The sequence below is a fragment of the Oryx dammah genome, unplaced genomic scaffold (assembly GCF_014754425.2).
Source record: "Oryx dammah isolate SB20612 unplaced genomic scaffold, SCBI_Odam_1.1 HiC_scaffold_4, whole genome shotgun sequence".
NCBI classification, from domain to species: domain Eukaryota; kingdom Metazoa; phylum Chordata; class Mammalia; order Artiodactyla; family Bovidae; genus Oryx; species Oryx dammah.
In genome coordinates this window covers 48872298-49016476 of record NW_024070188.1, presented here as the reverse complement: position 1 = coordinate 49016476, position 144179 = coordinate 48872298, and positions in this window count along the sequence as shown.

The window sequence follows — 144179 nt, the reverse complement described above, 5'->3', positions numbered from 1 at the left end:
CCCCTGGAAGTGATATAACTGTCCCTGGCCACAAAGCCAATCAATAACAGGGTCAGGGGCCATTGACTCCAACCCCATAGTTATTCCTCTAACTATAAGAATACACTCAATAACATTTCTGACAGACTTCTTGTATCCCTGAGATCCTCTGCTTCTTTGGGGGAGGAAGTGGAATCTCTCTGGGAACACAGGGAGGTAAGAAATGGCAAGAACAGTTTACCCACTAAGAGCCCCCTAAAGCTCCCCATCACATTGGAAGGTGCCTCTGACCACATTCGGTGTCTCTTCAGCCTGTAGAGGGCGCAGCTGGGCACAGAGTGATGGAAGGTAATTGTTTCTGTGATCTCCTGTGCTCAAGGACTTTGATTCATGTAAGCTGCAATAATTATTCATCAAACTATAAAATTTATATGATTCTTGACACTTAATATAGTTCCAGCCAATAACAAAGACATGCTATCGCATGGGGTCTAGACAGCTTAACTTGGACAAGTATGAACAGATACCCCTTTTTATTACAGTGGATTCCTAAAACTGATTTTGTATAAAGATAACTGCAATAAAATGGGCTGTAGTTGCCATAGGAACACAGTCTCTGGTGTTTGGTAAAAGTGTTATAAGTGTGTGTGTGTATGAGTGTGTGAGAGGGAAGGGCATAGTCTAGACTGGAAAGGAGCCCCAGGAGATGGATAAAACCTAAAATGGATAAAATTGATGTGCGTACACAATAGTAGTGGATCATTTGTCTTCAAGATGATCTATTAACTCTAGCATGAATAAATTAAATATTTAATTTGCCATCATTTGATTCACTTCCTTAGAATTTAGAAAGACTTTGAGGTATTAATTTAAATAGGCCAGTTCTCTTTAATATGCTACCCACTAACTTTCAGCTACTAACTTTTTCGCCTTTGGAAAATGTCTCCATAACAAACAGAATTATTATTATTAAAAATAATTCTGTCATCCAGAATTTCTTTTAAAGTGGTGATTACTCCACAAATCTCTGTTGGTGATAGTAGCTGAAAAGAGTCCCAAAAAACAGGAGTTCTCCTACAATTCTCCTCATCTTCTTTTCCTGCCCTCTCAATGTATTTAAGTTACAAGTTAAGGCAACCATTCACCTATCAGTCAAAAAGCACCGCAGTCTGGAGATGATCAGAGTTGCTGAAGATCCTTCCATAAGACCAAGCTGACACTTTGTGGCTAAGCTTTTTGAACACTTCACACCCCACTGAAAAGCATCAAGCCAATTACCAGACTTTTAGAAAAGGCACTTTATAAAGAAGTTAATAGAATTACTAAGACAGCCATGACTGCACTGGTACTAGAGTGGATACATTGTCACCGGAAATGCTAAAGAGGCGCAAACATGGAGAATTTAATTAAGGGTGTTGATTAGGCAGTTAGATAACTGGGGCTGACCAAAGGGTCTGTATGGCACAACAAGACAGAAATAAGCCTGGCTAATGTAAAATCACTAGAATTTGCTGGATTTTTCTGTCTCTGAAGATTTGACTTATAACTGCAATAGTCAAATACTTTTCCCAGTTGTGTCCCATATATAAATATATCTAGAAGGTGCTTATCCAGGGACTCCATAAACATCTCAAAATATTAATGGTTAGTAAACCTGAAAAAAGTCCATGTGGTACCTAATAAAGAATATAAACAAAAATAATAATGCTCAGGCATTTAACCGTATTCATCCAAATACTGCCCAGGATGGGGCTAGCTGAGTTTGATGAGTATGATATGTCCAAGTCAAAATATAAAGCAAGCAGTTGTAAATGCAGATCTAGAGCTCAACAGAGAAGTCTTAGTTGATAGTATGTTTGGGAGACTATGTAGGTTTACTGAATCCTAGGAAGGAAATGGAAATTTGAGGAAAAGTCTATAGAACAAGAAAGGAACTAAAAAACGAAGACCCAGGACAGGACTTGAAGAACCCCAGAACTGATGGCATGATTGGCAGGGGGTGAAATAGACTAGAGACTGGGAATAAAAGAGTGGTAAGACGGGCAGAGAGGAAGCCAGAAGATGTCTGTTATTGTTGTTTAGTCACTAAGTCATGTCTGATTCTTTTGCAACCTCATGGACTGTAGCCTGCCAACCTCCTCTGTCCATGGGATTTCCCAGGCAAGAATATCGGAGTGGGTTGCCATTCCCTCTCTAAGGGACAGAGAGGAAGCCAGAGGGTGTAGGGCTACCGAAACCAAAGAAAGAAGAGCACTGAAGAAGTGGGGGCTTCTGGCAGCATCAAATGCTGCTGGGGAGAAGTGACGAAAGGATAAAAGTTGGCCAAGGGTAGTCATTGTGAACCTTGGTATAGAAGGTAGAGTAGAAAATGTTTTCACTTTATTTTGTTGTTTTTTGTCTGTTTGTTTTATCTTTTCAGAATTTTCCTTTTCTTGAACGCCACAAGAGATTTTGGTTGTCAAAACATCTCAGGTTTGCTGGCCTCTGGATAATGTGTCATCCAGGCTGTGCCATTCCCCTATGGTATTTGTTTCCAGTGGCTACTGTAACAAATTACCAACAACTCAGTGGCTTAAAACAACAAAAATTTATTGTCTCACTGTTACAGAGGCCAGAAGTCTGAAATCAAGACGTTAACAGACCAGTGTTCCCTCTGGAGATCCTAGGGGAACATCTATTCCTTGCCTCTTTCAGCTTCTGGTGGTTCAGTTCAGTTCAGTTCAGTCACTCAGTCACGTCCAACTCTTTGTGACCCCATGGACTACACCAGGCCTCCCCGTTCATCACCAGCTCCTGAGTTTACTCAAATTCATGTCCATTGAGTCAGTGATGGCATCCAACCATCTCATCCTCTGTTATCCCCTTCTCCTCCCACCTTCAATCTTTCCCAGCATCGGGGTATTTTCCAAAGAGTCAGTTCTTCACGTCAGGTGCCCAAAGTATTGGAGTTTCAGCTTCAGCATCAGTCCTTCCAATAAATATTCAGGACTGATTTCCTTTAGGGTGGACTTGTTGGGTCACCTTGCAGTCCAAGGGACTCTCAAGAGTCTTCTCCAACACCACAGTTCAAAAGCATCAATTCTTTGGTGCTCAGCTTTCTTTAGAGTCCAACTCTCAAACCATACATGACTACTGGAAAAACCATAGTTTAACCATATGGACCTTTGTTGGCAAATGTCTCTGCTTTTAAATATGCTGTCCAGGTTGGTCATAACTTTCCTTCTAAGGAGTAAGCGTCTTTTAATTTCATGATTGCAGTCACCATCTGCAGTGATTTTAGAGCCCCCCAAAATAAAGTCTGTCACTGTTTCCATTGTTTCCCCATCTATTTGCCTTGAAGTGATGGTACCAGTTGCCATGGTCTTAGCATTCTGAATGTTGAGTTTTAAGCCAACTTTTTCACTCTCCTCTTTCAATTTCATCAAGAGGCTCTTTAGTTCTTCTTTGCTTTCTGCCATAAGGGTGGTATCATCAGCATATCTGAGGTTACTGATATTTCTCCCAGCAATTTTGATTCCAGCTTGTGCTTCATCCGGTCCAGCGTTTCTCATGATGTACTCTGCATATAAATTAAATAAGCAGGGTGACAATATACAGCCTTGAGGTACTGTTTTCCCTATTTGGAACCAGTCTGTTGTTCCATGTCCAGTTCTAACTGTTGCTTCCTGACCTGCATACAGGATTCTCAAGAGGCAGGTCAGGTGGTCTGGTATTCTCATCTCTTGAAGAATTTCCGCAGTTTGTTGTGAGCCACACAGTCAAAGGCTTTGGCATAGTCAATAAAGCATAAATAGATGTTTTTCTGGAACTCTCTTGCTTTTTTGATGATCCAATGGATGTTGGCGATTTGATCAGGTTCCTATATTTTTTCTAAATCCAGCTTGAACATCTGGAAGTTCATGGTTCACATATTGCTGAAGCCTTGCTTGGAGAATTTTGAGCATTACTTTACTAGTGTGTGAGATGAGTGAAACTGTGCAGTAGATTGATCATTCTTTGGCATTGTCATTTTTTGGGATTGGAATGAAACTGACCTTTTCCAGTCTTGTGGCCACTGCTGAGTTTTCCAAATTTGCTGGCATATTGAGGGCAACACCTTTACAGCATCATCTTTTAGGATTTGAAATAGCTCAACTGGAATTCCATCACTTCCACTAGCTTTGTTCATAGTGATACTTCCTAAGGCCCACTTGACTTCATATTCCATGATATCTGGCTCTAGGTGAGTGATCACATCATTGTGATTATCTTGGTCGAGCAGATCTTTTTTGTACAGTTCTTCTGTGTATTCTTGCCACTTCTTCTTAATATCTTCTGCTTCTGTTAGGTCTATACCATTTCTGTCCCTTATTGAGCCCATCTTTGCATGAAATGTTCCCTTAGTATCTTGAATTTTCTTGAAGAGATCTCTAGTCTTTCCCATTCTATTGTTTTCCTCTATTTCTCTGCACTGATTGCTGAGGGAAGGCTTTCTTATCTCTCTTTGTTATTCTTTGGAAATCTGCATTCAGATGCTTATATCTTTCCTTTTCTCCTTTGCTTTTAGTTTCTCTTCTTTTCACAGCTATTTGTAAGGCCTCCTCAGATAGCCATTTTGCTTTGCATTTCTTTTTCTTGGGGATGGTCTTGATCCTTGTCTCCTATACAATGTCATGAACCTCCGTCCATAGTTCTTCAGTCACTCTATCTGTCAGATCTAGTCCCTTAAATCTATTTCTCACTTCCACTGTATAATCATAAGGGATTTGATTTAGGTCATACCTGAATGGTCTAGTAGTTTTCCCCACTTTCTTCAATTTAAGTCTGAATTTGGCAATAAGAAGTTCATGATCTGAGCCACAGTCAATCCCCGGTCTTTTTTTTTGCTGACTGTATAGAGCTTCTCCATCTTTGGCTGCAAAGAATATAATGAATCTGATTTTGGTATTGACCATCTGGTGACGTCCATGTGTAGAGTCTTCTCTTGTGTTGTTGGAAGAGGGTATTTGCTATGACCATGCATTCTCTTGGCAAAACTCTATCAGCCTTTGCCCTGCTTCATTCTGTACTCCAAGGCCAAATTTTTCTGTTACTCCAGGTGTTTCTCGACTTCCTACTTTTGCATTCCAGTCCCCTATAATGAAAAGGACATCTTTTTTGGGTGTTAGTTCTAGAAGGTCTTGTAGGTCTTCATAGAACCATTCAACTTCAGCTTCTTCAGCATTACTGGTCAGAACATAGACTTGGACTACTGTGATATTGAATGGTTTGCCTTGGAAATGAACAGAGATCATTCTGTCATTTTCCAGATTGCATCCAAGTACTGCCTTTCAGGCTTTTGTTGACCATGATGGCTACTCCATTTCTTCTAAGAAGATAGTAGAAGGTAGTAGATCTAACGATCATCTGAGTTACTGAGCTCTGGTGGTTACTGGCATTATTTAGCTGGTGCTTGCATCACTCCAGCCTCTGCTTCTGTGGCCACATCACCTCATTTTCTGTGTGGGCTTCCATATCTCCCTCCATATCTCTGTTATAACAACACTTCAAATGGCATCTAGGGCTCACTATCTGCTTTCCATTCAACTGTAGGTCACAGTTCAGCTAAGTTTCTGCCACTGTATAACAATGATCACCTTTCTTCCAGTTTCCAATAAAATGCTGAGTCTTCATCAGATGTGCCTTTAATGTTTGTATTTCTAACAATATTTAGCTCAAGACAATTTAGTATTTTTTTGCTATCAGGCACCTCAAATTTTTTTCAGCCTCTGCTATTCAGTTCCAAAGTCACTTACAAAATTTTTGGTGTTTATTACAGCTACACCCACTTTCTGGAACCAAAATCTGTATTGTTTCCTTTGGCTGAACATTTTCTCCAGTCACAGGATCAGTCTGAGAAGGTATGTGGCCTTAGGGATCGTCTCTGAGATTTTAAAAACTTGACCTTGAAAGATAAAATCCTTATTTATTCTCTCATTAGGACTGTTAAGCTATCTGTGTAGGCTGTGGGCATCCAGGCTCCCTGTAGAAAGCCTATGCTCACTAGGAAAGAATGAAGCCCATATACTAAGAGACAGACATGGAGAATGAACTTCCATTCTGAGTTCTAGTTTCTGAGTCCTTTCCCCCTTGAGGTCAGGACCAAGCCATCTAACTCACTTAGAGGTTAGAAAAACATGGAGTACCAGCTAACAAGATTCAAAAGAAGTGGCTTTCTGCTAGGGGAACAGAAAGACACCTGGAGTACCTGATTTTCCAGAAGCCAAAAGAAAAAATGACTCAGTAAGAAGTAGATGGTGGGATGGATCAGTTATGGCAGAGATATCTAGAAGGGAGAACTGGAAACGTTCTCCTGGCTTCAGCAATCAAGAGTAATCGCTTACACTATTTACAATAGCCTAGACATGGAAACAACCTAAATGTCCATCAACAGATGAATGGATGAAGATGTGGTCCATATATACACAATGGAATATTATTATTCAGACATAAGAAAGAACAGAATAATACAATTTGCAGCAACATGGATACAACCAGAGACTATCATACTAAGCAAAGTAAGTAAACAAATACCGTATGATAACACTTGTATGTGGAATCTCAAATATGACACAAATGAACTTGTCTATGCAACAGAAGTAGACTTACAGACATAGAGACCAGATTTATGGTTGCCAAAAGGGAGTAGGGTAGGATTGGGAGTTTGGGATTAGCAGATGCTAATCTGCCAATGTGGACTTCCCTGGTGGCTCACATGGTAAAACACCTGCCTACAATGTGAGAGACCCAGGTTCAATCCCCGAGTTGGGAAGATCTCTTGGAGAAGGAATGGCAACCCACTCCAGTATTCTTGCCTGGAAAATCCCATGGACGGAGGAGCCTGGTAGGTTACAGTCCATGGGGTCGCAAAGAGTCAGACACGACTGAGCAACTTATTATAATCTGCTAATTACATATAATAATGGAGAAAGAAATGGCAACCCACTCCAGTACTTATGCCTGGAAAATTCCATGGATGGAGAAGCCTGGTGGGCTACAGTCCTTGGGGTTGCAAAGAGTCAGACATGACTGAGCGACTTCACTTCACTTCACATATAATAATATATATTATTATAATATATAAAATCTGTATAACATAATATAAACTGTTATATATAAAATAAACAACAAAGTGTTACTGCATAGCACAGAGAACTACATATACTCAATATCATGTAATAAACCATAGTGGAAAAGCATATGAAAAGATACATATGTATAACTAAATCACTTTGTACACCAGCAACTAACACAACATTGTAAATCAACTATACTTTAAAAAAAGAAAAAAATGACTAGACTATTGAGTGCTCAGGAAGCCCATTTTTGGGAATGATGAAAACTGAGACAGGACTAGAAATGGCTGAAGGAAGAGTGGGAGGTGAGGAGGCACAAAGGGATTGAGAGCATATGTGGAGACATCACTTTTGGTAAGATAATGAAGAAAATGGAGTAAATGCCCGTAGGATTGGCAATTTGTTGGCAGGAATACGAGGACTTCTATTTTCTCTGTCACATATGAGGCCAAGTCTATTGTGGGTGAAAAAGAGAAAAGCAGCGGATGGAAAAAGTTTGATGGAGAGGGGATAATAGTCAGAAATTCAGAGGGATTCCCATCCATTTTTGAAGAAAATGGAGAAGATATTAAAGTTATTGAGGAGGATGATGGGAAAGCACTTTTCTCAAAAAAACATCCAAAATTGTCTAGAAATTGTAAAAGCCTGGTTGAGTAATTCCTGTAAACCCAAGTAACACTGCTGCTCATATTAAGCTAAAGTCAGACAAAATCTCGTCTCAGCCATGATCATTAATTCAAGCCCCCTCCACCAGAACTCTGTCAACCAGAGAACTGTTCGAGATTCCTTTCCCCCCTTATTAACACTTAAATAACCACTTGGGAGCAATACTACAGCTCTGAAGCCTTGGAAAAGGAGGAAGAGAATGAACAGAGGGCAGAAAAGGTAAACTCAGAGGTGCTAAAGACATCCTTAGTCAAGGACAAAAAATCCTACAGTGTGAATATTCTTGGTCTTTCTGTCCTGCTCACTAAAGAAAATATGGTCTTGCCACCTCAGCCCCGAGCTTTTGTGATGTTGAATGAAGATTGAGTAGAAAGAAGTAAAAGTAGGAAAATGAGGAGGAGTTGAGTGGTTTAGTGTTGAGATTTATTCTTGGTCAAGAATAAAGAATAAGAGCAGAAATAAAAGGAAGGAAGACCAAGGACTTCCCTGGCCATCCAGTGGTTAAGACTTTGCCTTCCAATGCAGAGGGTGTGGGTTTGATCCCTGGTTGGGGAAATAAGATCCCACATGCCTTGTGGCCAAAAAAAAAAAAACCATAAAATGGAAACAACGTTGAAGCAAATTCAATAAAAACTAAGACTGGTTCACATCCAAAAAAATCTTTAAATTTTCTTTTAAAAATTAAAAAGAAAAGAAGGCTAAAATTCATGCTGGAAGATTGACTGCCAGTGGAGGATATTAAACAGAAAGAGGTGGAGAGAGATGACTTTTAAGAAATTTCAGTCTGTGCTTAGAATGTATACCTGCTGGGAGACTATTTTGGATAGACAGATGGATTTTGCTTCCGTGGTTGGGTCATACAGTAAAGAATTCACCTGCAATGCAGGAGACTCGGGTTGGATCCCTGGGTCGGGAAGATCCTCAGGAGAAGGGAATGGCAACCCACTTCAGTATTCTTGCCTAGAGAAGTCCTTGGATGGATTTTGCATGTTTTTGAATTTTGCATGTTTCTGTACTGCTTGCAGATGTTCCAAGCTAACTTTTCAAGGATGTTTGTCTGGCAAAGAGTCTTTGAAAATGGAGATGGTGTCCTCCAGAGCAATGAGGAGGCATGCTTGCTCCCCAGTACAGCCAGTCCTCTGTATCTGCCAATGTGGAATGGGAGGCATGAAAGGCTGAATGCAAGGGTCTCAAGCATCTGCAGATTTTGGCATTTGCAGGGTGTCTGAGGACCAATCCTCCATTGATATTGAGGGATAATTGTGTAAAAGGTTCAGATTCCTATTCTGTATTGCAACCCACTGGGTATGTAGGTGTGCCAGTTTGACTCTCAGTTTGACTCTTGTTAGACTCTCTGAGCATCTTCATGTGGAAAATGAAACCTGGGGGCCCAGAGTAAAAATGCCTACCCTCTGGGTGTTGCTGTTGCTGTGAGTAGTAAACTGTCCTTCACCTCTGATCCAGGAATCTCCTGTCTCATATCTTGGAAATCAGGAATTTTGTGACTCAGTGGCAAGAAGACTTGTTAACTTGCAAGTAGGTTAAATCTCAGATCCACCACAGTTCTTGACAAGAGTATCTATCCATCCATTTGTCAGCTTCTTAGAACACTAAAGCACACATTTGAACTCCTTAAATCATATTTTTTGGTCAAAATTTATTTGAGCTGACATCATGAAGATACCAGACACTCTTAGCCATGCCCAGGGACCCCACTTACATTCAGATCTTACCACTGTCTTTTCCTGTAGTCAGATCATATTAGTCATTAACAGTGGGTCATTAACACAACATGCTTTTTATTTCTCTTGTCATGGTTACCCTGTCACACTCCAAAAGAGGACTTACAGTGCCTTACAAAAATTCATAGAATGCAACAAAATAAAAAACAAGTTAAAGGAGGAAATCAGGTTAAAAGAAAATGAGGACAGGAGAAATCATTATGAAGCCAGGTACGCAGCTGTCACTTTCTGGAGATGGGTCACAGATTTGGTGCTGAGCCTTCTTACCATCATGACAGAGATAAAAATATGTAAGATTCAAATACACTTGTTTTTCATGTACTTAAGTTAGTTATCAGTCATTCCTACAGAATTTTTATATCCTCATAAGTCTAAGTGTAAATTGTTAAATTTGAAGACTCTTTCCTTTTTCCTCCCATAAGCATTATTGGAATAGGAAAACTAGCACAGGACTGTAATACCTACTATTTGTATGAACTTCAGAGAGTCTCTTAGCCTTTCTGAATCTCTCGACTGTTAGCTGTAAAATAAGGATAGGGCCAAATACACAAAGCTTATTCATTCATTTGTACACTAATTCAAATATTTACTGAGTGTACAATGTGCAACACTATTCTGAAAATTGGACATAGAAGTAAATAAAGCAAACATCCTTGCCTTTATGGAGTTTATTTGGGCTTCCCCAGTGGCTGAGCCAGTTAAAAAAAAAAACAACAGCCTGCCAGTACAGGAGACACAAGAGATGTGGGTTCCAACCCTGGGCCAAGAAGATCCCCTGGAGAAGGAAATGGCAACCCACTCCAGTATTCTTGCCTGGAAAATTCCAAGGACAGAGGAGCCCATGAAGTCACAGAGTCGAACACAACTGAGTGTGCATACATGAATGCACTCGTATGGCATAAACCATATAGTTAAGCAAACAAAGATTATGTTAGATGTTGTTATTAAGGGAAAAAAAATAATCAGAGAGTGGGACAGTGAGTGCCTGGAGAGGGCTGAAGGACTGCCATTTTAAACAGATTGATCAGGAAAAGACTTATGGAGAAGGTGCATCTCAAGAGAAGTCCGAAGAAGAAAAAGAGGGAGCCACGAGGTTACAGGGGGAGGAGCATTCCATGAAGATGAAACCATCAGTGCAAAAGCCCTGAAGCAGTAGAATTCCTAGCTTGTTAGAAAAAGAACAAGGAAGCCAGTGAAGCTGGAGTGGAGTAAATAAGACTGGAGGGTGGAGAAGATACAACTTAGAGAGGTAACCGGGAACTTGGCTAAGTAAAGGCTTCTAGGTCCTCATAAGAGCTTTTATTCTGAGTGACATGGAGAGCCATGGAGAGTTCTGAATAGAAGGGAGACATTTTCTGATTTTTATTTAAACAAAATCACTCTGACTGCTATGTTGAGAATGAAATGATGTAGGATTAAATGTTAGAACAGGAGGAAAGGCAAAAGCAAGAAGGCTACTTATGAGACAATTGCAATAATCTGGGTCAAGATAAATTGGTATCTCGGTCCAAGGTATTAGGCATAGAAATGGGAAGATGTGGTGGAGAGGAGTTGATTAAAAAGATTAAAATGAGATGATGCATGGGAAGTTTGAAACCTATGAATTCCCATGAAAAGATCAAGAATTATTTTACATTGTATTTTAAAGGAAACTTTTCAGCACAATCATCCAAGAAGTGATATAATCAATATAAAGGTCTTTCGCAGCCCCCAAAGGAGATATTGCAACTAGAATCCAACTGGGTAACTTGAAACAGCCAAACAGAAAAGGAGGGAAATCCAATCCAAGGTGCATTATTAAGCTGCAATTTATCTGTAAGTATTTTCTATACTTTTCCTTAGTTTCCTTTTCTTCCCCTTTTCTTTAGTTTACCATTTTAAATGTATACCAGTCTTCCCCGGTGGTTCAGACTGTAAAGAATCTTCCTGTAATGCAACAGACCCAGGTTCAATCCCTGGATTTGGAAGACCCCCTGGAGAAGGGAATGGCAAGTCACTCCAGTATCCTTGCCTGGAGAAATCCATGGACAGAGTAACTACTGTAAGCTATAGTCCATGGGGTCGCAAAAGAGTTGGACACCACTTTTATTTTTATTTTTTATTTTTTTTAATATAATTTATTTTTTTACGTTACAATTCTGTATTGGTTTTGCCATACATTGACATGAATCCACCACTGGTGTACATGCGTTCCCAAACATGAACTCCCCTCCCACCCCCCTCCCCACAACATCTCTCTGGGTCATCCCCGTGTACCAGCCCCAAGCATGCCATATCCTGCATCGGACATAGACTGGCAATTCGATTCTTACATGATATTATACATGTTTCAATGTCATTCTCCCAAATCATCTCACCCTCTCCCTCTCCCACTGAGTCCAAAAGCCCGCTATATCCATCTGTGTCTTTTTTGCTGTCCTGCATACAGGGTCATCATTGCCATCTTTCTAAATTCCATATATATGTATTAGTATGCTGTATTGGGGACACCACTTTTAAAAATGTATACTAGATATACAAGCTGGGTTTCAAAGAAGCAGAGGAACCAGAGATCAAATTCCCAACATTCGCTGGATCATGGAGAAAACAAGGGAATTCCAGAAAAATATCTACCTCTGCTTCGTTGACTATGCTAAAGCCTTTTACTGCGTATATCACAACAAACTGTGGAAAATTCTTAAATAGATGGGAGTACCAGACCACATTACCTATCTTCTGAGAAACCTATATGTGGGTCAAGAAGCAGCAGTTAGAATCTTACATGGAACAACTGACTGATTCAAAATTGGGAAAGGAGTATGACAAGGCTGCGTATTGTCACACTGCTTATTTAACTTCTGTGCAGAGTACATCATGGGAAATACTGGACTAGATGAATCACAAGCTGGAATCAAGATTGCAGGAGAAATATCAACAACCTCAGATAGACAGATGATATCACTCCAATGGCAGAAACTGAAGAGGAATTAAAGAGCCTATTGATGAGGGTGAAAGAGGAGAGTGAAAAAGCTGCCTTGAAACTCAACATTCAAAAAACTAAGATCATGGCCTCTGGTCCCATCACTTTATGGCAAATAGATGGGAAAAGTGGAAACAGTGACAGGTTTTATTTTCTTGGCTTAAAATCACTGCAGACAGTGACTGCAGTTATGAAATTAAAAGATGCTTGCTCCTTAGAAGGAAAGATATGACAAACCTAGACATACTTTGCAAAGGTTCATGTAGTCAAAGTTATGGTTTTTCCAGATGTCCTGTACAGATGTGAGAACTGGACCATAAATAAGGCTGAGCACTGAAGAATTGATGCTTTTGAATTGTGGTGCTGGAGAAGACTCTTGAGAGTCCCTTGGACTCTAAGGAGATCAAACCAGTCAATCCTAAAGGAAATCAACTCTGAATATTTGTAAGAAGTACTGATGCTGAAGCTGAAGCTCCAATATTTTGGCCACCTAATGTGAGGAGCTGACTCATTGGAAAAGACTCTGATGCTGGGAAAGACTGAAGAAGGAAAAAGGCAAAGAGGGTGACAGAGGATTGGAGATTGGTTAGATAGCATCACTGACTCAATGGACATGAATTTGAGCATACTCCAGGATATAGTGAAGAATGAGGAGCATGGCATCCTGCAGTCCATGGGGTCGAAAGAGTCAGACATGACTTAATGACTGAACAGCAACAACAATTTCATACCTGAAATTTTCCACATATACAAACCCACTGGGGAACCACTCGGGGGCCATGTAGAGCACACCTCAGGATCATCCACCTGAGATGGGAAGGGGCGATATTTATCCATGTGCTGTGCCCCAGTGGCCCATGGGTTGCCCTTGGGTGTTAGCCCCCTTGAACATGTCCTGAACAAGCTCCTGCTGGCACCCAGGCATTGTGGCAGAGGTGTGGCTAGTCCTTGCAGTCCCAGCTGCATGAAGAGATGGTTCCAGAAGACGTGACATAGGGCACAGACACCTCTGCTTTCACAGCACAGAGCACCCCAGAGTCTGCAAAGTTGCATATAGAAATATTTTCCAGAATCAGGAAATAAAATGATAGCTTTTTAATAAATGCAGCTATGATTTTGTGACCAGCGCCCCTGACTTGGTCAAGAGATTTTGTTTCTAGCATGGCCCATGCCTCCTATCATCTCCACATCCTTTTCCAGATAAAATTCCTTTTTCTAAAAAGATTCCTATTTTTTTCAGATAAGCAATCATATCTGAAAAAGAAGAGCAGTGATAACTTTACCAGGCAGGATAAAAATTAAATTAGATGGCACTTATATACATATACATATGTCATCCAATACATCACACATACACATAGGCTTCCCTGCTAACTCAGTGGTAAAGAACCCACCTGCCAGTTCAGGAGATGTGGCTCGATCCCTGGATCAGGAATACTCCCTGGAGAAGGAAATGGCAACCCACACCAGTATTCTTGCCTGGAAAATCCCATGGATGGAGAAGCCTGGAAGGCTAGAGTCCATGGGGCCGCAAAAGGGTCAGACATGACTTAGCAACCAAAACAACACTAATATCTAGTGCTAATTCATAGAATTTTATAAAATGTGAACCCCATTGGGCAATGCTGTTGTCATACCCCACTGCAGTGCTGGACAAAGCTCAGGTGAGATCAGCGTTCTGGGCGAGGCTTGGATCAACACAGCCAGGTTCCTACTTCCTGAGGAGTAGAGGTGGGATCTCGGCCACTGTTCTTCCCACTCCATTCTCTTTCCTCCTCCCCAGCATCTCTCCTTTCTAATACAAATTAGTAAATGCTTCCATCACAAAACCTGAGTGTGGCCACTAAAATGCTCCTTTACAACAATATGAAGGGTAGTTCAGCCAAAGACCTACACTGCTGTTGCTGCTGCTAAGTTGCTTCAGTCGTGTCTGACTCTGTGCGACCCCATATACAGCAGCCCACTGGGCTCCCCGATCCCTGGGATTCTCCAGGCAAGAACACTGGAGTGGGTTGCCATTTCCTTCTCCAATGCATCAAAGTGAAAAGTAAAAGGGAGGTCGCTCAGTTGTGTCCGACTCTTCGTGACCCCATGGACTGCAGCCTACCCGGCTCTCCCATCCATGGGATTTTCCAGGCAAGAGTACTGGAGTGGGTTGCCATTGCCTTCTCCGAAGACCTATAGGTGTGTAAGACCTACACACCTACACTTATTTTGTCGGAGAAAACTAGTGATGATGTCCAGTCCCCTCTAAGGTATCGAATGTTCACTCTTGAGGTCCGAGTTAAGTGAAATCTATAATCCACACCAAATGAGAATGTTGAATTGTCAATAGTCCTTTGAAAGTTTCACTTCTTCCTTTTAATTAGCACACTGCACTGGAAAAGAAGCAAATGATTGTCATTTGTGCTTATGAATATATGTCCTAAAAAGTTTATTTCCTTAGTTTGATGTTGATGTATTTCAAGCTATATCTTATATATATGTGAGAATAACTGTGTGTGTATATATATACACGTATGTATTCCTTTTCAGATTTTTCCCCTTATAACTTATTACATAATATTGAATATGGTTCTTTGTGCTATACAGTAGGTCTTTGTAGTCCTTGTATATTCTGCTTTACTAAATAACTTTACAGTGGGCTCATTTTGATATATAACCATTTTATAGGATTTTTTAACAATGATTATTATTTCTCATGTTATTTATTAAAGACACAATGAAAAAATTAGAAGTTAGTGGCAGATGAATAAAAGGGGAACTGAGCTCAGCATCTCTGGCAGGGGACAGATGGGTACTGTAAGACCTGGCCATGGAATAGGGCTGGTGGCAGGGGGTAAATAAAAATGGGCCATGAAAGACTAGTTGATTTGTTGTTGTTTAGCCACTAAGTCGTGTCCAGCTCTTTGTGATCCCACGGACTGTAGACTGCCAGGCTCCTCTATCCATAGGATTTTCCAGCAAGAATGCCAGGTTGTTTTGCCATTTCCTTCTCCAGGGAATCTTCCTGACTCAGAGATCGAACCTGAGTCTCCCACGTCTCTTTCATTGCAGGTGGATTCTTTACCGCTGAGTCACCAGGGAAACCCAACTGAAGACTAGAGACTTCTGTAATGGACAGAAGGGATGAAAATATTCCCCTAATTGTCCATCACACCTGGCTCAATCCTAACCAGGCTCAGACCAAAATCCCACATGCCCACTTGGTAGTCTGATGCTGTTTCTAAACAAATCCAAGGTCCAACTTATTCTTGTTGTCTGTCCAGATAAGATTTTATTGTTTATTGCTATACAAACCTCCAGAAGTCATATTTATGCTTTTGGCTTCACACAGTTCCTCATGTGAAACCCAAACAAAATAAGTTAGAAGATATGGGAGGGAAAACATGATAAGATTAGGGAGTTTCTATTCAGTGAACAATACCCTCATTTTCATTGACTTCAAGGTTATATTGACTTTCATAGATCAGGATGCTGGTCTTTACATTGGGATTTCAAGGAAGACTGCACTTATAAATTAGTAAAATGTATGAGTCATTGCAAAGTTGTGTTTGATCCAAGATTCAGCTACCAGCCTAGCATAACACTCGGCATCTGTCCTAAATGCTGTGGGCCCTTCATTAAAACACCATTCCTGGAATCTAACCAGTCTTGGGGTTAAACTACAGAATTTTTATTGCTGTCCAAATTAATGTTCAATCACTTAAAATGCTGGGCTTTTGTTACAGGGCAGTTGCCATCCGAGCATGTGTATTTAATGTAAATGCACGGTTGGGTTATAAGGTAGAGCTTCTTAAAGGATCACTGCAAGTGTAGTTTTTTAAAAAATGAACTTTGTATAATAACCTTGACCCCTGTGTTCCAAAGGCATTAGGAAGTTGTGAACCACACTGATGTGTGGTTGTGGCTTTTGGAACAGAATCAGTCTATTGGGTTTTATAAGGTTCACGAGGGAAAAATCAAGAAATGCTAGATAACTCAGTGAAAAACACTCAATGATGGGCTGCATTAATCCAGTAGAAAGTTTCTTTCAGTGACAATTAACCTCACAGATCATAAAGGTTATTCATTTGAATTATTTATTCAAAGGATTACACTCTAAAAAGAAAAGAAAAAGATCTTTAAATGGCACTGCTTTGCACAGATTTTAGGCAGTGAACCAACTTCCCAAGCAATTTCACTTATTAATGGGCTCAACTGTGTTAGATCATCAAACCAAGGGAAAGAGCAGCACGTTCTACATTTGGGACCCAGAATATACGTACATTATTGCATTCAGGCATGTCTCTGTTGGTTTAGGAAGAGAAGCATATGTTTCACAGGTCGAATAATTTTCCAGCTTTTAGTCCCAGACTGACACAATGCTGACACCAAGAAAATTGGTAGAATATCACTGAAGCTTAAATTCTGTAAACATGAATAGTGTGTTCCTTTTGCATCCAGTACAAAAAAGAATAGATTCTTCTCAGAGATTAAGGTCTGCAGCAGGGGACTAGGAGTGAGCCTGAGATTGGCAGTTGTGTGCTTTTGTGCAATCAATATTGTTTATGGATTGCTCTGACATGGCTGCATCCATTTGAAGGGGAGAGAAAAGAAACTACAAACACACACACTTGAGAATTCCAGGAAATTACCCAAATGCTCAAATCCTTCCCTGGGGGCAATGGCTTTCAATAGGAGTTTACGTGATAAATCCATGTGGTGAATACATTTAAAAAATAATAATCTAGCAGCCTCATGGAACAATAGAACACCCATATTGGCTGCTTATTTTGAAAAGAGTCCTTAGTCAGAATGTGTGTGAAATAGGGTATCAAAAAGGAAACAAGACAAAGGAGTCCAGAATGACTAAGCCAGGCAAGACGGCTTATCCACAAGTTGCTGACAATGTCACACACACTGCGGAAACTACTCAGAATAGGGCTTACAAAGAGGGACAAAAAGCCAGTGTGGAAATGGATGATAAGCAGAGATCTGCAGCCATCACGAGTGGGAGAAGAACAGGCAGCTACAAAGAGAGGAGGCTGCAAATGACAGAGTCCAGTTGTCAATAAACACATCCATAGGAACAAGATGTGCTATTGAGAGCCAGGAAGTGTTAGCTTGGAGTCACTGCCATTAACTCGTTTTTTGCCATCTCCATAGCTTATGTGCTGCTAACAAACAAGGTCAACTTCCACGGCCAAGGTTGTGTTAGGGTTTTGATCAGGAGAGAAAATCCACTGCAGATTCCAAGTGCAGTTCTGAAAAATATCATGTCTGAAACTAGAGTAAACACCAAAGGCTAAATTTTCAAAAACAAAAACGGAGGGCCAGCGTTTGTGAGAAAGCCCATGCACACCCACACGCTGGCTGGCACCAGAAATGTGGGCATATCTTGCAGGGTAGCTGCTTCCAAAGTGAGAACCCACTGACAGCCATCAGTGCTCTCCCGCACAATCTTGCGTGTTCAGCTGCATCTTCTCTGAGTGCAAGATGCAAAAACTCTCCAGGTTTTCAAGAACTTTTTTTTTAACACTTGAGTCATTTCTTTAACACAAAGGAAAAGTGTTCCCACAAGACAAGTGTCATTCAAGGTATAAGCCAAGAGGAGATATTTTTGAAAACATTAGGAATGTGCAAGAATCTTATTGCCAAAATCTCTTCTCTGTATTGAGAATCTCCATTTGCATGCCTGCAGTTTTCTAAGTGTGGCTTCAATGTTCCATTTAGAGAAACTTGCTGGAGGGGAGGGATAAAGTAAGAGTTTGGGATTAACATATATACCTCAGTTTAGTCATTCAATTGTGTCCGACTCTTTGAGACCCCATAGACTGCAGCACGCCAGGCTTCCCTGTCCATCACCAACTTCCAGAGCCTATTCAAACTCATGCCCATCGCATCGATGATGCCATCCAACCATCTCATCCTCTGTCATCCCCTTCTCCTTCCACCTTCAATCTTTCCAGCTTCAGGATCTTTTCCAACGAGTCAGTTCTTCACATCAGGTAGCCAAAGTATTAGAGTTTCAGCTTCAGCATCAGTCCTTCCAATAAATATTCAGGACTGATTTCCTATAGGATTGATTGGTTGGATCTCCTTGCAGTCCAAGGGACTCTCAAGAGTCATCTCCAACACCACAGTTCAAAAGCATCTATTCTTTGGTGTTCAGCTTTCTTCATAGTCCAACTCTCAAACCATACATGACTACTGGAAAAACCATAGCTTTGACTAGACGGACCTTTGTTGGCAAAGTAACGTCTCTGCTTTTTAATATGTTGTCTAGGTTGGTCATAGCTTTTCTTCCAAGGAGCAAGTATCTTTTAATTTCATGGCTGCAGTCACCATCTGCAGTAATGTTGGAGCCCCCAAAAATAAAGCTTCTCACTGTTTCCATTGTTTCCCCATCTTTTTGCCATGAAGCGATGGGACCGGATGCCATGAGCTTAGTTTTCTGAATGTTGAGTTTTAAGCCAACATTTTCACTCTCCTCTTTCATTTTCATAAAGAGGCTCTTTAGTACATATACAACTACTCTATATAAAATAGATAATCTGCAAGGACCTATTGTATAGCACAGTGAACTCTACTCAATATTTTGTATATAACCTAAGATTATTAGATAATATATATATGGCTTACCTGGTAGCTCAGAATCCACCTGCAATGCAGGAGACCTAGGTTCGATCCCTGGGTTGGGAAGATTCCCTGGAGAAGGGAACGGCTAACCACTCCAGTATTCTGGCCTGGAGAATTCTAAGGACTGTATAGTCCATGGGGTCACAAAGAGTCAGACACAACTGAGTGACTTTCATTTTCACATATATATATATATAAAGTCACTCATATATATATGAAAGGAAAAGTGTTGTTCAGTTGTCCCCAACTCTTTGAGACCCCATGGACTATAGCCACCCAGGCTCCTCTGTCCATGGGATTCTCCAGGCAAGAATACTGGAGTGGGTAGCCATTCCATTCTCCAAGGGATCTTTCTGACCCAGGGATCAGACTCGGGTCTCTTGCATTGCAGGCAGATTCTTCACCTTTACTGTTAATATAGATATATTAACTGAATCACTTTGCTGTACACCTAACACTAACACACATTGTAAATCAAGGATAAGTCAATGTAAAAAAATAATTAATAAAAAAGAAACTTGCCAACTAATCATGTTTCCCGTCCCCATCCCCACTACTATGGATAGACAAAAAAGCAGGTCTAAATCTGAGGAATCAAGGCCATCATGCCAAACCAAGGACGGTACAACATAAACCATCCCTGCTGGATTCTCAAATGGATATGAGCATATAGCAAATTACTTTATATTTTCAGTTGTAAAGGAATAATTTGACAACAGCACTATGAGTAGTACAGTTCATTCCCTGGTCAAAAGGTTGAAGGAAAGGAGCAAAGAACTGGCCCTGAAGAAAAAAAGAAATCTCTATGATTCTGGTCTTATGAGCTACTCTTCAGCTCTAGCACAAAAGAACGATGGGGAAGAATGGACAGAGAGCATTGTTTTCTCCCCGGTGTGTCTCACTCCTGGCTCCATATTTACTTGGAACAAATCTCATGTTTTATAGCTCCATGCTGAGTCAACGTCTGCAGAATCACGACTGTGCTGTGCTTTCCTGGTTCAGAGAATAGACGCCCTGGACATTGAGAAAGGGATGGGTAGCGTCCCTAACTTAGCAAGGTGGCAGTTTGGAGGATGGAGCGGTTGAGGGGAGTCATGTGATTGTGGCTTCACGTGCACAGCGTGAGAAATGCCCTTTGAAGCTCAGCCTTCTTTTTCGAGGGAAAGGCAGTCTTTGAAAAAAGTGTCAGCGGAAGGTAGTCTCCTTAATAATAGCAGGAAATTATTTCCCCAGCATTTGGGGCTCTGATGATACCTACGACGTCTCCTCCCAGTTCAGCAGGCTCCAATCCTCAGTTTGGATTACAAAAAGGTGATAGCAGACCCAGGGCCTCATTATAACAAGACCCCAGGGCAGGGGAGAAAAGAGCTTTTCTCCAATCTCTAATAATTGTGTCAGCTATAAAACCTGTGTTTGACTCCCCCCCCCCTTTTTTTTATATCAAAGGTCTTATGGTGATGAAGAGGCATCTTTCTTTATTGTCGATTTCTTTCCAGCTCTAGAAGAAAAGACTTCCTGGTGTTGTTGCTAGCTCGAGGGGGACCAGTGTCCTTAATGACAGGCCAGTCCAGCCCAGATTCTAAATGTTAATAGGCCGACCACCCTAGGGGGAGCGATTCTCTTCACCAGCCCCAGGCCGGGAATGGAGCTGGCAACCGCCCATCTTGCAGTGTTGACTCATGCCTGAATCACAGCCAGGCTGGCAGGATGTTGTTTTGGGGAAGTTCGCAGGCCTGTCAAAAACCTGCTGTTGCCATTGGTTGATATTATGCAAGATTCCAAATGATATTTATTTATATTCTCCTTTTGGGTTTGTTGTGTGTGTGTGTGTTTTTCTTTCTCTCCCCCTCTCCACAGGCACTAGAGCTTCAAGTGACCAAAAAGGAAAAAAAAAATAAAAATAAAAAACAAATACAAATTTAAGAGATAGGCAAGAGCCCATTAAAAATAAAAAGGACTTTGCCCCCAAGCTTCCTTCGGCTTTCGGGTCAGAGCAGTGCCAAGCAATTTGCTCTAATGCTTTAAACGCCTCTCCTCCCACCTCCAGATTGATGCAGTTGGAAAATGGGGCTGGTGAATGAGACATAGCCCCTGTTTAGAATTCCATTGATGGCAAAGAGCAGCTCACAGCTCCATCCAAGCATATTCCTTTCCACGTTGGTAGAAATCTTTTTAACTTGTTGGACTGACAGTTTCTCACATCAAAAGAGTAACTTCCCTGATGAAGCTGGACTGAAGACGAAGAGGATTTCCTTTGTTCTGTGTCTGGCTGATGATGGGGGTGAGGGAGTGGCGGGGACAGTGCCTCTCTGAGGAGACTTAAGCTTTTCCATCTGAGTTTCTCCCACTCCCTCCCGGAGTCTGTAGGAGTTTCACTGTAGAGCTAAGGAAATTCTCCCAACTGTATTATGTAGTGCAGAGAAGTTCCTTTGCAGAAACTTGGTAGGCAGAGAGAGTGTGAGTGAATTCATTTATGTGCCTAATTTAAGACACAATTGAGAGGCACAGTGTTCTAATAGATGGAGTTCTGGCTGAGGAGGTAAGAAGCCTGAGTTCCATTCTTAGCTCAGATGATGGCTCAGCTCGGTGAAACTGAGGTTTGGCACTTTCCAGAAGAATTTGAACTCTAGAGACAGTCAATTCAGGACAGAATTATATATAAATACTACCATGATCCCCATTATCTAGAGCTTTCATTGTTCTGATAAAACTCAAATTTTGTTCTTCTTTAATTCTTAGAGATGTCCTAATGAAAAATGTTCTTTGAGTTGAATCTCTAGGGGAAAAAGGAGTTGTTTAGCATTCACTGTGCAAGGGGGAAATTTCTGTGGGAGGTTGTTAAAAGCAGATGTGTGGTGCAGGGGAGGGGTACTCCCCCCAACCCTGGCAGTGGGGAGACAAACAGGGTTCTTTCAAGTCCCTGCCTAGGGCACTGGAAACAGCTGCATCTCTGCCCTGCCAGAAAAATGACCTTGGCCGTTAGTTCGAGTGCTTGATGGTTACTTCCATCTGAAGAGCACACTCCGGGAAGATTTTAGATTTAGAAGACAAGACAATCAATACCCACAGTTTCACTGACCTGACATCCAGTACAATCTGCTCATTGGCTACAGTCTACTTTCTCAGGCCTCCATGATGGCATAAAAATAGATCTCAAGTACAGATAGACCCATACTGTACCTGTGTGCTCGTGCATGCTCAATCGCTTACTTCAGTTCCGTTCAGTCGCTCAGTTGTGTCTGACTCTTTGTGACCCCACGCCAGGCCTCCCTGTTCATCACCAACTCCCGGAGTCCTCCCAAACCCATGTCCGTTGTGTCGGTAATGCCATCCAGCCATCCCATCCTCTGTCGTCCCCTTCTCCTCCTGCCCTCAATCTTTCCCAGCATCAGGGTCTTTTCAAATGAGTCAGCTCTTCACATCAGGTGGCCAAAGTATTGGAGTTTCAGCTTCAACATCAGTCCCTCCAATGAACACCCAGGACTCATCTCCTTTAGGATGGACTGGTTGGATCTCCTTGCAGTCCAAGGGACTCTCCAGAGTCTTCTCCAACACCACAGTTCAAAAGCATCAATTCTTTGGCACTCAGGTTTCTTATAGTCTAACTCCCACATCCATACATGACTACTGGAAAAACCATAGCCTTGACTAGATGGACCTTTGTTGGCAAATTAATGTCTCTGCTTTTTAATATGCTCTCTAGGTTGGTCATAACTTTCCTTCCAAGGAGCAAGCGTCTTTTAATTTCATGGTTGCAATCGCCATCCACAGTGATTTTGGAGTCCAGAAAAATAAAGTCAGACACTGTTTTCCAATGGGACTGGCTGCCATGATTTTAGTTTTCTGAATGTTGAGCATTAAGCCAACTTTTTCACTCTCCTCTTTCACTTTCATCAGTCTTGTCAAACTCTGCAACCCCACAGATTGCAGACCACCAGGCTCTTCTGTCCGTGGAATTCTCCAGGCAAGAATACTGAAGTTGGTTTCCATTTCCTACTCCAAGGGATCTTCTCAACCCAGAGATCGAGCCCACATCACCTGTGTCTTCTGCACTAGCAAGCAGATTCTTTACCACGGAGCCACCTGGGAAGCCCATTATAACTAAATTACAAAGCCTAATTTTCTCCTCAAAATAATGATTGCTTCATGAATTAATGCAATGTGCCAATAAATAATGCTATAATACAATAATGTTTCACTCAAAGTAGTCCTTCCCCCTCTGGCACTAAGAACATCTTTTGATTCCTTTTTCCCCAAGCATTTTAATTTTTTCAACTGTCAAAAAAATCTGTATTTGTATCCTGATTGACTTTATCACTGATAAGCAGTTTATTTGTGTTATAATTATCATTCAATAAATATTTATCATTACCAACTATTGGTCATGCACCTTGTCAGGTATTTGGGATACAAAGATAAACGATTGTCCCTGTCCTTAAGAGCTGACAGTCGAGGTGGGAAAATATATGGATTGGAGCAGGACTGAGGGACTTCCCTGGTGGTCCAGTAATTTAAAAATCTGCCTTCCAAGGCAAAGGACTAGGCTTTGATCCCTGGTCGGGGAACTAAGGAGAAGGAAATGGCAACCCACTCCAGTACTCTTGCCTAGAGAATCCTGTGGACAGAGGAGCCTGGTGGGCTGCTGTCCATAGGGTCACATAGAGTCGGACACGACTGAAGTGACTTATCGTATGTGCATGTATTGGAGAAGGAAATGGCAACCCACTCCAGTGTTCTTGCCTGGAGAATCCCAGGGACGGGGAGCCTGGTGGGCTGCCGTCTATGGGGTCACACAGAGTCGAATACGACTGAAGCAACTTAGCAACAGCAGCAGCAACAGGGAACTAAGATCCCCCATGCTGCAGGGCAACTAAACCCAACTACCACAACTAGAGAGAAGCCCACCACCACAGTGAAGAGTCTGTAACTAAAGATCCCATATACTGCAGCTAAAACCAAAAATTAATTAACTAATTTTAAAAGAGTAGGACTAGGTCACAAGTGCTCTGATACAAACCTGTGTGGGCTTGGGGGAATGCAAAAGCAGGATAAGATGAGAAAGGAGTTGGGAGAGAGAAGTTAAAGCAAAGATATTTCCTAGGTGGAGACATAGCTATTTTCTAGGGTTTGGCTTCCTGAGAAAATTCAAAGTAGAGCATAGTACAAGGTGTTTGGGGAATCTCAGTGGTTGAAGCCAAGGCAGAGTGGGGAGCAAAGGGGAGAGGCAGAACTTTCCAAGTAGGCAGAGGGCAGACCTTGGAGTGTTAATCATGCTTTTCCAGATCTTACCATGTAGGGGATAGGAAATTTTGGAGGGATTTTAGCAAGAGGAGGGTGTGATTCAATGTGCAGAAAATGATCGACCTGGTTCCTGGATAGAGTTTGAGATAGAAAGAGTTTTAATGGACATTTATGCTCAAGTACACATTCTCTTGGTGCTTTCCAGGTGGCTCACTGGGTAAAAGAATCTGCCTGAAATGCAAGAGACACAGACAGACAGAAGTTTGATCCCTGGGTTGGGAAGATGCCCTGAAGGAGGAAATGGCAACCCCACTCCAGTGTTCTTGCCTGGTAAATCCCGTGGACAGAGGAGCCTGGTGGGCTACAGTCCATGGGGTTGCACACAGTCAGAAACAACTGAAGCAATGTACACATGCACACGTTCTCTCTTCTTCTACTAAAAACTCTATTTTTCTTGAGGAACCAACTGTTTCCCATGCCCAATTAACAGGGTTCATGTAGGCTGATCTGACTCCTCTCCTGGCACAGTGGGCATCAACATGGTGAGAGTCAAGAAGAGCTGATCCCAAGACTTCTGCTAAAGCACCTAAGGAAGAGGCTGTCTCTAAACTGAGATTGTTAGAACAGACCTGAAACTGACCTGGCAGCACAATCCATTTTGGGATCACACCTGAGAGCCTGACTGAGACAACCACAGAGAAGAAAGTAAAGTATAAGAATGAAGTGACGCCAAGCTCTAAATAAGTCTTTTAGATCCTGAATTGATCTGCTCTAAATCTTCTGACTTCTGTGTTATATAAACCCACTAGGGTGAGTTTTCTGTCACTTGTGACCAAATATTCCTAATTAATGCAGTGAGGCAAAGAGATCCATTAGAAGGCTAATGCAATAGTCTAGGTGAGAGATGAGAAGAAATTGAACTAAGGCAGTAGGAGCAGATGTGAAGAAAATAGTGGAAAAAGTGAGTTACACTAAAGAGATAGAATCCCAGAATTTAGTGACTGGTTAAATGTAAGGGTGAGGAGAGGAAGGCATCTAAGATGATCCTCAGGTTTTTAATTTGACTACCCTAGCAGTAGCATTCAGCAATAAAGCAGGTATTTGAGATGAAGAGTTTTGAGGGAAAAGAGAACAAGTTTGATTTTTGGATGTGCTGAATTAGGTCCTCTGGAATATCCAGACCCAGATGGAGATGTAAACAGTTTGGATAATGATTCCAGAAGTCAGGAAAGAAGTCTGGATGATCTAGAGATATGAAATATCAAATGTGGTTCACAGATTCTCACAACTCATGACAACGAAGACACACAAAGATCTTGAGATGGGAACATTCAATGGATATGAACTAAAAAAAATAGCTGTTTCCCAAAGAGAGAACAATTTACATTTTTGGCAAGACAATTCTTGTTTGTGCAGAACTGTTCAGGATGTTGCTGTATTTTTAACATCCCCCGAAGCTAGAAACTAAATGCTAGAGCACCTTCCACCCTTCAGTCAATGTGGCAACTGGAAATGCTCCTATAGGATTCCAGACCTCCCCTTGAAGAGGCAGTGTCGTCCTCCACAGCCCTTGTGAGTTACTGTACCAGCGTGTGGGTCTGTATGCTAGCATCGGCAGCAGTCTTCTGCTACAGTGCCATTCACACAAATATAGATGAGACTGCTTATTTGTAAATATAATTGAAAAGCTACACAATGAATCTAACTCTGATAAAGTAGAGTGCTTCCTCACTGTGCCATCTTGCCTGTCTGCTCTGCTGTTCTCAGGATTTCAGTCTTCTCAGACCACTCAAAGGTTCTATCTCCAGCGTTTCTCATTCCCTGTACCATCTGGAGTGCATCACTTTCAAATGCAGAAATGACCATACGTGTAAAAGTGCCTGAGCCCTGTGTTACCAACTACATCCTGACTTTGGGCTTTTAGGCGGCCATCCGTATATTACCTACCTGTACCATCTCTAAGTTTGGGGAAATGGTTGATATCTTACAAAGCAAAGCAATATGGCCATATGCTTTGAGAGTGAGATTCTAGTAATGTAAAAGTCACCTGCAAACAAGCAGGTTTCTATGTTAATAATGCACTTTTATGTGTTGAGAATGACATATAATGTGGGAATTATGTAAACCTCTGATGAAGATGAATATATAAAAGATATTACTGAAGTATACTGTGATTGGCTCCTTGATTCAGTGACTAATAGGTGTCTCTCAGACTAAATTGAAAGCCTTCATTTTGGTGACAAGTCCTTTAATTTGCACACTGCCATGAATTAACTTGTATGTAAACATTGCAATTTGATGAATTAAATAAAATGCACCAAATGCCTCATATTATATACACTTGCTCTTGGAGTAAGAGTCTTGAATAAATTAAGATGACTTTATAAATCAGAAATGGTGGGAGGTTAATTTTTTTTCTCCATTTCTATTGGGATTAAAGAGAGCCTGAGGGGAAAAAAGGGGGGAGGGGGAGAGAAGAGCAAAAGTAACTGGGAGATAGAATCCTGTCGGTATAGACCACACCACTGGGTTGATAGTGGAAGAAGGGTCATTGTCTGTCAGTATCATGCCTACACAGGCTACAGGACAGTTTTCAGGCCCAGAGCCTGTGTAATACAAAGAATATGAAGATAAAAAAAAAACCCTAACCCAATATGCTTGTGAATAACCTAATATCTGGTCAACTTTTCCTGCAGTCTACTTTCCAAATTGAGTCACTTGTATAAGTTACTAGTTAAGACTTCCCTTCCCAGATCATTACCACTGAAACACAGACAACAGATGAACAAATAGAATGAACTAGAAAATGTCTCTGTCCGCCATATTGAATAGTGTGTTCTATAACGTTGTGGTGAAATGGGAACAGAATATATTTACTTCCAGATATAAAAAGGAAGAGAGGAAGAGTGAGAAAGAGTGCGACATGTGTTCTGGTTCTCAGTTTCCAGATGGGGAGTTCTCCAAGTGCAGAGCCATTTACTAGAAAAGAGAATGGCTTGTAAGTGAGTAGTGGAGAGATTTGGCAACTCTTTGGGCTTTACATCTACTAAAGCATGAAAGAAGGCAAAAAAAAAAAAAAAAAAGTAGGGATAAAAGATGTTTTTGATGCACACTCAGCCATTTTCTTCAAAGAATTGCGCTTGGCTTTTTATTCCACGGTGTCGTCTTCAAAGTCCCAGGACATGGTGCATTTGTCCTGGGCAGAATTTTATTCAAAAGAAGCTGCCACATGGTGATGCTCTCATCAACATGGAAAGTTTCCCATGAATTCACAAAGCAGCAATATTTTTAAATGTGCTTTATACCTAGACAAGTGGAATCAGGACCATTTTTGTGATATTCCATGGACCAAGGAAAATTATTTACTTCTTATTATTTCAGTGAAAACTAGATTTCCAAATCTCATTCTTTTTATTCAACAGTTAACTACAGGGATTATTCTTCCTATTTATTATTGAGAAGACTCAGCATTCAAAATCAAGGGACTTGCCCAAGATTATCCAATTAAGAAGTAGCAAAACAAGGATTAAGGCTAACTCCAAAGACAGCATTTTTTCTGATACAGTGCTTCCCTAATGCCAGTAGTTCTTCAACATGTTTCAGAATTACCAAGAAGGCTGGTGAAAACACAGATTGTTAAGCCCATCACAGAGTTTCTTTCTCAGTAGGTCTGGATTGGAGTCAAAGCATTTTGCATTTTGCTTTAATATTTATTTATTTGGCTGCACTGGGTCTTAGTTGCAGCAGGGTGATAGCTGCAGCACTTGGGATCTGGTTCCTTTACCAGGATTGAACCTAGGCCTTCTCCATTGGGAGCACAGAGTCTTAGCCATGGGACCACCAGAGAAGTCCCAAGAATCTGCATTTTTAACAAGTTCCCCAGTGACGCTGATGCCTCTGGTCCACAGACTGCACTGCACTTTGAGAAATACTTACTCATTACCTATGTGTGGTTTTGTCTTCCCTTGGTTCTTTGAAAGCTGACTGCTCTTGAATCTGGAAAACAAAAGTACTAATTACTACCTGGCATTATTGTTGTTTTTTTTTTTTTTTTTGTATCGTCTGGAAACATAAGTAAAATATGGGTTCACAGTAAAGATAGAAAAGTGTTTGATAATAAGGCATTACCAAAAATTTATGTCCCTGTCGTTTAACAAGTGCTCAGACTATGAAAGGCAGTTGGACAAATAACATATGATATTGTTTATATGTGGAATTTAAAACATGACACAAATAAACTTATCTACAAAACAGAAAACAGACTCACAGACATAGAGAACAGACTTGTGATCACCAAGGGGGAGGGAAGATGGGGAAGGGATGGATTGGGAGTTTGGGATTAGCAGATACAAACCATTATATTGCTATATAGAATGGATAAACAACAGAGTCCTACTGTATAGCGTGCTAAGTTGCTCAGTAGTGTCCAGCTCTTTGCGACCCCATGGGTTGTAGCTCACCACCCGTGGGGTCCCCCAGGCAAGAATAATGGAGTGGATTGCCATTTCCTCCCCCAGGGAATCTTCCCAACCCAGAGACTGAACCTGCCTCACTTATGTTTCCTGCATTGGCAGGAGAATTCTTTACCAGCTAACGCCAATATCCAAAAGAATGTGAAAAAGAATACATTTATATGGATAACTGAATCACCTTGCTGTACAGCAGAAATTACCAGAGTATTGTAAATCAACTATACTTCAATAAAACAAGTTTTTAAGAAAAGAAAGGTAATTGGATTTGTGAGTCTCAATGAAGTCGTTCCTTCAGAGAAGTCCCTTGGGGGAATACATGCTAATTCCAAATATAATGGTTATTGAATATCCTTATGATAACAAATCTTTATACTTTGAGGGGGAAAAAAGCCCATGCCACTTAAAGTCTAATGAAGTAAGGAAACAATTAGAATAGAATAGAGTATTTTGGATTTTTTAAAAAGCACATTATCTTGAATGCCCTTTAGACTAATTATGAATAAAACTCTGAAGGAAGAGGTTCAAACATTCACAGAGTTGTAGCAGATTTCCGACGTAACTGCTTTGTATATGTGGAAGAATTTTGAATTAAACAGCTATAAATTTCCTTCAAACACTGAAATACTGTACAATTCAATAGCAGGTTAGATCAGAATTTCTTGGTTTTTTATTACTTTTTTATTGTCTACTGCAAGATCCACAAATTTCAAAAGGAATCAGTTTCATGGAACATTTTAAAGCAAACAGGTATTGAAGTATAGCATATGTATGAAATGTATATGAATTACAAGTGTGAAGGTCTACATATTTTCAGAATGAACACATTCATGTACTGAACACAAGGCCAAGAAAAAGAACATTATCAGCATCCCAGGGGTCTCCACCCTTGTGTCCACTACCAGTCACAACTCCTCTTAAGGTAACCTCTTTCCTGGCATTGATCACAATTGACTGATTTTGCTTAGGTTTGAACTTTCAGTATTCTTTTGTGTCTGGTTCGTACCACTCAATAGTATACTTAAGCATTTCATCCCAAGTTGTTGAGGTTGCCATAATGGTTCACTCTTGATGCAATATAGTATTCCATTGTATGAATATACCATGATTTCTTTATCCTCTGCTGTCAAAGGGTATTTGAGTTGTTTCCAGTTTAGGGATATTACAAACAACACTTCTATGAATATTGGGGTGCCTGTCTTCTGATGTCCACTGCATATTTATCCCACCCAAGAATAGAGTCATCGGGTCAGCTTATGTTCAACTTAAGTAGATGCTGTCAAATAGCTTTCCAAAGAACTGGGTCAATTTACCTTCCCTTCAGCAATGTACGAGACACCACTATGCATCCTTGCCAGCATATTGTCTACATTCTTCAGTTTTTTAAGGTGCGTGGTAGTATCTAGTAGTTTCCATTTGCATGGCCCTGTTGACAAGAAACTAATTACCCTTTCATATGTTTACTGATATTCTTGGATATTCTCTGTTGTGAAGGATCTCTTTGAAGTCCTTTGCTCATTTTTCTACTGGTTTGTACTCCTTTTTCTTATTTACTTTTGGGAATTTCTAAATATATTTTCAATATGTATCCCATGTCAGATGTAGGCTTAGAAAACATCTCTTCCCTGCTTGCCTTTTCACTATCTTAATGGTGACTTTTAATAATTAGAAATTTTTAATGTTAATGTAGTCCAATTTATCCTGATTTTAAGACATTCCTTTTTTATTTGTATATGAACCCATAAATTTCTCTTCAAATAAGTCTTAACCCCATGTTACAAATTTTGATATGTCATATTGTATCATCATTTAGCTCATAATATTCTCTCATTTTCATTTAATTTCTTCTTAGGTCCATGGATTGTATAGAAGTATACTGCTTAATTTCAAAACTTTGGGGAATATTTTATTTATTTTATTGTTGTTTTATTGTTATTTATTTCTAATTTAATTTCACTGTGGTCAGCAAGCATATTTTTAACTGCCTCTGTCTTTTAAAACTGCTATGTCTTGCTTTACGCCCCAGAATACAGTCAATTTGGATTAAATGTTCTTTGAAAGAATGTGGATTCTGTTCTATAGCTGTTTGCCATATATTTCATTTACATCAAGTAATTATGTACTTAAAATTTTTTATATTTTCACTTATTTTTCTGCCTTTTTATATCAGTTATAAAAGAATTGTGCTATTATGCTCTTTTCAGCATTTCCATCCTTTTTTTTTCCTTTGTGCTTTAGTTAATATGTTTTTTATTGTCCTCTTTTCCAGTCTGCTAATGTTCTGTATCCATCTCATACTGAGTGCTTTATTATAGTAAGTGTACTTTTTAGTTCTCAAAATTCTGCTTTATCCCTTTTAAAAGATTCTAATTATTTGGTGAAATTTTCCATCTTATAACCTGTTTTGTTAGACATACCAATCACAATTATTAAAAGAAAAATGTATGACTGATAAATTCAATAGCTTAGACACCCATAAATAGGTATCTACTGTCTATCTCTTTTTGTTCTGTTTCTTATGATGGCCCCTCACTTACAAGGATTTTCTTTTTCTTTTTGGCTGTTCCAGGTCATAGTTGCAGCATGCAGGATCTAGTTCCCTGACTAGGGATCAAATCTGGGCTCCCTGAATTGGGAGAGCAGAGTCTTAACCACTGGACCACCAGGAAAGTCCCTTTGTTGTTTCTTTGTATGAGTGGTAATTTTTTATTGAATGCCAAAAATTGTGATTGAAGTATTGTAGAGGTGCAATGCTATCCTCCTCCACAGTGAATTTACTTTATCTTTTGCCGGGAAGTAAGCAGATGACTTTCACACTCTTTGACAGTTTAGTCTATTTAGCCTTTATGATGCAGTCAACTCAGAACCTAGGGTATTGACTAGCTTCCACATTTTTGGCAGGTCATGCACTCCAATTTTTATCTCCTTAGCATCAGTGAAACTGCTAAATAAGAAAACTTGATTCTGCTTTCTGCTCAACTTCATAGCGTCTGACCCTGCCCAATTTAAGAATCAGAAAATACGTAAAGGGCAAGACTGGTGCTAAGTGTGAGCTTACCTCTCTGTACCTCCTTTCTCTCTGGGACTTTAGACCTTCAAGATCTAGCTGCCTTAGCAGGCCCAAACTTAAATTTGGCCATCCTGGCTCTTTGAGATCGCCTATAATTTGGCTGAGCAACTCAACCTCTTTCTCTAGCCAAAAAATTGGAAAAACGCCCCAGGAGAAAATCAGCATGCAAAATATTCAACTCGCCACAGTAAACCTGTCTTTTCTCTCTATTGGTCCCTCAAGTTGTGGCTGTCTTGGTAGTTCCTAAGTATTTCAAATGACTGGTTTTGCTTTACCCCCTCTGACTTTGCTAGTTGTTGTCAGTGGGAACATCAGTCTTTAATAAAGCACACCATCATATCCAGAAGAAAAATAATCAGCTTCTTGGAATACTTTTGCTATATAACATCTGCACTCCCTTCCATGCTAACTCCAACATCCTTACAGATGTCCACAGCACAGGATAATGCTCTCTATATCTCTTTTGACAACACTGGTACCCCTGGCGGCTCAGATGGTAAAGCGTCTGTCTACAATGCGGGAGACTTGGGTTCGATCCCTGGGTCGGGAAGATACCCTGGAGAAGGAAATGGCAATCCACTCCAGTACTATTGCCTGGAAAATCCCATGGACAGAGGAGCCTGGTAGGCTACAGTCCATGGGGTTGCAAAGAGTCGGACACGAATGAGCGACTTCACTTTCACTTTCACTTGTGATCTACTGTAATGTTGAATTAAGGACACATGCAATCCTGGTCAATGACAGAGCATGGCAGGAGGTACTAGATCCTGACCATTTCTACCCAACATGAGGATTCTTCTACAGGGAATCTTACATAGACCTAAACTCTCTTAGAATAATACCCAGGTCTTAGGCACTTCCTACACAAACATCCTTCCTTTCTTCTCTCCTTTCACAAGTGTCAAATCTGCACTGCAGTCTGAAGGCTTTTCCTATCTACTTCTAGTCCTTTTATCCTTCATAAGTGTCACCCCCCAAAAGCTTTTGTACTTCTGACCCACCTCAGGGTCTGCTTCCTAGGGGACTTGAACTGACACATACTCACAGAAATCTCATTCTTTTAGATATGTCTCCTCAACTTATTCGTGATGACTGAAGAAGTAGAAAACTTTCTGGTTGTACTTCCTCCCTAGTTTTTAATGCACAAAATATGACAAGATTCATCTCACTTTTCTGGAAACCCAACAATAAGCATTTCTCAGTACTAACATCTCTTTTCCATGCAGTTTATTGTGTTGTTGTTGCTGTTGTTTTGGGGAGTAAACATTTGTCAATTTATTCTTCCCTTTATTCTTTCATTAAAAAAAGAAATCTTACTGAGTGTCTAACACATACCAGATACTTAAAAGCCCTAAGAGTACAAGACAAAACTTATCATCTAGCAGGTTATGTGCAACCCCTTTTTGATGTCTCTCTGACCCATCAGATAGTCTCCTCTATCATTTACTATTCATGTTGCAGTTTTTGTCATCCTGAGGTTTTAGACTGTAAATAAGCTGGCTGTCTGCTTACTGTTCATGGCCCAATTATAGCCATGTTTCAGAACAAACACCTAGGGCACTTTGGGTTAACCTACATAAGTGGCTCTGGAAGTTTGAGCATCACTTCTTTCTACTACCAAACAACATCTAATCAGTACTGTGTTCCTTTGCCCTTGCGATTCTGATATGAATTACACAGTCAGGGCAACAGGGAGCTATGGTTAAAAGAGAAATTATAATACAATTGCACTAAAAGAAAATCTGAGGAAAAGCCTTGCCAGTAAGTAGGACTTAAAGGGAAAAAGACATCAGGCAACTACCACAAAGCTGATCATCTCCCAAGGACTTGTGTTTCCTCAGGAAGTATGGCCAGGGAGCAGACTCCTGATGGCCTGTGAGAAACCAGTAATGATTTCCTGATTCCCTTCCATTACGCAGGCTAACATGGCTCTCATTTCAGAAAATACTTTTCTCAGTCATTCTCCTAAGATCCGTGGAAGTCAGGCTGAACAGTTTCATTATCATTACATAGCAGAGAGGAAAAATTGGTCTGTGAATAAAAGCTGGCTCAAAGGCAGTCATGAGCACAAATGGGGCAGTGACAGAATTGCAAAGAGAGTGATATTATTCTAACACATTACACATCTCCAGGCTTGCCATTCCCTTCCAGGGTCTCACGGCCAACTCCAGACTTGCTGAATAATTTTAAAGAAAAAGCTGTGCCTTGACAGCTTGAGTAAGATGAGCTTTCATTCCTTCACAAAGTCTGACACCAGAGTTCCAATTTTGATTGGCTTACATGAATCAGTAATTTTCTTCTGTCTGAAGAGGGACCCCACACTGAAGTCTGCTAAATAGTATGAGGTAAAGTGTGCAATAAACTATGAGTACAATAAACTCCAAGAAGAAGATTGAAAATATAACTGATAAGCTGAAGGATCTCAAGATAAGGAATTGAAATACCTCAAAGAAATGATTACAGAAGGGCTACGTGTTCAGAAGACAAGCACAGTTTAAAGCTCACCTATTCATTCTCCCAGTCCAAAAAGGACAATATATCAGGAATATTCCAGCCACTAAAGGTGAGATGATACTGAAGCAATTTTTGCCATCTTAATTACAGTGAATTCTTTCTTTTTGGCCTTACATCCCTCTGTGGATGAGTCAATGCTTCTTCTTCCTTTTAAACTCAGTATGAAATGTATGGTTAAGTTAGATAAGAAAAATGTGCAGTATTTGTCTATGTTGACTCCCCACTAGCGTTTGCCATTACTGGCGGATGTGTGTGTGTGAGGAAACATTCCTGACCAAACTGTGAGGTAACCCTTTGTAGCACCATTTACCATCCCTTTTGCACACTCTTCTGGGGAAATACCCAGATGTTCCCACCCCAGGGAACCAATTCTATGTACTCTTCTTACTCTCCCCTGCCTGTCATCCTTGACCTGCTGAGGTGTTATTCCTACCAAGCTGTCAGAACAGAGCATGGCATTTTGGCCTCCAAACCTTGGCTTAACTCCTGCTCTGCCTAGAATTCCCTCCCCACCCTTCTCCATCTGTTTAATTTCTGCCTTTTCTTAAAGGCACAGATATTGGTTTGGACTCTTTAGTTCATAAGTAGCTAAAATCATACTCAGCTTAGGCCAAAAGGGCATTTCTCAAACATGAGTATCCAAGCCATGGGCAGAATAGAATCTTGGTCGCCACAGGATGTCTGGAACTGGACTTTCAAACGCTGTCTAGATCTACTAACTCTGTTTTCTTTGTTTGATACCTTTAACAATTTGGCTAACTTCTTTTCAAGAGGCTTTTATACATTGTGGGAAATGTGGTCTTGTGCAGTTCTATTCTTCCCAGCTTTGCCAACAGAGAATAACTGTTCCCTTTCCTTAAGGCAATTTTTAAAATTCTCTAGAAGAAGACTGGGGGGTCTAAGTTTGATCACTGACACATATTCATGTGCCTGGGGACAAGTCAATACAGTTTTCAGCCCTGATTAGGGCTACATGGTTGGAAAGATAAGAGAGAGAATTCTCTGAAAGGAAAGATGGAGCTTTTTACTTCTGGAAGAAAAATACAATTGGTGAACCAAAAAATGAGTCTCCTCCTATGTGGAGTTTAGTTCTGTCTCTGTTCCAGTAGCAGCCTCATGTAGTTGGGTAAGTCACTTGTACTTTCTTAGCCTCAGTCTCTTCATCTATACAATTAGGAAGTTGAGTTGAAATGTTTCCAGCATTCTTTAACTTTAAAATTTCATAATTCTGTGTTTCGAAAACCCTGTAGATGATCTCAAGGATCTTGTATTACTATCCCTTGGGTCGGAAAGATTCCCCTGGAGGAGGAAATGCAACCCACTGCAGTATTCTTGCCTGGAGAATTCTATGGACAGAGAAGCATGGCAGGCTACAGTCCATGGGGTCCCAAAGAGCAACTCACACTTAAACACTAACACTTTTTTTCTGAATCTAAGCATTGCTGATATAATTTTTATGGACTATATAAAACAAGCTTAGATTGAACTTTATAATAAGCTTGAGTTAATTATTTGGAGTGCTCATTTAGAATATTGATAATGTCAAATGAATGTGACTACTGAAAAACAAGTTGAAGAATTATTCAGAGACTCTATGGAAGCAATGTGTGTTTGTGTGTGCTCAGTCATGTCTGACTCTTTGCAACACCATGGACTGTAGCCCACCAGGCTCCTCTGTCCATGGGATTCTCCAGGCAAGAATAGTGAAGAGGGTTGCCGTTTTCTCTTCCAGGGGGTCTTCCTGATCCAGTGATCGAATCCACATCTCCTGTGTCTCCTACACTGGCAGGTGGATTCTTTACCACTGAACTACCTGGGGTTAAACAGAAGTAACTATTAATAAGATAAAGTTGCCACTATGAAAGGAAGTAGGAGTTAGAAAGAAAAGAATTATTCTTGTGATCACAAGGTAAAATTGTGACTGAGCCCAGGTATTAAATCTCTCTTCAAATCATCACCATATTCAGACTGGAATAACCAGTGGAATGGAGAAGATAGCAATATGGAAGACATTTCATGACAATTCATGGAAATGGACAAATTAAAAATTAGGCCATCTATGAGGCACAAACTCCAAGGAATTTTAGCTAGACATATTACATATAGAAAGAGAATTTTGAGAGATATTAAGATACATTCCTGAGAAAACAATGTTAAATTGTAAGGGAAAAAAGAAGAGATATCAGAAAATTCCCCACAGATATGTGTGAATAGGATTTTGGCTAAAAGCAAGTATAAAACAAGAGAGAAATATAAGCCAATTCTTTTGAACTTATTTCAACAATTCTGATCAACAATACTTAGTGGTATTACCTTCACATGCCATTGAATATAACTGATGGAAGCTAATAAGAGGTGCTTCTTAAAGCAACAAGGTTATCCTGGGAAGGAGCAGCTAGTGGAACTAGGATACAGGCAGACATTCTTTTCCTGAGTATCAGAAGCAACAACTTAGACAAAATTGAAAACTAGATGCAATGAGCAAGTCCCCAGTGCACTAGCACACTAACAGAGAAACTAGGCGAAGATAAATTTATCTTTTGAAAATGCAGAAAAAATGGAATTAGAAACTTTAAATGCCAAAAAGAACTTAATAGATACTGTGGGCACTGAGCAGTAATCAGAAAACAGGTATAAGTGCTCATGAGACTCCACCAGGAAAAAAAAGAACAAAACAAGTATTAGAAATATAATAAAAACAAACTTAGCTAAAGTGAAGAAAATTGAATTTAAAGCTGAAATAATTTTTAAAGTACCAAGCAAAATCAATGAAGTGGGAATCATATTTAGACATATTATGGTAGATTGTTGAACAAAAGAGAGAAAAAAGTCTACAGCTGTCCAAGATGAAAGTGATCAACAAAGGGAACAAATGTCTTTTTCTTTCAGATTTCTCTCCTACCACATAAAATGAGGAAAATTTTGTTATAGTAAAAAGAAACAGTTGTAGCCATGTATATATATCCAAATCTATATCTAAATCTATATCTAAATAGGAAAAAAGAAATGTACATACAAAGAAAACAGGCATTTTCAAAGGTGCAAGTGTCAGAAATTTATAATTTGCTATTGAAAAAATCCAAGAAAAGAGGAAGCGCTAAAAAATAAGATTCCTGAAATGAATAAAATAAGTTCCAAATAACTGTTACTATTTGGAAAATATTGTTATTTGGGAAATATGGTAAACAAATTCAAATAACACAAATGATTTTTTAATGCCAAGACATAGTTAAAAATGCTATTAATACCAATAATAAAACAGACAAAAATCTTAAGGTATGCTACCTCAAATCAAGATGTGACAATGAGAAAGTGGGATCAAGACAAACTCATTGAATAATATACTAAAATTGGGGAATTTATTATATATAATTTACATGTAAATAGATCTGAATACATATGCAAGCATACACATACATATATAAATACACATATATACAGAGAATATTATGGACAACTTCATGCAAATAAGTCTAACTATTTAGAAGTAATAGACACTTTTTTGGGAAAACACAATTTTGCAAATTTGACAAAAGTAGAAATAAAAAGCAAAATTTGTCATATACCTACTAAAGTAATTGAATCTGTAATTTAAAACTTTCCCATGAAGCATTTGAGAAAATTCATTGCTAATTCATAATAAAACTTTTAATGAACTAGGAAAAACTAAACTTCAATAATCTGATTTAAAGTATTTTAAAAAACCAAATAATCAGAATCATATTAAACAGTGAAATTTGATATCTCCCTGAGATCAGAAATGAGACAATAATGCCTAGAAATAGCACTTTTATTCAATATTGTTTTGAAGAACCAAGAGAGTGCCAAAGGCCAGAAAAATAAGTACAGGATTTAAGGATGAAAAAGGAAAATATATTCAAAGTCATATATAGATCAATTGTGTGAATTCAAAGTAACTTCAGTTTCGTAAGTTCATTTATCATTTCCTTTTAGATTCCGTATATAAGAAATGTCATATGATATTTCTCCTTTCTGTCTTGCTTACTGCACTCAATATGATGCTCTCTAGGTCCATCCACATTGCTGTAGATGGCATTATTTCATTCTTTTTAATGGCTGAGTAATACTCCTCTGTATATAAGCACCACATCATCTTTATCCCTTCCTCTGTCAATGGACATTTTGCTTACTTACAAAACAGAAAGAGACTCACAGACTTAGAAAACAAACTTATGATTGCCAGGGGGAAGGGACAGTTAGAAAGTTTCGGATGGTCATGTACACACTGCTATATTTAAAACAGATAACCAACAAGGACCTATTGTATAGCACGTGGAACTCTGCTCAAAGTTATGCGACAGCCTGGTTGGGAGAGGGCTTGGAGGAGAATGGATACAGGTATATGCATGGCTGAGTCCCTTCAATGTTCATCTAAAACTATCACAACACTGTTAACTGGCTATACTCCAATACCAAAAAAAAAAAAGCAAATTCAGCAAAATTGCTAGACACAAAGTCAATATACAAAAATCAATTTTATTTCTATATATCAACATAAAACAATAAGAAAATTATATTTGAAAAACAATTAATAATAATATCAAATAAAAACATCAAATACCAGTAATACATATAACAAAAATATGCAAGATTCCTACCCCCAAAACTAAAAACCTTTATTGAAAAAAAGTGAGAAAACCTAAACAAATGGACAGATATATTATATTTGTGAATTGGAAGATTGCGTATGGTAAAACTATGATTTTCTTCAAATTATGCATTCAATTCAATCCTAATAAAAATCTCAACTAGGCTTTTAGTATTGCTGTTGTTATTTCTTTTTTCCTATTTTCTACTCTATCTCATCCTTTGAAAATTTCAATGTTTATGGGTACATAATATATAAACCTAGCAATAACGTGACTATGGTTTATAAGTACATTAATCCACAAATTCTGGAACGTTTCCCAGGGGAGAAACAGCCCCTCATCCCAGTCGGCTGCACCCAGGAACTCACACTTAATAGGTGTCCAATAAGCATTCTGTGCTTGAAAGTGTGCCAACCATTTATGGTTGGAAAGCAGCAGGGAGGGGATTCTTCCTGCTTCAGGAGGTATGCCCCATCCAGGGGCCCAGGCCTGCCTGTAACCTGCAGTTGTTATTTCTAATTGACAACATAATCCTAAGCTGTACGTGGACTTTTAAAGATCCAAGAATAGTTAAGGCATTCTCAAAGAGCTAGTGTGGAAGCTATCAAGATTCATTATAAAGCTACAGTCATTGCTCGTGTACATGCTAAGTTGCTTCAGTCATGTCTAACTCCTTGGGACCCTATGGACTGTAGCCCGCCAGGCTACTCTGTCCATAGGATTCTCCATGCAAGAATACTAGAGTGGGTTGCTATGCCCTCCTCCAGAGCATCTTTCCCACCCAACCAGTAGTGCCACCTGGGAAGCCCATGGGGTATGGAAATAGGCCACAGGAACAAAATGGGGACCACAGAAACAAACCCACAGCTTTATGGTCATTTAATTTATGATAAAAGTAACACTGCATAAAAGAAAGATATCTTCAATGTAGAGAAAAACAAACAAATCATGACCTCACACCATGTTTAAAAATCAATAAATATTATTCCCAGATAAAAACTAGATCTAAATGAAAATTTTTTTTAAGTTTTCAGATTATTTTCTTGGAGTATAACATTATGACTTGAAAGAAGCAAAGCTTTTTATAATAACATGAAAAGCTGTAACAATAAAGGAGATGATTGAAAATTGTAAATGCTAAAATTTTGATTCATCCAAAGACACCTATAAAAGAGTAAAAAACAAGTCAAGATATAGATGAAAATATTAATATATATCTGACAAATGACTCCCATCCAAAATATATTAAAATTCCTAACAATACATTTTAAAATATTTCCAAATAGAAAAAAAAGCAAAATATTTGAATAAGAACTTAACAAAAGAAAATATCTAAATAGCCATAAATATATATATATTTTTAAAGTGCTCTGCCTTTTTAATGCCATGATAATACAAATTACCACAATGAAATGCTAACATACTCAGCATAATGATTAAAATTACCAAGAGTTGGGACTTCCCTGGTGGTCCAAAGTTTAAGACTACAACTTTCCACTGCAGGTGGTGCAGGTTATATCCCTGCTCAGGGAACTAGACCTCACATGCCTCTTGGCTTGATGAAAAGATTAAAAAAAGAAATCAGCAAGTGTTGACGAGGACATGCAGCAACTGAAAATCTCATACATCACTCCTAACAGCTGTAAACTGGTAACAAAACTTGGGAAAACTTTCCTGGCATTATCTCCTAAAGCTGAACACATACATACCCTGTGACTCACCAACTCCACTCCTTAGTATAAAGCCAACTAAGATGCAAACATATTGTCTCCAAAAGACATGTATGAAAAAGTTCATGACAACATTGTAATAGCTCCAACTGGAAATAAACCAAAAGTCCACTCACAGTCAAAAGAAAAAATAAATGGTGGTGTTGTCAATGAAACATAAAAAAATGAACACTACCAACAACAACAGCATGGAGGAACCTCACAAACACAATGCTGCACAAGAGGAGCAAACTTTAAAGAATGCAAAGCGCATGGCTTGCTCACATCAAGTTTGAAAATGGTCAAAACTAATGGGTAGTAGAGAAGTCAGGAAAGCGGTCTTCAGGGCAGGGTAGTTCAGGGAGTTCAGGGAGAAGTTCGTGGGAGATCTCCAAAGGGTTGATGACATTCTTCTTTCTGTTCTGCATGGTGGTTCACCAGATGGGTTTACTTCATGAAAAATTAATCAAATGACACACTGATGATTGGTGTACTTTGTTATATACAGCAAGAAAAAATTAAAATCGGTTGATAAAAAATTGTAGTGTAATGTCAGTTTCAAGGACAAAATGATGATGTGTATATGAAAAAAAGTCAAAATGTAGTTGTTCCTGTGTATTAAAATACCTAAGAATTACTTTGGAATTAATTGCTTTAGACTTAATTTGCATAGTACTATTTTTTTCTTTTCGTTTTATTTTCTGTGTTGTTCCCTATTTCCAACTTTTTCACAGTGCCCAGGAATCACTTTTCTATTTTAAAAGAAAAAGAAAAGTACTTTAAATACAGTAAAAAGGCCTTCTTCAGGCTTGACCCATCAGATGGCTTGACCAGGAAGGCTGTGGTTAACAGGTGGATCTGTGAAAGAAGGTGCTTCCTTAGAAAGTTATTGGGCTGAGCAGGAATGACTGATGAGCAAATAAAACATTAATCCCACCAGATAAGTGTAAAGCATTGTGCTTCACGTCAAACTCAGTGAGAAATGATAACATCTCCTATTTCGGAGGCTCTTTATGGTTTCAGTGTACTTTCATGTCCATTTTCTGATTTTAGCCTTGCAAAATTCTGTGAAATAACTGGGACAGGTCTATTATCATCATTTTGTGACTAAGAAGTGAGTCCTAGAGAGAGAAAGCAACATGCCGCAACCTAGAACTGGGTAAATGACTGATGAAAAATAATAGTGACCTGGAAATTTTGGTCCCAGTTAGGTTGCCTTTTATGAGAAATGGTGATCAAAACTTTTGAATATTCAAATATACTCAAAATATATCTCTCAAGTAACCATTCCAAAAAATTACTGGAAAACCAATTCTACATCAAAAAAAAAGCAGTAAGTAATAATTTAAAAGCAATAAATAATAGCAAGAATTCAGGCATTAAAAAGTATATGAAAAGATACACATTAGCCTTAAAATCAAATAAACTTATGGAGTTAAATGTAAATAATGATAATAAATATTTCCAAATTGAATCTAGAAAATGTTTTAAAATCTTGATGTCTTGTATTTCTAAGTATATAATAATCTAAGCGCACAGTCACTAATGTAATTAATATTGGTAAGTGTTTGACATATCAAGAAATTAAAATTTATTCTTTTATTTTTAAACTTTGAAAATTAAAGATATTCTTATAGGTATTTTTAAAAACTTAAAAAATCACCAACAGAACTTGAAATACAATGCCCTCCTTATTATATTCTTTGTAAAGGATATAAAAGCAAAGCAAATGAAAAAGGCACCAGTAAACATAAAACAAGGTGACAGGAATAAGAACTAGTGATTCACTTGGATCAATACAAAGGACATAAACACTAACTTAAAAACAAAAATTCTAAGATTCTATTAGAAAATAAATTCTACCAGATGATTCTTACAAAAAGCTCAAAAACTAAGGGTAGAACTTTAAAAAAAATTCTAAGTGGGTTTATGTCACACAAAAAGAAAGAAAACTGTAGAATAATAAATACGAGATTAAGTAGAAGGGGACGACAGAGGACGAGATGCTTGGACGTGAGTTTGAGCAAGCTCTGGGAGATGAAGGACAGGGAAGCCTGGCCTGCTGCAGCCCATGGGGTCTCAGAGCTGGACATGACTGAGTGACCAAACAAAAACAACGACAAAGCCAAAGACACTGAATATGTTAGAAGAGAATTGTTTTATAATGAATTATCTCCACAATGAATATATAGCAATTTAAAATATATACAATAAATCAAGAAGTATATAAAATAAAACCTTTTTGATAAGATTGTCAGGGAGGCAATTAAAGTGAAAGGTTTAAATCAGCAGTCAGTCTCTGACAGGTTAAATTGGATAAAAAATAAGGACATGAAATTTTATATAATTTAAATACTAGCCTAGAACTAATAGATCTATATTATGTGTTCTGAACAGGTAATATGTCATCTTTTTAACTGTCTATAGATCATTTACAAAAATTGACTACAAACACAATTTTTTAATTCAAAAAGTAGGCATTCTATGACCCACATATCCAGAAAGTCAGACCAGGCAATATGTCAACAGCCAGTAAGTAACAAATGCTTAAGCCAAAAATCTCAAACAACCTGAACATTAAAAAAGAAAAAAAAAACCTCTGTCCTAAATAAATAATGGGTCAACAAAGACATCAAAAGTAAAATCACAGACTCTTTTTAAAATAGTAAAGTTGAAAACATTATCTTCCAGAATTTTGGAAATGGGGTGAGAGCTGTACTTATTTCTTTAAATTAAAGACTTTTTATCTCTTTCCAATAAAGGGGTAAACATTTTTTTAAAATCTTCATCTTTCTGATTATGTTCTCTTAGTTGATGAGATTTAAAATCAGTCATCTAATTGTCCCTTTTAAAAGTTGAAAACTGAGACCACTTTCTCTTAGGATATTTGAACCCACAACTGATCGGAAGAACCAACTGGACTTTTGCGGGTGCTGGAGATGACCCTGTACAGAGTTTGTGTCCTGTGACTTGAAGAGTCATTCCTAATAACACCATCCTGTGTCCCTTGCATGGGTTTCTTTGCTGGCTACAAAATGTGAGAGTGATACTCGCCTTTCTAGAAACGATGCTCTTGGGTGACATCGTCAGGATGATGGCAGAGAGGCCAGGAGAAAGGAGAATTCTCTAGCTGAGGCAAATTTAATGCCGCTGCTACCAGATTAACGTAAGCATCAGGGCTACAGTGGCCCATGGGGTTCCGCTCTGGCCAGGCAGTGATAACACACATGGGGCAGAGAGGGAAGATGGCACATTCAGCTGTACGGCTCTGATAACTGGGGAAGTCAGCTGTGGCGTGTGGCCACCCACTGACAGACAGCACGGCCCTGGAATGAAATTCACTAAGGACAATGATAAACAAGTTCCACCTGCTCCGTTTCAAAAGAGGAGTTAAGAAATCTGAATCTGAGAGACTCATTTACACTCCATTGAACCCAATAATCTCAGTATCAGACTGGGCCAAATTTTCTCCATATAATTTGGAATGAGAAAAACGCTTCTGCTTCCAGAGTATCTAATATCCCTATGCTTGTAAAACGCAGGTCCCTCACTACCATTTCCATAGTGATCACAGCAAGTGGGTCCCTGACTCCAAAAAGCTCCCAGCAGATACCCGTGGTTCTCTCCAAGTGACAGTTCAGCATTATTTCCTGGTGTGTAGGACTGAGAGATTTGCAGAGTAGAAAAGAGTCTGATGATATTCCTTAAATGTAACCTGCCTTATCATATGACATCACTTAACATGTGGAATTAAATTTTAAAAAATCACAAATGAATTTATTTACAAAACAGAAACAGACTTAGAGATATCAGAAATAAACATATGGTTATCACAGGGAAAGCATGGGGAGGGCTAAACCAGGAGCTTATGATGAACATACACACACTGCTGCTGCTGCTGCTGCTGCTGCTGCTAAGTCGCTTCAGTCATGTCTGACTCTGTGTGACCCCATAGACGGAAGCCCACCAGGCTCCCCTATCCCTGGGATTCTCCAGGCAAGAATACTGGAGTGGGTTGCCATTTCCTTCTCCAGTACATGAAAGTGAAAACTGAAAGTGAAGTCACTCAGTCGTGTCCAACTCTGTGCGACCCCATGGACTGTAGCCTACCAGGCTCCTCCACCCATGGGATTTTCCAGGCAAGAGTACTGGAGTGGAGTGCCATTGCCTTCTCCCATACACACACTACTATATATAAAACAGATAACCAACAAAGACCTACTGTACAGCACAGGGAACTCTACTCAATACTCCATAATAACCAATATGGAAAAAGAATCTGAAAAAGTGAATGTATGTATACATATAACTGAATCATTGTGCTATTTACCTGAAACTAACACAACATTGTAAATCACCTATACTTCAATAAAAGTAAAATATTTTTTTAACTGTAACTTGCCTTGGAAAGATGCCAGAAGCCAAAATAATATCATGGCGAAGTATCTCTGGTTATTTAACAAAGACAGATGATAAGTACAGTGATTATGAATCTACAGTTTACAAAGTGCCTCCAAATATTGAGAATGGAAGTCGGTGCCCCTTCATTGGGAAGACAGAATTGGTGGGAGTGGGCGGGGAGGGGTGTTGCAGAAACACCTAGTTTGCTGTCCAAACATTTAACCAAGATTCTACCCTTTCAAACCTTGTTTATTACCTAAAAGTGAAAGTGAGAGACGCTCAGTCGTGGCTGACTGTTTGCGACCCGGTAGAGTTCTCCAGGCCAGAATACTGGCATGAGTAGCCTTTCCCTTCTCCAGGGGATCTTTCCAACCCAGGAATTGAACCCAGGTCTCCTGCACTGCAGGAGGATTCTTTACCAGCTGAGCCACAAGGGAAGCCCAAGAATACTGGAGTGGGAAGCCTATCCCTTCTCCAGCAAATCTTTCCAACCCAGGAATTGAACCAGGGTCTCCTGCATTGCAGGCGGATTCTTTACCAATTGAGCTATCAGGGAAGCTGGGACTGCTCAAATACAAAACCAAATAAAATCTTAGTTTCCTGTCTAGTTTTCTTACCTCTTAGCAAGCTCTCTCCCATTTACATAATAAATATGTAATTTGCCATTGGTAAACCGGTATCACTGGTAAATAGTGTGACATAATGCCTTGGATTTTCTATCCTTTTTATCCTTGACTTTTATTGTTGATATGGATAGCGAATTAAGCAATTCCTTTACTTCCCGTGGAGAGAAGTGCTCTGACTCATCCACATTACTTTGCCGAGTTCACTGGGAATAAAGGCACATTTTTGAGGTGATTAGCTGAAGTCAGGGGGTCTGAATTTGTTCTTGGAGCAGATTTTCTTTCAAGAAAAGTCAATGAGCTGCTATTGGCCCTAAATGAAGACTCTGAGCCTGTGGATTTCTACAGTTGTCTTTTGACTTGTGATTCTTTTCATCGCTTTTTTTTTTTTAATTACAATTGAAATCCTGTAGAAAGTGGTTTATGGCTCGTTAAGCTGAAGATTGTAAAATCATATTGCAAAGTAAGGTAACTATGGCTGAATCAGTTTTATATATTTTCATGGTATTGAAAGAAAATATATTTTATGTTATGAATTCTCAGAGATGGACACATTATCTAACAATAGCCATACAGACCTCTATAACTTAGGAGTGAAAAGTGCTGGACTACTGGGATGTATTTGCAAAAGTAACTTTAATGTTGTCTTCCATTGTCACTTTAAATTTACTCTTTAAAGAGTTTTGCCTTGATTATCACTGGGAGGGGCCCTATGATTTTTCTGTTTCCTTCTAATTTCATTAAAGTATTATTTGCATACCGTAAAAAGACTCATTATGAATGTACAGTTCCATGATACTGTTAATAAGTTTTAGTAAGTTATACTCATATCATGACAATCTAATTTTAGAACATTTCCATGACTCTCCCAAAATTCCTTCAAGCCCATTTGCAGTGGATTTCTGCTCCCTCCCCAGCCCCAGGAACCACCCAGCTTCTGTTTGTCTCTATAAATTTGCTGTTGCTGGATGATTTATATAAATGGCATTATACAGTTTATTCTTTTTTCTAGCTTATTTCACTTATCATCAGTTTAGTTCAGTCACTCAGTCGTATCCGACTCTTTGCGACCCCATGAATCACAGCACGCTAGGCCTCCCTGTCCATCACCAACTCCTGGAGTCCAACCAAACTCATGTCCATTGAGTTGGTGATGCCATCCAGCCATCTCATCCTCGGTTGTCCCCTTCTCCTCCTGCCCCCAATCCCTCCCAGCATCAAGGTCTTTTCCAATGAGTCAGCTCTTCACATCAGGTGGCCAAAGTATTGGCATTTCAGCCTCAGTATCAATCCTTCCAATGAACACCCAGGACTGATCTCCTTTAGGATGGATTGGTTGACTCTCTTTGCAGTCCAAGGGACCCTCAAGAGTCTTCTCCAACACCACAGTTCAAAAGCATCAATTCTTCGGCGCTCAGCTTTCTTCACAGTCCAACTCTCACATCCATTCATGACCACTGGAAAAACCATAGCCTTGATTAGACAGACCTTTGTTGGCAAAGTAATGTCTCTGCTTTTGAATATGCTATCTAGGTTGGTCATAATTTTCCTTCCAAGGAGTAAGCGTCTTTTAATTTCATGGCTGCAATCACCATCTGCAGTGATTTTGGAGCCCAAAACAGTAAAGTCAGCCACTGTTTCCACTGTTTCCCCATCTATTTCCCATGCAGTGATGGGACCAGATGCCATGATCTCAGTTTTCTGAATGTTGAGCTTTAAGCCAATTTTTTCACTCTCCTCTTTCTCTTTTATCAAGAGGCTTTTTAGTTTCTCTTCATTTTCTGATATAAGGCTGGTGTCATCTGCACATAATCCTTATGAAATTCATCCATGTTGTAGCATGTATCCATATTTCATTCCTTCTTTATTACTAAATATTACTTTATTCTATGGATATGCCACAGTCTTGTTTATTCATTCAACAGTCATTGGACAGTGAGGTTGTTCTCATTTTCAGTTCAGTTCAGTTCAGTCGCTCAGTCGTGTCTGACACTTTGTGACCCCATGAATCGCAGCACGCCAGGCCTCCTTGTCCATCACCAACTCCCGGAGTTTACCCAAACTCATGTCCATCGAGTCGGTGATGCCATCCAGCCATCTCGTCCTCAGTCGTCCCCTTCTCCTCCTGCCCCCAATCCCTCCCAGCATCAGAGTCTTTTCCAACGAGTCAACTCTTCGCATGAGGTGGCCAAAGTACTGGAGTTTCAGCTTTAGCATCATTCCTTCCAAAGAAATCCCAGGGTTGATCTCCTTCAGAATGGACTGGCTGGATCTCCTTGCAGTCCAAGGGACTCTCAAGAGTCTTCTCCAACACCACAGTTCAAAAGCATTAATTCTTCGGCACTCAGCTTTCTTCACAGTCCAACTCTCGCATCCATACATGACCACTGGAAAAACCATAGCCTTGACTAGACGGACCTTTGTTGGCAAGGTAATGTCCCTGCTTTTTAATATTCTATCTAGGTTGGTCATAACTTTCCTTCCAAGGAGTGAGCGTCTTTTAATTCTCATTTTGTGCTACTCTTAATAACAATGTCATGCATATCCATGCGTGCTCAGTTGTGCCTGACACTTTGTGACCCCATGGACTATAGTTTGTGAGGCTTCTCTGTCTTTGGAATTTTCCAGGCCAGAATAGTGGAGTCTGTTGCTATTTTCTTCTCCAGTACAAATCTGTGTGTACATAAATTTGCATCATCAATTGGCCAAAAATAGAAAGTTAGATTTTGACCCCATGATTCTGTCTCATTGATTTGTATACCTATTTTTCCACCAATACCAAACTGTCATGATTACTGTAGCTTTATGTTCAGTTTTGAAATTGGATTATGTAAGTCTTCCAACTTTGTTCTGTCCTAAAATTGGTTTAAAAAAAAAAATGTTGACGCTCCAGTACTTTGGCCACCTGATGCGAAGAGTCGACTCAGTGGAAAAGACTTGATGCTGGGAAAGATTGAAGGCAGGAGAAGGGGACAACAGAGGATGAAAATGATTGGACGGCATCACCAACTCTATGGACATGGGTTTGATCACACTCTGAAAGATGGTGAAGGACAGGGAAGCCTGACGTGCTGCAGTCCATGGGGTCTTAAGAGTTGGACCTGACTGAGTGACTAAACAACAACAGCAAAAAATTGGTTTGCCCAATCTGGATTCCTTGCATTTCCATATAAATTATTATATCAGTGTGTCAATCAGAGTTCAACAAGAGAAGTAGAGCCAGTAGGACAGATATATATCATTAAGAGATTTATTATGAGAAATTGGCTTATGGAATTGTAGGGGCTGACTAAGCAACTCTGAAACAATAGGCAGGCAGGCAGGCAGGCAGGCAAGTCAGCCTAGAATTCAGGGATATGGGCTGAAGCTACTGTCTGTAGGTAGAATTTCTTCTTTTTCTCAAGAAAACATCAGCCCTGATTTTAAGGCCTCCAGCCAACTGAATCAAGCCCATCAAGATTATCCATCATAATCTTTCATAAAATCAAGTGATTAAGACATTAAATACATCTCCAAATTTTCTTCATACCAACATCTAAATTAGTGTTCTATTTGAAATGCTGGAGATTATAGACTGAAGTGATTTAGCACACACATATACATAGCACATAGACTAGCAAAGTTAATACATCAAGAAAAAAACCCAAAACCAACCATTTGGTTGGCAATTTCTATAATAAAAGTCTGCTGGGATTTTGAAAGGAATTGTGTTGCTTCTATAGGACAATTTGGAGAGAACCTCCATCTTAACAATTAAGTCTTCCAAACCAAAACACAAAATCTCTCTTCATTTATTTTTTTTTATGAGTCCATTATTTTATTTTTTTTTTCTTTGTTTTTTTTTTAATTTATTTTTTATTTTACTTTACAATTCTGTATTGGTTTTGCCATACATTGACATGAATCCAAATATTAGCAATGTTTTATAGTTTTTCACATGGGGAGATTTTTTATTTTATTTTTGTTTTAGTTTTTTTGTTGGTTTTTATAAGTTTAATCTGTATAATATTATATGTCAACTTCTGTATACACTACTGGGTGCTCACCATCAAAAGTTGAGTTTCTATCTGTTGCCATGCAGTTGACCCTCTTTGCTCAACTCATCCTCCCTTTACTTCTCTCCCCTTCTGGTAACCGCTATTGTGTTCTCTGTATCTGTGTGGGTTTGCATGTTTGCTTTGGTTTGTTCATTTATTTGGACTTTTATTGGTTTTTTTCCTTGCCTAGTTGCTCTAAGCCTTCCAATACTGAGTTGAGTGGACATACTTGTCTTATTTCTGATCTTAGAGGGATAGCTTTCAGTATTTCACCATTGAATATGAAGTTAGCTGTGAATTTGTTATGAAAGTGAAAGTACTAGTCACTCAGTCATATCTGACTCTTTGTGATGCCATGTGATGCCACTGTAGCCTGCCAGTGTCCTCTGTCCACAGAATTCTCCAGGAAGAATACTGGAGTGGGTAGTGATTCCTTTCCCAGTCCAGGAATCAAACCCAGGTCTCCTGCACTGAAGACAGATTCTTAACTAACTGAGCCACTATACCTATAGGGAACCCCTATAGCCTCTATTATGTCACGGTACATTCCCTCTATACCTATTTTTCGGGGGGGTGTTTATTATAAGTGAGGGTTAAATTTTGTCAACTGCTTTTTCTACATTTATTGAGCTGGTTGTATGATTTCCATCTTTTATTTTGTTAATGTGGGATATCAAGTTGATTGATTTGATGATGTTGAACCATTCTTGCATCACTGGAAGAAGTGCCATTTGATCACGGTGCATAATCCTTTAAGCATGTGGGAAGTTTTTAATTACTAATTTAATTTCTTTACTTCAGTTCAGTTCAGTTCAGTTGCTCAGTCGTGTCCGACTCTGCATGCCAGGCCTCCCTGTCCATCACCAACTCCCAGAGTTCACTCAAACTCACGTCCATCGAGTCGGTAATGCCATCCAGCCATCTCATCCTCTGTCGTCCCCTTCTCCTCCTGCCCCCAATCCCTCCCAACATCAGAGTCTTTTCCTTTTTTTTTTAATATAAATTTATTTATTTTAATTGGAGGTTAATTACTTTACAATATTGTATTGGTTTTGCCATACATCCACATGCATCCACCACAGGTATACACGTGTTCCCCATCCTGAACACCCCTCCCTCCCTGTACCATCCCTCTGGGTTGTCTCAGTGTACCAGCCCCAAGCATCCTGTATCATGCATCCAACCTGGACTGGCGATTCATTTCATATATGATATTATACATATTTCAATGCCATTCTCCCAATTCATCCCACCCTCTCCCTCTCCCACAGAGTCCAAAAGACTGTTCTATACATCTGTGTCTCTTTTGCTGTCTTGCAGACAGGGTTATTGTTACCATCTTTCTAAATTCCATATATATGCATTAGTATACTGTATTGGTGTTTTTCTTTCTGGCTTACTTTGCTCTGTATAATAGGCTCCAGTTTCATCCACCTCATTAGAACTGATTCAAATGTATTCTTTTTAATGGCTGAGTAATACTCCATTGTGTATATGTACCACAGCTTTTTTATCCATTCACCTGCTGATGGACATCTAGGTTGCTTCCATGTCCTGGTTATTATAAACAGTGCTGCGATGAACATTGGGGTACATGTGTCTCTTTCAATGCTGGGAAAACTGGTCAACCACTTGTAAAAGAATGAAACTAGAACACTTTCTAACACCATACACAAAAATAAACTCAAAATGGATTAAAGATCTAAACTTAAGACCAGAAACTATAAAACTCCTAGAGGAGAACATAGGCAAAACACTCTCCGACATATATCACAGCAGGATCCTCTATGACCCACCTCCCAGAATATTGGAAATAAAAGCAAAAATAAACAAATGGGACCTAATTAAAATTTAAAGCTTCTGCACAACAAAGGAAACTATAAGCAAGGTGAAAAGACAGCTTTCAGAATGGGAGAAAATAATAGCAAAGGAAGCAACTGACAAAGAACTAATCTCAAAAATATACAACCAACTCCTGCAGCTCAATTCCAGAAAAATAAACGACTCAATCAAAAAAATGGGCCAAAGAACTAAATAGACATTTCTCCAAAGAAGACATACAGGTGGCTAACAAACACGTGAAAAGATGCTCAACATCACTCATTATCAGAGAAATGCAAATCAAAACCAATGAGGTACCATTTCACGCCAGTCAGAATGGCTGCGATCCAAAAGACTACAAGCAGTAAATGCTGGAGAGGGTGTGGAGAAAAGGGAACCCTCTTACACTGTTGGTGGGAATGCAAACTAGTACAGCCACTATGGAGAACAGTGTGGAGATTCCTTAAAAAACTGGAAATAGAACTGCCTTATGACCCAGCAATCCCACTGCTGGGCATACACACTGAGGAAACCAGAAATGACAGAGTCTTTTCCAATGAGTCAACTCTTCGCATGAGGTGGCCAAAGTACTGGAGTTTCAGCTTTAGCATCATTCCTTCCAAAGAACACCCAGGACCAATCTCCTTTACTTATCATAGCTCTATTCAGATAATCCAGTTCTTCTTGCATCAGTTTTGGTAATTTGTCTTTTTAATAACTTTAATAACTTTTGGTTTCATTAGTTTTCTCACTATTTTTTGTTTTCTATTTCAATAATATCTACTACACTCTTTGTTATTTGCTTTTCGTTAAGCCAATATACTCTTTCTATTTACTTTTAGTTAAGATTGCTCTTCTTTTTCTTGTTTTTAAGGTAGGTATTTATATTTATCAGTTTTCTGCCCAGCACTACTTTAGATTCTTTCAGTATTTTTTATTTGTTCTTCTTTTGTTTCATTCAGTTTAAAGTATTTTTACTTTTCTTTTTGATTTCTTCTTTAACCCATAGGTTGTTCAGAAGTATGTTATTTAATTTCCAAAGAGATTGGAAATTTACCAGATATCTCTCTGTTGTGAATCTCTAATTTAATTCTGTATTGTCTCAGTGTTTGGTCTAACCTAGAAAATGCTACATGTGCACTTGAAAATAATTTGTATCCTGAAGTCTTTTGATGTTCCATAAATATGAGTCAGATTAATTTGGCTAATAGTGTTGTTGATGATTTATATAACCCTGTTGATTTTCTGTCTCTTCTATCATTTATTGAGATTGGGCTGCTGAAATTCCAACTATTACTGTTAAATTGCCATTTCACCTTTCAATTCAGTCAATTTTTACTTCATATATTTTGAGGATCTGTTGTGAGGTATGTATGTAAATTTGTTTTCTATAGCAACTTTTCAATTTTTTAGTTGAAGTGCAATTGATTTACAATATTATATTAGCTTCAGGTATACAGTATCAAACTCAATATTTTTACAGATTATACTCCATCAAATGTTATTGGAAGATGATGGCTGTAATTCCTATAATTTTTAAACAGTTGATTTATTGATCCTTTTATTAGTATGAAATATCCCTTTTCTTTCAGTGATATTTCTGGCCTTAAAGCCTATTTTAAGCCACTTTAAGCCACTCTAGCTCTCCCGTAGTAACTGCTTCCTGCTATATCTTTTCCATCTTTTTACCTCCAAACTATTCATGTTTTCTAATCTAAGGTGTGTTTCTTGTAAATAACATATAGTTAGATCTTGCCTTTTTGTCCAGCCTGACAATCTCTGCCTTTTGAGTAGAGTATTTAGTTTACCTACAATTATGTAGTTACTGATATCACTGGATTAAGTAGACAAACGTTGACTGTTTTCTACCTGTCTCAGTTTTCGCTTATTCCTCTGCTTTCCCTTTGCCAACTTATTTTATATGAATTACATATTTAAGTGCTCTAACCCAAGAGAAAGAATATCCTGGGCATAGAGCTAAGTTAAGAGTTTTAGACATGAATCCAAAAACATAGTTTTTAAGAGAAAAAAAATGGACTTAATTGAAATTAAAATTTTTTGCTCTGTGAAATACCTTTTTAAGAAAATGGGAAAACAGGTTACTGATTGGGAGAAAATATTTGCAAACTATATATTTCACAAATAACTTATATTTGGAATATATAAAGATATCTCAAAATTCAATAGTTACGAAAATCCAATTAGAAAATGGATGGAAGACATAAATAGACGTTTCATCATTAAGTAGGTATGGATAACAAAGAAACACACAAAAAGATGTTCAATATCATTAGCCATTAGGGAAATGCAACGTAAAGCCACAAGATATTACTACACACCTGTTAGGGTAAGTAAACTAAAAAATAATAATAACAGATACTGACAAAAATGTAGAGAAACTGGATCTCTTATACATTACTGGTGGGAATGTAAAATGACAAAACTACTCTGGAAAAAAGTATATCATATTTTAAAAAAATTAAATATGTACTTATCATACAACCTGGCAACTTTCAGGCATTTATTCCAGAGAAATGAAAACTCATGTTCATACAATAACTTGTATATAATATTTATAGCTTACATGAAAGTTTATTTGTAATTGCCCAATACTGAAACAACCCAAATATCTTTTAATAGGTGAATGGTTAAACAAAATCTGGAACAATCATATACTGGAAAACTACTCAGTAATAATACTGAGTAATAACACCAGGGAGTAATAATGTTCCCTGGTGGCTCAGAGGTAAAGAATTCACCTTCAATGCAGAAGACTCGGGTTCAACCCCTGGGTCAGGAAGATCTCCTGGTTACTCACTCCAGCATTCTTCCCTGGGAAATCCCATGGACAAAGGAGCTTAGCAGGCTACAGCCCATGGGGTCACAAAGAGTCAGACACAACTGAGCAACTAACACTTTCACACTCAATAATAAAAAGGAACAAACTATTGATATAGACATCAATTTGGATGGATCTTAAGGGCATTATGCTTAGTGAAAAAAGCCAATTTCATAATGTAACATACAATATGATTTCATTCATGTGATATCCTCAAAATGATTGAGCTATAGAAATGGAGAGCAAATTAGAGATTTCTAGGGAACAAGGATGGGCTGGAGATTGCATATGACTGTAAATGTACAGCATACAAGATTTTGTTTATGGGGGTAGAACAGTTCTATATGCTGATGTTCTCTGATTATGATGGTGGTTACACAAATTTATACCTGGGAGTAAGTTGCACAGAACTACACACAAACACTAGAGAAGAAAATGGCAAGTCACTCCAGTATTCTTGCCTTGGAAATCCCATGGACAAAGGAGCCTGGCTGGTTACAGTCCATGGAGTCTAAAAGAGTCAGACATAACTGAGCGAATGAACAAACAAACACTCACACACACGAGTACCTGTGAAACTCAGTGAAAACCAAATGTAGTCTGTAGCTAACCATATTATGCCCACGTTGATTTCTTGGTTTCTCACATTGTACTATGTACTAGTTATATAAAGGCTTCCTTGGTGGCTCAGAAGGTAAATAATCTGCCTGCAATGGAGGAGACCTGGGTTTGATCCCTGGATTGAGAAGATCCCCTTGGAGAAGGGAATGGCAACCCATGCCAGTATTCTTGCCTGAAGAATTCCAAGGACAGAGGAGCCTGACAGGCTACAGTCCATGGGGTCACAAAGAGTCAGACATGACTGAGCAACTAACACCTTCACTTTCACTAGTTATATAAGGTGTCACCATTGGGAGAAGCTGGTTGAAGGATATAGTGATCCTATATACTATTTTTGCACCTTCCTGTGAGTCTAAAACAATTCAAAATAAAAAAGTTACAAACAAAAACACATTCACACATGTGCATACAAAAAGTGTCTAGTCCATCATGTCAATGTATGGCAAAAACTACTAAAATATTGTAAAGTAATTAGCCTCCAATTAAAATCAATAAATTAATTTTTCAGTGTCTAGTCCAATATATTAATTTACACTTCAGATTTCATCTGATAACAGCTGGTCTTTTCCGTTACCTGAGTTGGGGGTTGGGGGTGAGTTAGGGGTACAGAGTAAGGAGGAAAGCAAGAAGACAAGATGATAGGACAGCTCCTGTGTGATGGGTACTGTCCTGGGACAGCCTCATGTTCTTCAGGTTTGGCAGGAAGTTGAAAGTGGGTACTCTCTCATCCTCACTTTCAACTTCCTGAGTAAAGTCAGCATACCTTCACTGGCTGCCCTGCCCAGTCTCCTCTCTGCCTCTGCTTCCACTGCTACACCCACAACTTCTGAATGCTGACCTCTGCTGACTCCCTCCTTAGGAAGAATTCCTTTCTTAAAAAATATTTATTTGGCTGTATTGGGTCTTCACTGCTGCATGGGCTTTCTCTAGCTGTGGCAAGCAGGGGTTACTCTCTAGTTGGAATGTGAGGGCTTCCCATTGCCCTTATCTTCTATGCAGTGGCATGTAGAATCTTCCCAGACCAGGGATCAAACCCACGTACCCTGCATTGGCAGGCAAATTCTTAACTGTTGGACCATCAGGGAAGTCTGGAAAGAATCCCTTTTAAAGCAACCATATGCCAACATTCTCCATGAGTTCCACCTCTGATGACTGGGACTCCCTTGCCTTTGATCTGCTGAGGAAATTGGGTGAAATTACTGCCCAAAGGCAGTATCCACTGTGTGGCCACAGGCCACTTGAGCTTTCTCAGATGTGAATTGGTCATCAGTTCTTACCACTTTGGTAAGATCTTTCTAAAATACTCATGGAATACTCATAATGATGTGAAATGAAATACCATCGGTACCTCAGCAAACATCCATAATACCTCTGAGAGCACTGCTGCATTTGGTTTTAGAAACAAAAACCAATGACTTGGTTGAATTAGTGTTCACTGCAACTTGTGTGATTTATTTCCCATACATAATAAAGAAATATGGCAACATATTGAAAATAGATGGAGTGGGTCATTTTTATTCATAGTACAAAATTTGTGCCACCAATCCTAAAAAGGGTTCTGGATCATTAAAGCACTACAGTTTGGTGAACAATTAAACACACATTCACACATCAACCTTAACCACACAAAGTGTACATAGGCATAGATCTTTGCAGAGTCTGAAGACAGCATGGAACTCTGAGGCTTGAGCCACATACTGTAAAACAACACACTAACAAGCACAAAAAAAAAAAAAAAAAGAAGAAGAAGAAGAAGAGGGAGTTATAGCGAATGATCTGGCAGAGCTTACAGAAACTAACAGGCAGCATCCTAAATTGGATGTGTCACATGTTGGCAATAGCAGCCACTTGTGATTAGTGCGAAATAGGCGCTAACAGGCTAAAGTGCCCACAAGAAGCCAAAATAAGTGGAAAACAAATGAACCTCCAACAAAAGATGAAAATGAAGACAACTCAATTGTTGCAGCTTCCTTTCCTCATCAGCAATTCCATGACTCCCCAAATATACAGATTTGAGCTCGTTTTTTCATTCTTTTCTCACCTTTACACTGTGTAGTCTTTCTGTGCCCTGAGTTTACCCGCTCAAGCCCCCCTTCTGCCCCTTTATTGAGTTTCATCCTTGTCAGCTTGGTCCCTCTGGGTTCTATCTGCAATCTCTGATTCCTCCTGTACCAAACATCAGAACTTTCTCGAATGCCACTTTTCCCTCATCACTCCTGGGTCAAGAACTTAACTCAATTTTAGAAGTAAATGCAGATGATCTCTACAAAGTGTACCTTTTACACTAAGGCACAGACTCATGAAGAATACATAAAAGCACATTTTAATGCTGTTTGGTATTTCAGAAGACTCAATCAGGGAGAAAAATAAGACCTTTAGCCAGAGGGAGGAAGGGTTAATCCCTTATCACCTCCCTAGGCAAGCTGCAATGCATGCTGATGCATAGAAGGGCATGAGCGTGGTTCTGACCACCTGAGTCCTCCCTTATTTGGACTAAGAGGATATATCCCCACCCTATCCTTGTACATAGGTACGCAGCTCCAGCAGTACAGCAGGAGCAGACCAAGTGGCCAATGCATGTTCTACTGTCTCAAAGTGAAGTCGCTGAGTCGTGTCCGACTCTTTGCAGCCCCATGGACTGTAGCCTACCAGGCTCTTCTGTCCATGGGATTTTCCAGGCAAGAATACTGGAGTGAGTTGCCATTTCCTTCTCCAATGTCCTCAAAAGTTGGCCATCATACCCTCCTTCTTGTGGCTAGAGAAGCTCTGCATACATATACTAATTCAGTGCAGAATGTCCAAGTATTAATATTAACATATAACCAAAGCCACCTGGGTTGAATGGTGTCCCGCAAATAGATAAGTCCAAGTTCTAATCTTCTGAACCTGTGAATGTGATATTATTTGGAAATAGACTCTTTGCAGATGTGGGCTTCCCCAATAGCTCAGCAGGTAAAGAATCAACCTGCAATGCAGGAGACACAGGAGATGACAGTCCAATCCCTGAGTTGGGAAGATCCCCTGGAGAAGAAAATGGCAACCCACTCCAGTATTCTTGCATGAAAAATCCCGAGGACTGAAGAGCCTGGTGGGCTCCAGTCCAAAGACTTGCAAAGAGTCAGACATGACTGAGCAAGCAAGAAGATGTAATTAAGTTAAAAATCTCCAGGTAAGATCATCCTGGATTTAGTGTGAGCTACAAATCCAGTAACTGCATACTTAAAAGAAAAAGGAGAGGGAAATTTAAAACACACATATAGAGAAGGAGGTCATTTGAAATGTCATGCAGAGATGAGAGTTACATAGCTACAATCCAAGGAACACATGAAAGCAAGACTAAAGTGTACAAATTTTAGGTGTACATTTGATGAGTTTGGCAAACATATACTCTTATGTAAATATTACCAATCAAGAAGGATTTGTTTCTGTCCAAAAATGTTTCTCATGCCTCTTTCAAGTTCAGCCTCATCCACTTCATAAAAGGTAACTACTGTTTGTTTGTTTGTTTTTTCCACCATAGAATTGTTTTGTTTGTTCAGATACTTCAAATAAATGGAATTAAAAAAGTATACACTCTTCTTCATCTAACTTTTTTTACTTAGTAGGATTGCCTGAATTCATCCATGTTGTTAAATGTATCCATAATTCATGCTTTCCTTTTGCTGGCTAGTATTCTATTGTATGAATATACCACAAGTTGTTCATTCATTTACATGTAGACAAACATTAAGTGATTCTAGTTTGTAGCTAATAAGAATGAAGTTGTTATAAACATACTCATGTAAGTCTTTCTGTGGACAGATGCTTTCATTTCTCTTGGGTAAAAACTAAGAAGTTTAATACTGACCAACATTTAATTGTTCTTTTTAAAATTTTAGCAATCTTGTGGATATGCAGTGGTATTTTATGATGGGTTATGATGGGCTTCTCTCATAGCTCCATCGGTAAATCATCTGCCTGCAATGCAGGAGACCTGGGTTGATTCCTGGGTTGGGAAGATCCCCTGGAGAAGGAAACAGCAACCCACTCCAGTCTTCTTGCCTGGAGAATCCCATGGACAGAGGAGCCTCGCAGCTACAGTCCATGGTGTTGCAGAGTTGGACACAACCTAGTGACTAAACAACCACCACCATCTTGTGATTTTAATCTGTATTTCTGCAGTGTTTAGTGTTATTGAGCACATTTTCAAGTTTATTGGCCATTTGTGTAATTTTTGTGAAGTATCTGCTCAAGTCTTTTGCTCATTCTTTAAATATTGGGCTGCTTTTTCAATGTTGACTTTTTGGCATTATTTATATACTCAGGATACAAGTGTTCTGTCAGATATATAGACTGCAAATATTTAATCCCAGTCCATGGTACACTGTTTCATTTTCTTAATGGTGTACTTTTATGATAAGCCATTTTGATTAAGTCCAATTTATCAGTGTTATGGTTAGTGCTTTTTGTGACTTAATTAAGATTAAGTTAATTAATCTCTCTCAAAATTGCAAAGATAGTCTCTTACGTTTTCTTCTAGAATCTTTATAGCTTTGGCCTTTCTGTTTAAGTCTATCATCCATCTTGATTTATTTCGGTGTGTAGTGTGAAGAAGGGACTGAGGTACATTTCTGTTTCCATAAGAACATCTAGTTCTTCTAGCGTCAGTTCTGTTCCTTTTCAAATGCTTTACCCCTTTATTGAAAATCAATTGACTGTCTGTAAGTCAACCTATTTCTGGTATTTCTAGTTCATTCTTCCAATCTATTGGATTGGTTGAAAAGTTCATTTGGGTTTTTTCATAAAATGTTAAGGAAAACTTGAATGACCTATTTGGCCTACCCAATATTTGTCTGAACTTACACCATTATCACACTATCATCATTGCTATAGCTTTACAGTATATCTTAATATAACTTTATTTTAATGCAAAATAATACTCATGAATATTTTACCAGGACAATAATTCTACTGTGATATCTTCAGCGTTTATGAATGCATAATATTCTCTTCTATGGATGAATTATAATTTAGGAAAGAAATTCCTCATTGTTGTAATTTCTTAGCCTTTCTATTTTTAAGAATCACTTAAAATACTGCAGTGAACATTGTTCTAAATTATTTCCTAAGAATAAACTCTTGGAAATAGAATTGCTAAAATTAAAATGCATGTTGATTTTGATTTTCATATATATTACCAAACTACTCTATAAAGTTGCATCTGTTTACACACCATAGAGTATGAGGGAGCAATACTGTGAGTTATCATTTAAAATGCAGCTCTTTAGTCGCTAAGTCATGCCAGATCATTTTGTGACTCTATGGATTATAGCCCACCAGGCTTCTCTGTCCATGGGATTTCTCAGGCAAGAATACTGGAATGGGTTGCCATTTCATTCTCCAGGCGATCTTTCTGACCAAGGGATCAAACTTGCGTTTCCTGCATTGGCAGGCAGATTCTTTACTGATGATATCATCCTTATGGCAGAAGGCAAAGATGAACAAAAGAGCCTCTTGATGAAGGGGAAAGAGGAGAGTGAAAAAGTTGGCTCAAAACAACATTGTAAAAATGAAGATCATAGCATTAGGTCCCATTACTTCATGCAAATAGATGAGGAAACAATGGAAACAGTGAGGGACTTTATTTGGGGGGGGGCTTCAAAATCACTGCAGATGGTGACTGCAGCCATGAAATTAAAAGACACTTGCTCCTTGGAAGAAAAGTTACGACAAGCCTAGACAGCATATTAAAAAGCAGAGACATTACTTTACCAACAAAGGTCCATATAGTCAAAGCTTGCTTTTTCCAGTAGTCATGTATGGATGTGAGAGTTGGAAGGCTGGGTGCCAAAGAATTGATGCTTTTGAACTGTGATCTTGGAGAAGACTCTTGAGGGTCCCTTGGACTGGAAGGAGGTCAAACCAGTAAACCCTAAAGGAAATAAATCCTGAATGTTCATTGGAAGGACTGATGCTGAAGCTCCAATATTTGGCCACCTGATGCAAACGGCCAACTCATTAGAAAATACTCTGTTGCTGGGAAAGACTAAAGGCAAGAGGAGAAGGGGACGACAGAGAACAAGATGTTTGGATGGTATCATTGACTCAGTGAACATGAGTTTGAGCAAGCTCTGGGAGATGGTAAAGGAGAGGGAAGCCTGGCTTGCTGCAGTCCATGGGGTCAAAAAGAGTTGGACAAAACTGAGAGACTGAACAACAACAACAAATCATTTTAAATAAAAATTACACAGTAAGTTTTAATTAATTTATAGTTAATTAATTTTTTTAAATTTTTAATTAATTTTAAAATATAGATTTATTTATTTTAATTGGAGGCTAATTACTTTACAATATTGTATTGGTTTTGCCATCATCATCATGAATCCGCCACGGGTGTACACGTGTTCCCCATCATGAACCCCTCCCCGTACCATCCCTCTGGGTCATCCCATGCACCAGCCCCAAGCATCCTGTATCCTGCATCCAACCTGGACTGGCGATTCGTTTCATTTATGATATTATACATATTTCAATGCCATTCTCCCAAATCATCCCACCCTCTCCCAGACTGTTCTATACATCTGTGTCTCTTTTGCTATCTTGCATACAGGGTTATCATTACCATCTTTCTAAATTCCATATATATGCATTAGTATACTGTATTGGTGTTTTTCTTTTTGGCTTACTTCACTCTGTATAATAGGCTCCAGTTTCCTCCACCTCATTAGAACTGATTCAAATATACTATTTTTAATGGCTGAGTAATAATCCATTGTGTGTATGTACCACAGCTTTTTTATCCATTCATCTGCTGATGGACATTTAGGTTGCTTCCATGTCCTGGCTATTATAAACAGTGCTGTGATGAACATTGGGATACACGTGTCTCTTTCAATTCTTGTTTCCTTGGTGTGTATGCCCAATAGTGGGATTGCTGGGTCATAAGGCAGTTCTATTTCCAGTTTTTTAAGGAATCTCCACACTGTTCTCCATAGTGGCTGTACTAGTTTGCATTCCCACCAACAGTGTAAGAGGGTTCCCTTTTCTCCACACCCTCTCCAGCATTTACTGCTTGTAGTCTTTTGGATCACAGCCATTCTGACTGGCGTGAAATGGTACCTCATTGGTTTTGATTTGCATTTCTCTGATAATGAGTGGTGTTGAACATCTTTTCACGTGTTTGTTAGCCACCTGTATGTCTTCTTTGGGGAAACGTCTGTTTAGTTCTTTGGCCCATTTTTTGATTGGGTCATTTGTTTTTCTGGAATTGAGCTGCAGGAGTTGGTTGTATATTTTTGAGATTAGTTCTTTGTCAGGTACTTCCTTTGCTATCATTTTCTCCCATTCTGAAAGCTGTCTTTTCACCTTGCTTATAGTTTCCTTTGTTGTGCAGAAGCTTTTAATTTTAATTAGGTCCCATTTGTTTATTTTTGCTTTTATTTCCAATATTCTGGGAGGTGGGTCATAGAGGATCCTACTGTGATATATGTCGGAGAGTGTTTTTCCTATGTTCTCCTCTAGGAGTTTTATAGTTTCTGGTCTTACGTTTATATCTTTAATCCATTTTGAGTTTATTTTTGTGTATGGTGTTAGAAAGTGTTCTAGTTTCATTCTTTTACAAGTGGTTGACCAGTTTTCCCAGCACCACCTGTTAAAGAGATTGTCTTTTCTCCATTGTATATTCTTGCCTCCTTTGTCAAAGATAAGGTGTCCATAGGTGCATGGATTTATCTCTGGGCTTTCTATTTTGTTCCATTGATTTATATTTTTGTCTTTGTGCCAGTACCATACTATCTTGATGACTGTGGCTTTGTAGTATAGCCTGAAGTCAGGCAGGTTGATTCCTCCAGTTTCATTCTTCTTTCTCAAGATTGCTTTGGCTATTCGAGGTTTTTTGTATTTCCATACAAATTGTGAAATTATTTGTTCTAGCTCTGTGAAAAATACCGCTGGTAGCTTGATAGGGATTACATTGAATCTATAGATTGCTTTGGGTGGTATACTCATTTTCACTATATTGATTCTTCTGATCCATGAACCTGGTATATTTCTCCATCTATTAGTGTCTTCTTTGGTTTCTTTCACCAGTGTTTTATAGTTTTCTATATATAGCTCTTTAGTTTCTTTAGGTGGATATATTCCTAAGTATTTTATTCTTTCCATTGCAATGGTTAATGGAATTGTTTCCTTAATTTCTCTATTTTCTCATTATTAGTGTATAGGAATGCAAGGGATTTCTGTGTGTTGATTTTATATCCTGCAACTTTACTATATTCACTGATTGGCTCTAGGGATTTTCTGGTGGAGTCTTTAGGGTTTTCTATGTAGAGGATCATGTCATCTGCAAACAGAATTTTACTTCTTCTTTTCCAATTTAGATTCCTTTTATTTCTTTTTCTGCTCTGATTGCTGTGGCCAAAACTTCCAAAACTATGTGGAATAGTAGTGGTGAAAGTGGGCACTCCTGTCTTGTTCCTGACTTTAGGGGAAATGGTTTCAATTTTTCATCATTGAGGATAATGTTTCCTGTAGGTTTGTCATATATGGCTTTTATTATGTTGAGGTATGTTCCTTCTATTCCTACTTTCTGGAGAATTTTTATCATAAATGAATGTTGGATTTTGTTAAAGGCTTTCTCTGTGTCTATTGAGATGATCATATGGCTTTTAATTTTCAATTTGTTAATGTGGTATATTACATTGATTGATTTGTGGATACTGAAGAATCCTTGCATCCCTGGGATAAAGCCCACTTGGTCATGGTGTATGATCTTTTTAATGTGTTGTTGGATTCTGATTGCTAGAATTTCATTAAGGATTTTTGCATCTATGTTCATCAGTGATATTGGCCTGTAGTTTTCTTTTTTTGTGGCATCTTTGTCAGGTTTTGGTATTAGGGTGATGGTGGCCTCATAGAATGAGTTTGGAAGTTTACCTTCCTCTGCAATTTTCTGGAAGAGTTTGAGTAGAATAGGTGTTAGCTCTTCTCTAAATTTTTGGTAGAATTCAGCTGTGAAGCCGTCTGGACCTGGGCTTTTGTTTGCTGGAAGATTTCTGATTACAGTTTCACTTTCCGTGCTTGTGACAGGTCTGTTAAGATTTTCTGTTTCTTCCTGGTTCAGTTTTGGAAAGTTGTACTTTTCTAAGAATTTGTCCATTTCTTCCACGTTGTCCATTTTATTGGCATATAATTGTTGATAGTAGTCTTTTATGATCCTTTGTGTTTCTGTGTTGTCTGTTGTGATCTCTCCATTTTCATTTCTAATTTTATTGATTTGATTTTTCTCCCTTTGTTTCTTGATGAGTCTGGCTAATGGTTTGTCAATTTTATTTATCCTTTCAAAGAACCAGCTTTTGGCTTTGTTGATTTTTGCTATGGTCTCTTTTGTTTCTTTTGCATTTATTTCTGCCCTAATTTTTAAGATTTCTTTCCTTCTCCTAACCCTGGGGTTCTCCATTTCTTCCTTTTCTAGTTGCTTTAGGTGTAGAGTTAGGTTATTTATTTGACTTTTTTCTTGTTTCTTGAGATATGCCTGTATTGCTATGAACCTTCCCCTTAACACTGCTTTAACAGTGTCCCACAGGTTTGGGTTGTTGTGTTTTCATTTTCATCCATTTCTATGCATATTTTGATTTCTTTTTTTATTTCTTCTGTGATTTTTTGGTTATTCAGCAGCGTATTGTTCAGCCTCCGTAAGTTGGAATTTTTAATTGTTTTTCTCCTGTAATTGAGATCTAATCTTACTGCACTGTGGTTAGAAAAGATGTTTGGAATGATTTTAATGTTTTTGAGTTTACCAAGGCTAGGTTTATGGCCCAGGATGTGATCTATCCTGGAGAAGGTTCTGTGTGTGCTTGAGAAAAAGGTGAAATTCATTGTTTTGGGGTGAAATGTCCTATAGATATCAATTCAGTCTAACTGGTCTATTGTATCATTTAAAGTTTGTGTTTCATTGTTAATTTTCTGTTTAGTTGATTTAATTGATAGATGACACTGGTATATCACTGATGCTTTAATGTGCTTTTTAATTCATATTTTTAGTAAAACTGAAAGACTATTTTATGCATGTTGGCCATGCAAAAGGCCATGCAAATACAGATTTCATCTTTTTTGAATTGCCTGTCATGCCATTTGGTCTTTTTTCTATTGCCTTTAGTTCCTTCATAATGAACTAATGATCAAAGCTAATTGTAGCCTCAATGTAGAAATCCTTTCAGGCTAATTACAGGATAAATAAATAAATCATTTTTTTCTAGAAATAGTGTAAATGAAATGAAATCAGAGGAGAAATTTTATGAAATGTAGCTATTAAAAAATAATTTATTCATTATAATTATATTATGACCTTGTCCCAAGTACAAGCTCATTTTCCTTACTTTGAATGAAACTGCTACTTCAGGGCTTTGGCACCAAACTCAGTTGGTCCAGATGGCTTCAGACTTCCTATTTCACCCTTGCTTTGCCCTGAAAACTTGTCATTTCTGTCCTCTTGGCTTGTTTCTTCTAGATGTATGTCTTTGCCATCCTCTTGTTGTCCCTTTCAATTTCCCCTAAAAATTATCTTTTTTAGCCTTGCCAAGGTTTTGACCAGTATAATCTGACTGTCCAATTTTTGTTATTGAAAATTATAATGGAGAAAAAAATATACTGAAAAAAAAGTCTCAAAAACATCACAGTGGAGAATCTTATGTCACTTATTCAACAGTCGTGCCTGCTTCTCTTAATCACTTGGCTGTCATAGTTTAGAACAGGAAATTTCCCTCTGATCTTAGTCCCAAGAATAGTTATGCTTTGGAGCAGTTGGTTTGTTTTTATGTATGGACTTCGTGAATCATTTAACCGATCATGCTCTCCTAAGCTGGCTGCTAGAAATCACAGAGTCAGATTTGCAGTCCATCTGTAGCAAATGGATTGCATCTCAAGACATCCTTTCTGTCTATTCATTCCACTCTTGTTTTTCATCATCTTATGTTTTTTACTTTTCTCTTACTTTTTCAACTACTTGTCCATTTATGCTTTTTTAACTTAAATTTTTAATCATATATTTTGAACACTGACTTAAAACTCTTTTTACAGCATAAGATGGATTATCTATAAATAAACATCTCTTATTTTCTTTTTTTTTCCCTTGAAGAGAGTAAAGGCAAATATAATGCTGTAACCTAATGCCATAATTCATGTCTCATCTATCGTAGGCTAAATCTTCTAAAAGCAGTACCTCTGGTACCCTAATCTTCTCCCCATTTGCAAATAGAGAGGTAGATATCAAGAAGTTAAGTGAATGGCCCAAGATCACAGATTGAGTCAGTGACAAAGATTCATAATGAACTTCCCCACTCAAAAAATTGCTTATGTGTCTAGTCCACAGGTACTCAGATCATGACTATTAGGGATAGCTAATAACTTTGAAAATTTATTCAAAGAGCACCGGTCCATGGCTTTTAGATCAATGGGTTTTAGGTCTATGGAGATATGGCCTAAGGTTATTACAAAGTTAGTTGTTTGGATTTTTTTTCTTTTTTTGGAGCAGCTATGGTGGAGGGAAAAAAATCATTGCATCTTGATTTTTTCAAAATCTATAACTTAGGATTTTAAAAATTCCTTTGATTTTGTTGATCCTTACAGCTCAAAGTACAAAATATTTACATTCCAAAGGAAAATACTGTTATATTAATGAAAGTATTGGGCTTCCCAGGTGGCGCTAGTGGTTAAGAGCCCACCTGCTAATGCAGGAGACATAAGAGATGTGAGTTCGATCCCTGGGTTGGGAAGATACCCTGGAGGAGGGCATGGCAATCCACTTCAGTATTCTTGCCTGGAGAATCCCATGGACAGAGGAGCCTGGTGGGCTAGAGTCCAGGGGGTCTCAAAGAGTCAGACAGGACTGAAATGACTTAGCCCACACTCTTGCAATGAAAGTATTAACCTGATGTGTTAAAACCTTCCAAGATGCTAAGGAAATTCAAAGCTTAAGCCAAAGATGATTTTGGTTAGTTGTCAGAAGAGATTGAAGAGCATGTTTGAGTTAGGATTTGAAAGAATTGAAAGACTTGAAATGTTTAAGTCAGGAAGGAAAGTCTTACAGGACTTTGAGAATACAAAAATAGGAATGAGGAGGCATTCTGGAGACAAACGAAGGATACCATTTGGCCAAGGCGAAGGGATGATTTTGGAGATCGTGAGTTTAAATCATATTTCTTACCTTCATGGGACAAAATAAAAACTCAAGGGAAAGTTTCAATATTCTGAGAGGCTCCTGGAATCACCATAGGCTCTGAATAAGATAATAATGGGTTTACCTTTGTGTTGTTTGAAAACACAGCTGAGAGAAGAATGGGACACAGTGCTGGGAAGGGCTGTGTTGGTTAGTAAGGCCTCACACATACCCTGTGAATGGAAAAGTGAAAGTGTTAGTCGCTCAGTCGTATCTGACTGTTTGCAAAACCCATGGACTGTAGCTTGCCAGGCTCCTTTGTCCATGAGATTCTCCAGGGAAGATACTGGTGTGGGTTGCCATGCCCTCCTTTGGGGATCGTCCCAACCTAGGAAAAGATATGTTCAGTTTCAGACTCATTGCCCAAAAGAAACAGAGAGGACTTAATTATTGGTTAGATAAAAAGATAGTGGAATAAAGAGCATTTGTAATACCTGAAATGTTAGCAATGAGGCAGTTTTGAGATGTTCAGAAAGCATCTGGACACAGGAACCTGGGCACTTGATACGAAGTCAAAACTGGAAATGATGATATGATAATTTATTTTCTCTCTCTCTTTTTTTTTTTTTTTTTCCTGCCACATGGCCTGCAGGACCTTAGTTCCCTGACCAGGGATTGAACCCATGCTCCCTGCATTGAAAGCCCAGAGTTTTAACCACTGAACTGCCAGGGAAGTCCTTGATGTGACAATTTTACATCATTCAATTTGGTAACTTAACTATTGAGTTTCCTCTTAATATATAATCTTATGTTAAACACTATAGAAGGTAAAGAAGAAGGGAAGACGTGGTAATGCCAGGCTTAACAAGGTGTGCAAATGAGAGCGAGAAACATAGATCTAAATTAAAAGCCCAACTGAAGTATGATAAAGTCATAAATAGAAGAAAACTCTATACAGCAAAGAAAATAGACAACAGAGTGAAATAGCAGCTTACAATAGAGTGAAAAAGCAGAATGTGAGAAGATAATTGCAAACCATATATTTGATAAGAAGTACTATCCAGAATATATTTTAAAACTCCTACAACAACAGCAAAACAAATAATTCAGTTTAGAAATGGGCAAAAGACTTGAAAGTATATTTTTCCAAAGTGAAATGAAAGTGAAAGTTGCTTAGTCGTTTCCAACTCTCTGTAATCCCATGGACTATAGAGTATATGGAATTTTCCAGGCCAGAATACTGGAGTGGGTAGCTTGCCCTTCTCCAGGGGATCTTCCCAACCCAGGGATCAAACCCAGGTCTCCCATACTGCAGGTGAATTCTTTACCAGATGAGCCACAAGGGAAGCCCAAGAATATTGGTGTGAGTAAGCCTATCCCTTCTCCAGTGGCTCTTCCCCACCCAGGAATTAAACTGGGGTCTCCTGCATCGCAGGCGGATTCTTTACCAACTGAGCTATCAAGGAAGCCCATTTCTCCAAAGAAGATATACAAATGGTCAATAAGCATGAAAAGATACTCAACATCACTAATCATCAGAGAAATGTAAATCAAAACCACAGTGAGACATCACTTCACACTCATTAGGATGGCCACTAACAAAAGAAAAAAAAGACAGAAAATAAGCATTTGACAAGAATGTGGAGAAATTGGAATTTTGTGCACTATTGGTAGCAATAGAAAATGGTGCACCTGCATAGAAAACAGTATGGAGATTCCTTAAAAAAAAAAAAAAAAATACTGTATCATCCAAAGAGGCTGGGGTAGAAGAGTGTACTATTTTATTTTATTTTTTTTTTAATATAGTAATCAGAGGGTCACCTGAGCAGAGATGTGAAGGAAATCCTATGAATATACAGGGAGGAGCATCAAGACAGAGGGAGGACCAAATGCGAAAGCCGGAAACAGGGGCGCACTTAGCAGTAAGCAGCAGTAAGGAGGCCAGTGTGGGTGAGGAGACGAGATCTGGGAGGTGCCAGGAGGGCTGTGCCCCAAGAATCAAGAAGGGAGGGATATGAAGCTTACAATAATTCAGAGGGTTTCCTACTGAACCGAAGGAAAGATGGGATGAACTGGAGTTGAATGGTTCATTGGTGTCACAGGAAGTCTTTACTGTTTGGTTTTTGAGAAAAGTGATATGTCAGTATTTGGGAAGGAAGTACTTTTTTCCTCTCCAGAAGGAGATCAAGGGAGATATGAAATAGGAGGGCATTAATATAGAAGAAAATTCCTTCAGAAAGGAGGAAAAATGAAATTGGAGATAGAGTTCAAGATAATAGATTAAGGAAAAGGAAGACATGCCTTCCTTCCTCCAGAGACCCTGGGGTGAGATCCAAGAATAAAACTATAGCCACTGATGCCTGCTCTCAGCATCTGCTTCTTTACAGCCAAACCCCCAAATCTATATATAAATATAAAGTCAGACAGTATAGATTCAATTCAAAGAAGAGACAGATGGTCCTAGAAGTCTGTAGCTATGGACAAATATTTGAGGTGATTCATTAGGACAAAGTAAAGGAAGCCTTTGGTGGTTGACATAATAAATTACTACAGGATCTTTACAAAACCTTAGGCTTGACTAGATATGTGTTTAATAAGTGGTAATCATTACAAGAAAAAGAGAAATGGTTTGATCTTCCTTTTCCTTAAGGCTTCTAAAATGATTGAAATCATCTTAAAAGAATTTTAAAATTAATACGTTACAATACTCTAGAAAATTCATAAACACACCAGAATATATGAGCAGCATGATTTTACAGGAAAAGGCATGTCAGGTAAAACTAACAATCCTACTCTAAAAAACAACAATGCTACTAAAGAAAATTGAGGGACTTCCCTGGCAGTCCAGTAGTTCTAATGCAGACGATACAGGTTCACTCCCTGGTTCAATCCCTATTCTAATGTAAGGTGTGCGGGTTCGAGTCCTGGTAGGGGAGTTAAGATCCCACATGCCTCGGGGCCAAAAAACCAAAGTAAAACAGGAGCAATATTGTAACAAACTCAGTAAAGACTTTAGAAATGGCCCACATTTTTAAAATCTTAAGAGGGATTGAGAGATTTAAATAATACTCGACCATACTATTCAACATTAGAGTTGTTAGTTTAAATAGTCTCAGACTCATGGCGCTTCTGTCTTAAAAAGTTTTGCAGTAAACAAGGTGCTTTGCATTTGTGATCAATAGGCAACACACATCTTGAAATTTAATGTGCAGGGTTAGCTTAATTGACTAAAGCTCAGGCCCAATGCTAAAAACCATTAGAAAAAGCTCAGAGAAGATGAGAGACAAATTAACAGCCTAATGCCTTTCTGTCAACCATAACGCAAAACCTACCAAGTATCAGAATGACTTTTGGAATTAGCCCAGCCTTTAACATCACTCATATTTTTCTTAATTGTGAAACATCAGCATCCCTACAAAAAAACGTGTAAATGATACATGTGTAGTTAATAAATGGTAACCATGACCCTCCCTTCTCTTTCCCCTAAGAAATAACTGCCATCCTGGATTCTGTATTACTCATTCCCTTGCCATTCTTTGTGGTGTTTCTAACCATATGTTTGTGCATGAATGCTTAGTCTCCCAGTTGTGTCTGACTCTTTGCAACCCTGTGGACTGGCTCCTCTGTCTATAGGATTCTCTAGGCAAGAATACTGGATTGCCATTTCCTTCTCCAGGGGACCTTCCTTACCAAGGGATCAAACCCAGGTCTCCGGCATTGCAGGTGGATTCTTTACCACTTGAGCCACCAGGGAAGCCCTTCTACCTATATAAGCATTCCCAAATAGCATATTGTTTCACACCAGTGGTGGACAAGAAATCCTGTTTGATGTACACCCTGCATTGGTATTGACCAATTTTTTAGCTTTTCACCCTTCCGTTCTAGTGGCTATGAAATTCTACTTCATTGTGGTTTTAATTCACATTTCCTAATTACTGAGTTTGAGCCTCTTCTCACATGTTTAAGGAACATTTGGAATGTTCTTCTGATAGTAGCTTTTCTCATTTTCTTATGGGTTCCTTCCTTTTTTTCCCTGTTGATTTCTGGGAGTTCTTTACATAATCCTTTGAGTTATACATCTTGCAGATTTCTTCCCCTGGTTTCTGACTTGCTTTTTCACTTTCTTTTTGATGTATTTCAGTGAACATCCATTGTTAATATTAATGTAGCCAATATTTACCTACTTTTTCCCTATGGTTTTTGCCTTTAGTACTCCAAAATTGATTTTGTGATGGTCAGAGAATAATTATAAATTGTTGAGCTGCCTCTTGCCGTAGCAAGAATTCAGTTTTTATAAATCCTCCACGTGGGCTGTACATTAGTCTGCAGAATGTGTATTTTCAAACTGTTAAACGTACTGTTTTAAAATGTCCATTAGATCAAACTTAATTGTTCATTGTTAAACTGCTAATTTAATTTATTACTATATTCTTACCAATTTTTCTGTACTTGATCTATGAGTATTTTAGAGATTACTATTGTAATAGGTTTGTCAATTGTTCTTTGTAGCTATGTCAACTTTTGATTTACATATATTGAAACTATGTTATTTGTGCCTGTCTTAGATTTGCTTTAACTATAGGGTGAATTGAACTTTTTAGTGTTATTTTATGGTCTTCTTTATTTCTTCTTTCATCCATTGTTTTGTCTATTATTAAGATAGCTGCCCTCAGTTTCCTTTGACTGTTAGCTTAGCTAATATATCTTTATTCTATCTTTTGGTTCTATATATCTTTGTGATACATGTGGTAGCGGTGGTGGTTTAGTCACTAAGTCATGTTGGACCCTTGTGATCTCAAGGACTGTAGACCGCCAGGCTCCTTTGTCCATGGGATTTCCTGGGCAAGAATACTGGAGTGGGTTGCCATTTCCTTCTCCAGATCTTCCCAACCCAACACTCTCTAGCAGGTGGATCCTATACCACTTAACCACCAGGGAAGCCCCCATGTTTCCAATATTGCAAAGCAAGTAACTGCAAGAAATAAACTTGTTAGGGAAAAAATGCTGTAAATTTTTTCTGATAAAACAGGACGATGACCTGCAAAAAAATAATTCTGAATGAGCAAAAAACATACTAATGTGAAGAATACTTAGAAGGGAGAAGAACCATGGGAAGAATGCTCCCTCGTTGTAGAAAGGACTGAAATACATGAGTGGGTTGAAAACTGGTCTTCTCAAGCAAACTGTTCAGCACAGAAACTGATAGAAATCCTCTGTCATTTGGAACTGCTGAAGAAGCTGCTGAACAAGAAAGCCATGGGAAATTTTCAAAGGAGGCGACCAACATATAAGGATGAAAAAATTGTAAAGTGGAGCTTGGCTCAAACTGTTGTTTACATTTGTTTTTTTCACCACACTTTTCTTTAATGCTTTTTTGGAAAGTGTGCGTGCGTGTGTGTGTGTGTGTGTGTGTGTGTAACTCATTCATCACTAGTCCAAAATGTGGGCTAAACAGACAGGCGCTTTGGAAATGTGTTCCAGACAAGTACACAATGGCAAAGGGCGATTCCCATTGAGTGTAAAACTGTGATATTTTGCTCAGAACCAGCATCACTCTTGGCTGGAACACTGCATGCTTTAAAAAAAAATCTTCATGTGATTTATCCATTGTATCTGTGCTGTGTTTCCAGCACATCTTTCCGTTAAAAACAGATTAATTTGGAATGTAATTAGACATTTCATCTGTATAACCACTGGCTGATAAAAAAAATGTATTCAAAGATATATACGTTGTATGATTTTGGTTACTAAGAACTGAGAGGTGTTCTACTGAAAAGATGTTAGTTGAGAAAAACTCTACAATGCATACTTATACTTGGGTTTCCTTGGTGGCTCAGATGGTAAAGAATCTGCTGGCAATGTAGGAGACCCAGGTTTGATCCCTGGGTCAGGAAGATGCCCTGGAGAAGGGAATGGCTACCCACTCTAGTACTCTTGTCTGGGAAATCCCATGGACAGTCGAGCCTGGCACACTATAGTCCATGGGGTAGCAAATAGTCAGACATGACTGAGCAAATAACAGTTTCACTACTTTCATCCTTGAATTTACTCTCAGAACCTTATTCTCCTATTTGTATCTCATTTCTCTGTTCCTCTCCCTCTCTACTGCTTCCTTGTCTTCAAAGCCCAGCTGTGGGCTGGTTTGTGGTTATGAATTATTGGGGGAGATAGGACACATTGTTTTCTCATTGCCAACACCAAATTCAAGGCAGGCAAATCCCCTGCTGCCCCCTTCTATCTGGCGGGCTTCACTTCTCGTTTTCCATCACCTTGAGAGTATAGCCGTTCAAAGTCCTGGCTTATCTGACATCACCTCTTGATACTTCCCTAGCTTCAGTCTGTTCCCTTCATCCACCTCTGCCAAAACACAAGTACAAGGTTTCAGTTCAGAAGCCACCCTGGGTGCTCTTTGCACCCAAGATTTTACATTTATTCCAGTTCTCATGTCTGAGAAGAACTTATTTTCATGCCAGCTTAACAATGAATTTATAAGATTTTTTAAAGTATTTAGTATTTAACTTGTTTCTGTCAAGAGGGCTGTTCAGGGCATCTAATCTGCTAGCACTGCTGGAAACAGAAGATGCTCCTCCTTTCTAAAATCTTTACTATTGCCCACACCCAGGGAGTCAGAACGCTATCGATTAACTTCTGTCTTCATGCTAACTGAATCCAGAAAATAAACCAAGCAGGTCAAAAACTGCCATAATGTTTGAATGTGACGGAATGTGACTTAAACCATAAAATTAAGGTGAATCGCATATTCAACCATCACAGATGGTTTGCATGCTTAGTGGAGTGTGCCACTCACCAAACTCAGCAGGTTTACTGCTACTGGGATTTTGGAATTTTATTTTTGTGGTTCCAGAATCACTGTGGATGGGGACTGAAGCCACGAGATTAGAAGACTCTTGTTCCTTGGAAGAAAATCTATGAGAAACCTAGAGCATGTATTGGAAATCAGAGACATTATTTTGCCAACAAAGGTCCGTCTAGTCAAAGCTATGGTTTTTCCAGTAGTCATGTATGGATGTGAGAGTTGGACCATAAAGAAGGCTGAACGCTGAAGAACTGATGCTTTCAAACTGGTGCTGCAAAGAGTTTTGAGAGTCCCTGGACAGCAAGGAGATCAAACCAATCAATCCTAAAGGAAATTAACCCTGAATATTCATTAGAAAGAGTGATGCTGAGGCTGAAGCTCCAATCCTTTGGCCACCTGATGCCAAGAGCAAACTCATTGAAAAAGACCCGATGCTGAGAAAGATTGAGGGCAGGAGGAGGGCAACAGAGAATGAAATGGTTGGATGGCATCACTGACTCAATGGACATGAATTTGAGCGAACTCTGGGAGACGGTGGAAGACAAGGAAGCCTGGCGTGTGTAGTCTGTAGGGTCACAAAGAATCAGACACACAGTGACTGAACAGCAACTGGTATTTGGGGGTACATGTAAAGAAATGTTATCTTGTGTTTATTTAAAATAAGAATAAGGGACTTTCTTGGTGGCTCAGTGGTTAAGAATCTGCCTGCCAGTTCAGGGTACGTAGGTTTGATCTCTGGTCCTGAAACCAAGATCTCACATGCCACAGGGCATCTAATCCCCTGGTCTAGAGCCTATGAGCTGCAATAAAAGAAGGTACCACAGTGGGGCGCTAGAGAGTAACCCCCCTCCCCAACTAGAGAAAGCTGGCGCATAGCAAAGAGCCTGTGCAGCCAAAATAATAATAATAATGATAAAATAACTAATTAAAATAAAATAAGAATCATATGGGCATAGAAAGTAGGCTGGAAAAAATAGTGATCTATGGGTGATGGGAACTATGGCTCATTAATTATCTTTTCCCCCCTAAAATATCCATAATAAACATGTTTTATTTTGTTTTAAAAATGGCAATAAGTTTTAAAGGCAAAGATATATGAAATTCAGCCATCTGGGGAGTAGGAGGCAGGGTCTACACAGGGACTTTAGAAGGGCAGGACTTGACTATAGACACCACTGTGCAGACAGTTGTCTCTGATCAGAAGGAGCAGAAAAAATGATAAGATGACTTATGGGAGTAAATGGTGCAGAAAGGTTTAAGTAGGCGAACATGGTAGGGAACAGTTTCTAAATGTTAGAGGTCTAAACACTCAGGAAGATATATTTCTTTAACTCACAATAAAATGCTATCATTAGACAATGTAAAATGAAAGCAGTTCTTTTGAAGGCTGACAATGAAAAAAACACTTCCTGAAATTGCCTAAGATTGGAAAATACATTTAAAGTTTAATTAGGATGATTAATCAGCTCAATATTCTTACACATACAGGAAGGTACAAAAAGAAAAACAGGCTTTTAAGGATGCCCATAGTCATGTCAGCAAAGAAGTTACCTTACACAATCCATCCATTTTCCATCAACAGACATCACTGAGTACCAACTGTGTGCCAAGTACTGTGATGGAGCCTGGAATCCATAGACAACTGGTCTACCATTTATGCCTTCAAGGATCTTAAGCTCTTTTTAGTAGAACAGATTCATACATGAGCTGTGATATAGCATGAGAGAAGCATGTTCATTTGGGACTGAATCCTTTCCTGAGTTTGCCACTGATCCCTCTTTAACTATCTCTTACCACACTATCGAGGAACCAGTGTCTGGTCTTTGTACCTGACCTATATTCTCCCAACCAGATCCACAGACTTCATTTTACCTTGTATATATTTGCTGAAAGCAGTAGAAGCAATCCTTGTCACCTATCTTCTGCCAAGAGACCTTAACAAAATTTGCACTCAGGAACTAGAGTCCTAGTTTGTGGTAGATTTGACAGGTCCAAGCCCTGCCCTCCCAGGTGTATTGCACTGTCATTAACAGTTAAAATATTTGGCTCCCAAATGTGGCCAAGAAAGAGAATTCATTTACTGGTGTTTTGAAGCAAAGAACATACAGATTGACAGTCCTGACCTAGAAACTTCCAGAAACTGCTTCAGTTGTAGTTTCTGCAGAACTGAAAAGCTGTAAATCAATGGCAGCTGGGTGTTTATTCAAGAGTTAAGGCATGTAATATAATTGCTCCTATTTCCAAAGCAGCTTGAAGAAGTAATTGCAAGGCAATAGCATGAAGTCAGAGCTCAGGATTTGTTGGGTTTCATGGCCTGTGCTTCTTAGGGCCCCTTCAAGGGGACCCACTCTATCCATGGGCCTTGGAAACTGCATCACAAAGGTAGCATTCCCATGGAGAAGGTAGACCAACCAGATTCTTGGAGAAGAGTTTGAACTTAGCAATAGAGACTGTAGGAAGGCAGAGGTCATGATATAGAATTGGAGCTGTGTATTTTACTGGGTCATGGGCAAAACAAGAGAAGAAGCTGAGAAAAAGAGGAGAGAGACAGATAAGAGGAAAGCAGAGAGAGCCAGAGATAAAGAGGGATTATATGTTCCTGAGATAATAGGGAGCATTGGCTCTTTGTGTCAGCCCTGAATTCATATGTAGCCATGAAATGACCTAACACCCGACATTTCCCTTTAAGAGAGCCCTCTTTACTGAGGATAGCTTGGGTGGATTTGTTTGCTTTGGATTCTAAAGAGCCTTGACTAAGACAAATCAGAACACAGTTGAGCAAAACCATTTTATTACTTGGCATGAGTAACATTCAAATGCTTCAGTGGGTAAACAAGCTCTATTAGTGAAAATCAACAAAACACTGCAAAGCAAAATGGTGAAAAATACACTGCTAGCTTCCATGATACCTAAACATGAGAGGGTGAAATAAACTGCATCTTCAACTTGAGATTCAATGGGAAACCAAGAGACATGTCCCAGGGGATATTTTAAGCCCTTGTCTCTGATGGAAGTAACAGCTTGACTGCCTTGATTGACTCCTGGGCTCAAAAATGTTATGAAATCAGGTGCTTCCAACAGCAGAAATAGTGACATGAATTTAAGGGTAATTCATAACTCAAGACAACAGGCTGAAGCTTCATGACAGGCCTCTAGATTTTCTAAATCAAGGTATGGTCTGATGGACTGAATACATTAGAGTTTGTTTTCTCTGTGGCAATATCAGAACAGTGCCTATGTGCCTGAATCACAAATATACTTACACAATCTCTTTTGATGCTTACAACTCATCCATTAAATGGTAATGTCCTATTCCTCCAATAAAGACAAATTACTCTTTCGGTTAGGAGATAAACTTATAAACTGGTTTCTTATGTGCAGCACTCATCCATTATAGAGCTTGTGCCTTCTGAAAGATGAACAATTATAGTCCCTGAGACGATCTGCCATATATACATATATTTATTTATACGTATATATATCTCACTGTGGTAGTCATCAAACTGAAGGTTAGTTTAATAGGTGTGGACCACAGTGGTAAAATGCACAGCCTTCTTTGCTGCCAGGCAACAAAGTAAATTGCTGAGCAGAGCCCTCTTTTCTGCAAGTGAAGGAGATGCGTGGTCATCTGGTTTCTGGGCAGGTACTCTCTTTCTCTGTGATAAAATAAATCCTATGTCATAAAGACTTACATAAACATATTCATCCAGTGAGTAAGTAAAAGAAAGATCATAGATGACTTATGGATGAGTTCATTGGGGGCCTCATTTTATATAAATAGGCTGCCATTTAAAATAAAATAGCCATATTATTTTTACCACACTGAAAGTCTATATTCCTTGGGGAAAAAATGGCAGATCAGAAATCAGAATATAACAAGCTGTGCATAATGAATGTGTAGCATATGTTACGGTTGAATTCATCCCTCCAGTTTGCAGCATATACATTTTACCTAGAGCTGTAGAAGTGCTTGTTAGCCTGGTGACACTGAGGCAAGGAGAGAAGATGACAAGAAGAATGTCATCTATAGCTTGAGATATTGCCTCCTGGGACCATGTCAGTATTTCTAGCAATAAATCCATGGGAATAAATTCAGGAATCACTAGAGTTTAAAATTGCTGTATCCTAATTAAAGGCTGTTTTTAGAAGTGCCGTAGGTTCTGTGGATATGTTTTATAAATTATGCTGATTTCAATATAATGTATATTTTGTATACATTACAAAACGTGGTTATAAATGACTCATGCCTCCTGTTAATTCAATACACCCTTTGGATGATTCTATCCTACCAGTTCTTCCTGGTAAAGCAAATCCTTTTCTCTCCTGCTTCGAAATCCCCAGTTTCTTCTCTTTAAAATGTCTACATGATTTATTATCTTATCCTTCATTCAACAAATATTTATTGACTGCCAGCTCTATGTATCACATAATACTAGACACCAAGAAAGATGTAGATGCATAATGCATTCTTGGAGTCCTCTAGAAATTTTATCTTTTTCAGGACAATAGAACATGCACACATGAAAAGGGAAAAATTCACACAGAAGTTAGAATAATGCAAGACAATAAAAGAAATATCACAAAGCAGTATGTTTTCAAATGCCAAATAATTGGTATAGACGAAAAATAAGAAAATAAAAGAAGCAATGATCTATCTGTGCTGAGTGATCAGAAAAGGGTTTCTTTTGGAGCAGAGAAGATTTGAACCATTTTTAAAAGAAGCAGTCTGAGCATGGACAAGAGCATGGATCGACACACAGAGAAGAGCGAGGCATGGAATAAAGGCAGAAAATGGACTATGCCTTAGACTGGAGGCATGGAGCATAGGAAGAAAATAGACCACTCCTTAACAGGAGTGCAGGAGAACAAGCAGGTGAGCAATTACAGGGTAGTCTGCAGAGCATCTTGGGCTTCCTCTTAAAGGTTAACGGATATCCATAACAGGTGTAACTATTAAATCAAATTTATCAAGGTGTACTTCATCTACAATCAATTGCACATTTTGAGTGTACCACTAGATGAGTTTTTGCAAATGGACATTGTCTTGAGACCACCACTGCAAGCAAGGTACAGTCCATCTCCATCACTCCAGAAAGTTCTCTTGGGACACCTTCTAGTCAATCCCTCCAAACCTCTCTTTTTCATTAACACACCATAGTCCACTAATTACCCATGACATTTTGAATAGCTCCAGTTCTAAGCTATAATGTTTTTAAGCTGTTCGAATATTTTTCATACAACTTTGGCATGCTTAGTCACTCAGTCATGTCTGACTCTTTGCAACCTCATGAACTGTAGCCCACCAGGCTCCTTGTCCATGGGATTCTCCAGGCAAGAATACTGGAATGGGTTGCCAAGCCCTCCTCCAGGGGATCTACACTATCCAGGAGTCAAACCTGTGTCTCCTGCATTGCAGGAAGATTCTTTACCCACTGAGCTATCAGGGAAGCCCAATATATTTCGTACAGCTATAAACACTATCAAACAACAGAGGTTTTATCAAAAGTTTTGTCAATTATTTTCTTAAGCTTGGCCTCCTGAGTGGTATTACTGGGTTAAAGTGCATGATACTCCATTCATTCACTAGATTTTAAGTGTGATGTGGCATCTGATGCCCTTTGTCTACCTTATTGGTTTCTTCATTTTTTTTAATTTATTTATATTTAAATATCAGCAAATGTGGATTTTTTTAAGTTTTTTTTTTTTTTTTTTTACTTTGTTGCAGTATTGCTTCTTTTTTCATGTTTTGGTTTTTTGGCCATGAGGCACATGAGATCTCAGCTCCCTGACCAGGGATTGGACCTGCACCCCATGCATTGGAAGGCAAAGTCTTAACCCCTGGATCACCATGGAAGTCCCTTTCATTGGTTTTATTATCAGCATCAATAAGCCCACTGAATACTTCAGGTTAAACACAGCAGACTGATCATGGACATACATTTCCTCTCACCCTCAAAATCCTGATAAAATGAAAATAAAAGAATAAAATATATCTATAAATATATTTATCCACAAAGAAAGAGAATGGAGGATAAGACATTGGGAGACAAGAATTTTTAACACATCTTGCAGGGACACAGGCAGATAGAGTTGCAGTCATTGATTTAGCAGAGGGGACCGTATCTAAAAGAGCCTTAGGGATGACATTTCACCTTATCCAGAGGATCTCTGAGATTCTCAGACTCTCAGTGAGATACTACATGGTGGAGCTGAGGCACAGGGTTAAAAAAAAAGATGGACTGTTTGAAAGCCTGTGTGTATAGAGCGGCTACACCTCAAGGTTCTCTCTCCCATGTGATTTTTTCAGGAAATAAAGAAAAATCTCTCCACCCCAACTTCTGCCCATAGAAGGGAGCTTTAATTTGTGGAGAACTCAGGAAGAATTATTGAAGCCAGATCTCAGACTTAGTGGAGGACAAAAATGAAGGCATTAAATGTAGGAGTGAAGACTGAATGGTAGGTGGTCCCTACTTTGCTCACCCGCATGACCTTGACCGCCAGGCACAGGGTGCTCAGACAGGAAAAGGGGGACTCTTCTTAAAGAAACTGAAGCCCTCAGAGAACAAAACTCCAGAGAATGACTTTTAGGTGTCACTTCAAACTCAAATAGCAGGGCTACTGCTCTTCACTGACAAATTTCACCCATGCATACGGAGATTCCAAGAAACCCTTTGTTGCTTCTTCCTCCCCCAAACCACCTCTCCTTAGAAATGGACAGTCAAGAGTTATTGTCATTTTAAAGACTGATGAAAACAAAGAGCACAGAGGAACACAGAGGGGGAAAAAAAGAGAGAGTGGAAAACAGGAAATTTTCCCCTTAAAAAGTAAATACCCATAGAGAAATAAGTGAATATGTTGAATTAATAAAATAAGAAAAGAAAGTCTTCCAAAAGAAACAGTTAAGAATCAGAAAGTGCTCTTGAAAATTAAAAATTAGATAGAATCAATGAAATCTCCCAGAAAATTAAGCACAAAGTGGAAAAATAAGAGAAAAAATATACTAATGTTTCAACCTAGGAGAAAGAAATGGCAACCCACTCCAGTACTCTTGCCTGGAAAACTCCATGGGCAGAGGAGCCTGGTGGGCTACTGTCCATGGGGTCACAAACAGTTGAACATGATTGAATGACTAAACAAACAACAACCTAGGAAATACATCCGAGTTCTGAAAAGAGAAAACAGGCAAAGTAAGAGGAAGAAAATTACCAAAGAAATAATGTAAGAGAATTATATGACTATATGTTTGGAAAAGGCTGCTCTATAAATTGCAAACAGACTCATGTTAACATATTAAGATAACATATATAACATATTATTGGAAAAGTCTAGCATACCAGAGATAAAGCAAAGATTAATAATTTTTTTGAAGTTTTCAGAGATAAAAAACAATACTACATTCATAGAAACATGGATCAAAATGGAGCTGGACTTTCCAATAGCTACACTGGACACCAGAAAACAATAAGAGCAATATCCTAAAAATTCTGAAGGAAAATTATTTAGAACCTTTAAATGTATACCCAAAGTGTCGATCAAAGGTCAGAATAAAAGGAAGATACCGTCAGAAGGGTGAGGTTTCAAAAACTGACTTCCTGTGCACCCTTTCTTAAGAAATAACTGCAGAGTTTCCCTAATGGTCCAGTGATTAAGACTCCGAGCTTCCACTGCAGGGGATGTGGGTTCAGTCTCCAGTGAGAGAACTAAGATCCTGCATGCTTCACAGTGTGGCCAAAAACAAAGAAAGAGCTGCAAGGTATTGCCAATAGAAATAAGGAAAATTATCAAGATAGTGGAAGACATAGAAGTCAGAAAATGTGGGAATTCAACAGGATTGTGGAAAATGAAATTCCAAAGATGGTATTCCAGCTGTGTGGGAAATATCAAGACCAGCAAGTCCAAGGTGGGTCAGAAGAGCCCATGGTTCTAGGAGGGAGTCTCCAGGAAAACAAAATGGAATTGATGGACCAGCTGAAATGTTGAAATGTCTTACAGAAAATTTTATGAGGATATAAAAAAAGCAGTTAATAAACTCAGGTTGAGGGCACAGCAAGTGCAAGTGAGAAATGAAAGTGAAATTAGTAGGTGAAGAAGGCTTTAAATAAAGAGATCTGAAGTGAACATGGATTGGGAGTAACGGGGGATATAGGTGTGTAAATGTGTGTGCATGCATGTGCAGATGAGTGTGAGTGTGTGTGTGTCACAAGAGAGAAGTGAGGGCACAGCAAAAAGGAAGAACTGGCACTGTATTCAGAGGTCCCATTGCTGACATAACGGGCTCCCTGGCGGCTCAGTGGCAAAGAATCTGCCTGCCAGTGCAAGAGCTGGGAGATCGGCCCTTGGGTCCAGAAGACCCCCTGGAAGAGGAAATGGCAACCCACTCCAGCATTTTTGCCTGGAGAATCCCATGGACAGAGAAGCCTTGCGGGTTACAGTCCATGGGCCCACAAAAGAGTCGGACATGACTTAGCAACTAAACAGCAACTGCTGACGCAAAACTCAAGTTCCTTTAGGGAAAGGTCTTTGAGGTGATTTGTTTGTTTTTCAGTTTGTTCTAAGGTTAGAGGTCACTGCTAATTCTGCCAAGTGGCCTGCGATGTGTTGTATCTTCTGGGTATTGGAATTTCCCAAGCACTGCACTCACACAGCACTGCCCTGCTGGAGGGCTGCAGGAGCCTGCTGGCCTTGTGAAGTCTGTCGATATGAAAGGGTTTCCGGGGGCGGGGTGGGAGTGGGGGTGTCCATTGGATGGACAGCCCTCATATGGAAGTCTGTTGTCAGATCCTAGAGCCAAGTTGTGTAAAGAAGACTAAGTCAAATCCGTCTCAAAGGGGACCTTTTAAGCTTCCACGTGGCACTTCCACTGGTTGAAAGGATTTCAGCAAAGAGTAAGGGAGACATGGAGACTCCCACCTGATTTTGAGAAAACAGATGACTCTATCTTTTAAAAGTCTGAGTGGAAGCCACAGTGGGAATGCTATTCTGCAAAAATGTTTACCTTTTTTTTTTTTCAACTCCCTGGACTATTATTACTGATGGTTGTTATTTGACATTAAGATCTGGGACTCAAAGCCTCACACACAAATCTTTATCTTTTTTTCACACAACATAGTCTTATGGCAATAATGAAGATGATACCAGGATGGAAGAGGGAGAGCTAGCTGTCTGGCCAAAAGAAATGGCAGTTGTGCCAAGGGCATTGGACTCGGGGCAGGACTAGACCACCGAGGTGGGTCCTAAAAGGTTGTGACAATTGAGCCTGGGATCTAAGACCTGGGTTCAGGGCATGGCTGTGAACACAGGTAAACTACTTAACATGCCTCAGTTTTCTCATCTGTAAAATAGACATTATTACTCTTCCCATGTCAACAAAGGTGCGTCCAGTCAAGGCTATGGTTTTTCCAGTGGTCATGTATGGATGTGAGAGTTGGACTATAAAGAGAGCTGAGCACCAAAGAATTGATGCTTTTGAACTATGGTGTTGGAGAAGACTCTTGAGAGTCCCTTGGACTGTGAGGAGATCCAACCAGTCCATTCTAAAGGAGATCAGCCCTGGGTGTTCAGGACTGATTGGAAGAACTGATGTTGAAGCTGAAACTCCAATATTTTGGCCACCTGATGAGAAGAGCTGACTCATTGGAAAAGACCTTGATGCTGGGACAGATTGAGGGCAGGAGGAGAAGGGGACAACAGAGGATGAGATAGTTGGATGGCATCATTGACTCGATGGACATGGGTTTGGGTGGACTCCAGAAGTTGGTGATGGACAGGGAGGCCTGGCGTGCTGGGGTTCATGGGGTCGCAAAGAGTCAGACACGACTGAGCGACTGAACTGAACTGAACTGAACTCTTCCCATGGGATTAACTTCAAAGGTGACAGATGTGAAAGACTTTTAAATGTGAGGAATTACTAAAGTGTAATTTATTATTATTACAATTCATATCATATTATATAATATATAATTGGTATGTGATATATAATTATGTTACACTTTATAACAATAAAGGCTTCCCTGGTACCTCAAATGGTAAAAGCATCTGCCTGCAATGCAGGAGACCTGGGTTCAATCCCTGGGTCTGGAAAATCCCCTGGAGAAGGAACTGGCAACCCACTCCAGTATTATTGCCTGGAAAATCCCATGGATGGAGGAGCCTGGCAGGCTACAGTCAATGGGGTCACAAAGAGTCAGACACGACTGAGTGACTAACACTTATAACAATACATGTTGAGTATATATTAAACATCTTCCCATTTTTCAGAATTACTGCAATGCATTGTCCTCAACATGTAGACAAAATGCAGCCTGTATATAACTGGACTCACTGAGGTGACAGTTCTCTCATGATGCATTTGATGCAAAGGCCAATTTCTCAGCTGAAGCAGCTACCAAGTAGTGAACTGGAAGTCCTTAGGACCCAGGACCAGATGTCTTGGTTCTGCCATACAGCCTGGTCAGGTGAGTCCCCTCTCTGAGCCTGTGCCTGCACATTGTATATCTGTGCAAGGGAGGAGTTAGATGGATGGCCTCTGAGGTTCTCTCCCTACTCAGGAATTTTGTGTCTCACGTGAGGTATCTGGGTTAAGCACAGGGACCATGAGCCTCTGTGTTAGTCATCTGTTACTGCATAACAAGTTATCCTAAAACTTAGCAGCATCAGCAACATTTATTATCTCACAGTTTCTGTGAGTTTCCTAAATTTAGGCTTAACTTAAATGGGGGCCTCTGACTCAAGGTCCCTCACAACCTTCAATCAACCTCGTGGCCAGATCTGCGTCACCCCAATGCTCAGTGGGGGAAGGATCTGCTTCTGAGCTCGCTCGGAAGAATTCAGCAGAATTCAGCTCCTCCAGGGTTGCTGGACTGATGGCCTCAGATCCTGCTGGCTGTTGCCCAGAGACACCCATTCTTCTACACCTGGGCTTCTCCTTAGGGTTACTCAACAAGGCCGCTGCTTTTTTGGTTTTTATCAGTGAGAGAAAGACAGGGTGAGGAGGCAAAAAGAGAGAGAGAGAGAAAGAGAGAGAGACTGTGCCCAAAATAGAAGCCACGGTCCTTTTCTAACCAAATCTCAGAAGTGACATTCCATTGCTTCTGCCAAACTCTGTTCATTGGAGGCAAATCAGTAATTCAAGCTGACATTTAAGGGGAGAGCATTACACAGGGCATGTCTGGCAGGAGGCATGGACTCATGGCACATTTTAGAGCTAGCCAACCACAGTAGCTAAGGGGGGAATCATCCATGAACTGCCGCTTAGTTGGCATCACATGACACTATCCATTGGTTCACTGCTACAGTGAACATTCTTTACCCCCTTCCATGACAACACCCTGAGTATATGCTCCAAGATAGCAAAGACAACAAATCAGAAAGTCCTGGTCTCCATCTACTCATATTTGTCCTCTGTGAAGTGGGCGTGTCACCTGGAGCTGCTTCTCAACTGTGTGTCCTGGAGGGCCCTGGGCCCTCCACCCACATCGATTCTAATATGCTTTTCTGTGAAGAACCCCTAATAAGAGAAAGGCTTAAATTGGTTCTCAAAGGACCACACAACAAAGCAGAAATAGGAAAGTACTGTTAAGAGGGTTCTTCTGCAGCCAGACCCAGAATGTGCCTCCTAGTGGCTGTCCCTTGGAGGTGTTATTGGAAGAAGCAGATGAGATGCCAAGTTCCAATAAGATGTCAAGTTCCAATAAGAAACCAGGTGGCTGAATGCTAACCAAACACTCCCAGCACCTTCCCTATTTCACTATCTTCTTGTATCACTTTCTATGCCCATTTTCCCCATCAGATGTCAGACGCTATTGAGGACAGCATCTCTGTCATTTTTACACCACCTCCCACAGCCCTACCCCCTTCCCAGTCCTACCCCAACAATTCTTTCTGGTCAATGTCCCTCTTTAGTTTATTTAGATTAATGTTTCACATGTGGTACATGCTCAATAAATTGATGTGAACTTTAAAGGTAAAGCAAAAGGAGAAACAATGTACTAGAGAGGGGTTTAGAGGAGGTAAAATAATAACAGAGAATAGTATTTGAAGTCTTTCCAAGAAAGAAATGGAATTTACATTTGATTTCCTTAAAATTCACTTTGACCAGTGACATTTTGTCACAAATCTCTGTTGGGAAGTGAGTTCCTTGTGAAAAACAATAGTGTCAGAGGGGATGAGGACCATGTATTCCTTCAGTTTTAAGCATCTTGACACTTGGAGTTTTCTGCCTCCTTTTCTTTTTCTTTTTTTAATTAATTAATTTATTAGTTTATTCTTGGCTGTGCTGGGTCTTTGTTGCCGCTTGAGGGCTTTTCTCTGGTTGTAGTGAGCAGAGGCTACTCTCTAACGCGGTGTGCTGGATTCTCATTGTGGTGGCTTCTTTCCTCGCAGAGCGCAGATTCTAAGGTGCGTGGGCTTCAATAGTCGCAGGGCATATGCTTAGTTGGCTCTCGGCATGTGGGACCTTCCTGGAAGAGGGATCGACCATGTCCCCTGCATTGGCAGGAGGACTCTTAACCACTGGACTACCAGAGATTTCCTCTCTTTATCTTTTTTGATGCCCAGACCCAACGGGAAAGCAGTGTCTTCATCAAAAGCCCCTGTGTGTCGAGGGACATGTGTTAGCAGTCACTGGAGAAAGCTCTGCATGGCACAAATGTGCATAAGTGGGTCAGACAGTATCCCCCCAAATTCATGTCCACCCAGAACTTCAGAATATGAAACCGGATCTCTGCAGACATAATAAGGTAAGGATCTAGAGATGAAATCAGCCTGGATTTAGACAGATCCATTGACCACTTGAGATTCCTGGGTGGCTCAGATGGTAAAGAAGCTGTCTGTAATGCGGAAGAACTGGGCTTGATCCTTGGGTCAGGAAGATCCCCTGGAGAAAGGAATGGCTACCCACTCCAGTATTCTGGCCTGGAGAATCCCGTGGACAGAGGAGCCTGGTGGGCTACGGTTCATGGGCCGCAAAGAGTCAGACGCAACTGAGCTACTAACACTTTCACAGGTGATGAGAGGGTTATTCCTTCACAGAAATGGAAAAATTAGCCAATTCTACCAGGCACTGGCCGTGAATATGATCATAGAGGGTCAGAGAAGGAGGCTGATTGGGAAAGTTTGGGGAAGAGTAAGGATGAGGCTGGGCGGGTCTCAAGGGGAGTGAGGAGGGCAGACAGAGCCTCTGCTAGTCAGGCACGCAGACCCTGGTGCTAGATCAGCTCTGGCTTTGAATTCTTCCACATGTATCATCTAAGCTGACCAAAACTTTCTAATCTCCAGGGACTTCCCTGCCGGTCAAGGGGTTAAGACTCTGCACTTCCAATTCAGCCCTGATCAGGAAACTAAGATCCCGTATGCTGTGTGGTGCGGCCAAAAAAAAAAATTTTTTAAATAAATAATTAAAAAAAAAAAAACAACCCTCCCTCTACTTACTCGTTCGTAGGTTCATTCTACCACTGCAGTCCTCGGTGCTGGAAGTACTACGATAAATGTGGCAGTCTTTGTCCACATGACAGGGTTTAGAGTTTACTGGATTAGGGCGGGCTGAGTGGAGCCAGTAGCCCCCGACCCCTGTGCACGGGGCTGAATGACCCACTCGTCCTCATCACCCTGCTCTTTGCCTCCTCCCACCGGCTCTGTACTGCTGGTGTTGCTCTTTATCTTGATCACAGACATTCCTTTCTTTTCACCCACTCCTCCACCACCGTGTCTCCCAGCTCCTGAGGGAATTTGACACTGGGATCTATACTCACAGGACCACACACACACACAATAACCATCTTCATCTTTCTAGGAACTACTCCCAAAGAGCCAGCTTCCTAAGAGGCAAGTCCTTTGTGTCTGGATTCTTTATTGAGAAGTCACGGAGTCCTTTGTTTGAGAGACTGGTTTTCTTTAGAAGAAGCTATCCCAGACATGCATAATTCTCTGCCTCCTTTTTTCTTCCCTTCACCCCCTTTTCTCTCCTCTTCTCCCTGCCTTTAAAAGATTTCACAATCTTCCTTTGATAACCTCATCAGGATCTAATAACATCACATAAGAAAGTGACTGTTTTACACAGGCATCTTTCCGGCTGTCCTGACCCTGTAGCTTCTCACAGTGGGGAAAAAACACCCTCCCCAGTCAGTTGAGCCCTGGCCGCTTCCCTTGTGTTTACAGAGTCAATGAATTCGCCTTTCTTCTTTGTTCATTTGGAATAAACACAATTTTTAAACTTTTTTTTTTTGGCTTTTGGTTTGTTTAATTTTGCTTTCTTACACCCTCACTTTGTTCAATTTATGTTTTAAGACAGTGAATTATTTCACATATTTTCAAGTTCTTACATTTCTAAAACTTGTTCATGTTGGTCTTTTTAGAGCCCCCACCCTTTCCCCTGCAATGATCTTAATATTCCATTAAACAAATGAAAACAGTGCTCTCAAGTATGACACACTGAGGGGGAAAGAACCCTTGTTTTCCACTTTTTATACTTTTCTTTATCCTCACTCAGTATGCCCCATCGTAGTAATGAGGCCACAGTATTGATTCTTGTTCGACTTCCTGGCCACCCCCATCCCTATCTGTCACTCTTGTATTATCTGCAATTCCCAGCAGAGTATTGGCTTCACTGTTTTTTCCTGTTCTCCTATAGTCTTTTAGTCTTGGATTCCATTCTGCTTGCTTTAAAGTTGGCAAAGAAAAAATATTAAGAATGATTGTTTTCAGGTTGTGAGTGAAATTGTATAAAATAGGAGCTTTAGTCTTTTTTATTGTTTTAGTTTATCTTATTCCCCAAACTGAAAAATGTACCTGCTACTTAAACCATAATTTTTTGGCAGTGGTTTCTTGGTCAGAATCAAATTCCCTCCTTTGTCTTCAAAAACAGCAAATACATCAAGAGTGTTGTTACACTCTATGTATTGAATTGTGGAATATCCATAATATTTTCTGATCCTGCAGGTTTCTTGATGTTTGCAGGACGTACTGCCAGAACACTATTGTTTCCAGACAACACAGCTAAATATACTTAAAGAGCATGTGAATTTAGAGTCAGAAAAAGACATTGATATACATTGTGTTTATTTTTAGCATGTTGATACATAAGGACAATTTTTGAATTGTAGCTCACAGGGTTTTATTGTGACTAAAAATGAAACTGATAATTAAAATAGCTTTGCCTAGTTGATAAGAGTTTTTTGATCAAAAGCTAAATTATGGCAATCTGAAAACCATATGTAAAATGAAGATAAGTTTAAAATATAAATGGAAAAGAAACCTGAGATAATAACCTTTATTGAAATGCCCTAATACAAGAAAGAATATATTTCCATTATAGAAAAATGACCATTCAAGTAAAGGGTAAAAAAAAAGAAAAGGTAAAAAAAAAAAGAAAATTATTTCAGTGAGCTTTCATTTTAAAAAATTTTTAATTTGCAAAAAGTTTTTAATGTCTGAGAATCCTTCTAGCTCAATCCTTTGGCATGATAACCTGCTCTCTTTTTAGAGATGTCAACACTCAGTGAGGCTGCTACTTGGCTTTCTTTTCAATCCTCTAATAACCACCACTAATTCTCTTTCCCTAGAGCAATTACTGTTTGTCCAGCTAGATCTTCTTCTAAACTAGTTCCTGATCCTTCTCAAATGCCTAACGATTTTTCTAATAATTTTGCATATTCATGGGTTTAGTATTAGCTGGTCTGGAGTGGATCCTCTGACACTCTGCTAACTGTGGTAGTCGTGCTGGTTAACTTCTCTTGGCTGGCCTCTGCTCGAGTTTATCTTCACAGGAATGCAGTCAACCCCTCAGCTACCACCATTCTTGCTGCCTCCCAAAACAGACAAGATCTGGGATCAGACCACACATCCCAAACCACATTCTGGCTCTGCTCTTGCCAACTTCCAGGTAACTCTGATATGAAATCAGGAATCCATAACTTTCTGGGCAAAGTGGGAGAAGACTCACCCAATCTAAGTGTTAAACATTAGTCTCTCAGTCGTATCTGACTGTTAGCGACCCCATGGACTGTAGCCCCCCAAGCTTTTCTCTCCATGGAATTCACCAGGCAAGAATACTGGAGTGGGTAGCCATTCCCTTCTCCAGAGTATCTTCCTGACCCAAAGACCAAACCTGGATCTCCTGCACTGCAGGCAAATTCTTTATCATCTGAGCCACCAATCTAACACGCTGTTAATTTACCACCATCACCCCCACCAAACACTGTAAACTTGTGAGTCTCCTAGAAAAGCTAAGATGCTTCCAAGGTGCCATAAATGCAATCATATCAGTCAGTCAGATAGCATATGATATGACTTACATGTGAGATTTAAAATATGATACAAATGAACTTATCTATGAAACAGAAACAGACTCACACACATAGGAAACTTACCAAAGGGGAAAGGGAGAGGGGGAGGGATAAATTAAAAGTTTGGGATTAGTAGATAAACTATTATATGTAAGACAGATAAACAATAAGGTCCTACTGTATGGCACAAGGAACTGTATTCAATATCCTATAATAGAACATAATGGAAAACAGCCCATGTAGCTCAGTTCAGTTCAGTCACTCAGTCGTGTCCAACTTGTGACCCCATGAACCACAGCACGCCAGGCCTCCCTGTCCATCACCAACTCCTGGAGTCCAACCAAACTCATGTCCATTCAGTCGGTGATGCCATCCAACCATCTCATCCTCTGTCGTCCCCTTCTCCTCCTGCCCTCAATCTTTCCCAGCATCGGGGTCTTTTCAAATGAGTCAGCTCTTCGCATGAGGTGGCCAAAATATTGGAGTTTCAGCCTCAACATCAGTCCTTCCAGTGAACACCCAGGACTGATCTCCTTTAGGATAGACTGGTTGGATTTCCTTGCAGTCCAAGGGACTCTCAAGAGTCTTCTCCAACACCACAGTTCAAAAGCATCAATTCTTCAGCTCTCAGCCTTCTTCACAGTCCAACTTTCACATCCATACATGACCACAGGAAAAACCGTAGCTTTGACTAGATGGACCTTTGTTGGCAAAGTAATGTCTCTGCTTTTTAATATGCAGTATAGGTTAGTCATAACTTTCCTTCCAAGGAGCAAGCGTTTTTTAATTTCATGGCTGCAATCACCATCTGCACTGATTTTGGAGCCCAAAAAATTAAAGGCTGCACTGTTTCACTGTTTTCCCATCTATTTCCCATGAAGTGATGGGACCGGATGCCATGATCTTCATTTTCTGAATGTTGAACTTTAAGTCAGCTTCTTCACTCTCCTCTTCACTTTCATCAAAAGGCTCTTTAGTTCTTCTTCACTTTCTGCCATAAGGGTGGTGTCATCTGCATATCTGAGGTTATTGATATTTCTCCCAGCAATCTTGATTCCAGCTTGTGCTTCCTCCAGTCCAGCGTTTCTCATGATGTACTCTGCATATAAATTAAATAAGCAGGGTGACAATATACAGCCTTGACGTACTCCTTTTCCTATTTGGAACCAGTCTGTTGTTCCATGTCCAGTTCTAACTGTTGCTTCCTGACCTGCCTACAGGTTTCTCAAGAGGCAGGTGAGGTGGTCTGGTATTCCCATCCCTTTCAGAATTTTCCACAGTTTAGTGTGATCCACACAGTCAAAGGTTTTGGCATAGTCAATAAAGCAGAAGTACATGTTTTTCTGGAACTCTCTTGCTTTTTCCATGATCCAGCGGATGTTGGCAATTTGATCTCTGGTTCCTCTGCCTTTTCTAAATCCAGCTTGAACATCTGGAATTTCACAGTTCGCATATTGTTGAAGCCTGGCTTGGAGAATTTTGAGCATGACTTTACTAGTGTGTGAGATGAGTGCAATTGTGCAGTAGTTTGAGCATTCTTTGGCATTGTTTAATATCATTGATATGTTGAATCTAGGAAAAAAAAGATACAGATGAACTTATTTGCAAAGTAGAAATAGAGACACATGTGTAGAGAGCAAACATATGGACACCAAGGGGGAAAGGGGGCAACAGGATGAACTGGGAGATTGGGACTGACGTATATACCCTGCTATGTATAAAGTAGAGAGCTAATGAGAACCTACTGTGTAGCACAGAGCACTCAGTGCTCTGTGGTGATTAATGGGAAGGAAATCTGAAAAAGAGGAGCTGATTCACTTTACTATACAGCAGAAACTAACACAACATTGTAAAGTAACTATACTCCAATAAAAGTTTTTAAAAGATCAAACTAAAGAACATTAATAGAAAAGAGTGTGTGTGTGTGTGTGTGTGCATGTCTATCTGAATCATTTTGTATACACCTGAAGCTAACACATTTTAAATCAACTATACATATGTATAGGCTTCCCTGGTGGCCCAGATGGTAAACAATCCACCTGCAAAGTGGGAGGCCTGGGTTCGATCCCTCAGTCGGGAAGATCCCCTGGAAGAGGGCATGGCAACCCACTCCAGTATTCTTGCCTGGAGAATCCCCATGGACAGAGGAGCCTGGTGGCTACAGTCCATGGGGTTGCAAAGAGTTAGACAAGACTGATCGACTAAGCACTGCACATATATATATATATTCATATACATGTATATATTTTTTTAAAGAGAAGCTAAAAACTCAGCTACCAAGTAGAGATGTTAGAGGACTTGAACTCAGCCTCACACTCATGATACACCCTGTGCAAAACAATTAATTGGCAATAGGAACTCAAAAGAAAAATGTATACTTGTCAGAAAGTCCTTTACACCCTGACCTACAATGAGGTTATACCAAGAACACAGGGTAAGCCAATTTCTGCCGGAGATAAATTTAAGATGTCAACATGAAACTACATCCCAAGGGAAGAAAAATAGAAATTTTAGTTACATGGATAAATAATTCCATCGAAATGGCAGCAAATACCTAGGAGACTATACTGTTCACTTTTCAAATGTATTTTTGTCAAATGTACAAAGACTTTATGTTTCAGACCTTTGGTTTTTCCCCCATGTGTGTCTTCTCTCTGAAGATATCCTGCAGTATCTTCTATTGTATTCTCACCCTAACTCCACTTCCTCTTGATCTCTGTTCCCATTCTGATGCAGCTTTTGAAGAAACTCAAAGCAAAGCTTGCTCCAGCCTGGCAGACACAGAACGTGAGCTAGGAATTTAACATACGTGGGTTTCCATAGCAGCTCTATCTCTTACCAAGTATGTGACCTTAGGAAGTTACCTGACCTTGCTTATCCTCAGTTTCCTCACCTGTAAAAAGTTAATGACTGTACAGGGTATGAGTTAGAGATGAGAGAAGTATGAATCCTCCAATTTTTAACTGGAGCCTTTAGAAATTGGAGAATTCTAGAAGTTCCTTTCATGTACAATACTCCTCATGGGTGTTCAGAGGAACACAAAACCTCCAGTGTAATCACATACCTGCTCTCAGGGTGTTCACAGAAGCCCAGGCTGATCAAAATGGAGCTCTGAATAGAAGAGGAATAAAAGCTCCTTTTGCAGAGAGAGCTGTCCCAGAGACAATGATGAAGCTTAATCCTGAACTTTTCTCTATTCCTCTACAGGGGCAAGGACAGGTGGCAATTTCACTAAGCTCTGAAAGCCACTTAATCCCCTTCTGGAAAACATTGAAGGTTTCGCCTCACTCTGTTGCTTAGGATCCTCTCTTGGGTACATGAGGCATTCAAGGATATCTTCTTCTAGTTCTGAAAACTCCTGGCTCTGGAACACACCAGAGCCTTCTTTGCCATGGGGGAAAATTCCAGTGATGTATTCTTAAAATTAATATTCGATTCACCAAGCTTGAATTTCTTACCATTACAAATAAAGAAGTTTCTATGCAGAAGGAATTCAAATACTATAAAGAGCAGGGATACATGAGAGGATTACAGATTTCCATCTTATTCTTATTCTACTACTTCTGAATTTTACTTTAACTTGATTGTACTAAAATTAAATTCACACCCATGGATCAGAACATGTGATAAATAAAACCCAAATGTATGGCAAAAAGGGACAGTGACTTTTACTAATTACTTTTCTCCTACTTCTTTAAGAAAGATTTTTCTTCAGTATGTTTTATCGAATTGGGACCAAGGGCATGGCAACCCCCTTCAGTATTCTTGCCTGGAGAATTCTAGGGACAGAGGAGCCTGATGAGTTACAGCCCATGGGGTCACAAAGAGTCATGCGCGACTAGATGTCTAACTTTCACTCTCTTTCAATGTGGAGAAAAGGGAATCCTCCTACACAGTTGGTGGGAATGTAAGTTGGTGCAGCCACTGTGGAGAACAGTATGGAGGTTCCTCAAAAAACTAGAGTTACCATATGATCCAGCAATCCCACTCCCGGGCACACATCCAGACAAAACTATAACTCAAAATGATACATGCACCCCTGTGCTCATAGCAGCGTTATTCACAAGAGTCAAGATGTGGAAACAACCTAATTATCCATTGACAGTGAATGAATAAAGAAGATATAGTAATATATATAGAATGGAATACTACTCAGCCATAAAAAGGAATGAAATAATGCCATCTGCAGCAACATGGTTGCAACCAGAGATTCTCATACTGAGTGAATCTGAAAGAGGAAGACAAAGAAGAAACAGAAGGACAAATATCACATAATATTACTTGTATATGCCATCTAAACCATGACACAAAGGGACCTATCTGTGAGGCAGAAACAGAATCAGGGGCATAGAGAATAGTCTGCCAAGGTAGGGTTGGAAGAAGGATGGATTGGGATTTGGGGATTAGCAAATGCAAACTAGTATATATAGGATGGATTAAAAAACAGGGTCCTATTGTATAGTGCAAGTGACTGTATTCAATATCCTGTGATAAACCATAACAGAAAAGAACATACATATATATATAATGAACATATATATATGTATAACTGAGTCACTTTGCTGTATAGCAGTAAATTCAACTATACTTCAACAAAAAGAAAAAAAATTGGGACCCACTCACCAGGTTAAAGTAAATTAAAAAAAAAAAAAAAGATTCAATATCCTGTGAATAAACCATAATGGAAAGACTATGAGAAAGAATATATATATTATGTATATATAGAAACATATATGGGCTTCCCTGGTAGCTCAGCGGTAAAGAATCCACTCCAATATTCTTGCCTGGAGAATTCCATGGACAGAGGATCCTGGCAGGCTACAGTCCATGGGGCTGCAAAGAGTCAGACACAACTTGGCAGCTGAACATGCAACACACAACCATGAACATATATTTATATATTGAGTCACTTCTCTGTTCAGCAGTAATTAACATGGCAATGTAAATCAATTTACTTCAATTAAAAGGCTTCCCTCATAGCTCAGTTGGTAAAGAATCCATATGTAATACAGGAGACACTAGTTTGATTCCTGGGTCAGGAAAATCCACTAGAGAAGGGATAGGGTACCCACTCCAGTATTCTTGGGCTTCTCTTGTGGCTCAGCAGGTAAAGAATCTGCCTGCAATGCAGGAGACCTGGGTTCCATCCCTGAGTTGGGAAGATCCCCTGGAGAAGGGAAAGGCTACCCACTCCAGTATTCTGGCCTGGAGAATTCCATGGACTGTATAGTCCATGGGGTTGCAAAGAGTTGGACACGACTGAGCAAATTTCACTTCATTTCAATTTTAAAAAAAAGAAAAAAATTTGGCACCCACTCAACCAGGTTAAACTTTGAATTGAAAAAAAGAAAAAGATTCCAACACTCTCAGTGCCAGTATTTGGAAGAGTTTTGCCTAGACTTAAGTTCATGGGAGGACAAGCAATTTCAAGGAGGCAGACTTTTGTCTTGCAGAAAGTTTTCACTTTCATCTCAGGTTCAAAGGGTTTGTTAACAAAATAAGCCAGTCATTATAAGTCGCTCAGTTGGGTCTGACTCTTTGCAACCCCAAGGACTATACTGTCCGTGGAATTCTCCAGGCCAGAATACTGGAGTGGGTAGCCATTCCCTTCTCTGGGGGATCTTTCCAACCCAGGGATCAAACCCGGGTCTCCTGCATTGCAGGTTTCTTTACCATCTGAATCATCAAGGAAGCCCATATACAAATAAATAATGCCAATATTTATTAGAGAATTATTGAGCTTACTTTTAATATCCTAACATTAAAAGAAATGAGAAATAGAAAGAGCAGAGGATACATCACCAAATTGGGTGTTGACCAGCAACCAGACTCAAACGATGCTGTAAAGTCCCATGACACAGCACATCTGGACTCCTGTTGGAAAAAGGTCCCAGGCAGCCGATCTGCTCCCAAGGTGAAACTTCAAAAATTACAGTTCTGGGTTCACACTTATAATCCCACAAATTGATATTATCATCAACCTGTAAGCAAATTGCATCTCTGGTTTCATGTTAATGCTGTTTGTTTTGTTCATAGTGATGCTTTCAAAGGCCCACTTGACTTCACACTCCAGGATGTCTGGCTCTAGATGAATGATCACACTATCATGGTTATCTAGGTCATTAAGATTTTTTCTGTATGATTGTGTTAATTCTTGCCACCTCTTCTTCATATCTTCGGCTTCTGTTAGGTCCATACTGTTTCTGTCCTTTATTGTGCCCATCTTTGCATGAAATGTTCCCTTGGTATCACTAGTTTTCTTAAAGAGATCTCTAGTCTTTCTCATTCTATTCAGTTCCGTTCGGTCACTCAGTCATGTCCAACTCTTTGCAACTCCAGGGACTGCTTCCCTGTCCATCACCAGCTCCTGGAGCTTACTCAAACTCATGTCCATCAAGTCAGTGATGCCATCCAACCATCACATCCTCTATCGTCCCCTTCTCTTCCTGCCTTAAATCTTTCACAACATCAGTATCTTTTGCAATGAGTCGGTTCTTTGCATCAGGTGCCTAAAGTATTGGAGTTTCAGCTTCAGCATCAGTCCTTCCAATGAATATTCAGGACTGATTTCCTTTAGGATGGACTGGTTGGATCTCCTTGCAGTCCAAGGGACTCTCAAGAGTCTTCTCCAACACCACAGTTCAAAAACATCAATTCTTTGGGCCTCAGCTGTCTTCATAGTCCAACTCTCACATCCATACATGACTATTGGAAAAACAATAGCTTTCACTAGCAGCAGCAGCAGCAGCAGACGGACCTTTGTAGGCAAAGTAACGTCTCTGCTTTTTAATATGCTGTCTAGGTCATAACTTTTCTTCCAAGGAGCAAGCGTCTTTTACTTTCATGGCTGCAGTCACCATCTACAGTGATTTTGGAGCCCAAAAAATTAAAATCTGTCACTGTTTCCACTGTTTTCCCATCTATTTGCCATGAAATGATGGGACCGGATGCCAAGATTTTAGTTTTCTGAATGTTGAGTTTTAAGCCAACTTTTTCACTCTCCTCTTTCAGTTTCATCAAGAGGCTCTTTAGTTCTTCTTCACTTTCTGCCATAAGTGGTGTCATCTGCATATCTGAGGTTATTGATATTTCTCCTGGCAATCTTGATTCCAGCTTGTGCTTCACCCAGCTCAGCATTTTGAATGATGTACTCTGCAGATAGGTTAAATTAGCAGGGTGACAATATACAGCCTTGACATACTCCTTTCCCAATTTGGGTCCAGCCTGTTGTTCCATGTCCAGTTCTAACTGCTGCTTCCTGACCTGCATACAGATTTCTCAAGAGGCAGGTCAGGTGGTCTGGTATTCCCATCTCTCTCAGAATTTTCCACAGTTTCTTGTGATCCACACAGTCAAAGGCTTTGGCATAGTCAATAAAGCAGAAATAGATGCTTTTCTGGAACTCTCTTGGTTTTTCGATGATCCAATGGATGTTGGCAATTTGATCGGGTTCCTATACCTTTTCTAAATCCAGTTTGAACATCTGGAAGTTCATGGTTCTCGTACTGTTGAAGCCTGGCTTGGCAAATTTTGAGCATGACTTTACTAGTGTGTGAGATGAGTGCAATTGTGCGGTAGTTTGAGCATTCTTTGGCATTGCCTTTCTTTGGGATTGGAATGAAAACTGACCTTTTCCAGTCTTGTGGCCACTGCTGAATTTTCCAAATTTGCTGTCATATTGAATGCAGCACTTTCACAGCATCATCTTTTAGGATTTGAAATAGCTCAACTGGGATTCCATCCCCTCCACTAGCTTTGTTCATAGTGATGCTTCCTAAGGCCTACTTGACTTCGCATACCAGGATATATGGCTCTAGGTGAGTGATTACACCATAGTGGTTATATGGGTCATTAAGATCTTTTTTGTATAGTTCTTCTGTATATTCTGGCCACCTCTTAATATCTTCTGCTTCTGTTAGGTCCATACCATTTCTGTCCCCTTCTATTGTTTTCCTCTATTTCTTTGCATTGTTCACTTTGGAAGACTTTCTTATCTCTTCTTGATCTTCTTTGGAGCTCTGCATTCAGATGGATATATGCTTCCTTTTCTCCTTTGCCTTGTTTTGTCATGTAAAACTTGGAATGTTGTTAAGCCTGAAGCTTGGTTGGCCAGACCTGGGCTCAACAGTTTCAAGATTCTTCCCCTATCTTATCTGTGGTGCTGCAAGGCTTGCACTCAACAGCAGTCACTCACAGTCAGAGCAGCCTCCAGGCATTTTAGAAGCACAGTCTTTGCTGCTCTGCTTTGTCTCTGAAGCCTGAACAAGACTATCTATTTAATTTCCCTAACAATTTATGTTCCCATGTGATTGCCCTGACAGAGTCCCCAGGGAAAGCATGAAAGGTCCCAAGTCAGCCACTGTCCCCCCAGCTGACTGGCCCTTTGTGCCCATGACCATCCTGTCCACACAAACTTTACTCTCTGAGGCAAGGTCCATAATGGTCTGTGTAGTAAATACAGCTCTTCTCCATACTCCTCTGAACTTCCCAGTTACAATGGGATGATGGGTCTCACTTCTGGGCAGAATACATGGGCTTCCTTTCCTTCCTGCCCTGCTGTAGTGGTCAGTGGCATTCCAAACTTCTGGAGAGCAGCCAGAAACTCTAAGTGATAACAGCCAGCCGAGTGCCCTTCAACTGCCACCACCACTTCAGTTAGTGGACTTGCCATGTGTGCCAGCGGTAAACATTTGGGATGGCAGGTGCTTTGCTTACCGTGGCATGAACTAATCTAATTCCCCATTAGCACATCCTTTAACTCAACCCCTGGTTCCTGCTTCAGACTAGGAGGATTTCTGTTTCTGTTCCTTCGATGCAGCAGCCTGAGCCACCCACCCAGAAATGAGAGATGACAGTCACAACAGTGCCGAAATAACATCTGACCAAAATGAGCATTGTGCATGTGTGCATTAATAGTTGGAAATATTCCCAAGAATTATCTCGGGATGGTAGGATTATGGGCAAATCTTATCTCTGTTCTTTATACTTTTCCATATTTTTCCAGTTTTCCTCAATGTATATGCAAGCCTTCTATAATTAGAAAATAATATTAACATTATTTTTTAAAGAAATTTGTTTCATTGAAATCAGCAGAACACGTTATGACTGATAGGCATTCCAGAAAATGGCCCTTCACTACTGCTAACATGGTTTGCTTACACGCTCCCTGCCCTGGCTTTCATCTTACCCTTGTGTGCTCACCAAGGTCATCTGTGGCTTCCATGTGGCCATGGGGTGTCTCGTCACTCCGATTGTATGTCACATGTTTGTCTCTGTCCCTGAACTAGACTACAATCTCCTCGAGGGAGGGCCAAAATCATGTTGAAAGAAAGAGTCAGCTCGGCTGTGCCCCTCCCAAGACTTGAGGGGAGAATTTGTCCCAGCCTCCCTCCTGGTTTCTGGTGGCACCCAGCATTCCTTGGCTTGAAGCCACATGGCTCCCTCCTCTGCCTCTGTCTACACATTGCCTTCTCCTCTCTCATAAGGATACAGGTGATTATTTTTAGGACTCACTCAAATAATCCAGGATAAGCTCCTCTTCTCAAGATCCTCATCATAAGGACCTCTCTGGTGGTACAGTGGATAGGAATCAGCCTGCCAATACAGGAGACTCAGGTTCAGTCCTGGTCCAGGAAGATTTCACATGCCACAGAGCAACTAAGCCCACACACCACAACTACTGAGCCTAAGTGCTACAGCTGTTGAAGCCTGCCTGCCTAGAGACCGTGCACTGCAGCAAGAGAAGCTACCACCATGAGAAGCCCATGCTCTGCAGTGAATAGCAGCCCCTGCTCATGCAACTAGAGAAAGCCCACATGCAGCAAAAAAAGACCCAGCACAGCCAAAAAAAAAAAAAGATCCATAACATAATCATACCTTCTGCCATATGGTGTTCTAGAGATCAGGACATAGACATGTATTTGGTCAGGTAGTTCCTTGATGGCCTAGTGGTTAGGATTCCGAGCTTTCATTGCCATGGCCTGGGTTCAATCCCTGGTCAGGGAACTGAGATCCTACAAGCCTGCACGGCTTATGGCAAAAAAAAAAAAAAAAAAAACAGAAAACACAAAATAAAACCCAACTAACTACATATTTGGTGGGGCTACCATTCAGCACTATGCCTAGCATGAGATGAGATTGGCATCCCATCATATTTGTTAAATGGATCAATAAATTATAAATAAGTGAATGAGTCCTTCAGGCTCGACCCCTTCTATAAACTCTGACTTATTCTTCCACAGGCTTGACTAGGCACGTCTTGTCTAGTCCAAACTCACTATGTCCAGTACTCCCATCACATGCTAGGGGAGAAAAGTGCATTTGGAATCTATGGTTCTTGACTGGCTAACCCATTTTGGCTACAATTTCCTTTCGGAAGAGGAAATGTCTTGCTTCCTTTGGTCCAGTCAGTTGTTTAAAAAGAATCCCTCCAGCATCATCCAAGATCTTCGTTTCTTTCCTTTTTTTTTTAATGTGGCTGCACTCAGGTCTTGGTTACATCATGCAGGATCTAGTTCCTTGACCAGGGATCAAACCCAGTCCCCCTGCACTGGGAGTACAGAGTCTTAGCCACTGGACCACCAGGGAAGTCCTTAAGATCTGCATTTCCAGTCAAGCTGATTCTCTGGATAATGTTAGTGTTATAGACCCAAACAATAGCTTGGAGGTAAGACATATCTCTCCTTGTATCAAATCTCAAACTTCATATTAGTGTGAATTCTCATCACCTTTGATACATAGTAAGGCCGTAAACAGCTTCCCAGGTGGCGCTAGTGATAAAGAACCCACCTATCAATGCAGGAGCTGCGGAAGAGGAGGGTTCGATCCTTGGGTCAGGGAGATCCCCTGGAGAAGGGTATGACAACCCACCCCAGTATTCTTGCCTGGAGAATTCCACGGACAGAGGAGCCAGGTGGGCTACAGTCCATAGCGTCGCAAAGAGTCAGACACAACCGAAGTGACAGAGCACACACACAAGGCTGTCAATAATGAAGGAATGCTTTTGCAAGAACACAAGATTAGGAGCCTGCTCCTACCCTGTAACTTCCTGTTGAGGATAGAAACACCTAATTTAGAGCGTTGACATTTGACAATCTGACAAGCACCCTCCTTGTCCAGACAGACATGACATAAAGACACATTTGCTGTGACATGAGTCTTCCCTGAGGAGCCCTCGGTGTTTAGAGATCAAAGCGGAGGTCAGCACTCCTACTGTCAGGGGGCCAGGACCACTGAGAAGAAAACACGAGCAAAATGACCTTTCAGCAATGAGGCAGCTGGAAAGAGCCGCAGTTCTCCACATGTGATTTGATGGCCTGTGCTGTGCAGAGATGGAGCAGACCAGGGGCAGTGAGGAAAGGACATGGGGAAGCAAAGGGGTTCTCTCAGGGACTGTGGCTCTCTCTGCTGACTCCAGGCTGGCCCTGAATCTTACCCTCTACTGAGAGGATTTGCCACAAAAGCAGCCAAACCATTAAATGGAAGTGTGGCACATAGTTCCCTGAGTCACTTTCATGTCCATTTCATTATCTCAGTTCTGCCTCCCTGAATACACTCCCTCTTTAAGAAAGCTGTTGCAGCTCCTTTTTGCTTTCCAGGTTATTGCTTCACCCAACATAGCAGCAAAGCCTTGAACTGCCAAGGGAAAAGACAGCAATCTCCAGTAATCCATTGCGTCAAAACTACCAGTCAATTAGCCTGTCAGCCTGTCATCTGACTTTTTAAAAACTAAAATACATATTCTTTGGCATATACATGGGGAAAAAAACTGTCAGAATGTACACCCAAATGCGAACAGTGGTGCTCTGATGAGGGTTCAGAAAGGAAAAAAAGAAAAGACTTTAACAACATTCTTCTTTTGCTTGAGATTTTTTGCAGTCATTCTACATTACTTTTGTAATTAGAAGAAATCAGTAAAGATTGTTTTCTGTTTAAAAAATTTAAAGAATTGAACAAGTTCATTTTTGCTCTCTGCTTGGCCCAAGGAAAATGAGATCATTCTGCAAAGTGTGAGGAGACGCATGTGTTTGAGGATGTGCGTGCGCTTGCACTGCTCAGAATGACAAAGTGCTCATGCACAGGAGGAGCTGGGGAAAACGGAGCCCCTGAGGGCTTCAGCCTCCCATCTGTAAGAGCCTGAAGTGTGAGTGCTTCATCTGCATGCCACTGGTGGTGCTGAAGAAACAGCCAGCACCTCCCCCTCTCTCAAAACTGAGCAGCAGGGACCTCGTGCCCTGGGAGGAGGGTTCCCTTGGGTATATACCAGGATCTTCATGGAGAAAGCAGTGAATTGTGCCTGACTACTGGCACAATAAGGGCTTCCCTGGGGGCTCAGCGGTAAAAACTCTGCCTGCAATGCAAGAAACCCAAGTTCCATCTCTGAGTTGGGAAGATCCCCTGGAGAAGGGAATGGCAACCTCAGTATCCTCGCCTGGAGAATCCCCATGGACAGAGGAGCTTGATGGGCTACAGTCCATGGGGTTGCAAAGTCCAACACAACTGAGCAATTCTTGCCTGGAAAATCCCATGGATGGAGGAGCCTGGCAGGTTATATACCACAGGGTGGCAAAGAGTTGGACACAACTGAGCGACTTCTCTTTCACTTTCACTTTCTTTCATATATATATATATGTACATATATAACTGTTTGCTGTGCTATACACCTGAAACTAATACAACATTGTAAATCAATTATACTTCAACTTTTAACAATGGTTGGTGAGGATGTGCACACACATTTACATGGAAATAAATATGAAAACAAGGAACCAGAAAAAATAAAAATGAGACTAGATAGAGTTGACTAAACATGCCCTTGTGTTAAGGAAGATGAGAAACGACAAGGGAAATGGGAGTCAAAATTTCCTCTTCTTTACTTCTTGCCCTAAAAGCATGGCTGGAAAATAGACAATTCTCAAAAAGCAATTGATATTTTCAGTTTTACTTGGAAAATGGAGAAAGCTGGAAAGAACATGGCAATCTCTTACAAGAAGAAAACCTGGAACCAAAAAAAAAAAAAAAAACTGGAAAACTTTTCCTGAACCCATGGGAGAGCTGAGGTCACAGGGCAAGCATCCAACACAAAATCTGGGGAGAGACAGGCACCTGCAGGGAGAACGGAGAATCAAAGCCAAGCACCTGCTTACCTGGGGCAAACACTGCCATCTACCACATTAGCTGATAAGAAGATTTAGTTAAATTTTAAAGAATCACTAATATGCCAGCAAATCTGGAAAACTCACCAGTGGCCACAGGACTGAAAAAGGTCAGTTTTCATTCCAATCCCAAAGACAATGCCAAAGAATGCTTAAACTACCACACAATTGCACTCATCTCATTTCTGTTCAGTTCAGTCACTCAGTCGTGTCCGACTCTTTGCGACCCCATGAACCACAGCCTGCCAGGCCTCCCTGTCCATCACCAACTCCCAGAGTTCACCCAAACCCATGTTCATTGTGTTGGTGATGCCATCCAACCATCTCATCCTCTGTCATCCCCTTCTCCTCCTGCCCTCAATCTTTCCCAGCACTCATCTCACATGCTAGCAAAGTAATGCTCAAAATTCTCCAAGCCAGGCTTCAGCAATACGTGAACCGTGCACTTCCTGATGTTCAAGGTGGATTTAGAAAAGGCAGAGGAACCAGAGATCAAATTGCCAACATCCACTGGATCATGGAAAAAGCAAGAGAGTTCTAGAAAAACATCTACTTCTGCTTTATTGACTATGCCAAAGCCTTTGGCTGTGTGTATAATAACAAACTGCGGAAAATTCTGAAAGAGATGGGAATACCAGACCACCTGACCTGCCTCTTGAGAAATCTGTATGCAAGTCAAGAAGCAACAGTTAGAATCGGACATGGAACAACAGAGTGGTTTCAAATCGGGAAAGGAGTTCATCTAGTTTGTATATTGTCACCCTGCTTATTTAATTTATATGCAGAGTACATCATGAGAAACTCTGAGCTGGATGAAGCACAAGCTGGAATCAAGATTGCCAGGAAAAATATCAATAACCTCAGATATGCAGATGACACCACCCTTATGGCAGAAAGTGAAAAAGAACTAGAGCCTCTTGATGAAAGTGAAAGAGGAGAGTGAAAAAGTTGGCTTAAAGCTCAACATTCAGAAAACTAAGATCATGGCATCTGGTTCCATCATTTCATGGCAAATAAATGGGGAAACAATGGAAACAGTGGTAGACTTTATTTTGGGGAGCTCCAAAATCACTGCAGATGGTGACTGCAGCCATGAAATTAAAAGACACTTACTCCTTGAAAGAAAAGTTTTGACCAACCTAAACAACATATTAAAAAGCAGAGACATTACTTTGCCAAAAAAGGTCCATCTAGTCAAAGCTATGGTTTTTCCAGTAGTCATGTATGGATGTGAGAGATAGACCATAAAGAAAACTGAGCACAGAAGAATTGATGCTTTTGAACTGTGGTGTTGTAGAAGAGTCTTGAGAGTCCCTTGGACTGCAAGGAGATCCAACCAGTCCATCCTAAAGGAAATCAGTCCTGAATATTCATTGGAAGGACTGACGCTAAAGCTGAAATTCCAATACTTTGGGCATCTGATAAAAAGAACTGACTCATTGAAAAGACCCTGATGTTGGGAAAGATTGAAGGTGGGAGGATAAGGGGACAAAAGAGGATGAGATGGCTGGATGGCATCACCGACTCAATGGACATGAGTTTGAGTAGGCTCTGGGAGTTGGTGATGGACAGGGAAGACTGGCATGCTGCAGTCCAGGGGTTGCAAAGAGTCTGACATTACTGAGCAACTGAACTGAACTGAAAGGATCACTAAAGGCTGGTTGGAGAGCATCAAGTCTCTGGGACTCACAGACCTAGGGGAGTTCATAACTTCCTGCAGATTTTAGTTCCCAAATCCCACCAGGTACCTACAGGGAAAGCTGGGGAGAGTCCTGAGAATTGGGACACTGCAACCACTGCTGAAACTCCCCCCCAGATGTATTTTTTCCATCTCCTCTACAGAACAAAAGCTTTCATTTGCAGAGCAAAGAGCAACACAGTTTGAAGACTTAGGTCACTGGTAGAAGTCTATTGCAGCAGTGAGAAGGGAATCGATTTTTTAAACACTCTGCCCTTGGGAGAAAGATGAGCTCACTTGCTAGCACCAGCACTCCTGCTGGAAGAAAGACAGGGACACTTGTGAGGACCACCCCCCTGACAGTGGACTCCCAGCTCCTGCCTAAGCTGAGCCTAAATCAAGCCATCAGGAAACTGGACCCATCCATCACTCTTTCTCTGTAGCACAGGAATGAGCATTGGAAAAGTAACAGTAGAATACAGCTGGAAGAAGTGTAAGTGACAGATTCTCTCTTGAGAGAAAATCCTCTGGCAAAGTAATCCATATCCTTAAAGAAAGGTAATGATAGAGAAATTTGAAGCCCACAGGTACATGAAGGGTAAGCCAGTACAAAAGAAACTCAAATTCAGCCCAATAACTGATTAGATTAACATAAACATTCACAATAAAGGCATAGAGAAAAAAAAAAGACATATTCATCTCTAAGCATAAAAAGCAGTGCTGTGATCTCCTATCTTATAAAACATGTACAACTTTCTACCAAAAAAAATAAATAAATAAATAAGGAAAAAGGCATACAAAATGGTAAGGAAAAATCCAATCTGAAGAGGCAAAACAATCAACAGAAACAGACACTCATATATGATACAGATGTTGGAAATTCAATAGAGAATTTAAAACAACAATGATTAATATGTGTGATAGGCTATAATGGAAAAGACAGACAACATGCAAAAATCTAGAAACTATGGGAGAGTCCAGTGAAAATGAAATCAAAACCACAATAACAGAGATTTTTTTTAAATGCCTTTAAAAGAGCATCCAGGAGCTATGAGATAACATCAAGTGGTCTAACATATGTAAAATTAGAATCCCAGAAGTAGAAGGTAGGAAGGACAAGCAAAATATAAATAACGGCTGAGAATTTTCTAAAAGTAATTACAGAAACTAATCACAGATACAAAAAAAAAAAAAAAACCACACACACACCTTTGGAAAACACCCAGGAGAACACAGTAAATACACACACGTGCATGTGCACACACACGTGCATGTGCACACACACACCTACACACCTCCAGGCTTTAGCATGTCAAAACCAGAAACCAAAGACAAAGTCTTATAAGCAGCCAGAGGAATAAATTAAAACCACATAAGATACCATGTATACATATTAGAATGGTTAAAAATAAACTGACAATATCTAGTGCTGACAAAGATGAGAAGAAACTGGCACTTACATTGTAGTTTTCCAGTTACTTAAAAAGATAAATATACCCTAAACATATGAAATCCCACACCTAGATATATTTATCCTAGACAAAGGAAAATAAATGTATGTTCACGTGAATGCTTGTACTTGATTGCTTTTGGTAACTCTATCTATAATCACCAAAAAACTGGAAACAATTCAAATGTCCCTTCAATGGGCATATAAACAAAATGTGCCGCGTGCATGCAGTACAATCGGTCATCAGTAAAAAGGAATAAACGATTGATACACACAACGACGGTGATGAATCTCAAAGGCATTATGCTGAATAAAAGGAATCGGCCTCAGAAGTTTACAAACTAGATAATTCCATTTATATTAGAATTCAAGAAAAAGCAAAGCTACAGTGATGGAGAACGCCAGTGATTGCCAGGATCTGGTGATTAAGGGAGGGTGCAGCTACAAAAGGGCAGTATGAGAGACTGTTTTAGGGCAATGCAACTATTTTGTATCCAAATTGTTGCTCACACATTAATGCACAAGTGTTGAAACTTATAAAACTGTACTCCCCTAAAACTCAGTTTTACTGTATGTTAATTTTTTAATATAATTCTAACCAAAAAAAGAAATTAAATAGGTTGAGACAAACACTAAAATTTTTTTGCTTGTTTTATTTTTTAACATTTTTTTATTTGGCTGCTCAAGGTCTTAGTTGCAGCACTTGGGTTCTAGTTCCCTGATCAGGGACCGAACCCAGGCTGCCTGCATTGGGAGCATGGAGTCTTAGCCACCGGACCACCAGTGAAGTCCCAGAAACACTGAAATTTTAAAACTAGTAATCTCATGCTTCAGTTAACGTGGTTTATTACTAAACGATCCTTGGACTAATTGATCCAAGTCTTGATTTTTTAGCATAGGGCTATCTTGATAGCTAGTAAGATTCTATTTCTGTGCTAAGACATTCTGCTTTGCCTTGCTACCAGGTATCATGTAATTCTCACTGGGTCAGAGGAATTTTCTTCAGCAGAAGGGTGAAATCCTGGTGGCACACTGGAAGGTCACTAATACCATGGTAAAGATATAAGTAAAAAAGCTGAGATTTCTGACTTCTGATTTAATTGTGGCAGAATATTTTTGAGTATTAATTTGTCTTGCTTTCATATTTTTCTGTCCTGCCTCCAGTCTGAACAGGTGAACAGACTCTTGCTAGCCTTTGTCTCAAAGGATGTTGGCGCAGGAGACTGCAGAAGCAGCCTGAAGTTTTCCTGGCTTTGGTTTGCTGGAAGCGTGAGCCAAGTTGGAGGACCGTGTTCTGGATTAAGGGTGATAGGGAGCTGTTAGAATTCCTTTGGAGGGTAGCAGCATGGGTCAGAAGGAGAAGAGCCAATGCACACCACCAGGAGCCACAGTATTTGAGGAGATACACAGATGAGAAGCCACAGCATTTGCCTTCCAGTGTTCTGGGATGAACTTGGGCTCTACGGAAAAGCGAAATGTGCCCAAGGAGGCAAACCTTAACACCATTGATTCTAATCATCACAAAGCTTTCCAGCAAAGCTTCCAGACACATAAGAATCTCTCTAATCTAAATAATGGTGGCACGATGACCAGGACTATCCAAATATTTTGCTTTGAGTGAATGTCCTGGAACCTCTGCTTAACTGTAGAAAGGCCAGAAAGATATCTATTAATAGACGATGTTATATTTTCAGGCAAGTTGGTGAGGGCCTGGGGTTAGGTTAAGTCACCTTTAAAGAAAATGAAATATTGTAACATTTCTTGAGGATCATCAGCGCGGGACCCCACCCATATACATTTAGCACCTACTGTTTCTATGCTTGCTGACAGTTTCCAACTGCCAAAGCCCCCAAGCATATGCCTAAGAGTTCTCTGGCTGCTGGAGACAGCTGTGCCTGCATGAGACATAGATTTGACATTCCGAAAAAGTAATGGCCCCAGTAGCAACTTTCAACCAATAAATATATTGGATAAAAAACCAAACTCCCTCTACCTCAGGCAGGATAACTCCAAGGTATGTTTTTATAATGTTTCTCAAAGTTCTCTAATGAAATGAAATGAAATGCCTGTTTTCAGTAGTGGGAGATTCCTTGATAAAACACCTTCCTTCCTTTTTCTGTCTTACTTTCTCAGTGACTAACTAGTCTTTCCTGAGCTCAATTCCTAAATGAAATGCTATATATACTAAAGTCAATGTATTATATCCTAAGGTTTGTGTCCAGACTTCCCCCAAATTCACATGTTAAAACCTAATTCCAATGCAATGGTATTTGAAGGTGGGAGTCTTGGGAGGTGTTTACATTATGAATGCAATTAATGCCCTTATTGAAAAAATAAACAGAGAGCTCCCTCAACCCTTCTGCCACCTGAAAATACAGCAAAAGGATGGCTGTCCATGTCCCAGGAAACAGGCTGGCACCTTGACCTTGAACTTCCCAGCCTGTAGGGTATAAATTACTGTGATGTTTCACCTTAGCAGTCTAAACGAACTAAAACTCTATATAAAGCGCTTACACTCAAACTCTTATCTCCTACTTTGCTTCTAGACAGACCAAAATGAAGACTCCCAAGGTTTGGTTGCAAATTAATACCAATTATATTTTTTATTTTTAAAAAATGGTCTTTTTCTTGATTGTTAGTGAGAACATTTATTCCCTGACTACTTCTGTTTCCATTAGGAGAAGTCTAGCCAAAATACTTGCAGATTTTTACTGCCCATTCACACTTCTACACGGAAGGAGTGAGTTATCTGGTTGTTGAGTTCAGGAAAAGGAATTGAGCATGTTTGGCTCAATTCAGTCCATCTAGGCCCTTTGTCACAGATCTACCTGCCCTCGGAGAGGGTGACGTCCAGTCTTCTGGTCCAGTTCTTTGGCAATTATCAGGGCAAAATACCACTGCATAAGTAAAACATCACATTCAAAGGTGAAGGATTGATACTAACCCAATTTGGTATTGATCTAAGCCATTCTCTAATTAACTTTATCAACAATAAAGCTGAATGTTCATCTCTGTCTATCTCTTATGTTTGGGTTTTCACCTGATTCCAAATTTAGGAGAGAAAGAAGGCAAAAATGTTATATAATTATTATTTTAAAGTTTTCCCAAGTATTCTTGAAATTAAGCATACATTTCATTTGTTTATTGATTATTTGTATCATTATATAATTCCTGGTTGACAGAGTTTTTCCTTTCCTTTCATATCTTTAATGATGTTGCTTCACCAGCTCATTTCTGGTTAGAAAAATTACTGTCATCCTTAATTTTTTGTTCCTTTGAACATGTCATGTCTCTTTGCTGGCTGCTTCTAATAATTTCTCTGTTGCTGGTGTTAAGTAGTTAGAATAGTATGCGCCTTGGTTAGACTTTTTTATATTTCGTGTGCTTATAACTTGCTGAGTTTCTTGGGCCTATGGGTAACTGCAGCCACGAAATTAAAAGATGCTTGCTCCTTGGAAGGAAAGCTATAGCAAATCTAGATAACATATTTAAAAAGCAGAGACATCATTTTGCCAACAAAGGTCCGTATAGTCAAAGCTATGGTTTTTCCGGTAGTCATGTACGAATGTGAGAGTTGGACCATAGGGAAGTCTGAGTGCCGAAGAACTGATGCTTTTGAACTGTGGTGCTAGAGAAGACTCTTGAGAGTCCCTTGGACTGCAAGGAGGTCAAGCCAGTCAAACAATCCTGAATATTCATTGGAAGGACTGATGCTGAAGCTGAAGCTCCAATACTTTGGCCACCTGACACAAACAGCCAACTCACTGGAAAAGACCCTGATGCTTTGAAAGATTGAGGACAGGAGGAGAAGGGGGTGACAGAAGGTGAGATGACTGGATGGCATCATCGACTCAATGAACATGAGTTTGAGCAAACTCCCGGAGATATTGAAGGACAGGGAAGCCTGGCAGCTACATTCCATGGGATCATAAAAGGTTTTCAACAAATTTTGAAATTTTCCAATCATTATTAACTTCTTCAAATTATTTTTCTGTTCCCTTCCTTCAGGACTCTAATTATACACGTTTTAGGCCATTTGATGCTGTCCCATGGCTCATTAATATTTTTTAGTGTTTTAAAAGCCCTTTCTCTAAGTGTTTCATGTGGGGTAGTTGCTATTATTACATCTTCAAATTCACTAATTTTTTCTTATGCAATATTTAATATAGCATTAATTCCATCCAGAATATCTTTCATCTCGAACATTGTACTTTTAATCTCTAGAAGTTTAACTTGGGTCACTTTTATATCTTCTAGGACCCATTTAATGTTTTGAACATCTGTATTACTTATAATAATTGTTTCAATGTCCTCATGTGCTAATTTTAACACCTGTGTCAATTCTCAGTTAGTTGTTCTTGACTGATTTTTTTTTTCCTCTTCGTTATTGGTTGTATCTTCCTGCATCTTTGCATGTCTAGTAATCTTTGTGTTTCAAAGACTATACATTTTACCTTGTTAGGTGCTGGATATTCCTATAAATATTCTTGAGCAACTTTTTTAGGGAATGCAATTAAGTTCCGTGGAAAAATGATCCTTTTTCCTCTTAGCTTTATTGAGGCATAATAGATCAATAAAAATTTGTACACATAGTGATGACTTGCTATATATATAAACCTTTGAAAGGATTCTTATCAAATTAATTATGCATCCATCACCTCACACATTTAATTGGTGAGAATATGTAAGTTCTATGCCTTTAGCAAATTTCAGTTATACAATACAGTATTAACAACTATAGTCACCATGCTATACATTAGATTCCCAGAACTCATGAACTATATAACCTTGTATTTTTTATATCATTTTTTATCTTATATCTTTTTGTATCCTATATAAGTTTTTACCTTTTTACCAATATCTCCCTATTCTGACCCCTCAACCACTTTTCACCTCCGTTTTTGAGTTTGACTTTTTTTGGATCTTGTATCTAAGTAAAACCATGGCAAACTGATCCTTTTGGCTCTAAATGGCAACCCACTCCAGTGTTCTTGCCTGGAGAATCCCAGGGACAGGGGAGCCTGGTTGGCTGCCGTCTATGGGGTCGCACAGAGTCGGACACGACTGAAGTGACTTAGCAGCAGCAAGTGGGGTCCAGGGGCTGGTGACTCAGATGGTAAAGAATCTGCCTGCCATGGAGGAGACCCAAGTTCGATCCCTGGGTTAGGAAGATCCCCTGGAAAAGGAATGGCAACACACTCCAGTATTCTTGCCTGGAGAATCCCATGGACAGAGGAGGCTGGTGGGGTACAGACTATGGGGTTGCAAAGAGTCGGACATGACTGAGGGACTAACATTTTCACTTCAAGTGGGTCCAAAGAAGCATTTAATCAAGAGTTAATAAATTCCCACAGCTGAGGCAAGACCCTTCTTAGTGCCAATCTGGCTTGTAGGTAGAGGCATTGTGTGAGTGCTGGCCACCATTCTCACTTATCCTTTCGGTGCTCTTCCCCAGGTCTTTCATTGTTTCCTCAGATGCTGATCAGCACTGTGCTGAAGACTCGGTGGGGGTGGGGGTGGTGGGTGTTGTGACCCTCACGTCTCTAGAGTTCTGGTTCTACCTGGGTTACCCTCCTGTGCTGTGGCCTGAAAACTCAAGGCTATAAGCTGGAGCAGTTGTTAAGTTTCACTTAGTCTGGTTCCCATCTGTCAGGGCTTACTGTCCTTCTTTTCAAAAACAAAGATGGAACAAAGTCTTTTCAGGCAAGAAAAAAGCTAAGAGAACTCACCAGCAACTTATCTTTAATCAAAAATGTTAACGGAAGCTCCTCTAGAAGAAGAAAAATTATACCAGATGGAAATTTGGATCTACCCAAAGGAATGCCGTAAATGGTAAATCAGTTCAGTTCAGTCGTTCAGTCATGTCCAACTCTTTGCAACCCCATGGACTGCAGCACACCAGGCTTCCCTGTCCATCACCAACTCCTAGAGCTTGCTCAAACTCATGTCCATTCAAATCAAAATTTGTTGAACGTTATAAACCTGTTGCTGTTGTTGTTTAGTCTTTAAGTTATGTCTGACTCTTTATGGTACTGTGGACTGTAGCCTGCCAGGCTTCCCTGTCCTTCACTATCTCCTGGAATTTGCTCAAACTCATATTCATTGAGTTGATGATGCCATCCAACCATCTCATCCTCTGTCATCCCCTTCTCCTCCTGCCCTCAATCTTTCATAGCATCAGGATCTTTTCCAATGAATTGGCTCTTTGTATCAGGTGGCCAAAGTATCAGAGCTTCAGCTTCAACATCAGTCCTTCCAATGAGTACTAAGGGTTGACTTCCTTTAGGATTGATTGGCTTGACCTCCCTGTAGTCCAAAGGACTCTCAAGAGTCTTCTCCAACATCACAGTTCAAAAGCATCAATTCTTCAGCATTTCTTTACAGTCCAATTCTCACATCTATACGTGACTACTGGAAAAACCGTAGCTTTGACTAGATGGACCTTTATCAGCAAAGTAATGTCTCTGGTTTTTAATATGCTATCCAGTTTGGTCATAACTTTTCTTCCAAGGAGCAAGCGTCTTTTAATTTCATGGCTGCAGTCACCATCTGCAGTGAGTTTGGAACCCAAGAAAATAAAGTCTGTCACTGTTTCCATTGTTTCGCCATCTATTTGCCATGAAGTGATGGGAACGGATGCCATGATCTTAATTTTTTGAATGTTGAGTTTTAAGCCAACTTTTTCACTCTCTTCTGTCACTTTCATAAAGAGGCTCTTTAGTTCTAATTGGTAAATGTCTGGTGAATATAAAATTCTTTTATTCAAATATATATTTGGTCCCATGACCACTTATAGACTAGTACATTATTTTCCCACTGAAATGAGATACTTCCTTTATTATATATCACATTCCTTAAATACCCTTGGACCTGTTTATATACACTCTGTTTTATTGCAATGACCTATTTGTCCATAACTATATAATGGTACCAATCTGTTTTTATTTCAATCACTACAAAATTTATATAATACTTGTTAAGAAAGGCAATGCCAAAGAATGCTCAAACTACCACACAATTGTACTCATCTCACACGCTAGTAAGGTAATGCTCAAAATTCTCCAAGCCAGGCTGCAGCAATACGTGAACTGTGAACTTCCTGATGTTCAAGCTGGTTTTAGAAAAGGCAGAGGAACCAGAGATCAAATTGCCAACATCCACTGGATCATGGAAAAAGCAAGAGAGTTCCAGAAAAACATCTACTTCTGCTTTATTGACTATGCCAAAGCCTTTGACTGTGTGGATCACAAGAAACTGTGGAAAATTCTGAGAGAGATGGGAATACCAGACCACCTGACCTGCCTCTTGAGAAATCTGTATGCAGGTCAGGAAGCAACAGTTAGAACTAGACATGGAACAACAGACTGGTTCCAAATAGGAAAAGGAGTACGTCAAGGCTGTATATTGTCACCCTGCTTATTTAATTTATATGCAGAGTACATCATGAGAAACGCTGGACTGGAAGGAACACAAGCTGGAATCAAGATTGCCAGGAGAAATAGCAAGAACCTCAGATATGCAGATGATACCACACTTATGGCAGAAAGTGAAGAGGAACTAAAAAGCCTCTTGATGAAAGTGAAAGAGGAGAGTGAAAAAGTTGGCTTAAAGCTCAACATTCAGAAAACGAAGATCATGGCATCTGGTCCCATGACTTCATGGGAAATAGATGGGGAAACAGTGGAAACAGTGTCAGACTTTATTTCTTTGAGCTCCAAACTCACTGCAGATGGTGACTGCAGCCATGAAATTAAAATACGCTTACTTCTTGGAAGAGAAGTTATGACCAACCTAGATAGCATATTCAAAAGCAGAGACATTACTTTGCCGACTAAGGTCCGTCTAGTCAAGGCTATGGTTTTTCCTGTGGTCATGTATGGATGTGAGAGTTGGACTGTGAAGAAGGCTGAGCACTGAAGAATTGATGCTTTTGAACTGTGGTGTTGGAGAAGACTCTTGAGACTCCCTTGGACTGCAAGGAGATCCAACCAGTCCATTCTGAAGGAGATCAGCCCTGGGATTTCTTCAGAAGGAATGATGCAAAAGCTGAAACTCCAGTACTTTGGCCACCTCATGTGAAGAGTTGACTCGTTGGAAAAGACTTTGATGCTGGGAGGGATTGGGAGCAGGAGAAGAAGGGGACGACAGAGGATGAGACGGCTGGATGGCATCACGGACTCGATGGACGCGAGTCTGAGTGAACTCCGGGAGTTGGTGATGGACAGGGAGGCCTGGCGTGCTGGGGTCTCATGGGGTCGCAAAGAGTCAGACACAACTGAGCGACTGAATTGAACTGAACTGAAGTCAAGTTCATCTCATTGGTCTCCATTTTTAAAATATCTTTGATCATTTCCCCATGTTTATCCTATGATAAAAGATTTAAAATCAATACATCCATTCCTCCCCCCACCACAAAAAATTTAATTCCTGTTTGGATTTTGACTAAAGTTATAATAAATCCATGTGGTAATTTGGGTGCAACAGTTGGCTGAGATCAAGTTTGCATTAGGAGAAAGAGATCAGAAGGTTCTGGACCAGGATAAAAGCTTGAGACACTCTATTTCATACGGAAGCAGTGTCAGCTCCTGACAGTCACTCAGGAAATGCTTTGTGGGATGCTGACCAAGAAGGGGTATATCCAGGTCAGCCAAGGGAGCCAGGAGAGAGGAGTGTGTGCCTTCTGACTGACCCAGGTCAGCGGTCCATAGTGCCCTCTCTTAGAAACCTGATCAGCTTTTCTTTTATTGCTGAAAGATTCATCTAAGGGAGAAATGTAGAGGGAGATTGCCGTGGACCTAATTAAGGATACAGACCCATCTGCAAAGAAAGGTTTCAGTCCTTGGTCACGAGGAGGGGCACCAAAGGTCAGCCTTGTCTTAGCCTTAGCTGTGCTGGCAGCTGATAGTTCTCCATCCCTGAGGTGATTTTATTTTCCATTTGAAACTCTAAACCATGAAGGCTCTGAGATGAAAGCTTACGACACTTCCGTATAAATGTGCTCATATTTAGCCTAGATCCTTTCATGCAAGAATTTCAGAGCACTGTGAAAACTACATGGTGCCAGAGTTCATGGATCCCTGCCTTTCAAGGGAGGAACAGAGAGGAGAGGAGAGTGGAAGCTGCTTTGAGCTAGAGGATGGCTGGAAGCTGAGAGGGGAACTTACACTTGGAACGTGCACTGGGAGCCATCGCTGACTGCAGCTTCCTCCAGCTTGAGTGGCAGTTCATAACTATTGCACTTGGTTTGGAGCTCTACCCAGAAAGTGGCCTGGTAACTGTTAATATATACATCAAGTATTCCTTAGTTACATTAGTTACTGGGTAGATTCAAAACAAGGGAAAGATGGGGTTGCTGTCATCGAGGGGCTTATGGTCTACTCAAGGAAGAAAAGATACAGACACATGTAAACATTGGTACACAGCTGTGTTGTGCTTAGTCGCAGAAACCTCAGTTAAATACAGTGGGGAGACCAGAGTGGGGAGTTCTCACGTCCTGTGATGAGAGCCGAGCCCAACAGAGAAGGGAAGACTCCTCTTCTTTCCTGGCAAGGACTCAGCCAGTGGAAAACTATGGACTCTTTATTTTACAACTGCCCTCCCAACTTCCTTTTTCCCTCCGTCAGTTCAGTTCAGATCAGTCGCTCAGTCGTGTTCGACTCTTTGCAACCCCATGAATCGCAGCACACCAGGCCTCCCTGTCCATAGAACTCTCTATGAAAGGATTCTCTCTCCTTAGCCTCAAGGGAGACTTGCATATGACTCACCATGATTGCAGACCCCTAATTACAATTCTCTGCTAATCCCAGAATAAACCCATTTTGCTGCAGAAATTTGTTTTAGGTCAACATACATAACATGGTTAAGTCACACCATGAGTTCCTTGAAGTGGAAACTGTTTTACTCAGCTAAACACCCCTAGAACCTGGCTCAAAAAAAAAAAAAAAAAAAAAGGTAAACTGAACACTTGCTTAGTACACAAGTCCACAAGATAGGTAACCGGTGCTAAAAGGTTTCAAACATGACTCCTGAGAGATTACATGGGGAGGGAAGGCTGTATATTAGAAGAAGGATGTGATCCAGACCCCAAAATTCTTTGAGGACAAATTCCTATATGACCATTGATCTTAAGCCCTTCTTTCTAATTCTGTGCTGTAGAACATAAGAAGAAAATTGATGTTCCTATTAACACTTTCCTTTATCTAATGAGAACCACCTCATTCATTCATTCTACCGATGATCTTGAGCACACGTTATCTGCCTGGAGCTGCCCAAAGACCTTAAGATGTAAAAGTGAGGAAGTCAGACATTTTATGCCCCTGATGCTCCTGAGAATCACAGGGGCCACGCACTGGCCTCCCCTTGCTTCCAACCTCTCTCTTGCATCAGATCAGAAGACCATCTTCATGTTGGAGGCTAAGAGAACCTTTCCTTTCACTTTCTGCTAAAAGAAGAGAGGAGAAAACCCATAGGATCCCTCTGTGTAGTGAAAAGCTTCATGGTGACTGTAAACAGTAGATTATTCCCAGGCCCATGGGAATCTCTAATGAGAAGAAGCTGTCACACTTAAATTCTCCAGTGTCAGTTTCTTTGGAGAGCTTCCCTTGGGAAACATTGACTGGACAAAATGCACTTTTTTTGTACTATGCCTCATCCATTACTCCTGGGAAAAGGTACAGTTGAAAATAGTTCCCTAGCTCTATAGTTAGCAGCATGATTCTCAAAGCAACAAGGAAATCAGATGGGGAATCTGGCTCCAGCCTTGTGCCTTCCTGCTCTTAGATTTCAGTTCCATCTTCACAGCCACCTCTCAGAGGTAAAATGTGGACTTTCTCCCACAAACACCTATTCTCTGAGTCCTGCTCTACCACCAGATCCACTCTCTGACTTCACAGATTTGTACCTGTTCTCCTGTCTTATTCACTGAAGGCCAGTGAGAGTTCCAATGAACAATATTATCATAAAAGAAGGATTGGAATACTATGACACACAGGTCAAGTCTGGCCCACTCCTTGTTTTGTAAATAAAGTTTTATTGGAACACAATTCTACCCATTCATTTATGTATATCTTAGGGCTGCCCTTTGTACCATAACAGCAGCTGTTATGAAGATAATAGGGTCCACGAGACCAAAAAATATTTTCTAATTGGCCCTTTACAGATAACATTTGCTAACTCCTGCTATACACTGAGAGAAATTTAAGACATACATTCTGTGTTTTCCATCGTATTTAAAATGCAGTTGATTTTATAAATGAAATTACATTTAAATCTAGTCTTTACAGATAATATAAATTTTATACACCATCTTGGGTAATTTATCTTTAATCATAAGAATCCAAATGGAATTATATCTGTATTCCTGGTCTGTTTGGTTCCCAGGATGACTAAAGCAAATGATTCATTTCTTTGGGTTCAAAATAAGGCTGGTAAATAAGAAGTAAAACATTTGGGGTGGCCTCAAATGAAGTTTCTCAAAATAGTATTGCTGCTGCTGCTGCTGCTGCTAAGTCGCTTCAGTCGTGTCCAACTCTGTGCGACCCCATAGACAACAGCCCACCAGGCTCCCCCATCCCTGGGATTCTCCAGGCAAGAACACTGGAGTGGGTTGCCATTTCCTTCTCCAATGCAGGAAAGTGAAAAGTGAAAGTGAAGTCGCTCAGTCATGTCCGACTCTTAGTGACCCCATGGACTGCAGCCTACCAGGCTCCTGCATCCATGGGATTTTCCAGGCAAGAGTACTGGAGTGGGGTGCCATTGCCTTCTCCACAAAATAGTATTAGAGAAATAGAATTTGGAGTGGCATCTTGTCTTGACTTGTGCCCTTCTTCCTGAAGTCAAAACATCAAGTGGCCCACAGGCAATTTTTTTTAAGTTATAGATTTCATAAGATTAGTATCATTTTCAGTTCAGATAGAAAGAAATAATCTCAAGTAATACAAAGAAAAATCTAGAGATCATCTAAAATTAAGCCCTGTCTAGGAAGCAGGAGACATCACTTTGCCAACAAAAGTCCATATAATCAAAGCTATGGTTTTTCTAGTATCATGTACAGATGTGAGAGTTGGACCATAAAGAAGGCTGAGCACCAAACAATGATGCTTTCTAACTGTAGTCCTGGAGAAGACTCTTGAGAGTCCCTAGGACAGCAAGAAGATCAAACTAGTCAATCCTAAAGGAAATCAGTCCTGAATATTCACTAGAAGGACTCATGCTGAAGCTAAAGCTCTAATACTTTGGCTACCTGATGCAAAGAGCCAACTCATTAGGAAAGACCCTGATGCTGGGAAAGACCGATGGCAGGAGGAGAAGGGGACGACAGAGGATGAGATGGTTGGATGGCATTATTGACTCGATGGACAAGAATTTTGAGCAAACTCAGGGAGATAGTAAAGGACAAAGAAGCCTGGCATGCTGCAGTCCTTGAGGTCACAAGGAGATGGACACCACTTAGCAACTGAACAACAACAACATTTTTAAATATCTAAGAGGATATATCTGGAGAAAACTCTAAATCAAAAAGATACATGCACGCCAATGTCCCTAGCAGCACTATGTACAATAGGCAAGACATGGAAGCAACCCAAGTGCCCATTAATAGACAACTGACTTAAGAAGATGTGGTCCTTGTATACAGTGGAATATTACTTGGCCATAAAAAAGAATGAAATAATGCCAATTGCAGCAACATGAATGGACCAGAGATTACTATACTAAGTGAAGTAAGTCAGATAAAGACAAATATTATATGCTATCACTTATATGTGGAATCTTAAAAAAACATATAAATGAACTTATTTATAAAACAGAAACAGAAAGAGACCTAGAAAACACACTTATGGTTATCAAAGAGGAAAGGTGGCAGGAGGAGACTAACAAACTATGGCCACTGGTATAAACTACTGCAGAAGCACTGACAGAGCATGGCAAATCAAAATGCGGCTTGCGACAAAATTAAAAATCAGCAGTACTGATCCTGTCTTTATTTAAAATGTTGATTCTTTTTCATTATGGATTTTTGCATTAATCTTTATCTTTAAAACATTGCATCACTATTTTCATGAGTTGGGGTGCCCCCTTAAGTTTTACAACCCACTCAGCTCATCCTGTCTAAGAAGTGGCTCAGTGGTAAAGAACCCGCCTGCCAATGCAGGAGATGCAAGAGACACAGGTTCAATCCCCAGGTCAGGAAGATGCCCTGGAGGAGGAAATGGCAACCCACTGCAGTATTCTTGCCTGAAAAGCTTCCATGGACAGAGGAGTCTGGCCGGCTATAGTCCATGGGGTCGCAAAGAGTCAGACATAATTGAGCATACATGCATGCAATCAGCTTTTCCTAGCCTGGCCCTACTCAGGCCAAGACAAAATAAAAAGAAGGATTAGAATTGACTTCTCCCAGGAGCCCAGAAACTGCCAGAGTCGTATGCACTGTCAAGGTTGCATCGCTTTTTTCTACCTGACTGGAGCACAAGATGCAATCGGTTTTGTCTCTTATGCTAGAGCTACTCTGTGCAGTACAATGGATTCTAGCCACAGGTGGCTATTTAAATTTATGTTGATTAACATCACAAATACAGACAGAAGAAGAAGAGACCCCCCTGAGGCAGTTGCACAAGGACTGATGGGGGTAGGGGGTACCATGGGAACAACGTTGGACAGAACGCAATGCCCAGTACATAGTGGATACAAAGTCATTTTTCCTTCCTTTACTGATCAGCAAACATGCACTGAGCACCTACTGTGCTCTAGGGACCAGGGATGCAGCAAAAACAAAATAGAGCGGAAAGCCTCTGCCAGTTTGGAGCTGACATTATAGTAAGGGGATAGAGCCATAAACAAAATAAAAGCAAAATGTATAGCACTTTGGGTGGTGATAAATGCTAAGAAGAGAAAGAACGCAGCGAAGAGGGAGGGAACTAAGCAGCGAAGATCCTGAGGCAGGATGGACTTACTGCATTTGAGGAATGGAGAGGGGACCACAGGCTGGAGCAGCGCTGAGGAAAGAAGATGGTGTGGCCACCACTGGACTGATGGGCTTCAGCCTCTTCTGCCTGGGGAGATCTGGCTACTCTGTGAAAATATTTATTTCTTTCTGGGCCCATCTTGTCTTCAGCTACCACAGGAGGCTCAGTCTCCATTCCATCCCTTCCTAACAGCCATCTGGGACCCCCTTTTCCACTGCTCCCCCTAAAGCAAAACACTGCCGCCTGCCTTCTGGAGCACTGAGCCCTCATGATTCTCCTTTCTTTGGCAACATCTTGCCTTTTCAAAGTTCCATTCTTCAGGTGTCAGCCAACGAAGTGCAGGCGGGCTGTGTCCTCAAGTCGGACCTCTAGCCAGGGCTCTACTGTATAATTTTATAATTCTCCTTGCTCTCTCCAAGTGAATCAAAAGTGTGAAGACCAGACGTGCTATTCCAAATGGTCCATAACAGGTAGGACGGGCCCTGGAGAAGCACGATAGATCCCGGGCAGGGTTGTGGACCCCATGGTGCCAGGGTAACCTTTGCTGCTGGGTGCACAAGGAGGTGACAGAAAGGGTGGGAGACATTCAAGACTCAGGGCAGTGGCTGTTTTCCAAGCCAGTAAAGAAGCATTGACTATTTAACAGCTGGTACAGCCCTACCAGCATCTGTCAGCTGAATATGCACCCTGCTTAAGGCCACATTTACCGTTTGATACAAACAGCTCTGGTTTCCTGAGGGCTTGACTTTCAATTTACAACCACTGGGCTCGTGCAGCAATGATTATCAGGAGAAGGTAACGTTGTCTCATTTGTCAGTGAGTCAATTACTCTCAGCAGCACAATTCTCATAGAAGGGTCAGGAGTTTTCTTCCTAGAATCATTTTCGCAGTTGGAGAACAATGGGTGCGTGGATGAAATTCATCCTCTTTAAGTTGTTCAGAGATGGTCTGCCCGGGTGCACCACCACCCACCAGCCGCTCCGTGTTGGATCCAACATTCAGATCACGTTCACAGTACACAGGCCTCCACAGAGATCAGACCACCAGCATCATTTCTGAAACACGCAGAAGCTTGTGACCACAGGTGGAACCCAAGTGGAAGACCAGAGACCTCCTCCAAGTTCATCCGCCTTCATGTTTCTCATTAAATCCGAAACCACAGTCACTCCCTGAAAAACTCCTTAGTCCAGGCCATTCTCTAAAATGTTCAGCATCACCTAAGATTGTGCTTTTGGTCAGCTTCCAGCACAAGACATGGTGAGAGGAGAGGGGGCGGGAGAAAATGAAAGGGGTGGGACTGGGTGGGCGCTCATCTTTCTGCTGCTGAAAAGTCCCGCCCCCTGGAATATTTCACATAGGAGAAATTGTTCAACTGGGAGCTCTAAGGCAAAGGAAGTCACTCTGCTGGTATCTGGGTTTTTCATTTGTTTGGTGTACCACTTGGCAAGTTAAAAAATGTTGGCAGGGATTTCTGGTTCATGATTGCATACTGGACAAATGTATTTGCCTGCCAGCCTTCCTAGGAGACTCCCACATCACCAAATATAAATATGTCAATAATGCTGTAAGAAAGTTACTTACAGTTTTGTTAGTGAAAGACTCAAAGTAGAAATTAGAAAGTATAGTCGGGGCAGGGGGCTGGGGTGGTTAGAATTTGGAAATTAGGCAGTAGCTCTTAGGCAATCAAGAGTCCAGATGGGTTTCCAGTAAAAGGTTATTGGTGCTCGGACAGTTTGATCTTAGCTAGTCTCATCTGCCATGGGTTTGGTACAGTTCATCCGATTTGCAAATCATATTATGACTGCTTGCTACAAACTTTGGTTCTGTTTTTGAAATACAAAAAAAACTTTTTTTAAAGAAATCCATAACAGGGAACAAAACAGAAAAGGGGAGTCACCAGAAAAATGAGAAATTGCAGCAAATTTCTAGAAAATAAGAGCAAATGCAAGTAGTTTGATAGATACAACAGGCAGAGAAGAGGCAGCCTACAATACCCAGGGAGAATTATAACAGGGCCCACCTTTGTGTGTGACCAGACATCTGGTAGTAACAGCTGCTGTGTGGTGGCATGCTTACTGGGCAACCTGCTTTCCATTTATTATGTCATTTAATCTTTTCAGTGACCTGATACTGTAAGAATTACTACCCATAGCTTACAGATTGAGAATCTGAGACTGCGATTCAGAGAAATGAAATAATTACCTAATTTCTCACACTCAACAAGTGTTAGAGCTTGAATTTAAACTAACAGGACTTGAATACAACTTTCATAAAGCAAAGATTGCATCTCTGGTTCATTACCAACCACAACTCCAATACATAGCTGGCACGTGGCAGGGGGGTGAGGCAGGAGGAGAAAGTGTGTGTGTACTAGAGTATTGGATGGAAAGACAGATGGATAGCTGAACCAACCCAAATCTAAATGACTCCAAATCCACTTTACCACACCATATTGCCTCTCCAGGGCTCTGAATATTAGTAGATAAGTCATGTTCAACTCTTTGCAACACTATGGACTGTAGCCCTCCAGGTCCTCTGTCCATGGGATTTCCCATGCAAGAATACTGGAGTGGGTAGCCATTCCCTTCTCCAGGAGATCTTCCCAACCCAGGGATTGAAACTGTGGTCTCCTGCACTGCAAGTGGATTCTTTACCATCTGAGTCACCAGGAAGCCCCCAGAGCTCTGAAGTACCATGTAAGTCAGTCTAGAGACTATATCTAGAGAGAAGATGTTCATTAAAGCCAGAGGGACTCAGAGGCTATGGAACCTCATAAAGCCACATTCAGACACAGGGTGAGGAGGAAGTAGAGCAGAGAAGCAAGACCCAGGAGACTATGGTCAGACAGTAAGGGACGAAGAATCCCGACCAAAGTCTTCAAGCAAGAAGAAGCCAAGAATTGAGAGAAGTCCTGAGTGGCAGGCGTGGGGCACCAGCCCAGCCCAGGAACGGAGCCCATTAGCTTGTGCTTGGATTGAGCCAAAAGGCCGAGAAGCAGTGAAGCGTGCTATGGAGCCAGAGGCTCAGGAAGCCAGGTGCTTGCTATATTTATTCATGTATTTATACCCTGCCTGGCTCCAGGAAGAACATAAGGCACCTTACAAGGACACAGAAAGTACAAGGTAGCACACATAAGAGCTACATGAGATAAGAAAAGGTAAATAAATAATAAGGAATGGAGTAGAAGAGAAAGCCAAGACGGATGCAAACGTGTGTATCTTAAAATCCTGCACACTGGCTGCCTCTACGCTTGTTGAGGAAAGGACAGGAGAGGAGACCCGATGGTCTCGTTCTTCTCTACCCAAGCATAAAATTACCTAAGATATAGACGTGGACATCAGACCGACAGAAATGAAAACGGCAACAGCGTAGAATGTATGCCTAAGTCGTTTGCTCTCCTTGGGCACAACCCTCCCCTTTAGCCTAGCGCTCAGGCCTGCCCTCCTGTGGGAGAGGTCGGAACTGCAGCCGGAGGGCTTCGCCAAGAGGTCTGGCCGAGAGGGATGCAAAGAACCCATGTCCTCATGCTCACAGCCCTTTCCAAGGTAAGCTTTACCCAAACAAGGAACATTAACTGTTAGCCGTCCATTCCCTCCCCTCCAACACTGTCCAGGGACTCCTACATTATGAGACAGTGAGAGAATCCACCTGGTCCATGAGACAGAAACAAACCGATTGCTCAGGGGAGGCCCAGTTCTGGTACTAAAACCAGACAAGACTGTATCCTTGATTCATCGTTATAAAGTCACTCTGAACATCCTCAGACACGTCTTTGTGGGAGCATTCCCCATAACCTCCCCATCACCTGAGACTCAGCTCTGATCTCGGGGGCAGGATTCCCCTCTAATTGGAACAACAGAACCACAAAGACAGATTCCAGGGAATTCTGCACATCAATGCTGAGAAAAGGCACGATGGCCGCCCCCACACGGCCAAGTCTCTCTCGCCAGGCTAGACTGAACCAGCTTTTCTGAATTGCCCCTGGTGCACATTTACTGCCGACAGAAGGAGAGGAGGTGAAAAAGAACAAAGAAGTAAAAGACCAAAAAAGGAGAGAAAATGAGCAAGCCCTTTCACGTGGATAGCAAGCGAGTAGCCCCAGTCCTGTGTCCGCATCTTGGGGACCCCCACCCTGGCGGAATGCTCCCGGCTCCCCCCGTCTCTCTCACAGTGGAAGATGAGTCTCTGGCTGGTCGTTGGCTGTAGAGTTACCTGGATGGTAATGTTTCTTGTTTGGACCAAGTTTACCTTAAGCATCAAAGATCTGGTTTCCACCCTGCTCCCTGGCCCTCGGACCTCTTGGCTTTGTGAGCCAGCTGCAGTTCCACATTCTCCCATGGGAGGGCAGTCGAGAGGGCTAGGCTGAAAAGGACGTGTGCCGGTGGAGCGCCCGGGCAAACCAACTTGGTTGCACATCTTAGCCATGCATTCTATTGCTGTTGCCGTTTTCGCCTCCAGCTGTCTGATTTTCACATTTGTATCTGAGGTATTGATAATTCAATCCTTTGGCAGGGGAGAAAGGGACTATTGTGTTTCCTCAACCCCCTACCAAAAGATACAGAGGATTTCTCGAACTGAAAGCTATTAATTCTGAGAATGAGCTACTCAAGGACAGGTAGCCATACTTTATCTTTGTACTGACTACCAAGATGCCACGCATCGAGTAGCACTCAGTTATGGTTCATGTCAATTTCCCTGTGATTTTTAGTGAGCTGTTATAGTAGGATTCAAGAAAAATGGCATCCTAGAGTTATCCAATTTTCATCATCAAAATCTGCGTTTTGGTCAATCTCATCCCTGAAATATCTATAGTGAGGGTAGTGGAGATACAGTGAGTGAGAGGAAGCTCATTCTCAGGTGAGGGTCAGAGCTTAAATCTTGTGGCTCCTGGTATCATGCTGAGCTGTGCTGTGCTTAGTTGCTCAGTCGTGTCCAGCTCTTTGCGACCCCATGGACTATAGCCTGCCAGACTCCTCTGTCCCTGGGGATTCTCCAGCCAAGAATGCTGGAGTGGGTTGTCATCCCCTCCTCCAGGGGATCTTTCCAACCCAGGGATCAACCCAGGTGTCCAGCATTGCAAGCGGATTCTTGACCATCTGAGCCACCAGGGAAGCTTTGGTATCATGATACTTTTCCATAAAGTCTGACTCAGAACATGAAGAGACATTTCCTGAAGTAAATAAAAGTATGCCCTGTGCCCAGTCGCTCAGTTGTGTCCAACTCTTTGGACCCTATGGACTGTAACCTGCCAGGCTCCTCTGTCCATAAGTTCCCCAGGCAAGAATACTGGAGTGGGTTGCCATTTCCTCCTCCAGGGGATCTTCCCGACCCAGGGATGGAACCCGAGTCTTTTCATTCACCTGCATTGGCAGGTGGATTCTTTACCACTGTGCCACCTGAGAAGCCTGTAAATGCAGGAGGATACTTAAAATCTGTAGGGAGAAAAGGAAACTGCAGCTCTTACACATAAGACACATTTCTCTCCTCCACTACTTTTCTTGAACAAACTCAGAGATCCTCATTTGACCTGAGTTTTAATCTATTTCTGGATTCATGTGGAAGAGCAGATCTGCTGCTAGGAAGCATTATCATTGTGTTATTTTTAATGTTTTGGCACCAAAACTTCCCTGGCTAATCAATTATTTCCAGCTCAGCTAAGCCTTCCACCTAAGACTCAATATTCCGTCAGTACCTCTTTGCTCTGTTTCACCTCAGAGCCTTTAGAGCAGACAGGAATCTATGGATACTTCATCTGTAAAGTTATTCTCAGAATGAGAAGAACTAAGATAAACTTCTGAAGGCCATGGGGATAACTCCCATTCTATATGCCAGCTTTCTTCAAAATCTTTTCTTAATGTTCCCCTCTCTCAAAGCATTATTATCAGTAAGTTAATTTAAGGAACTGATGTAACTAATAGAGGAGGAGGAATTAAAAAGTATTAAAATCTAGTCACTTCCTGCTACAATAGAATTGAAAAAATAACAAATGAATAGTCACATCCCGCTCCATAAATGATAAATCCCTCCAGTTTACACATAAGAAAATACAAGCAGTAAATTAACAAAGATAGAAATGCTTGCCTCAGTAACAAGGAAATAATGCCAATTTAAATTACTTCAGGTTACCATTCAGTTCAGTCTCTCAGTCGTGTCCAACTCTGTGTGATCCCATGGACTGCAGCATGCCAGGCCTCCCTGTCCATCACCAGCTCCCAGAGCTTGCTCAAACTCATGTCCGTCGAGTTGGTGATACTATCCAACCATCTCATCCTCTGTTGTCCCCTTCTCCTCCTGCCTTCAATCTTTCCCAGCATCAGGGTTTTTTCCAATGAGTCAGTTCTTCACATCAGGTGCCCCAAGTATTGGAGTTTCATCTTCGGCATCAGTCCTTCCAATGAATATTCAGGACTAATTTCCTTTAGGACGGACTAGTTTGATCTCCTTGCAGTCTAAGGGACTCTCAAGAGTCTTCTCCAGCACTACAGTTAAAAAGCATCAATTCTTTGGCACTCAGCTTTCTTTATAGTCTAACTCTGACATCCATACATGACTACTGGGAAAACCATGGATTTGACTAGACTGACCTTTGTTGGCAAAGTAATGTCTCTGCTTTTTAATATACTGTCGAGGTTGGTCATAGCTTTTCTTCCAAGAAGCAAGCATCTGTTAATTTCATGGCTGCAGTCACCATCTGCAGTGATTTTGGAGCCCAAGAAAATGAAGTCTGTCACTGTTTCCATTGTTTCGCCATCTATTTGCCATGAAGTGATGGGACCAGATGCCATAATCTTAGTTTTTTGAATGTTGAGCTTTAAGCCAACTTTTTCACTCTCCTCTTTCACTTTCATCAAGAGGCCCTTTAGTTCTGCTTCGCTTTTGGCCATAAGTGTGGTATCATTTGCATACCTGAGGTTATTGATATTTCTCCCAACAATCTTGATTCCAGTTTGTGCTTCATCCAGCCTGGCATTTCGCATGATGTACTCTGCATGTAAGTTAAATAAGCAGGGAGACAATATACAGCTCTGACGTACTCCTTTCCCAATTTGGAACCAATCTGTTGTTCCACGTCCAATTCTAACTGTTGCTTATTGACCTGCATACAGGTTTCTCAAGAGGCAGGTCAGGTGGTCTGGTATTCCCATCTTTTGAAGAATTTTCTACAGTTTATTGTGATCTATACAGTTAAAGCCTTTGGCGTAATGAATAAAGCAGAAATAGATGCTTTTCTGGAATTCTCTTGCCAGGTTACCATTACTCATCTGTTTAAACAATTATTAGACATTATTGATGGATCTGTTCAGAAACAGATACTCTGACATACTTGGGGAGAGCAGTTTATCAAACCGGGCCCGAAGTTATAAAGCATCAGTGCGACTGAGCTCCATTTGATGACATTCACCACAAGCAAAACCTACCAAACATTAAAATAATGTAGAAAACCATTTATAGAGTGTTATTTATGATAGTAGAAAACCCTGAATAGCCTGATTCTCAGCAACAGGAGAGTGGCTGAGCAATTTGTGACTCGTCAACACAATTGTTGCTCTCTAGCTTCGTAGCTCTTTACAAACATGAGAGTTTAGTCAACTCACATTTAATATAATCATTGATAAGCAATTTTTTCTTTTTCGTAATTTTGTGTCTTTTGTCATTTCTCTGTTCCACTTCCACCTCTTTCTCTCATGTTAAACATGATTTAGTGTTCTATTTTAATTCCTCTGGGGTTTTTTTATAGTTGTTTATTAGAGATTGCTCTTAGGATTATAATGTGAATATTTATTTTGTCAAAGTTGACTACAGATTGATACTGACTTAATTTTGGATTTAAGAAAAAGAAAGCAACTCTGCTCCAACGTACCTCCATTTCTTCCCCCTTTGTGATATCATTGTTATACATACTACGTATCATCATAGGTATCATAGAGTCCCTGGAGGAGGAAATGGCAACCCACTCCAGTGTTCTTGCCAGGAAAATCCCAAGGACAGAGGAACCTGGTAGGTTATAGTCCCACAGTCAGACATGACTGAGAATGCATGTGGCATGGTGGTTATCATATAGTAATCACGTATGATACTCACATATAGTCACATATAACGCATCATATGTAACCATATATGAGATATATGTCCTTGTATCATAAGGAATCATATAGTCTATGTGATACATCCTTATATATGATGCATTGTATATATACTCAACAATAGAACATTATAATTATTGCTTTAAGCAGTCATTTTTTAAAATTAAGATATAAAAAGAGAAAAGAAAACCCTATTATAGTCTCATATTTACCCACATATTTCACATTTTTGGTGTCTTTCATTTCTTTCTTTGGATTCAAGCACAGTTCAGTTCAGTCACTCAGTCATGTCTGACTCTTTGCGACATCATGAATCGCAGCACGCCAGGCCTCCCTGTCCATCACCAGCTCCCGGAGTTCACTCAGACTTATGTCCATCGAGTCAGTGATGCCATCCAGCCACCTCATTCTCTGTCGTCCCCTCCTCCTCCTGCCCCCAATCCCTCCCAGCATCAGGGTCTTTTCCAATGAGTCAACTCTTCGCATGAGGTGGACTCTGTTTAGAAGTTACCAAAATATAAATCCAGGACTCCTCATATTCTATTTGAATCTTCTGATGACAGTGAAACAAACGTTACTTAACAGTTTGTGCAGTTTTTTTTTCTATAATAGGACCGAAACATTAGCATCTTATTGCGATTCCCTTGACTCAGCAACAAATTGCTCCAGAATTTAGAGCTTAAAACAGTGACAACATTTACCTTGCTTACAAAGCTTCAATTTGGGCAGGACTTGGTAGGGTAGCTTGTCCATGTACCGCTCAGTGTCAGGAAAGGTGTCTGGAAAATGAAGACAGCAATCGTCTGAAGGCTTTCATTCACATGAAGCTGACAACCAGGTGAGGGTTTCACAGGGCTGTTGGCTGGAACCCCTGCTTGTGGCCTCATCATGTTACTTGGACTTTGATCTGCACCTACTCATATTTTGATGGCTAAGGATAAGTGGTGAGAAAGGGGAGGATCAATGGGAGGAAACATAAAACCCTATCTGTGATGGAGGAGCGTCTACATTACAATTTTAACAGAGCATGTTGGGTAGAATGTAGTGATATAAGCATCTCTGTAGGGGAAAAAGTCTGCCACTCAGCTTTCCCACAAAACCCCTGGATTAATTTAGCCCTTCAAGAGATTAACCGAGACAGATAAATAAGAGTTCTAGATGCCCGTCATCTAGAGAGATTCCGCCTAACCCCCAAGAGGTGGCTGGATAGCCAATGATAGGTAAGACCCTCGGAGGAGGGCAACCTAAGACAGGCACAGCCATGAGAGGGGCTGGCGAGGCTGGAGGTTGGCCGCCTACAGCTTTACGCCTTGCTCTACAGAACATCAATACAAATGTCTCGAGGGCTTAAATAAATAAAAAAGGGGGAGATGTGGGGCCCTAAATGGGAAACCTTAAAAAAGAAAGGCTAGCTTTGCAGTTTAGAGCTAAGATGGCACCTGGCGGAAGAGATGAGGGCACGGCCTAAGTTGTCTGTCAAAACTTTTGATTGGCTCTCTTGATTTCTGTGCACGTAGACAGCGAGTGATCACCATAGACTCCTGTTATAATGATGGCACATGACGATTTGACCTTTAATGTGATTGGTGCAACTATGGAAAGTCCCTCGCAAACCCCTCCCTGCTTGCCTTTATAAACCAAGAGCTTACAACAGTAAAGCGGAACTGCTTAGACAGAAAAAAAAAAAAAAAATGCAAAAACTTAAAATGAAAAATAAATGAAATTAGAATAGTAATTTGATCTAAGTGAAAAGTCATGGTTCACAAAATGATATGTAATGCACTTTTTGCAGTTGTACACATTAAATCATTATTTGGGGGGACAGGCTTCTTAAAATAATAACTAACTTTTGAAGTAAATGCTAATGCTTCTTCAGTAGACTTATATCTCCTTGTTTTCATGTGGTGGTGACATTGTTACAGTCTCCTGTAGTGAATTCTAAATTTCAGCATTCAGTTCAGTTCAGTTCAGTCGCTCAGTCGTGTCCAACTCTTTGCAACCCCATGAATCTCAGCACTCCAGGCCTCCCTGTCCATCACCAATTCCTGGAGTTCACTCAAACTCATGTCCATCGAGTCAGTGATGCCATCCAGCCATCTCATCCTCTGTCGTCCCCTTCTCCTCCTGCCCCCAGTCCCTCCCAGCATCAGGGTCTTTTCCAGTGAGTCAACTCTTCGCATGAGGTGACCAAAGTACTGGAGTTTCAGCTTTAGAATCAGTCCTTCCAATGAACACCCAGGACTGATCTCCTTTAGGATGGACTGGTTGGATCTCCTTGCAGTCCAAGGGACTCTCAAGAGTCTTCTCCAACACCACAGTTCAAAAGCATCAATTCTTCGGCGCTCAGCTTTCTTCACAGTCTAACTTTCACGTCCATACACGACCACTGGAAAAACCATAGCCTTGACTAGATGGACCTTCATTGGCAAAGTAATGTCTCTGCTTTTGAATATGCTATCTAAGTTGGTCATAACTTTCCTTCCAAGGAGTAAGCGTCTTTTAATTTCATGGCTGCAATCACCATCTGCAGTGAGTTTGGAGCCCAGAAAAATAAAGTCTGATACTGTTTCCACTGTTTCCCCATCTATTTGCCATGAAGTGATGGGACCAGATGCCATGATCTTATTTTTCTGAATGTTGAGCTTTAAGCCAACTTTTTCACTCTCCTCTTTCACTTTCATCAAGAGGCTTTTTAGTTCCTCTTCATTTTCTGCCATAAGGGTGGTGTCATCTGCATATCTAAGGTTTTTGATATTTCTCCAGGCAATCTTGATTCCAGCTTGTGCTTCTTCCAGCCCAGTGTTTCTCATGATGTACTCTGCATAGAAGTTAAATAAGCAGGGTGACAACATACAGCCTTGACGTACTCCTTCTCCTATTTGGTACCAGTCGGAGAAGGCAATGGCAACCCACTCCAATATTCTTGCCTGGAAAATCCCATAGACGGAGGAGCCTGGTAGCCTGCAGTTCATGGGGTCGCTAAGAGTCGGACACGACTGAGCGACTTCACTTCACTTCACTTGTTGTTCCATGTCCAGTTATAACTGTTGCTTCCTGACCTGCATACAGGTTTCTTGAGAAATTTCAGCATATATTTGTGCAAATTATACATTATCACCAACTTTTTTGATAAATAAAACTCAATATTTACTATTTCATAAAACATGAACTTTTAAACTCATTGCTAACAGGAGTTCATTGCAAAATAAACAAGAAACCTCAAGGAAGAATAAAGTGATATATACATGCAATGGAATATTATTCAGCCTTAAAAAGGAAGGAAATTCTGACAGCGTGACACAGAGTAAACTTAACATTATGATGAGTAAAATAGTGTATTAGTCACTCAGTTATGTCCAACTCTGCAACCCCATGGACTGTAGCCCGCCAGGCTCCTTTGTCCATGGGATTCTCCAGGCAAGAATACTGGAGTGGGTTGCCATGCCCTTCTCCAGAGAAACTTCCTGACCCAGGGATCAAACCTGAGTCTCTAGCATTTCCTCCATTGGCAGGTGGGTTCTTTACTACTGAGTCATCAGGGAATCCCAGTGAAATAAGTCAATCACAAAAGGACAAATATTGTATGGTTTCACTTATGTGAGGTATCTAGAATAGTCAAATTCATAGAGACAAGAAGTAGAATCATGGTTGCCAGGGGCTGAGGGGAAAAAGGAATGAAGAGTTAATGTTTAACTAGGTGCAAAGGTTCATGGAAAATGTTCTGGAGATGGATGGTGGTGGTGATTACAGTATAATGTGAATATACTCAGTGATGCTGAACTATACACTTAAAAATGGTTAAAATGGTAAATTTATGTTATATATATCTTTCCACAATAAAAATGTAAGTAAATAAAATAACTGATGCATTTTTATTCCACATACTAAATAACAAGCTACTGTTAAAAAGATATTATGGAAGGACAGCTCTGCGCCCATATCTTGAACATATTTGTCTTGTTATACATAGCTTGTAATTTTCCAAGTTCCCCCACTGGCATCTCCAACTGGGAGCCTGATGGTTTCATGCAACTGGCTCATATGAGCAGCCAGTTGGCACACCAAGTTGGTGGTCAGAGCCATTAGCAACCCTGAATACCTCTTCCATCAAACTGGAGAGAAATAGCTCTTAATGGAAACGATGCACTTTGTTTTACTGGTGAGTATGTTCTTGTCCAGGATGCTGCACTTAAAAGGGAGTTGTTAGTAACTTTGCAACAAGCATGGGTTAGGAAAAGGGAAGAGTGTTATTGTGTTCATCTTTCAGATTTAGCACATGTTAGGGGTGAGAATTCTTTTCCCTATATGCTCCTTATCCATTACTAGATAAGACCATGACAGAGGTAAGAAGTTTCTCCATGGAGATGGTACCAACTTACCCTAGATTATTTTAATGCAACTATTAACAATAATACTCTCCTTAAAAATCAAGACATCTAGGAAAAATGTTAAGGGATGGAGGGGCATCTGGGCCATACCATGGGACTACCCCAGGTGTGGTCACCCTAAAATGGAAATAATAAACACACCTCATTATAGCTGTTGAAAGAATTAAATGATAAAATGATGTGAAAACATCTTGTAAATCTAAAGTGCTATATAAATTCTTTCTATATATTAATCCATAGATGCATTCTCATGCACTGATTATTTCAAAAAGGATGTTAGCATCATTTTGTAAATTTCCATAAAGTATCTTGCTGTGATTTTAATAGGCATTGCACTAAATCCATGTGTGAACCTCGGGAGTTTTGTCATTTTCACTACTTTTACGATTTTAAATAAATAGTATGGTATAGCTCCCTACTTATTCAAGTCTATGTTTATTGTCTCCATTAGAGTTTTATAGAGTCTTCAAATAAATTCCTTTGTCCTGAATTATATCAGTAGCCAAGGATTTCATGTCCTGTTGCTATTTTAACCGTACCGACATTCTCATTGCATTTTCCAGCCTTTCATCACTAGTGTATAGGAAGATGTTTTTGTCGGTATGGTAAATTAATCTTATATCATTTTCTCACATGTTCACCCCACTTGATATCTTTTGCCTCCTTCCAGTTCTAAAGTCTCTACCCCTAAGTTTGTTCTCAGAGCGTCAAACCATCTACACAACTCCCTACTCCCCGGATCGCCCACAGGCGCTTCAAATTTACTATAACCAGAAGAAAATTCATCTTTCTCCCAGAATTCCTCCTACTACTTTGATATTTGAAATTTCAGTGAACCAAATATCCCACTGTACCCAATAGAATCTCACAACTCAAACATGACCCTTCTTATCTTTCACAGTCACCTCTTATCACACACCAAGTCCTGGACACGCCACATCCTTCATATCTCTTGAATCCAGGGTCTTCTCTTTCTTCAACTTCAGATCTAGAAACAAAGATCATTTTTGTTTGTTTGTAATGTTCTCCCTCCTTCCACTTTTGTCTGACTCTTCCCTTCTCTCCAACCCCTCCTCACCCTTACACACCCTCAAGTTGTTCTTCATACCACAGCTAAAGGGCTCTTTCTGAAATCACACTGTTCCTGTGCTCAAAATCCTTCCAAAGTTACCCATAACTCTTAGGAAAAATCTAAATTTCATGCTGCTTTGAGTGACTTGGTGCCTGCCTGTATCTGCATCTTCGTCTCTCAACACTGAGCTACCTGCCCAGCCTGCATCTCCTTTATCACGGTCCCGTTGATTTATCTCTGCTACCCAAGGCAGCCATTCTGTTCTCTGGACTTATATGATTCCCCTTCCCTCTATTCAGGAATAATCAAGTCCTTCAGGTCTCCTCTAAGAGACAACGTATGTCTCTCTCACACCCTCTTCTGGGTTAGACCCCACAGTCAGTTTACACATCTGTCTCCAGAGGCAAAAACTCATGTGCACAGGAGGGAGGCATCTCTGCAGTGGGCTTATACCAGAGACAACACAAGACGCTCTCTGCTCCTGAAGTCAGAGGAAAAGCAGATCACAACTGAGACAGATCAGACCTTGACGCTTGTTGGTACATGGAATTGGGTACCTAAAATGTAAAGTGCAGCTTACTCATGTGTGTTTCACATGCCTGGTAAGGAAAGCAAAATACTTGTCACATGGACTGAAAGCAAAGATCAGTCACGGAGACAACTTTTGTGTGTCAAACCAAACCCTGTGTGTCAAACCAGGGCTCTTCCGACTTCTGCCAGGGTTGCTGATGAGAGAAAGATTTGGTCAGTACAATAGAGTGCGACATGAGAATAGAGGGTCTGGGACATATCCTCACCAACGTGGGAAACCCATTGTTCATTGCTTGTTTGCTAGTTTTTAATTAGCAACAACTTAAAGAACAGGCTGTTTCATTTTAGGGTTATCATTTCCAGCAGTACAATGATTATTCATGGTCCAGAGAGAGTTTTATGAGCCCAAAAGGTAGTCTAGTGGATTCCCTAGAGATCACTGTGGAGGGTGGGGGTAGCAAAGATGGAAGGTGTTTTTAATTTTACCTTTGCAGTGAGCTTCTATATTTAATGTGTTAAAAGGGGAATGTATGAACAAACCCTAATTGTACTGGTTATCTCTCATTTTTACAGCAAATTCTAGCATAGTATGGGGAAAAGGACATTACATGTTATGTTGTAATGTTGCATTCCCAGTGGACTGTTTACCCTTCCTGGGCCACTGACCTCTGCCAGGACAAAGCAAGCGTGATCAGGGAGGGCTGTGCACTTAATTCACACAAGGATACGTGCGCACTTGAGATTGCATTCTAACTTTTTGTCTGCGTGTGGAGAACAGACTTGTGGACACAGCAGGGGGAAAGGACTGGATAGGACCTAATGAGAGAAAAGCATTGACTCGTGTATGCTGCTGCTAAGTCGCTTCAGTCAGGTCCAGCTCTGTGCGACCCCAGAGATGGCAGCCCACCAGGCTCCCCCGTCCCTGGGATTCTCCAGGCAAGAACACTGGAGTGGGTTGCCATTTCCTTCTCCAGTGCATGAAAGTGAAAAGTGAAAATGAAGTCACTCAGTCACGTCCGACTCTTCACGACCCTATGGACCGCAGCCTCCCAGGCTCCTCACCCCATGGGATTTTACAGGCAAGAGTACTGGAGTGGGGTACCATCGCTTTCTCCGATATGTATGCTACCATGTGTAAAATAGATAGCTAGTAGGAAGCTGCTGTATAGCACAGGGAGCTCAGCTCAGTGCTCTGTGATGACCTAGAGGGGTGGGCTGGGGTGGGCTGGGATGAGAGAAAGGTTCAAGAGGGAGGGGAATATATGTATACTCATAGCTGATTTACACTGTTGTACAGCAAAAAGCAACACAATGTAAAGCAGTAATCGTCCAATTAAACATAAAATTTTTTTAATTAAACAAAAAATAACTTCATCTGTTTTAGTTTCAAGAGTATTTCTCGTCATCAGCTACATGCTCAACTCTGATTTTGTCATTGTTGTTGCCATCGTTTAAACTAGGGATCAGCCCAGCTTCTATACTAAGGAATCCACCTCATTAAGTTTATGTAATATTCCCTGTATGGCCCTATAACTTCACCATTTTAGTTTGTTTTCTCTTTTTATCTTACATAGATAGAATGTAAAAATATGTCAAACTCTTCATTTTAAAAAATGAGTGGAAATAGAATTTCTTTGTCTAACCTAATCTTGTTACTTTCACCCTCATTAACTAAGTTAACACCAGGCAGAAATAAGACATGTAGCTGTTTGAGTTTCTACCACTTCACTTTCCCTAACTGCCTCTTATGACTATACCTTTTTTGAAATGTTATTTTAACACCTGGTAGCCTTCAGAGCATGTAATTAAATTCAGTGGTGTACAAACTCAATCAGACAAAGACCTTTTGTAAGTAGTTATGATGGTCTTATATTCATCATAACATCATAAATATTTTAAGAAATATTTATTGAGTCCCTATTACCTGCTAAGTTTGGAGGTGCAATGGTGTATCTGTTCACTTTTGGTGCACAGCAAATCACCCCCAAGTTTCATGGCTTCAAACAACTATATACTGTTTCTCACAATTCTTTGGGAAGCCAGGGCAATTCTTCTAGTCCGAGCCAGTGAGAAAGACCTCAGCTGGGCTTGTTCACGTGTCTGTGGTCAACTAGGGGTCTGACTGATAACCAGTTAATCCAGGATGACCTCACTCCCATGTCCAGCAGTTGGCAGGTGCTGGCTGAGGTACCTACGTTCTTCTCCAAGGGGCCTCTCATCCTCCACATTTATATGTTCATAAAATCAAATCATTCTTATGGTCACTATGGAGAACAGCATGGAGGTTCCTCACAAAACTAAAAAATAGAACTATCATATGACCCAACAATCCCACTCCTAGGCATATACCCAGAGAAAGCTATAATTCAAAAAGATACATGCACCCCAAGGTTCATTGTAGCACTATTTACAATAGCTAGGACATGGAATCCATCTAAATATCTAATAGAGGGACAGATAAAGAAAGAGGATGAGGTACAAATACACAATGGACTACCACTCAGTTTTAAAAAGGAACAAAATAATGCCATTTGCAGAGGCATGGATGGACCTAGAGACTGTCATACAAAGTGAAGTAAGTCAGAAAGAAGAAAATAAATATTGTCTAATACTGCTTACATGTAAATCTAGAAAAATGGTACAGATGAACTTATTTGCAAAGCAGAAATAGAGACACAGATGTAGAGGACAAAATTATGAATACCAAGGGGGGAACGTTGGGTGGGATGAACTGGGAGATTGGGACTGACATATACACACTGCTGCTGCTGCTGCTGCTAAGTTGCTTCAGTCGTGTCCGACTCAGTGCGACCCCATGCCAGGCAAGAACACTGGAGTGGGGTGCCATTTCCTTCTCCAGTGCAGGAAAGTGAAAAGTGAAAGTGAAGTCGCTCAGTCGTGACCCCATGGACTGCAGCCCACCAGGCTCCTCCGTCCATCACTACCATGTATAAAATATACAACTAATGAGAACCCCCTGTGTAGCACAGGGAACCCCACGCAGTGCTCTGTGGTGACCTAAATGGGAAGGAAATCTAAAACAGAGGGAACGTATGTATACATATAACTGATTGACTTTGCTGTACAGCAGAAACTGACACAACATTGTAACGCAACTATAGTTCAAAAAATTAACCTTAAGAAAAAAGGAAGTTGTGGTACATATACACAATGGAATATTTCTCAGCTATAGAAAAGAATGCAATTTTAGTCAGTTTTAATGAGGTGGATGAAACTGGAGCCTATTATACAGAGTGAAGTAAGTCAGAAAGAGAAACACCAATACAGTATATTAATGCATATAAATGAATTTAGAAAGCTGGTAATGACAACTCTATATGCAAGACAGCAAAAGAGACACAGACGTAAAGAACAGACTTTGAACTATGTGGGAGAAGGCGAGGGTGAGATGATTTATGAGAATAGCATTGAAACATGTATATTACCATATGTAAAACAGATGACCAGTACAAGTTCGATGCATGAAGCAGGGCACTCAAAGCCAGTGCTCCTGGACAACCCAGAGGCATAGGGTGGAGAGGGTGGGGGAGGGGCATTCAGGATGGGGTATACATGTGTACCCATAGCTGATTCATGTTGATGTATGGCAAAAAACACCACAATATTGTAAAGTAATGAGCCTCCAACTAAAATAAATAGTTTTTTTAAATCTATAGGCTAGACCTCACCCTAGAATTTTTTTAAAAAAGAATCAAACCATTCAATTAATAATGAAAGTTTCCAAAGATTTTCCAGTCACATTTAATTCATATCAATTCTCTGTATAGCAAGAATAGAAGTTTTAACAAAGAATTTGATGAAGGAAGGGAGGGGAACGTTGAATTGAGGAAACTATGTTCTTCAACTTATTTTTCTTCATGTTGGGAAAATATTTCAATCATTTTATTAGTGGGACACCTTTGTTTTACAGTAGGGCATTTGAGAATGACATATCTAATTTGCCTGTTGATTTTATCTTATAGCATTAATCTCACCCTTCGGGGAAGTTCTGGTCTACTTATCTCTTATTAGTGTCTTTCATCCACTTAAGATCCATAAAATCCCTTGTAATGGTCTTGCCAACTGTGAAATTTCGCTGATAACCCACATGGGCATCTCCACTCTTGAAATCATTTTCTCCTACTTTAAGAGAGTCATGTCTCCTTGACAAGACTTTATAATTATGGTGATAACTCTATTTTTCTTTATTTACAGAGGTCATTTTTCCCCTCAAGCCTTTCATTTCTCTGGAGCTGAGGATCAACAAAATTATCCTTATTTTAACATATTTAGAAGTTTTTTCTTTTCTTCTTAATAACTTGTATGTGTCCTTTAAAGTTGTTAATACTGTGATGACTGAGCAACTGAACTGAATATTGTGACAAGCATGTATCTGCTGAGTGGAATGCTAGGCCTCCTATGAGATCAGAAGGTTTTCTCCTATGCACTCAGTCAGTTCAGTCGTTCAGAAATGTCCACCTCTTTGTGACCCCATGGACTGCAGCACACCAGGCTTCCCTGTCCATCACCAACTCCCAGAGCTTGCTCAAACTCATGTCTATCGAGTCGGTGATGCCATCCAGCCATCCCATCCTCTGTCATCCCCTTCTCCTCCTGCCTTCAGTCTTACCCACCATCAGGGTCTTTTCTAATGAGTCAGTTCTTCACATCAGGTGGCCAAAATATTGGCGCTTCAGCTTTAGCATCAGTCCTTCCAGTGAATACTCAGGACTGATTGACTGGTTTGATCTTTTTGCTGTCCAAGGGACTCTTAAGAGTCTTCTCTAACACTACAGTTCAGAAGCATCAATTCTTTGGTGCTCAGTTTCCTTTATGGTCCAGCTCTCACATCCACACATGACAACTGGATAGAGTGTTTATTGGGTACCTACAGTCTGAAAAGAATTCTGCTGGACATTATTTATAGGAGTTACCAAGACGCCTTACAAAGCCCTCAACTACAACCACACACTTGTTCTCCTAACTCTTCTAGTTCTTCACATACGCTTAGTGTTCACAGATTCTGTCTTGCATATATTTTCTTTGTGTTAGTTCTGTTTTGAAAAGTTAGCTCTGGTGGAGCGTTACTGAATTATGACATTGGAAATCTCAGTTCTTCATGAGTCAGTGCCTTGAAGAACTGCCACTTCTTGAGGGGTCTGCCACTTTTATGGATTTTTTTTTTTTGCATTGTCATTAAGCATAATTTGAATTGCAAATGTGAGTTTTGTTGTGACAGGATGGTGTGCAGTGCTGACTATTCACTAGACTAACTGAGCGCTGAAGTTGGTAAAGGCTCTCTAAGTTTAAGTCCTAGAGAAACATAGAGTGTATTATTCTTCCCAGAGTCAGGAGCATGACCACAGTTCTTTGCAAGAAAAAAAAAAATCTTTGTTTTAAATTGTGAATTGTATTGCCACTTACACTACTAGTTCCAAAGCTGATTGACATGATGGCACTTTGGTTGAACTCTGAGGCTCTGGAGTTCAAATTTTAATTCCACTTCTTGCCTGTTATATGACACTCACCTTCTAAGTCTCAGTTTCTCCATCTGTATAATAGGGGTGATCATGGAATTCAATTTAGAGGGCTGTTGTGGGGAGTAAATGAGACAATCCATGTGAAGCATTTGATATTCTACCTATAATGAATTAAAGACTTAATAAATAATAATTACTCCTATATCTGTCTCTAATACTGGCATTTAATACATGAAAGTTACCTCATTTTTCAGAAGTGTTTCATTATAGTTTATGAATTTGGCTTCATCAACTCTTCTCATGATATATTCATATCTCTGATCAGGAAGAAATTGTAACCAACTAAGCTTTGAAGACATAAATGTGAAAAGAAGTAAATTTATTTCATCCTGATTGTGAGCATTGGCTAATGTTTGGTTACTGGTCACATATATCCTTAAATGAATTTGAATAGTACTCCAAACAAAAACAGAAATATTCGTTGCTTAATAAATGCTATTTCATAAATCATTAGAAAAGTAACTTACCAAGAGTTATATAGTGAGATGAGGAAAATTCCAGCATTTCTGATTTACTTATAAGACTTTAGACACAAATCTGAAAAAAGCATGACTTTCAAAACTCACAAGCAAAACAAAATAATGATAATACTTAGCTTTCAGAATTTAGACTCAAAAGCTTTCATACACTTTACAATTTAAAAAATCAACACTATTGTACAGAGAGATAATATCCTTATAAAACCATAACAGTAAAATTAAATGGCCAATATAAATTCCAAGAACAGCCAAAGAGAAAATGAAATGCAATGAAAATTTGTATTATTGGGTTTTGTCATTCAGAGCAAAGCTGTTCAGTTTCTTCAATATTTGATGCTCTGAGAAAGTTTTTCACACCACTGTTTTATCGTTGAAATATGCAAAGTGCATCCGACAATCCTGAGGAGATTGAGAAGGCAAAAGTGAGTTCACTGTGAGATAGAATCCCTCTCCCAATCAAGTCACTAATCCTGGGATTTTATGAAGGTTTCAGTGCCTGAAAAGGAGTTCAACATCGTGTTTCTCTGAAGTCCCTAAAGCAAGTCTGAGGTAAGTCCCTGAACCGTCTGTGTGTGATTCTAGGGACAGAGCCTCTCAGAGAGCAATACAGATGTAGATAAAGAACTTTATCCCCCAGTAGAGTTTGAAAAAGAAGACCTGATGTTTGAAGACACTAAGAAGATTAAAGCTTAACTTTTTTTTTTAAGCTTCAAAACAGAATCATCCAGATGGTCCTTATTTCGAGTAGAGAGTTCGTTGGTTTTAAATGTATAAGATAAGAAATCCTTCGACTCAAAGAGCGTGACTCTCTCCGAACGTGACTTTTATTTTCACTTCCTGGTCTAAGCTCTCGTCTGTGGCCCCCAGTGCAGAGGGAAGCCTCAAAGAAATTCCACACTGAATCGCATGTTGTCAGGAAGAAGAGATGTGGCACCTGGAGGAAGGCTGACATGTTAAGCAGTTGTCAGCAATTGTCAGTGGGATTCAATCAGCAGCTACCGCCAAGTTCAGGTCTGAAAAATAAACCTCATCACCACTCCCACCAATATTCTCAAAGCTTATGGTTGCTGCGGGAAGGATTGGGGAAAGGGATAGTTAGGGGGTTTGGGATGGGCGTGTACACACTGCTTTATTTAGAATGGATAACCAACAGGGACCTACTGAATAGCACATGTAACTCTACTCAATGTTATGTGGCAACCTGGATGGTAGGGGAGTTTGGGGGAGAATGCAGTGGTGGGGAAGAATGGATATGTATGTATGTATGACTGAGTCCTTCACTGTTCACCTGAAACTATCGCAACATTGTTTGTTAATTGGCCATACCTTAATACAAAATAAATGTTAAAATTTTTTACTCATTGTTCTCTTTGCTCATTATATAGACCAGAATGGAGGGAAATGTCTTGTTTTATTTATGTCTACACAGGAGAAGGTTTAACAACCAAGCTCTCTATGCGTTTGAGATGGGACTTCTACCCAAAGAAGTGACTTCAGGTACAGGAAAGAACAAAAGGAAGGTTGAATGTGGAGGAGGATTTCACCAAAATTCCATTCACTTAGAGTCTAACTGAATGGGCTTCCTCGGTGGCTCAGATAGTAAGAGATCTGCCTGTTAATGCACGAGACACAAGAGAGGAGAGTTTGACCCCTCAGTTTGAAAGATCCCCTGGAGAAGGAAATGGCAACCCACTCCATTAGTCTTGCCTGGAGAATTCCATGGACAGAGGAGCCTGGAAGGCTATATAGTCCGTGGGGTTGCAAACAGTGGAACGCAACTGACCGACTAACACTTTCACTTTCACTTTCACTTAGGGTCTAATTAAACACGGTGACTGGAGATTTCCCTGGCAGTCCAGAGGTTAAAACTTTGCCATTCAATGCAGGATGTGCAGGTTCGATCCCTGGTCAGAGAGCTAAGATGCCACATGCCTCACAGCCAAAAAACCCAAAACATTAAGCAGAAGCAATATTGTAACAAATTCAAATTCAATAAAGACTTTAAAAATGGTCCTTTTTTTTTTTTAATCAAACATGGTGACTATAGTTGATAACATCAATCAAACAATTTTTTTAAGACTTCATTCAGGTCTATTCTCAGAGCAGACCACCCCACATAAGATAGCCCCGTCCATCATCCTCTTCTCTTGTCCTACTTCATTTGTCTCTGTAGCACTTATCACTCTGAAAAATTGTATCATGTAATTATTTGTCTATTGATTTCTCTTTTGGTCCATTCATCAGGGTTTCACTGCTTACTGCCTCTTGTAGGCCTAATTCCAGGCACTGAGATTGCTGTACTGAGTAGAACAGACTAAGTACCTCCTCTGATGGAACTTAGCTCCCAATTAGGAGAAAGATTGACAATGAGTAAATAAACAAATTTGTCAGGAAATGATAAATGCTCTAGAGAAAAAATAATGTGCTAAACAAGGAGAAGGCAATGGCAAACCACTCCAGTACTCTTGCCTGGAAAATTCCATGGACGGAGGAGCCTGGTGGGCTGCAGACCATGGGGTTGCTAGGAATCAGACAGAACTGAGTGACGTCACTTTCACTTTTCACTTTCATGCATTGGAGAAGGAAATGGCACCTCACTCCAGTGTTCTTGCCTGGAGAATCCCAAGGATGTGGGAGCCTGGTGGGCTGACATCTATGGGGTTGCACAGAGGCCGACATGACTGAAGCAACTTAGCAGCAAACAAGGAGAGGGCGTGACAGCATGTAGTGAGTAGCAATTCAGACAGAATTATTGAGAAGCCTCACTGAAAAGATGGCATTTGAACAGAGCTACTGGAAGCCAATAGAGAAGGAAATGGCAGCCCTCTCCAGTACTCTTGCCTGGGAAATCCCATGGACAGAGGAGCCTGGAAGGCTACAATCCATGGGATCACAGAGTCAGACACCGCTTAGTGACTAAATCACCACCACTGCCACCACTAGACGTGAGGGAGGGAGACACCGTGACTCTCTGGGAGGGGAGAGAATTCCAAGCAGAGGGAACAACAGGTGCAAAGGCCCTGAGGTAGGAATGTGCTTAGTGTTCAAGGAGCCCAGGAAGACAGTGAGCAGGAAAGAGGAGGCAGCCAGAGGGTGATGAAGGATGAGATCAGAGAGACACAGGCATCAGCTCATACAAGGACTTGGTCTTTAACTTTGAGTGAAAAGGGAAATCATTGGTATAGGACTGCAAGATAAAATATAGGGCACACAGTAAATTTGAATTTCAGGTGGACAATGATTTTTTTTCTAGTGTAAGTATATTCCCAATATTGCATGAGTTATATTTTCAAGTATTAGTAGTTTATTTAAAACTGGAATTCAATTGGTTATCCTTTATTTTTATTGGTTAAATCTGGCAACCCGATGTTGGATGGTTTTGGGCAGAGGACTGACATAGTCTGAAAAGTTTTAAACAAGATTTCTCTGGTTGCTGAGGTGAGAATACACAACAGGGACAAAAGTGGAAGCAGGGGGCCTTTTAGGGGCTATTGGATAATTCGAGAAGATGAGGCTTTCCCCAGTGTCAAAGGAATGAACCAACAAATGAATGGATAGAGGAGTGGCACTTGAGCTTGACTAGAGGGTAGGGCAAA